We start from the raw sequence: 144,179 nt of genomic DNA, 5'->3' as shown, positions 1-144,179 counted from the left end.
TGGGTGATTTATAAAGAAAAAGACATTTATTGCTTACAGTTTCTGAGGATGGGAAGTCCAAAGTCCATCTGGTGGTGGTGACAGCAACGTAGTGGTCTCACATTGCAAGATGGTGGAAGCAGAGAGAGAGAGCAAGAGAGAGAGGAAGACAGACTCTCTTCATTTAAAGCCCTCAGAACCACACCCTGGACCACCATTTTTAATCCATTCACTACTGCATGGTCCTACAACCCAATCGCCTCTTCAAGCCTCCACCTTTCAATTACCATAATAGGATCTCCCACCCTCTTAACAGTCACAGTGGGGGCTAAATTTCTAATACATAAAACTTGGAGGACACAATTCAAGCTTCAGGGAGTTTTGGGGGGACACAATTCAATCCACTACATTCTGCCCCTGGCCCCCCAAAACTCATGTTCTTTTTGCATGCAAATACATTCATTTCATTCCCAAAGTCTTAACTTGTTTCAACTCAAGAGACCAAAGTTCAAAGTCCCATCTGTGAAATCAATACAAGTTATCTACTTCCAAGATACAATGGTGGGACAAACGTAGGGTATATATTCCCATTCCAAAAGGGAGAAATAGACCAAAAGAAAGGAGAAACAGTCCTAAACAAATCCAAAACTCAGCAAGGCAGGCATTAAATCTCAAAGCTAGTGAATCTTGTAACTTGACTTCGTGTTCAATGTCCTCTGCATGCTGTTGTGGGGGTTGGTCCCCAAGTCCTCTGGCAGCTCCGTTCCTATGGCTTTCCTGGTCTCAGGTGATGCTTTAGCTCTTGTGGGTTGGCCTTGCATGCTGGTAGCTCCACAGGTCTGGGGTCTCCATGGCAGTCTGGCTCTCACAGCTCCACTAGACAAGGTACTGATGGGGTTTCTCTACTGCAACTCCGACCCATGTTTCCACTCAGCATTGCTCTAGTGAAGGTTGTGTGCAGTGACTCTGCCCCTGCAACAGATCTCTTGCTCAGACCCCAGACTTTTCCATTCATTTTCTGAAATCTGGGTGGAGGCTCCCAAGCCTCCACAGCTCTGGCATTCTTCAAGCCTATAGACTTAACACCACATGGATGCCGCCAAGGCTTCTGGCTTGTACTTTCCAAAGCTGCACATCTAGCCACACCTAGAGCCAATTTAGCCATGGCTGGAGCAGCCAAAGCAGCTGGAGTGCCAGTGCTAGAAGCAGCTTCCCAAGGTGGCCCTGAGCAGTAAACTTTCTGAGGGTGCCTCAGGCCTGTTCCCCAACACCATTCTGTCTCCCTGGGCATTTGGACCTGAAATGGAAGGGTTGGCCCCAGAGGCTTCTGTAATGCCCTCAGGGCCTTTTTCTACTTCTCTTGATGATCCCTTTCCTTTGTACTAATCTTCTTTGCTAATGGTGGCTGGGCTGCACCATTGCATGCTCCCTGCTTCTCTACCACATGGCCAGGCTACAAATTTTCCAAATCTTTACACTCTGCTACTCTTTTAAATTTTGGCTTTATGTCATGCTTTTGCCACCATAACTCAGCATAAGCTGTTGCAAGTATCCATGTAGCTTCCTCAATGCTTTGCTGCTTAGAAATTTCTTCTGCCAGATACTCTGGCTTATAACACTAAGTTCCAACTTCCACAAAGTCCTAGGGCATAGACACAATGCAGCCAAGTTCCTCACCTATTCATAGCAAGGGTGATCTTTGCTCCAATTCCTGATAAGTTCCTCATTTCTATCTGAGACCTCATCATCCGCATGGCCTTTACTGTCCACATTTCTATCAACATTCTGGTAAAAACCATTTAACTCTAAAATGTTCCAAACTTTCTCTCATCTTTTTGTCTTTCTTCTGAGTCCTCCAAACTCCTCCAACCTTTGCCTAACACCCAGTTCCAAAGCTGCACCCACATTTGCAAGTACTTGTTATAAGCAACACCCCACCTCTCTGGTACCAACCTTCTGTATTAGTCCATTTTGTGTTGCTTAAAGCAAAATACTTCAAACTGGGTGATTTATAAAGAAATGACATTTATTGCTTACAGTTTCTGAGGATGGGAAGTCCAAAGTCCATCTGGTGGTGGTGACAGCAACCTAGGGGTCTCACATTGCAAGATGGTGGAAGCAGAGGGAGAGCAAGAGAGAGAGGAAGACAGACTCTCTTCTTTTAAAGCCCTCAGAACCACACCATTGACCACCATTTTTAATCCATTCACTACTGCAGGGTCCTACAACCCAATCACCTCTTCAAGGCTCCACCTTTCGATTACCATAATAGGATCACCCACCCTCTTAACAATCACAGTGGGGGCTAAGTTTTTAATACATAAAACATAGGGGACACAATTCAAGCTTCAGGGAGTTTGGAGGGAAACAATTCAGTCCACTACAGTGATCATGCTAAATTATGGGAATTAACTAATCAAAAGTCAGTTGAGACTTAATGAACTGGGTAGTCATTCTTACATCCAAACACTGTCTCTTTGATGTCTGCTCTACAGCAGGAACTGTGTGGAGTTCTGGGATGCCATGAAGAGCCAAGGCCTTTCAATCTAACACTCTGCCTGCTGGCCAGTGAGAGTAGAAAGACTATGAGGGAGCATCTCCATGGGGTGATATCAAAGCAGGTTGACCTAATAGATGTCTGAACATGCAATGGGTGGAGAAGGGTCTCTGGAAGTCCAGGGTTTTGATAGATGGTATATACCACATAGTTTTATGAACATAAAACATAGCATTTCACTAATGGAGAGGGTTAAGGTAGACCCTGCATGGTGAAAATGCCATGGGATTAAACATTTTCAAAGGATATAATGTAAAAGAGTGTGTGAGTTAATACAATTTCAAGATAGTATACATAGCATAGGTACAAAGTAATGTTCATTTACTGGCCAAAAGTTAGGCAGGAAACAATAACCTCTCTAGACATCTTCAGAAGAATGGGGTTTAATTCAGAGATTGGGTGTTTACAAAATCACTGAATTAACTCTATGGAATTTAAACGGCTAACTAGGATTCTGTGGGAGTCATAAGTACTCTTCAACAAATATTTTCAGCTCTGCACCTTCTGTGAACATTCCCTAGCGCCTCTGTGGTGGGTAGAACATGTGACTAGTCCTGAACATTGATTTTTGGGAGTAGACAACCTGTTTTTGACACATGCCTACGCCTCTCCACCACTCTGGCATGGTACCCAGCAGAGAACGAGTTGATGTCTGCTCCATCAGCTCAGATCCTAGAAGTGAGGAGACACAAAACACAGCCCCGAGTCCACAGCGGGCACAGAGCAGAAATGAGAAATAAACCACCCAAGGTTTTGAGGTTGTTTGTTACCACAACAGAACTTTGCCTATGCTGACTGAAACAGATTCTGACTTCCAGATTACAAACTATCACAGCCACAATGCAGAAGGCAGGAACAAACTATTACTGCCACTGAGATGTTCAGGCCTGTTTCCATGGCTACCACCACTGCTTTCCCACACCATAAAGCTACAGAATGAACAGTGAACACAGAGCCCAGCTGCTGCCAACATTCACGTATACTGGCATCACAATATCTCAGGGCAGGAAAAAAGTCCTTTGCCTCCCTCCTATCTTCAAAATCTCAAGGACTTCTACTTGCCAGAACCTAAATAGCATCCAGAATCCTAGTGGCCAAGGGGTCAGGGGAATGCGGTTTTTAGCCTTCTGGTCCCTGTGATGGTGGAGTATGGAGATACAGAAGGTGACAGAAACTCATGCAGAATGCCAACAAATGAGGTTTACTACAAATTCTCAAAGAGTGCTCCAAGGACCCTCTGTGTCAGAATCAGTGGGACTGCCTACCACCAGATGCCAAAGACACCAGGTAGAATCCCAGGGACCCAGGGATCTGCTCCAGGTCATCTTTACACACACTGCACTTTGAGGTCTTCGAGCCTATGACAAAGGGGATTTGCCTATAAAAGAGTGAGAGAAAGAGAAAGAGAAAATAAAAGATCCAAAGTAAAAGGGTTTCTTCAGAAAATTACCTTAGTATTTTAATGTCCCTGTATTAGTCCATTTCTGTTACTTATAACAGAATACCTGAAACTGGGTAATCTATAAAGAAAAGAGGTTTATCTGCTTATGATTCTGGGACAGCTGCATCTAGTGTCAGCCTCAGGCCACTTCTACTCATGGCAGAAACTGGCAGGCAGCTGGTGGGTGCAAGGAGATCACATATTGAGAGGAAGCAAGAGAGAGGGAGGGGAGGTGCCAGGGTCCTTTAAACAACCAGCTCTCGCTAGAACTAACAGAGCAGCAATTCAGTAACACCTCCCCCCTCCCCTGGGAGGGTATTGATCTATTCATGAGAGATCTGCCCCCATGACCCAAACACCTCCAGATATTGTCAAGTTGGGGATCAGATTCCCACATGAGCTTTGGGGTGACAACACACCCAAACTCCATCAGTCCCCTATAAGTTTTGTGTTTCTTACACAATTTTAAGTCATATTAAAGTTGTGGATCATAAAAGTTAGAAAGAAAATAAAATTCAGAGAAAATCCAACTCTTTCATTTTAAAAATGAAGAAAATGAAGCATAGGAAGGTTAAGAATTTTGCTTAAGATCAAATTTTTTGTGTGAGAAACATCATTGTATGGACCAAAGAAATGACTAAAAACTAAATAAATTACACTTGGCCTCAGAAGACAAATCTGTTCACCAGTCACCTGAGTATCACACTCACAGAGAAAATTTCTGATTTAGAAACTGCAAATGGGCAGCCCTCAAGCCACAGATGTATTTTTGTTGGTTGACAGAGTATTCTTTTGAAATTTGAGCTAACCTCTAAAATTTGGGAAATTTTACATAACAATCGACATATTTGGTTTCCCTTGAAAAATTAGAAAGTCGAACCATTTGGGGTCTGCATTCCCGACTAATGACATTGGATCCTCTGAGAAGAAACTGCAAACTCTCATCACGACTCCCACCTCCTTTCCCATGGTGTGCTCTCCAGTTGACTACAATCCCCACCAATCTTCAGTGTCTTCTGGAATCTCAGGCTGAGGGTCAATGGCCATTTATCACCATGCTTGAGATAGCCTTTCTCACTGCAGAGAAAGACTTGCATAACTGTATGCAGATCAAAAGTGAAAAAACAAGGCAAGACCAATGAGGCTGTGTGAGTTCTTACACCTTCCCATTTCATTCATTTTTATTACCTGCTTGGCCCCTAGGACTAATTTGTCACTCTGGCCTTGAAGTACCTTGTAGCATTTCTGTCCTGATAGATCCATTTGCCACCTATGGTCTGAACTCCAATTGAGGAGAGACCCCACCTGGTCACCTGCAAAATAGCACCCTAGAGAGCTAACTATTTTTATATTCTGGCAAGCAGGACAGTTAGAGCACTTCTCTATTCAGGATGCCACAGTGCTGTGTGTTTGAGGTAATTAGTTTGGCTCTAAAATTAGCAGTTAAATAAATGTTAATGAACAGCTGTTCCCAATAAAGAGGATAAATTGAAATTAATAATTGCCATATTCATTTAACAAATGAATTACCCACTTTTTAAATACACCCACATAACACAAGCGTGGTCTCCTGCCAAGCCCGATCAGACTAAGAAAATTTACTTAGTGGTGAAACAGGGCAACCTGGGAGCTGAGTGGGGCAGATACTGTCACCCACTCTAAAGACACAAGATAACGTGTGACTGCTTTGCTTGCTTTTACCACTTTAAAAGATAAAAATAGAGAATTGACAATGATCCAAACACCGGGATGGAGGGAATAGTTTCATTTTACCAAGGGCAGGATAAAGTGGTGCCAAGTGTTTCTCGAAGGCATTTGGCTCAATGACATCTTCCACCCCATTCTATCCCTAAATTTTTTATTTAGGGTACTATTTGCTTGTGGATCTTTAAAGAACCCAACTGTGTGGCATCCCAGAAGTAGAAATCTACTAAGAACACTGGATTCTAGGAATCCAGTGGGAAGGGCATGAGCTTTGGGGGGACAGATCCAGGCTCAAGTCCTGACTACACTAACTACCTCATTTCCTTGTCTGCACAATGGGAACCACAGCTTCCTCCTGGGGTTACTGTGAGCTTTGCAGGAGATTATATAGATCAAGCAGTTAGCACAATGTTTGGCACTTAATAGTTACTCATTACCTGTGAATTTCCCTCTACACTGTAAAGGAAAAAGGAGATTCCAAGGGACCACCTTAGAAGTAAACCAAACCTTGATCTGCCTGGGACCCACGTGTGTATGGCGCCAGCACCATCCTGGGCAGGGCTGCCAACAGGAACAAGACAAGGGCTCTGCCTAGTGGAGCGCACACTCTTGCATCCTCGTGAGGCAGGCACACAAAACATGGGTGTGTGCACAGGAACTTTTAGGTGCATGCTGTAAAGAGACTAAAAGAAGACAACAGAAGACTGGCTGGGGGACTAACTGTGACAACCAGGAACATCTGGAGAACACCTTCCTGGGGGAAAATGTAATTCAACACCTGTGTGTGACTCAGAGCCTGCCTGCAGGAGATCTCCCAGAAGAGTATTCTAGAGAAAGAGTAAATGTAAAGATGCCACAGTGGCAATGAGAATTGGCATCTTCCAGCAAGAGCATCACTGCAGTTGGAGCTTCGTGACACACATCTTCTAGTTTTTCTTTTTAAAAGATCACCTGGGGGCCAGGTGGGACAAAAGTGGAAGGAGGGAGATGAGTTGGGAGCTCTTGCAGATACTGGCTTCTCCATACATTGCCTCGACCTGCCTCTTCCCATGCAGCGGGACCCTCCCACCCTGGGAATTCCCATAGCAAATAGTGTTCATTACAAAATACAAGGTCATTGTTGGCAGATGTTACAGCAAGTGCTAGGGGAGTCGTACACACTCTCTAAGTAGGAGTTGGACCTTGAAGGCTATGACTGGGGTTAGATCTTTTTATTTTAACCCCTCTCCATTCATTCCTTTTTCCCTCTCCCCACTCTCAACATACACACAGCTAGTGATCAGAGTGCTTTGCACATGGAGGGACTCAAAAACGGTTTGTGTTTATAACATTAAAATATCCTGGGCATATGCAGTATGAGGGTACTCCAAAACATTTGTGGGAAAATGAAATACAACATGAATCTTTCCATGAACTTTTTGGAACACCTTGTATTTCAGAGTCATTAAGAGACTTTAGTCAGCCCAGTCTGAGTCCCTGCCCTACCACTTTCTACCTGTGCGACCTGCACAATTGACTTAATCTCATTTGTGTGTCAGTTTCTCCATCTCTCGAAGTTGAGAGGACAGCACTCAGTTATTGAGAAGGTCAATAATAACACATAAAAAGAGCATAGGACATAAGTGTGACCAGCATATCATCAGTCCTCAGGAAATGTCAGCTCTAACAGGCCCTCAGTACACAAAGTTCTTCTCTCTGATGGACCCAGTTCCTGTTCCACTAATGACCAAGACGTAGCTGTAAAATACATGCATTCAAAACCAGAAGCAAAGTTAATGGGAAAATTACTTCTGAGACAAGAAGTTTGAAGTTTTAGATTGAAAACCAATTTATGGGTCTGGTGGCAAATTCTTTAGTCTCAGCAGGCATTTCTTTGAAGCCATAATAAGGTGTTCAAAACTTTATAGGTATGTAACATCAAGTACAGGCAAAGTGAGCTTAGACAACTCTCATACACGGAGCGGTATACAATGATATAGCCAGTTTAGTGACAAACTTGGCCATATCTGACACTTTTTAAGTGTGCACCAACTTCAACCCACCAATTTCATTTCTTAATATATGTTCTGAAATATGACACCCAAGTGTGCACAAGAAACAGTATCCAAGGTTGTTCACCACAGTACTGTTTATAATAATAAAAATCTGGAAATAACCTAATGATTGCCTATGGAGAAACAGCAAAACAAAGTATATTTTAATAATACAGAATACTATGCAAAAGTGAATAAAATGCAATAGAATTATTATGCTGAGATCTCTAAAACACACTGTACTGGAAAGAGCAAGCTGCAAAATTGTTAGTGTGGTATACTGCCCCAAAACAATGCTGTGTACTTCTGTGTACACATTTGCATGGCAGAAATGGCTAGTTGCCTTCTCCCCCTATTTAATAATAGAACCACAATTTTATTTGCACAGCAATGAATTCAGCTGAAACATAACAACTCTTAGCATTTCTTGAAGCTATGCGTGGTGTTATGACTAAACTCTGGTGCACGAGATGTAATCAGAAATGTGTGAAAACACGACCTCCTTTCTTCTTTCTTTGCAAATAGAATGGCTAGAGTTCTTGCCACCACTTTGGACCAGTAGGTGACCTTGAGGATGGACACAATGGACAGAGGACGGCAGACCTACACCTGGATTCCATGACATCATGGAGCCGCCACACCTGATGAAAGATGTATTTTCCTGGACTGCCTGCTTCCAGACTTTCCTCATGTGAGAAAGAAACTTCTAACGTATGGAAGCTATTATTATTTGAGATTTTCCTATCACATGCAGCCAAATGTAATCCTAAGTACTACAGTAGGCAAGTCTAACAGGCTGGAAAGATACACACTAATTTCAGTTGTTACCTCTGGGGACAGGAGGAGAGAGCTGAAACAGCAGCAGGCAGTCCAAGGAAAATACAGCTCCATCTTTCACGTTTAACTTTTTTGGAGAACTCATTCATGCGTTTGTACAACTAAAAATTGATTTTAAAATAAAAGGGAAACATCTGAGTTAAATTAGAAAGTCTGGTGAAGCAGTGACTGGTGGGCTCAAGCCTCAGGAGCTGCAGAGTGGCCATTTCAGCTACCACCTCCCCAGAGGACTCTTACCTCTCAGCTGGGTACCCCATGACAAACACTCACCTGTGCACTGGCCTCCAGAAACCATGCAGCAGGCAATAAGCCTGGTCCCTTCCCGGTACAAATGGATCTCAGCTGAGATTTTTGCAGGGCTTTGTAGTCATTGAATCATGAGGTCCCAGAAGGTGATAGTTAGGTTTTGTTGCCTTCCCTGTCAGAATTGTTCTCTCTCACGCAATCAATACTTAAGGTGGGAGGGAGATGTAAGAATGTGACAGAGATCAGGAGTGTTCTCAGTATCCATCAGCATTCTCCTGTGTGGTAAGAGTGACGTGATACACAGTCCCATCCTGTGGCAGCCACAGGCCCAGGAAGAAAGCATGACTTCACATTCTGCTGGTCTTAGGGTATCTCTCCAGATAATGGAGACATGGGAATCTAATGGGCTAGTTGCAGGAGGATATGGGGTGTGTCACTAAGAATTTAAGTCCATATTCAACTCACATTCATCAACTTCAGATCAAGACCAGCAAGAAGCCCTAGATGTATCAACAATGGGGAAAAAATGGGGAGAAACCTTTCTTAATATCAACATGTCTGTCCTCATTTGTTCCCCAACTTGGCAAAACCCCAACCCTGAATAGTCCAAACATCATCTTTCTCTATGCCCACACCTGTAAAACCACACCTTGCCAGAGATGCCTCACGAGTGGGCAGGTTGCTATCATTATAAATCAGCATCTCCAGTCTTAAATAAGCATTCAACCAGACCCCACAATTCTGCTGTTTCAGAGCAACCAGGTTTTGATTTGTCCCAATTGCTCAAATATTCCACCCTCTGCCCCCTTTTACTTGAGGGTCTCACCCCACACTCACTCAAGAAAACAGGAGCCAGACAGCAGCTACCACATTTGCCACTTCCAAATGCAACACCCTCCTGGTGTCTGCACCCAGCTGCTGCTTCTGCTCTTTGACAACAGAGCACCGCCCTCTCTTATTTTAAGCCAAACCCCACACATGTGATCCAGATCTCTTCCACCCCTCACTTCCCAAAGTGATTGCCACTCCCTGGGTTATTGGCACATCTCTGACATAATCAATCTCTTTCTCTCCATTGTATCACTCTCCTCAACACACATACCGCCTCTAGTGGAGGAGAGACACACGGTGCTGTTACTAGAAGATGGAATCTTATGAGAAATATCAAAGAAGGTTTCCCAGAGGAAGCAATGCTTGAACAAAGACCTGAAGGATAAGGAGGAGTTAGTTTAAGAAGGAAGGAAAAGAATAATATTCCAGGCAGTGAGACCTGTATGTGCATAGGCCCTGTGATAAAATAAGGTGCATTAAAATTAATCTGTTAAAATCACATGTGTATTTTTACTCACAAGAATAAATTCCAAAGAAGGAAAATCTTTTAGATACTTTCTTAACAACCAGTGAAGAAATGCAATGTCCAGTAGGGTAGCTGATAGCCACATGTGGCTATTTTAATTAATTAAAGTTAAATATTCAGTTCCTCAGTTGCACTAGCCACATTTCATTTTGGACAGTAGAAATATAAAACATTTCTGTCACTGCAGAAAGTACTATTGGCCAGTGCCCATTTAAACCACTGGGAACAGGAGGATAGATGTGAGATTCATGCGAAGTCGGGGATTTTGTTTCATTTTATTTTTAGATATGTCGTTTGGGCCATTATAGAAAGATCAGTAAGCTAATGGTCTGTGGTTAATATCACAAATTCGGTGATCAATTTTCTTCAACAAACATGTTAAATGTTGTTTTCTTTATGAACAGAAGTAGTTTCAGAGTGGCAGATCCACAGTCCTTGGAAGACAACTATTAATGCCAACTACTGAATATTATAGGAAAATTCTTTGCCTTTTTAAAGTGAACACTTAGAAATTCAACTTTATGTTAATTAGATAATAGATACAGATTTAACTCAAATTTTGTAGTGCCTGGTTTGTCAATATTCTCTACTCTTTTCCCTTATGTCTCTAAACAAAAGATAAAGAATAACCCTAACTCAAAAATACTTGCGTCAATATCACCCTCACTCAAAGCTTCTCATCATGTACCACCAAAACTTTTCGCTTGTGGTATCAACTGTATCTTTAACCAAAGCTCCATTGTGTGGTGAGGGGTGGAGTGTGAGGCCTTACAAAGTTTTGTTGCAAAGCTCTGAAGTGGAGGAAAGCATGGTAAATACAAGGCCATGGTAGCTGGAGAGAAAAGGAGGAAAGAGATGGTTAAGATAAATCGGGAGAAATAGAAATGGGCCAGGCTATGGAGAGTTCTATCTTTAACCTAATGGTCAGTAAGAAGCCACTGAAAGATTTTAAGAGTAAAAGGGAAGAACACAGAAGTAGGAAAGACTTGATGAAAGTTGAGTTTTAAAAAATACTCTGGTTGCTATGTGGAGAAACAGGACAAAGAGGTCTGGAGGGAGGCCGGAGTAGATGCAGATGGACCTATTAGCAGGTGACTGCAGTAGCACTTGAGAGCAGACTGGGGAGTAGCCAGAGGGTCACTGAATTTCCCAAATCAAAAGTCAAGAAACCATACTGACAGATGTAGAAGTAGTTACAAGGAAACAAGACAGTATATTTAAAAGTCAACAATCCTACAAAACCTGGAGTATGTGATCATTTCCTCAGCAGAAGGCACAGTGATGGATTTATTATAAATACTCAAAAAGTAATTTGTTACTTGAACGAAAAGTTTTGTGTTAATAGACAGGTCAACTCCTACTTCAGGATTCCAAAGCAACAATTTATTATCACCGTGAAATTTTAATCCAGCGGAGACTACATTACTTTCCCCTGAAGCATTAAAGCAACTCTACCTTTGTTTTCTACATTCCCCTCTCCTCCCTTTTAAAGAAACGCTATGAAAACTTCCTTTTATTAAAAGAGACAAATAAGTCTGGACCATTAGTAGCATTCCTATGATGTTATAGAGCTTGGCCAAATTTAGCCCATTAATGTGGTTCCCCCGCTCCCCGAATAATTCTTTGAAAAAAATTAGGCAATATTTTATAAATCAGAAAATTTCACAGAGAAATCTGGAATATTTCCTTCTCTTAAAAAATCAGAAGACCTGGCAACACTTGGGGTTTCTTCCCACGGGCAACAGTCAGCTGGAATCAAGTGCAAGCTGGTCTTCTCAGACCCAGATGGATCCTATAGTTCATTAAGGTGTCCACTACCCATACAGTCTAGGTAGTGAAGTCACACAGGTTACACATTTGTGTTATCAGAAAGGTACTTTACTCTGCTGTCCTCTGCTGGCCAAATCCATGCAACTGCCAAAAACTACCAAATTATTCTGGCCTATGATCATCAACAAAGAGGTCAACCACTCATAAACAAAATTTTTTATCTGTATTTCTGACCTTCTCCCAGCATCGGATGATGTACGTTCAAGAAATGCAAACTGAATTAGACCTTAGCAGACAACCACTTAAAAAAGTGAATGGGGGGCTGACCCCATGGCTCACTCGGGAGAGTGCGGTGCTGGTAGCGCTGAGGCCTCAGGTTCGGATCCTATATAGGAGCTGGCCGGTGTGCTCACTGGCTGAGCGTGGTGTGGACCACACCGTGCCGAGGGTTGCGATCCCCTTACTGGTCACAAAAAAAAAAAAAAAAAAAAAAAATGAATGGGGTGGCCAAACATCAAATAAAAATGTCTCTCTTACTAGATCTATTTGTGAAGAGAATTCAGAATTGTTTGATTTATATAACAAAGCTTTAATTTCCCCCCCAAATATTCAGCCTATTAAATAGTTTCCTATTATATTGATAAATAAGGTTAAAGCATATTAATATGATCCTAAAGTTTCCATTAGCTATACCACACTTAACCATCCCACAGACTGCGATATTCAACTTCTCATTACAACATAACATGGTGCATACAATAGCCATCTCAGGGGCCAAAACAAAACAGGAGGCTTTTGGTCATTGAATTTTGTCCTACAAAGGACAACCCTCTAAGCAGGAAGAAATCACAGCCTCCAAGGGCATTCCCAATCTTCATGCAAACATTTTATAGCCCACTCCCACTTAACAGACTTTGATAGCTGTATTTTGCGAGACATATATTCAATTAGAGAGATTTCTTCTCTTTTTTCTTACCACCATTCTCTTCTCTCTCGAGAAGAGACATGAAAGTCAAGCAATGCCTTGATCATACCCTGCAAGTTAATCACCACATTCCCAACTAGCAGCAGGAACATCCAAAGAACGCAAAGTGCCAAAAAAAGTTTTCTGCAACTGAACTGGAAATCTAAAGGCAATTGCCAAGTGCACCTAATCAAAGACTCCTTTGTGGAAGTATGTGAAAACCCACAGGGTGTAAGACCAATCTGAATTTGTAAAAACTGAGAATTATAATTCTTTCAAAAATTCTGTTTCATTCATTTGAAGTACACATGGAATCCCGGCAGATCTCTGTCCCATTAAAGCAATTAGTTAATGTAGAAGAATAAATTGTTTGTCTTCAACTATACATATTTGCTTCTAATGGACATGCTTTGACCTTTTAAACTCCCAGTTTTCTGGGAGTTCCTGAGACCCTTTCAGGGGGCCCACAGAATCAAAACTGTTTTCAAATAATACTAAAATGACATTTGGCTTTTTCACTCTTTCTCTCATGAGTATACCATGGTGTTTTCTAGAGGCTCAATGCCATGTGATACTGCAACAGATTGAATGCAGAAGCACAGAGGAGAATCCAGCTCCATTCCATCAAGTCAGACATCAGAGATTCGCAAAACATGAACAGTATCACTCTTCTCACCAAATGTTTTTGTTTTGGAAAGTATAGTTATTTCTAAGAAAAGTACCGGTTATGTTAACATGTAGTGGGTTGATTACTGTTATTTTAAAACAAATTAATATTTTAAATTTTTCTCAGCTTTAGTTTCTAATAAGGTCAATATTGATAGATATAACCCACATAAACAAAAACTCCTTAGGGTCCTATGTGTTTTTGCATTTGATCTGTTGCAATACCACATGCCATTTAGCCTCAATAATTTTTAAGAGTGTAAAGGGGTCCTGAGACCAAAAAGTTTGAGAACCACTACTTTAAACAGTTTTCCTGTTGTTTACTAGATTAAGCCAGTTCTCTGAAAACTGGTTTCATTTGAAAGAATCCTTTCTGCATCAATAATGCAAAGAGTGGGTCCGGGGTCCAGAATTCAGCCCTCAAAGCGACTGCTCCCAACAGACCTAAACATCCCTCCTCCATGTGCCAAAGCTAACGTCTTCACGTCCTCTGTTGAGGCATTCCACTTGCACAAAGATCATCACTATAGTTACTATAATCATCACAATCGCCAGTTTTTAAAATCAAATGAGTGTTTACCATTTGCCAGACATTTATCCTTCATCATCTCACTAATGAATTAATAAAAAGTGATTCAAACATTGCCTGGAATGTGGTAAGCCTTCATTAAATGTTAGCAATGACAGTGGTAACAGTGACCTTACAACAATCCTATGAGGGATATATTAATAATATTCTTCAGTTACAGATGAGGAAACTGAGGCACAGAAATGTTACTTGCCCGAGTTCACACAGCTAGTAAGTGGCAGAGCTGGGATTCCAACCCAATTCTAGGTCTAAAGTCCATGCATCAAACACTTCTGCTGTACTGTACAGCACAGCTTCTCACATTTTCCCATGCAGACGAATCATGTGAGGTTCTTATTAATGCAGATTTTGATTCAGGAGGTCCGGGATGGGGCCAGGGACTCTGCATTTCTAGCAAGCTCCCAAGCAGTGCCAATGCCGCTGGTCCTCAAACCACAGTTTAGTTGAAAGTTGTTTAACTCCCCTCCCCCAGGCCTCTTGAATCATTTTTTAATCTATGTGTTTTATTTTCCTATCTCTACTCAAACATCTATATCCTAATGAAAAATATTTTTCATAGCTCCATTCACGTCGCATTCAACAATAGTCCCTAACTTTCATCCAACCCCTGCTTTCGTATGGTACTCACTGACACCACAAACCACCTTCAGAACAACACATTCTGTCTCTTCTCCATCAGCTGAACATGTATTTTGAATTGTCACAAGAGGGCACTGTCCACTAATCCACAGTTCAGACTCACAGAGTCCTGGTGAGTAGAGTAGTGAAACTGTGCAATTACATAAACATTGTACTAAGAATGAATGGGGGCTGGGAAAATAAAAAGCAGGATGCAAAGTTGTATGCCCTGTGTGAGCACTGACAAGGATCTTAGGTTGAATGGACCGCTGGTTTTACTCCTGACTTTTTTCATATTCCTTGTAAATGCAGCCAAAACATTGGAAGTTATTACTTAATTATACATTTATCTGACACTTGATAGTTTGCAGAACATTTTCAACTACACCACCTGGTATAATTACGTACATGGATTGTAAGCTCTTTGTGAGTGAAGGCCACACCTCAGACTTCTGTTGCCTTTACTACGTTAATAACAGGAAAATCTAAAATCTCAATTCATCTGATTAATCAAATGTCTTCCTTCCCTCCCCCCTTCACTTGCCTTTTAGGAGAAAGAGGGATATCACCAAGCAAGGCACGTGGAGCCCAGCTTCATTCTGAAATACCATGTTATAAGTTGAATTGTGTCTATCCCTCAAATTCATATGTTGAAGTCCTAACCCCCAGTATCTCAGAATGTGACCTTATTTAGAGAGAGAGGCTTTATAGAAATGATCAAGTTAAAATGAGATCAATAGGTACGCCCTAATCCAATATAACAGGTGCCCTTATAAAAAGGAGAATTTTGGAGACAGACATGCACACAGGGAAGAGCCATGTAAAGACGAAAGCAGAGACTGGCGTGATATGTCTCCACACCAAGGAACACCAAAGACTTCCAGCAACCACCAGAAGCTTGGAGAGAGGCCTGGAAACGATTCTCTCTCACAGACCTCAGCAGAAACCAACCCTGCCAACAGCATCTTGGACTTCTAGCCTCCAGAATTGTGAGACAATACACGTCTGTTTCTTATGCCACCAGCTTGTGGTACTTTGTAACAGAACCCCCAGCAAACTAATACACACAAGTTGCAGGTATGAACTGGCCTCAAGGCAAATTTGGCCAGCACTGTCCCCTTCATGACCCCTAGAGCAATCATCAATATCAGAATGATGATCCTACAGCAGTAGGCCTTCAAGAAATTTAAGAAAGATACCCAAGTGAACTACAGCATTTTAAAGAGATATTTTTACATCAAGAGAAGAATCGAAAATGCTTTTCAGAAAATTATGCACATTGTCCTATCTCTTTATACCTATATTCTAATTAAATTAGGTTTTTGCTATAATTCTGCTATAAACAGTTGAAAAACCAAATATGAAATTTTAAAAACAAGCTTAGAAACCAAATGTTTTTACTGAATAGTTCTTAGAAGTTAATTCAAATACTCTCTTTGGCCTATTTATTGCAAGCAAGGGAGGGTGGGGCTTAACGAGAAGCAGGTGTGCTTGTAAAAGCAAGTTGACAGTGGAATTGAGGAGGATTCCACTCAAAATTACAGTTGACCCTTGAACGACGTGGGTTTCAACTGCACGGATCCCTTAAACACAGACATTTTTCAATAAATATATAGTTAGCCTTCTATATACGCAGGTTCCGCATCTGAAGATTTAACCAACCACAGATGGAAAATATTCATACAGTATTCTTGGAATGCGGAACCCACATATACGGAGTTTACATTTCCCATCTGTGGGTTCCATGGGGCCAACTATGGGACTTGGGCATTGGCAGACTTTGATATCTGCAGGGGATCCTGGAATCAGCCCCCCATGTACACAGAGAGCCAACTGTATATACAGGTATATAACTTATTTATAAATATGCATGAAGAGATTTATGGAAGTGTACTCACCAAACTATTATTTTCACAGTAAGCAGGGCTGCTGTTGAGAGACCAAATGAGATGTTGGGGTTGCAGCCAACACCACAGGTGAGATAATCACCCTACGTGAGAAATACGGAGTCCTATTGTACACTTTTCTACCACTCACCAGTGGCTGATCCCATACCCCCTTTGAGAACTCATTGCCCAGCATTGCAGTTATCAGAAAGAAAGCCTGTTTTGGAGACAGGTTAATGCTTTGTAGCTCAAGCGCCAAAGACAGACAGCCTGGGATCAAATTCCAGGCCTGTCACTTACTAGCCATATGACTTGGGATCAGTTACTTCATTTGCTTCTTTTAACCTGAAAAATGGACAGGATGAAAATGCCTACGTTGTAGGGTTTTCATGAAAGGTATACTCCAGAACTGCAGACCATTATAATTACTATTTGAACTCAAGCAATAATAATGTTTTCAATCTTTGTTTCTTTCAGCTTTATAGAGGTGTAGTTGGCAAATAAGAATTGTATGAATTCAAGGTGTACAATGTGTTTTTTTTGTTGTTTTTGTTTTTTTTTAATTTTATTTTGTCGATATACATTTTGGCTGATTATTGCTCCCCATCACCAAAACCTCCCTCCCTTCTCCCTCCCCCCCTCCCCCCCAACAATGTCCTATCTGTTTGCTTGTCGTATCAACTTCAAGTAATTGTGGTTGTCAATGTGTTTTAATATACACATAGACTGTGAAATGATTACCACTGTCAAGCTAATTAACATATCCATCACCCCACATAGTTAACTTTTTTTTTTAGTATTCTCACCACAAAGGAAGAAAAGCAGTAAATAATTTTAAGAGATTGCTGAACACCTGCTGACTGTTGCTTGCCCAACAGTAGATGCTGACGTATTTATTGCTTGCTCATGACTGGGGAGGAAAATACCTTGAAACAGATGGTGTAAAGAACTCAAAGACTCAACTGTCCATGTCATCACTGTGCCCAGATAACATGGAAAACGCAAAAGCTGTAAGTGAGTTTTAAAGCCAATTCAATGATCTCCAGTGCCAACTGGTGTTCATAGGCAAGGATGACTCTTTCTAAAAAATAATTGATAAAAGTGATTCTGAGTAAACCATGAACCCATGATTGACAGGAATGGCTTGGACCAGTGACAGGAAATCTTGAAGGCCTGCACCCTGGCCCTCACAGATATTAAAAAAAATAAATAAAATTAAAAAAGCACACTTAATGGCCATTTTAAAGATGTAAACCTATACTGATAATACAGAAAGTTACTTATGACATAATATGAAGAGAAAAAGCAAATTTGCAATGGCATCTGGTAAGATCCTTTTAAAATTACACATATGTATAAAATGTATTTGAAAATACACACAGAGATATCCGTGTGGTATGACATCTCACTTTTGCCATGCACCTTTCCTGACAAGCCCAGGAATCCACCTGCCTCTGAGTTTGTAAACTCTTTTCTAGATTCTATCAGTGATTCATATACCATATTAGAGTTTCAGGGAGGTGCCTCAAGTGCCACAGCAGTAAGTGGAAGATAGGACATAATTCCAATCCAACACTTACTTCATTCTGTATAGCTCCCCTTTTATCTATTGCAGATACTGGGTTTCTGCCTGAGATTTCATCTGAAAAAAAAGTTTTTCACAGCTAAAATAGGTGTGAACACCATTGGCTCTTAACATAAACTTTGTACTTACTTTACAACATTCCCAATGGTATATAGTCTTAGGTAACATTACAGATGACAATTTCACCAAAGCACATTCTATCTCTCCAGAATGGCTTCAAAGACTTGACAGACCCTTAGCTGCACTTCCTTGATTTTCCCACAACTTCTAGAATGGCTTCATAGATTCTTACTGGATGACTGAAGAATTCTTCAACTTGGGCATCTGTCTTTAGACTAACCAGCAATCCAGATAGGCCAGACTAACCAATAATCCAGATAGTCTTACCAAAGACTAGGCCTCAATGGTCTACAAATTTCCATTGGCTCCTCACATGACTAAAATTCTGTTTTACGATTATCTCTCACCAGAAAGACACATCCTTCTCAGAAGCATTTTCAGCAACTATTCTTCAATCAACATTAGATATCAATTAATTATTAAATACAGTACTATGCTCAAAAGTAAAATAACTCTGTGGTCTGGGCTTGGGTTAGACTTGAACATTAGACATGGAAGAATAAAGAACTATGCTATCTAATGTGGGAGCCACTAGCCACATGTAGCTATTTCATATTAAATAATTAAAATTAAATAAAATTTAAAGTTCAGTCCCTCAGTTGTCCTAACCACTTTTCATGTACTCAATAGACACATGTGGCTACTGGCTACCATATTGGATAGTGCAGATATAGAACATTTCTATCATCACAGAAAGTTCTACTGGACAACATTGGTATTAGAGGCCATCAAGTTTATCATTTCATAAAGTGTGTTCTGAATAACACTAGGCTGGTAAAATGCTATGGTCCTGGCTAAATTAATCTGGAAAATTCTGCATCCTAAATCCCCTAACTTATACATTAGAATATGAATACTGTGAATCTCCAAGACTCAGACTCTACCATCAGACACATCTGGGTTTAAATACCAGCTCTGCCACTTGTTAGCAGTATGACCTTGAGCAAGTTACTTTAAACCTCAGATTCTTCATTTGGTAAATGGGAATAATAAAATGGTGTATTATCATGATAATAAAATGAGATAATACTTGTAGAAACAAAGTGCTTCACAAATAAAGCCTCAACAAATTTAAGCTATCGTAGTTTATCTTTTTTAAAGTACAGAGAAGTCCTATTTAACTTTTTTTAGTCCAGCATTTCCGAATGTAGTACCACCAGTTTTTTTTTTAGAATACATGAAAGACAGAATAACAACCCCCCAAAAGACATTTACACACTAATCCCAGGAACTCATGAATATGTCACCTTACACAGCAAAAGGAACTTTGCAGATGTGATTAGATAAGAATATTGAGATGGAGAGATTATTTTGGATTATCCAAGTGGGCCCAATATAATCACAAGGGTCCTTTATAAGAGGGAAACAGGAGTGTCAGAGTCAGAGAAGGAGATGTGGAGAGAGGGAAAGAAGTGGGGGAGAGAGGGGGGAGAGAGGGGGGAGAGAGGGGGAGAGAAGGGGGAGAGAGGGGGGAGAGAGGGGGGAGAGAGGGGAGAGAGGGGGGAGAGAGGGGGAGAGAGGGGAGAGAGGGGGAGAGAGGGGGAGGGAGGGGAAGGGGGAGGGGAGAGGGGGAGGGGGAGGGGAGGGGAGGGGGAGGGGGGAGGGAGGAGAGGGGGAGAGGGGGAGAGAGGGGGGAGAGAGGGGGAGAGGGGGAGGGGAAAAGGGGAGGGGAGGGGGAGAGGGGGAGGGGAAAAGGGGAGGGGAGGGGGAGGGGAGAGGGAGGGGAGGGGAGGGGAGAGGGAGGAGAGGGGAGGGGAGAGGGAGGAGAGGGGAGGGGAGAGGGAGAGGGGGAGAGAGGGGAGAGAGGGGGGAGAGGGGGAGAGAGGGGGGAGAGGGGGAGGGGAAAGGGGGAGAGGGGGAGGGGAAAGGTGGGAGAGGGGGGAGAGGGGGGAGAGGGGGAGAGGGGGAGGGGAGGGGGAGAGGGGGGAGAGAGGGGGAGAGGGGGAGAGGGGGGAGAGAGGGGGGGAGATGGGAGAGGGGGAGGGGAGAGGGGGGAGGGGGGAGGGGGGAGGGGGGAGGGGGGAGAGGGGGAGAGGGGGTGGGGAGAGGGGAGAGGGGGAGAGGGGGAGAGAGGGGGGAGAGGGGGAGGGGAAAGGGGGGAGGGGGTGGGGAGGGGGAGGGGAGAGGGGGAGAGAGGGGGAGAGGGGGGAGAGGGGGAGGGGAAAGGGGGAGAGGGGGAGGGGAAAGGGGGGAGAGGGAGAGGGGGAGGGGAAAGGGGGGAGAGGGAGAGGGGGAGAGAGGGGGAGAGAGGGGGAGAGAGGGGGAGGGGGGAGAGAGGGGGAGGGGGGAGAGGGGGTGAGGGGGGAAGGGGAGGGGGACAGAGGGGGGAGAGAGGGGAGAGGGGGAGGGGAGAGGGGGAGGGGGGAGAGACGGGGGAGAGACGGGAGAGGGGGAGGGGAGAGGGGGAGGGGAGAGGGGGGGAGAGAGGGGGGAGAGAGGGGGGAGAGAGGGGGGAGAGACGGGAGAGGGGGAGGGGAGAGGGGAGAGGGGGAGGGGGAAGAGGGTAGAGAGAGGGAGAGAGGACAGAGAGGAGGAGGGGGGAGGGGGAGGGGGAGGGAGGAGGAGAGAGGTGAAGGGAGGGGGGAGAGAGGGGGAAGGGAGGAGGAGAGGGGGAGAGAGGGGGAGGGGGGGAGAGAGGGGAGAGGGGGGGAGAATTTGAAGATGCTATGCTCCTGGCTTTGAAGGTGGAGGAATGCAGACAGTCTCTAGATGGTGATCAAGGTTGGGAAATAAATTCTCCCTGAGACCTTCTAGAAGGAACACAGCCCTGCTAAGACCTTGACTTTAGGACTTCTGGCCTCCACAACTGTAAGATTATTGGTGTTGTTTTAAGCCTTAAATTTATGCTAATTGGTTACAACTGCAACAGGAAACTAATGCAGAATGCCTGAAAATGTCTTTAGAGAAACTGATGGCCCATTGGGAAATTGGTCTGATGGGAAGAGCTGGAACCAGAATCAGAAATACAGGGTCCATCTCAGTTCAGCAACTAACCAGCTTTGTAACTACCAACACCTGGAACACCTCAGTTTCTTTTCCTATAAAATGATGGCATTGCTACCTCTTCTACCTAACTAAAAAAAAATTTATGAAGGTAAAAGTTATCAATATATTTCATGAGAATGACTCAAACTTGCATATTTGAACTTCTCAGTTACAAAAAGGAGATAAAAGTTTTTGAAAAAAACTATTAGAAGAATTTCCTGTAGGTTCAACTAGGATTTAATAAGGTAGGAAAAGTTTAAAATTTTTTCTTATGTTTTAATGCACTCAGCAGAAAAGAGGATTGACAAACATTTTGTACCCAGGTTTAAACATTTGGAATCAGGTTCTGTAGCCTCCCTTCTCCATCAAAACATCTTTTCTTTCAAAGATTTGGAGTATGATATTTTGTTACTGAGCATATTAAATAATAAACTTTTTTTTCTCCCAAGAGTAAACCTGAAGGACAAAATCTAGAGACCACAAGCATTGCCTCTCCTGTTTTAAAAAGGAAGACAAAGTCTGGGACTCAGGAAGGCAACATACTTTCCTTTCTTAACAGGCCACCAAGAAATCAAGTTGGCTGGCGTTGGCTCTCCGAAACCTGCACATTCCTTCCCCAGCTCATCCAGCCCTGGGGTGTTTGAAACGTGCATGAAGATGCTGCTCCACCTGCTGGATTTCGTAGTCATGGAAACAGCTCCAGTCAGTGCTGAAGAGAGCATCACATGCACCCCGGCCTCTCAGGGCGAGCAAGATGAGAAAAGGGTAATACAGCAACAACGTTGAATTCTACAGTTCAAATGGGTGAACTGTATGATATGTGAATTATATCTCAATAAAGCTGGGTTTTTTTAAATGTGAAAAAAAATCATTATATTCATAACTAAGGTGGTCATGGCAATGAAATCGATATTTTTTAACAAGATTTTTTTCCAAATGAACCCACAGCCAACAACACTCTACAAAAACAAGACACCTATACCCAAGGATGGGCTTATGATGTCTACGGTAGGCTTTTAACCATTCTGGGCCCATAGAGATATTTTAGAGTTTTACTTGCTGAAAAGGCTCTGTTCTCCTGGGACAATGTGCCCCTACAAAATAGCAGCCCATGTTATCTTCTTTGTGGAGAAATCAGTCCCCAAGACAGTTCTTTCTAGGGTCTTTTTGGCTGACTAGGGCCCTTCATTACATTATAACAAAAGTCATAGCTGCAATTATAATTTGCATTATAACAATGTGAAAAGGAAAATTCCTGCAAAGAAAAAAAAGGGGGATAAAAAATACATAAAAATATCAACCACAATTGTATTTGGACAGGACTACGATTTTTTCAAGAACAGAAAGTTTAAAGTTCTACATAAGATGGCACAGTGCAGCCACCTCCTTATGGTCTTTCCATCCTTTGCTTTCCAAACGGCCATCACATCTATGTCCAAATTTTATCCTTCATAAAGTCAAAATGGGCAATTATTAAAGACAAAAAAACAATGGCAGGAAAACGTGCAAAACAGGGTGAAGAAAAACGTATCTACCTGGCCCCTGAGGTTCCTGGACTCCAGCTCGTGCGTGTTGACCTAGGACAAATCCCTCACATGTTCAGAGCATCTGTCTCCACACCTGGAAGATAAAGTTTTGACCCAGACAATCAAAAAGGCCCCTTTCTGATCTAACACTCTCATTGTTCAGTGACAGGCTTCAAATCTCCTAATTCCTAGTACCTGGCCCTCACAGACTCAGTTCTGTAAAATTTGAAATATACAGGGTGGCCATCAAGTCTAGAAACACAAGCAAATAGATAATAAATGGCTTAGAAATTAGATGAGATAATAATCTAAGTTTCCAGACTTGATGACCACCTTGTAACTAACAGCACAATCAATCTTCTTCCACCATCTTCTCTACAGTGGCACTTAGGAGCTAACTAACCAGCGGCAGAAGCAGGAGGGGGTCTCTTGTACGAGTGGCCACTGGGACCCAGCCACACCTACTCACACTTCCTTAAAGAGGGCTTACACCTGTAGCCTGCAACAACAGTCCGGGACACCAGACACTAAATCATGGGCATGTCACTCAGGAAGGCCACACAGGAAAAGATACTCCACAAAAACAAGATAACTTTAGTCCAAAGAGGAGCACAACCAGGGGACTGGAGAAAGGAAGCCTCAGCAAAGCAAAGCAGTCAGGAAAGAAAGAAGCACTCACCGCACATCACGGCCAGTCTGGGGTGGGAGCCAAGAGCTGGTGAAGGACTGCTGCCCTGAGGGCCAACTCGCGCGATGCCCAGCAGAGCCGAGCTGAGTGCGCCCTGCAAGCACTCTGGCCTGCTACCAGATGGCAGCTGGTCAGAGAAGCTCACCTGAGCTCCACCTGCAACGTTCAGAGCCTGAAAAGCTGTGGGTAATAGAAGGAGAGGTTAACTCTCAAGACCCGAAGCAAACAATGTTAACTTATCTGATAAGAAGCAGCTGTTTTCTGATGTTAGTTTAATACAGGGGTGTACTGGATACACAGCAATGATAAACTCCAAAAAGACTCCAGCAGAGATGAGTAAGTAGGTGCGCAGCTGAGGTCTCAGCTTAGATGCTCTTTCTCACAGGATGCCTTTGCCTGACCCGACCCTCCCACCCACCCACCCACCCAACTCAGGTGCCTCTTCTCCTGGCTTCCACAACAACCAGTAATCTTCCATGACAATGTCACTGTCATTGAAATTTCTTCTTTGTTCATCTCTCCCACTAGATTGTGGCTTCTCAAGAAAAGGGACTCCTTTTACCACCCTGAGTTCGGCGGCTCTAGCATTATGCCTGGCAAGAGGAGAAAGTGGCTCAGTAAATATTCGCTGAAAGTCCACGAGCTTTATATTCCCAGTGGCAAAAGGTTCAATGAATGCTTGTTGAACTGAACACTGCCAATCTGAGAATTGCATTGTTCAAAGAACAGTATCCCACAATTTCTGTGGTGGGTCAGGATAGCTCAGGAACCCCAACTGGAGTCAGACCCGTGGAGATTCCATCTCAATCCTGTCATCTACTAGCTGTGTGATCTACCGACCCACAGGCAAGTTATTTCATTTCCCTACACCTCATTGTCATCATCTGTAAATAAGGGATAGTAATTGTATTAGTCTCTTCTTGTTGATAACAAAATACTTGAATCTGGGTGATTTATAAAGAAAACAAAATTTATCGCTTACAGTTTCTGAGGCTGTGAAGTCCAAAGTCTAGGCAACCCAGCTGGTGAGAGCCTTGGTGGTGGTGACAGTGACAGCAGAGTATCATATTGCAAAATAGTGGAGCAGAGAGCAAGACAGATTCTCCTCTCTCTTCTTTTAAAGCCCTCAGAACCATGCCCATGACCACCATTTTTAATCCATTCACTACAGCATGGTCCTACAATCTAATCACCTCCTCAAGGCCCCACCTTTCAATTACAATGATAAGATTTCCCACCCTTTTAACAGTCATAGTGGGGGCTAACATAAAACTTGCAGGACACAATTCAAGCTTCAGTGAGTTTTTTTTTTGGGGGGGGGGGTCCTAATTCAATCCACTACAGTAATTGTACCCTCACCAGGAGTTGGTGTGAAGATCCAATTGCCTGGAACACTTAGCACAGAGGCTGGCACTGAAGACACCCTTGATAAATGATTGTCACTATTATTAGCCCTTCCCTGGAACTGATCTATAGGATAAACTTTGCCCAGTCCTGTTAAGAGATCACACTTAGCTCTGCTCTTATCAGAAACCACTTAAAAGCTTGACCACCAATTTGCTTTGTCTGGGTTCTTTCGGATATTAAGCTGGTTGAGGTCCCTTGCAACTTAAAAAAAAAAAAATGCCTACGGCTCAGATTTTTCATTGTTTTATTACTGCCTCTCGGTTTCCGGGGGTCACTTCTTAGCAATGTCACTATGGGTGGTGTCCCTGTCAGGAAAAGCAACCTAGAACCCAGCTATTTGGTGGTGGCAGCTGCTGTGTTACTAGGGCCTTAGCATGAGTGTGGAAGTAGAGGGAGAAGGCTTTGCTGAAAAAGCCTGTTTCCAAGCCAAGGAAACCAGAAGTCAGAGGCAGCAGATTCCAAGTTCCAACATTCTGGGTCTCCCTTTCCTCCTGCTCCCCTCATATCCTTTCTCACCTAATGCTGTCCTTTGGCTTGGTCCTTCTAGGCCACAATCTCTCCCTTTCTCCATAAATCTGTCAGGGTTTTCTTTTTTTTTTTTTAAGTCAGTCTCAGAGTAGAATATCCACTCTATTGGAGGCTACTCAGCATTCTAGGAACAGGAAAGTCTGGTCTTTACCTTTACTCTATCCCAGATAACCCCTTTCTTGAAAGCAGCTTTACTGAGGTATACTTTACAGTAAAATTCACTCATTCTTAGTGTACAATTCCAGGTTTTTAGTAAATTTACAGAGTTGTGCAGCCATCCTCAAAATCCAATTTGAGAACATTTCCATCACCCCAAAAAGATATTTTGTGCCTATGTGCAGTCATTCCTCTTTCCCACCTTTAGCCCCAGGGAACCACTGTTCTACCTCCTGTCTCTGTAGATTTGCCTTTTTCAGGACATTTCATATAAATGGAATCTTACAGTAAGTGGTCTTTGTGTCTGGCTTCTTTCACACAGCATAGTGTTCTTGAGGTTTATCCATTTTGTAGCATTTAGCATTCCTTTTAATTGCTGCATAGTATTCCATTGTATTAATATAGCCATTTGTTTATCCATTCACTAGCTGATAGACATTAGGGTTGTTTCCACTTTTCATCCCAAATAAGTCGTAATGTTTTCTCTATATTGTTCTGCTCTATCCAACTCACCCATGTCATTTCTCCGAAGAATCCCTTCTATCTATCAAACAGGAAAATGTTCCAATATTAGGCAACTTCCAAAAATAGATAAAAATAAGGAAACTTGACAAATGCCTACTAAACATACAATTTAATCCCATATTTTTAAAGTGAGTATGCTTTCAACAAAGATTAAAATAACTTCAACTTATAATACAAATAGGAGAAATGCACGTTACGTTTTCTTTAAGGTTTGTTAAGTTACATTTTTCCTTCAAATGGAAATTATTTTTAAATGATGAAAAAGTGGATACAAGCTACATATTACATTTGTCAGATACTCAGATGTCCAGGTGCTGATATTCAAAAGAAAAAGTGAAACTTGGATGTTGTTATGGCCTGAGTGTTTATGTGCCTGCAAAATTCATTATGTTGAAATACTCACCCCCAAGGTGATCGTAGCAGGAGGTGGTGCCTTTGGGACATGATTAGGTCATGAGGCCAGAGCCCTTATGATGGGGATTAATGCCCTCATAAAAGAGGCCCAAGAGAAACCCCCTCCTTCCATCACGTGAGGACACAACAAAAAAGATGGCTATTTATGAACCAGGAAACGGGCCCCTCACAACACACAGAATCTGTCAGTGCCTTGATATGGACGTCCCAGCCTCTAGAACTGTGAGAAATAAATTTTTATTGTTTAAGTCACCCAGTTTATCTATAGCAGCCAGAACAATCTAAGACAAATAGGGTAATGAGGGTTACCAGTGGAGAAAATTGCTTTTTGTTACAAGCACGTAATCTCATTTTTATTTTTGTGGGCTAATGATAATCCAGGAAGAAAACTCAAAAACTCATTTTCAATTCTCAAATGGTTCAGAAAATAAAAACACGTATTTGTATATATGTATATCTATATCATGTGTGCATGTGTGTATGTGTGTATATACAGGGAGAGAGAGAAGGCAAATGTGGCAAATGTTGGCAATTGGCGAACCTGGATGAAGCATATAAGGTAATTCTTTGTATTATTTTTGCATTTTTTTCTATAAGTTTACAATTATTTTTAAATAAAGAGTTATAATAAATTTCCTCCAAAAGAATATAGAAAGTTCAGTCTTCCAGTCCTTCGACCCAAACACCTTGTCTCTAGCTTTTTGTCTTATACATCTTCAGGAAACTTGAGTGTCATAAGCTTCTAAGCCATGATGTAAAGTAGTATTTGTTTTTTGGTCCTGTACTGATCTCTTCCACATACATCAGATAGAACAACCTTTCCTGTAGTCCATAATTTGAAAATGTTCATTTGCTCTAAGTGTCACTCAAGGTGTTCCTCTGCACCCCTCCCCCACTTTCTTCCCCATTAGATGGTGTGAGCCTCTTCACTCCTAAAAGCTATGAGACTTAAAGATATTGCATTGTCCACAGTACTAGCTGGGAGTTACTGTGCATTGCTGGGACAAGGCATTGCCCCAATTTACTGTTTTGTAGGTACGACCACAGAGGTTAAAAAAAAAAAGAAAAAGAAAAAAAGGAAAGGGAAAGTAAATAAATGGAAACAAAGAAACCCAGCACCACTGACAGTTTTCTCAATAGCTATACTCATCAGTACTCATTTATTGAGTTCTAGGTCTTGAGCAATTTAAAAATGTCATACCCTTCCTTTTCTGAGAAAAAAAATGGTGAAAGCATACAACTGGATAAAGAAAATGTGGTATACATACACAATGGAATACTACTCAGTGTCACTATCCTCTCAGTGATGGAGATGCAAGGATTACTCAAAGCCCAGGTATTTGAAAGCAATGAGAGGCCCAGAGGGACTACACCAAGCTAACTCCCATAAGAAAGGAGAAAGTCAGTGCAGCCTAAGCAAATAAGAGCAGCTCCTAGTCTGAAAAAGAATGTGTTAAACCTCGCCGAGGGAAGTCAGTTAAATTCCCAATGCCCCATAATATGGGAGGACGCATCTCTTATCCTGAAAAGGCTTAGGGAGATATCTTACCATTCCGTGGAATGGCCTGTATAAAGTATCACGTCGGGGTCACCAAAATGCGGCAAATGTCAAAGCAGAGACGGTAATGAACTACTTGGAGACAATGGCATTTGCAACCGAGGGACTAGGAGCAACCGTTCACCAAGCTAGTGAAGGCCTAGAGCCAAAGTCCAATGGATATTTATTATGAAAGCCATGAGAAAAGTAAGCGGACACGGATAAAGGAGGGGGAGCCCCAGGGGAAAAACCTCCTGAAATTTTATTTGAATAGACTATACTGCATACTCCCTTGAGTTCAAGGATGCAGTAGTTTCCAACAGCTGCTGTTATCATCCTGAGAAATGCTGTGTGCAGCATGTCCGCATGGGTACTGACGCCATGTATCTCTTCTGGCTGTGGCCAGAGGTCATGGCCATCCTCTTAGCAGAACATATCACAAGATGTTAACCCTCTGCAACTCAGCCATAAAAATGAATGAAATTCTGCCATTTGCAACAACATACATGAGTCTGGGGAAAATTATGTTAAGTGAAATAAGCTAGACAAAGAAACAGAAATACTGCATGTTCTCACTCATAACTAGCTGCTAGGAAAGAAGTGGGGGAGGGAAGGAGGGAAGAAGGAAGGAATGAAGGAAAGAAAGAAAGACCACAACAATAAGTTGAACTTTCAGAAGGAGAGAACAAACCTAAGGATGCTAGAAATAGGAGGAGGGAGGGGAAAAGGGTTTGGGGAAGTGATAGGTCGGGCAAAGGGCATAAAGAAATATCATGATTTGTAAGAATGAATACACTAATAAATAAAATTTTTAAATAAAATTTGGAAAAAAAAGTGGTGAAAGCATATTAGTACCAGAATCCAGAGGTCTGACTCCCAGCCCAGCACACTCTCCACTATATCATATTAAAAGCATTTCTGATTTAGCCACACAGGGTAGTACCCACTGCCCATTATAAAATTTCAAGACTGGTTCTAGAATAATTTTTTTCTAGAATAATCTGAGAATTTTTTCTTTTCTCAATGTTAAAATGTCACTTTCTTTAAAAATCTCTTAAATGTTTTCCACAAAGAGATTATTTTTCTTTTATTTCTCTTGTCTTGGCAAGTCCTTTAGGAATTTTCTCTGAAAAGATTAACTCATCATTTGGTTTCCTTCATCACCATCACTTGTTGAAATTCTTACTGATATATATAAAGCAGCCCTCATTTGGAGATCTAAAATTACCTCTAAAAACTCACAATAGACTAAAATTAGAATATCCATAATTAGATTTATTAAATAGGACTTCTAACATTTTTCATTTATCCAGCTGTTTGATCTCAGCCAGCTGTTGTAGGGCTGAGGTGGGGGTGAGAGTTGGGTAAAAGAAGAGGAAGCTCATCTTTGCAAAGGGGGAGGGAGAAGCAGCATTGATTCTCAGTTTAAAAGTGTTTCTCTAGGTGTGATCTCTCAACCTACAGCATCAACATCCCATGGGAACTTGTTAGAAATGCAAATTATTGGGCCCTACTCCAGACCTACTGGATCAAGTTATCCAGGTGATTCTGACACATGCTTAAGTATAAAAGAGTTGGTTCAGATGTCATATTTACTGAATTACAGACCACAGTCAAGATTTTAGAAACAGCTGGTTGAAAATAATTGCCTTGACTGGCTCTAGCGATCCCCTGGGAACATATCCCTCTTATGTGTATGTTCTTCTCATTTATCATTTATGGGTATATTTTTAATACTCCACAGGGCTGACAATTTGGCATTAGACTTGCTAATGAGCAGCAACCATGTGCTCCTGCTGCCTGTCATTCAGTGCAGTCACAAGTATTGTATGCAGCAGAGAAGATCTTAGCCGTCAACCTTCCACATTCTGCTCTCAGGAAATAAGGGAGGGTCCAGAGGTGTCATTTGATACTGATGTCAGAGTGTTCATTTCCTATGCAAAAGAGCCAAGGCGGAAAGACAAACCTAAATAAGAAGCTAACTTCTGTAAGGAGCTGGATGCAAAAGGTGATGCTGGCAGCTGCCTTTGCAGACTCTTAACTACAATACAGCACCATGAACGTGTCCTTTGCTCACCTCCACTTTGCCGGAGGGTACCTGCCCTCTGACTCCAAGGACTGGAGGACCATCGTCCCCGCTCTGTTGGTGGCTGTCTGTCTGGTGGGCTTCGTGGGGAACCTGTGTGTGATTGGCATCCTCCTTCATAGTGCCTGGAAAGGAAAGCCATCCATGATCCACTCCTTGATTCTGAATCTCAGCCTGGCTGATCTCTCTCTCCTGCTGTTTTCTGCACCTGTCCGAGCTACAGCATACTCCAAAGGTGTTTGGGATCTAGGTTCATTTGTCTGCAAGTCTTCTGACTGGTTCACCCACACGTGCATGGCAGCCAAGAGTCTGACAATCGTAGCGGTGGCCAAAGTATGCTTCATGTATGCAAGTGACCCAGCCAAGCAAGTAAGTATCCACAACTGCACCATCTGGGCAGTGCTGGTGGCCATCTGGACTGCAGCCAGCTTGTTACCCCTGCCTGAATGGTTCTTTAGCAAAACCAGCCATCACGCAGGTGTGGAAATGTGCCTCATAGATGTACCAGCTGCAGCCAAAGAGTTTGTGTCAGTGTTTGGTAAGCTCTACCCTCTCCTGGTATTTTGCCTTCCGTTGCTCTTTGCCAGCTTTTACTTCTGGAGAGCTTATGGCCAATGTAAAAAACGAGGAACTAAGACTCAAAATCTTAGAAACCAGATGCGCTCAAAGCAACTCACGGTGATGTTGCTGAGCATCGCCATCACCTCTGCTTTTCTGTGGCTCCCTGAGTGGATAGCTTGGTTGTGGGTATGGCATCTGAAGGCTGGAAGCCCAACCCCACCACAAGGTTTCATAGCCCTGTCACAAGTCCTGATGTTTTCCATCTCTTTAGCAAATCCTCTCATTTTTCTAGTGATGTCAGAGGAGTTTAAGGAAGGCTTGAAAGGCTTATGGAAATGGATGATAACCAAAAAAACTCCGACTGCCTCAGAGTCTCAGGAAACACCAGCTGGTAACTCAGAGGTCCTTCCTGACAAGGTCTCATCTCCAGAGTCCCCAATATCCATACCAGAGAAAGAGAAACCTGGTTCTTCATCCTCCAGCAAAGAGAAAACTGAGAAGGCAGAGATTCCCGTTCTCCCTGATGTAGAGCAGTTTTGGCATGAAAGGGACACAGTCCCTTCTGTAGAAGACAATGACCCTATCCCCTGGGAACATGAAGATCAAGAGACAGGGGGTTGTGACAAATAGATTTAAATTTCAAAGCAAAACAAATTGTGACTATTGTATTTACTTGTACTGCTGCTTATCAATATTGCTGACATTACCATATATAGTAAAATTGTTACCATTAGGAATTACAAAAATGCTTCATAATCTGCATTTTCAAGATGTGCCATCTGGTAAGTGGAATATCATGTTAGCAGTAATAATTATGTTTCAGATTTATAACCTGCTTGTCCAAAGAATTCATTTGCATAAAGTGATTAGAGAGCCCAGATATTCTGCCACTTGTTCACAATGGCTTTCTTGCTGGGCACCCCTTAGAACCAGCCCTGTACTGTACTGGCTGGGGTAGTTTGTCAAAAGTTGAGCCCCTTTACCTTGTTTCTTCCTGAATCTGCTGGCCCTTACTTCACCTACCAAATTTCATTTCATATAACGAAAGCTCAAAATCTACTTCCACTTGAGATTCTTCTTTAACACATTAGCAAGTTTACTTAAGAGTTATCTTCATCTGCTTAATAAATGTTAATTTAGTTGATGAAAATCCATAACTTTCATGACCAAAGTTTACAGAATAAGGATTTTCACCTTATTCTAATTCTAATTTCAAACCATGGCTATTTTTGGCTGTTTAAATATATTTAAACTTTGCCTTATACTAAAGCCTGATTAAATGATCTTTTTAAACCTCCCTGAATGAGTCTTCAAGTTTCTAAGTCTCAGAATGTTAGCAGCCTAGCATGACATTCTATACTGATATAGGAAAAAAGAACTTAAAAACTGTCTTCCAGCCTCTTCCAAAATGAAAAAAGTTGTTCTTCTACAAGCAAAAATTTGTTCCTCCCAAAATCTTTCTCTAAGATAAACTATAAGCTATGTTTAACAATATAGGCATTAATTACTGATTAAAGGCAAGCCTCAAATATAGAAGGGGGATAGAGATGGTGATCTTGTTAAATGGTATTAAACTTACCCATAACATTAAACTTGAACCCAGCTCAACTTTTAAAATATCACAGCGTTTCTAAGTTATAAAAATAATGAGGATAACACAAGAAAAAGAGATTAATATGCAAAAGAGAAAATTCAGACACAAGACAGAATTTGGCTAAGAATAGAAAATAAAAAGTACAAGGGCAATGCAAAAAGAAAAGCAATTAAATTTTGTGTTCCCAGACATATGGTAAAATTTGAGTAATAGACAATTACTATTAATTTTATAACAAGGCAAATCTTACCTAATAAAACATAATGATTATGATACATTTCTTCCCCTTTTACATGTAATAAGAACATTTATCCATGATTCTTGATTTTTTTTTTTTTTAAAGATGACCGGTAAGGGGATCTTAACCCTTGACTTGGTGTTGTCAGCACAACTCTCTCCCAAGTGAGCCACAGGCCGGCCCTGATTCTTGACTTTTTTAGAGTGAAACTCTGGGATATTCATGGAGGGGTTCCTCTCAGGGGGAAAAAATGACTTTAGGGCAAGCAGTGGAGAATATGAAATATAAAGAATATGCCGTGGAAAGACTATTGTTTTTTGTTTTATGTTAAGTCTGTGGGTTTTGGGATTTTTCTTTTTTAGTCTCAGTTTGCTTTTTAACACAGAAGGTAGGACTGTTTTCGTTTTACTTGGTTCGTTACAAATTTTATTTGAAGCTCACATGTTCAAATAAAGCACAGTTTAACCTAAGAATCTAAAATATTGTTTTGTGATCCAATAGTTATACAAAGGATTACCATTAAAATTGTCTGTGATGATCTGTTTGAATTAAAGGTTTTTATGCTCATTATATATAGTAAATGTAGGATATAAGCTTCTGGTGTTTGACACTTGTAATGAAATAAAAACAACTGTTTTACTTCAGATAGTTTTTGAAGGCTTAAAGCTGTCTTTGTCTTGAATTATCATTTCAAAATCATCATCAATGGGGCTATATGAGGAGGTCTGACCTCAACACTGGCACAGGTCTTAGAGTAAACGGATTGTCAAAGTTTGCTGATAAGCACCAAATCAAGAGGCTGATACTGGAACAAAGTGTAATTACAACGAGTCTTCCATTGTGAAATGTATACACAAAGTTCTGACTTGATCTCTTTAAACATCTGCATAGAAAAGTTTGATTTGCACCTTATATGATCAAACCCAAATACTTTAAGACAGAAGTAGGAAATTATAATAGATATCACCAAACCATTTTCTTCATACTTCTCTACCATGAGAAACAGAATGTAGTGAGTGGGCAAACAATACTACATGGAATTCAAAATAACAAAAATAAGGCATTCTAGAAATTTCACCTCTGCATGAGTCATATTTCTACATTTGTATTCCTTTTCACAAGCACTTCAATTTCACTTCTCCTAAAACTGAAACATCACTCAATACATTTATAAAAATGAACTTCATAAGAAAGGAAAAAAAAAATCGTTTACCAATGTTACAGGTTAAAACCTTAATCTGATCAGCAATGACAAGTTTCTATATACAGAGTTCACATAATGTCTAAGGCACATAACAGATTTAAGCTAAGTACTGAGTAATATGGAAGTGAATGGGTGTCTATGACTGTCTACACATAACATACCAACACAGATCTAGTTGTATTCCCTCTTTCTAGATCTTGTTGTAATCATAGTAAGTGTGATATAATAAGGAAAATAAATTATCCTATTAACATATATTTTCTTAAACATTCTATTTCTGTGGCACTCTGAAAGTGGCAGCCTAAGAAGGGATGCAATAGATTTTTTAAACTTGGGAGGTAAAGCTAGAAGAGCAATCGGGAATCAAAGGTAAGTTTCATGGTGTGATGTGTATGACATTGTTGAAAGTATGCCAGAAAGGCACAAACCATCAATACGTTAACACAAAAGACAAAAAACCAAAACAAAAATTCAGCATCTTCTTGCTACGAAGCTATAAGGTACTCTACAAATTCCTTCCCTTTTATACAGCAAACACTGTATTTTTATATCCAAGCTTTTAAAAACTATGTATTCAAGATTTAAAGGCAACTTCCTTTGTGCCAAGTTACATTTGCTGCTGCTTTTAAAAACAGGTTGAAGTTTTTATAAATTATGTAACAATAATCATATACAATCCACATATATAAAAAGGGTTGGTTTATTGTAGTTCAAATACATAAACTGAACATTCAAACATCTTAAAAGTAAACTTTAGAAACAAAAGTTTAACATTCAAATAGGAGTATAGTTTACAGGGAACACCCAGAAGGGTAATTTGTTGTCTAATCCAGAATATTGATAAAGATCACTTAATGGTGAATAAAATATGTTTAACCAGCAGTTCTATTCTGGCCAACATGTTAGTTATGACTGTGGTTCCATACCCAAGAAGAAATTACTAAATAAATCTTCTCTTCGGCTAACCAAGACTTGGCCTGTAATTCAGAGGGGATAATCAAAGCACGTAAGTGAACAAATGAAACTAAACTGTTCTTTAGAGAAAAGGTAAAAGTGTGTCCATTATAATAATCTTAGCATCTGGAAGATAATTCAGTTTTCAGTGTTTACTCTTTTACCCGCTTTAAAACAAAATCTAAACAAAACAAACCCCAACTTAGGTTTTCTGGAAGTCTGTGGTATTTGAATCTTCCAAATTCAAACCACAAATGCTCTTATGTCTTGCATGTATAACACTGCTAGAAAAAAATGTCACCAAGTCACTGACTTCCATACCTCATAAAGGATGATTTTTAGCCTCAAGATTTTAGATTGACTAGAGACAGCCTATATTTGAGTATGTTTGTCAGTCATGCCACACAAAGAAAAGCATAAATATTCTCAAAGTGTTCTGTTCAGAAATTGTTCACGAATGCTTCTCCTTCTGTTTGTCAGATGGTTTTGCAATAGGTTGACTAATGCACATAAATATATGTAAAAATCTGGAAATTGGCTCATGCAAGCGTTTTGAATTAATAGATACCCCTGTGGAAGAATATTTAGAATTATTTTGTTGATCGTCTCGTGGGCTCTGATGCTGTGGGAGGTGGGGGTGGACCCCGGCGATCCAGGTCATCGACATATGCCACAATCAGTTTACGCCTCTCCTCTGGCACACAGTCCAGTACTAGATACCGCTTGTCGTTCTGCAAAATTTTTTCTACATCTTTCAGGTGCTGATCAGATTCTTGGATTAGCTTTTTGGATCTGAAATAAGAAAAAGAAGTCCAAGAATTACTGACTGCTGTTCACAGGGCTTTCAGAAATGAGCTGGAAATGTCCATCTAGTTCCTAATTGTGTTGCCATTTTTTTTTTTTTTTAAGAAAAATTTCACTGCAGTGGTCACCTTTGTAAGTCACCTCAGCAAAGACTCCAAGGAGTGAAAGGGCCTCAGAAGCTGAATTACCCTCCCACCCCTACTGGTGGTCCCTCCAGATCAGGGCTGAGGGTGGGTGGGTAAATCTTGCCAGTGCTGTACCTGTTCTGTGGATGAACAGAGGACTTCAGTCTGCGGGGCTGCCAATCCCAGCATCTTTCACAAGCTTTCACTTTCACATCTTTCACTAAATTAACTATAAAAATGTAGAAAGAAGTCTTACTTCACATCTAATTTAAAAGCCCAAGCTGATGCAAAACATTAAGGATCCTGACCAAAAAGTCCAAATGACAAAATACCTAAAAACCACACCCTCAGCTCTACCTATCCTCCCGTGCACATACCCTTCATTAAGTTGTTTCAATTTTTTCTTTTAAAGGAAGAAAAGCTGGAGTATAAAACAAAAATGGTTTCCTGCATACTGATTGATAAGCAATGCAAAACCTAATGATAAATTGTTGGGGCTGGGGAACTATTGGGCATGCTACAGAGAAATCTTGTTTTAAGGATGATTTTATAATTAAAAATTTTTATTTAAGTGTATCCAGCAAATTGCTTTCCTCTGAGAAAAAATGTTTTTGCTGAGCTTAAGTAGACAATTTCAAGCTTTAGAATGGTTTAACCACTCTGAACAGTCTTCAGAGGAGGCAAAGATAATGGATAGTAAAAGATTATTTTAAAAGTCTCTTCATGAAATACAATTCTTATATAGTTGAGGGTACTCCTAAAAAAGCAGTGAAGGAAAAATAAAGATAAGTTTTAAAAACTGGATGGGTGGGTAACACAAAATAAGAACTGACATCTGGGCCCTTTCTTTTTTAAAAAAAAAAAAAAAAAAAAAAGTATGGTAGATATGAGTTGCACTTGGCCTTGGATAAAAGTTGGTGTCTTCTTATTCCTAAAAATTACTAATGTCAACATGTGTGTGAATGCAAAGTATGCCTTGGGCATTAGCGTAAAGACTAGTAAGGACAATGACTCCCATTATGAAACATTTTGTTGCACACACCTATATGTTATAAATTTGGTCTCTTTCAAAAGTGTCCTGAAGTCAGCTTTGGCTGTGATGTATTTGTCTCTGATGTATTCTTCAAACTCTCTTTGTTTTTTCTGCAAAGGGGGGAAAAAAAAGTAAGATTTAAAAAAACAAAAAGAACAACAACAAAAAAACAACCCGCTAATATTTATTAAACCAGTAATTTTTAAGTCACAAAATAAAATTAAAAAGAGAAAGGCAGTAGAAAGTACATTTTTGTTTATAAAAAATTCATTAAATGTATAATTTGCAATGCACATTTTTAAGGCAAAAATAAAGCAAGAATGAGGAACCGTTATAATTTATTACTAGTGGCTAAAACCTGAGGGCTTGCTATGTGCTAACACTGCTGAGCATTTTACAAGGATCATGTCCTTCAATCTTCATAACAACTTCAAGATAGACACTCTTAAAAATAATAAAATTAAGGGTGAAGTGTTCATTTCCTGTAGACTGTATTTATATCTTCAAGCACAAAGACACTAATGTATAATTTATGGATAACACTCAGAACTTAAATAACTTATGCTGAGCATTTAGCTTTCTAGTAAGGGAGCAGAAATGAGGTATAAACTCTTTGGTCTAAAAAAAAAATATTACCAAGTCTCAACAGTCAGAAAAGTTAGAAACTGAGACTGGGTCTCACATCTATTAGTCTATCATTTTTTCCCAGCCATGTATATTTTGTGTTCCATACATCTAAAACCTAACTTACTAGAGTTCAATGGGAAAGAATATTAGATCTACAGATTTTTAGACTTTAGACCTAGAGAAACCAACCAGGAAAGGAGAATGATAGGAAGAGGGAACAAATAAAAGACCAAGTAATAAAAAGGACTGCAGTAGGCAACACTTTTCTTGACATCACTCACTGTTCTAGAACTTAGTTGAGCTTGTTTCCTACACAGGAGTTAGAGTACACAAGACTAGGGCTCAGCTTTTATAAATCTCAGGCATCTGAAAGATTCCTCAACTGCAAAGTTTCTGGAGCACACAAGAATTAGTTATGTTAGAAGCCGGCCTGTGGCTCACTCGGGAGAGTGTAGTGCTGGTAACACCAAGGCCATGGGTTCAGATCCTACATAGGGATGGCCGGTTAGCTCACTGGGTGAGCATGGTGCTGACAACACCAAGTCAAGGGTTAAGATCCCCTTACCGGTCATCTTTTAAAAGAAAAGAAAAAAAAAAGAACTAGTTATGTTAGTTATTATGGTGTTTTGCTGGCATGGCTTAAGACTCAGGTACTTTAATAACTTGGTACCAATTGCCAGTCTAAATATGTCTATCTAGTGGGACCTAATGATAAAATTAAAACTGTAGTTTTATTAAATCTCTAAGATCCCAAAACACAAACTTAATCCCAAGGATTAAAATTTTAAACTTTCTAATGTGCTCTCTTGTTAAAATATCATGCAAGAAACAAAATATGAACTTTAAAATTTTAGATTCATTTCTCATACACTTAAAAGTAATTCACTTAAAACCATCAACTTCATTTTAGTTAAGATACTAGTGTTACTGATTAAGCACCGAATTAATATTTATAAATTTATATAAATCTCAGACACAAGCCCTCTTACCCTGTCACTGGAGGAGAACTTAATGCACCGAGGATCTTCCTTAATAATTTTTTTTACTTCTTTCCATGTAGATGTTAAGGTAATCTTTGAAAAGACAAGTAATAAAACTCATAAATACAACTCACTTTTGTTTAGGGGGTCAAACTGCAGCACATATGGTACATAATATTACACACTGACCTGCGATCTCTTGTAATGCCCAAGCGTAACTGGACTAGTTAGGGACAGGGAAGCAGCGTTAATGCAATTTCTTTTTGTTGGCTTGCCACAAGAGTTATTTTCATGGCCATACTTTCAAGGTGGCCTAAGACAATCACCTGCAAACCCTGTATTTACATGGGCAAACATCATAACTTCTGAAGAAACCATCACCAAAAAGAGAGCAGATAAACAGGAACAAAACCTGGATAACAAAGTGTACAAACTGCCAAACAGGGGCCACAGTACCAAATTGAAAATGGAGCAAAAGAAGGGATCACTGATCACACACAACTAAGGACATTTTGAATCACCATAGGTGCAGTTTATGAATTAGAAAATTGCAAAAAGTAGTTATTCCTAAAATAGTAAGAATGCCATAACATTAAAAAAAAAAAAAAAAAATCAGAGAAGAAAGTACTATAAAACCTATGAATTCCAGTAATGGATTCTACAGACCTTGACACTAAAAATCAAATCAATGTTTTGCTTTTTTGGAATTATTAAAGAAAATTCATCCAGGTTACAATAGGAAAAATAAAAGATTCTTACCGCAGAAGTTTCATCCAGAAGTTGCCTAAAGTGCTCCCTCTTCTTTTTTGTAAGTGCTTCAATGTGTTCATTAAAAAGCTTCTCTTTTTCTTCTCTTTCTAATAAAGATCCAGATTCCCAGCGGTGGTCTTTTCGGAGTGTCCTCCGAGTATCGGACCATGACACATCTGAAGAACGTACCTAAAAACAGAACTATATATGTCACCAAAAAGATTTATCTCTTCATACTTCAACAATAAGAGGCTCAGCTATTTGGTTTAGAAATGATAAATAATTTTTATTTTTTTAAAAAAATGACTGGTAAGGGGATCTTAACCCTTGACTTGGTGCTGTTAGCACCACACCTCTCCCAAGTGAGCTAACCGGCCATCCCTATTTAGGGATCCAAACCCGTGGCCTTGGTGTTATCAGCACCACACTCTCCCAAGTGAGCTGTGGGTCGACCCTATAATTTTTATTTTTAAAAGGTGGAATCATTCAGAAACTAAGTAATAACATCTTTTGAGAAATATATCATTTTGACAAGACTATTATAAATGAATCTTGGATTAAAAGGCCATTTAAAAAGAACTTTCAGCAAGTTAATTAGTAGTTCAGAACACTAGAATACCACTAAGTTAATCAACAATCAAGCAAGTGCATTCCCATTGATCTAGAAAAGCTTCTGGTGATTCCACCTAAGTCACCGAAAACCTCCTATATTTTAAGCCAGAAATCCTACCCTCCCAGCATTCACCTAAGCTATTAATATGGGTTTAGAGATGGAGAAGATGAAGAGAGATGAAAAGAAGATTTCTCTCATCAACCATAATCTCTAAGAACTTTTAACAGTACTTAGGTACTCTAACACCTTACCAACTTTTAGTAGAAGAAATGGATAGGAATAAAAGAGGAAATATATTTATTCCTTCTTGTAGTACTAAGCACCTAAAAAAAAAATGGCAACACAACAAATCTTGAGCTCAAATTTGGACTTATCAACTACATACTGGAAGTGACACTTCCAAGCATAAGCAAGAATTAACATAGTGAAAAAGACAAGATAACAGATGCAAGAATGGTTCAACATACACAAATCAATAAATGTGGTTTACCACATTAACAGTAAAAAATAAAAACCATATGATCATATCAATAAATACAGAAAATGCATCTGACAAAATTCAATATCCTTTCATGATAAAACTCTTCAAGGATTAGGTATAGAGGAAATGTACTTCAACACAACGAAGGTCATGTATGACAAACTTGTAGCTAACATCACACCCAACGGTAAAAAGTTAAAAGCTATTCCTCCAAGATTAGGGACAAGACAAAGATGCCCAGTCATCACATCTTTTCAACATAGTACTGGAAGTACTAGCCAGAGCAATTAGGCAAGAGGAAGAAGTAAAAGGCATCCTAATAGGAAAGGAAGAACTAAAATTATTTGTCTGCTGACGACATGATCTTACAGGCATACCTTGGAGATATTGCAAATCAGTTTCAGACCACTGCAGTAAAATGAAGCACACAAATTTTTTGGTTTCACAGTGCATATAAAAGTCCTGTTTACACTATACTGTAGTCTATATTAAGTGTGCAATAGTACTATGTTTAAAAAACAATGTACATGCCTTAATTAGAAATACTTTATTGCTAAAAAATACTAGTGATCATTCAAGCCTCCTGCAAGTCATAATCTTTTTGCTGGTAGAGGATGTTGCCTTGGTGTTAATGGCTGCCAACTAATCAGGGTGGTACTTGCTGAAGGTTGGGGTAGCTGTGGCAATTTCTTAAAGCCAAGAATAAGTTTGCCACTTTGATTGATTCTTCCTTTCACAAAACATTTCTATGTAGTATGTGATGCTGTTTGATAGCACTTTTACCCACAGTAGAATTTCTTTCAAAATTGGAGTCAGTCTTCTCAAGCCCTGCCACTTCTTTATCACTATCTTTATCTAAGTTTATGTAATATTCTGAATCCTTTGTTGTCATTTCAACAACGTTCACAGCATCTTCACCAGGAGTAGATTCCATCTCAAGAAGCCATTTTCTTTGCTCCCCCATAAGAAGCAATTCCTCATCCATTAAAATTTTATCATGAGATTGCAGCAATTCAGTCACACCTTCAGGCTCCATTTCTAATTCTAGTTCTCTTGCTATTTCTGCCACATCTCCAGTTACTTCCTCCACTCAAGTCCTGAACCCTGCAAAATCTCTATGAGGGTTGGAATCAACTTCCTTCAAACTCCTATTAATGCTGATATTTTGACCTCCTGTGAATCACAAATGTTCTTTGTAGCATCTAGAATGGTGAATATTTTCCAAATTTTCAATTTACTTTGTCCAGCTCCATCAGAGGAATCACTATCTATGGCAGCTACAGCCTTACAAAATGTGTTTCTTTATAAAATAATAAGACTTGAAAGTCAAAATTACTCCTTGATCCACTGGCTGTAGAATGAATGTTGTGTTAGTATACATGAAAAAATATTTCCTTGTCCATCTGCATCAGAGCTTTTGGGTGACTAGGTGCCCTGTCAACAAGCAATAATATTTTGAAAGGAACAGTTTATTCTGTGCAGTAGGTCTTAACAGTGGGCTTAAAATACTCAGTAAACCATGCTGTAAATAGATGTGCTATCATCCAGGCTCTGTTGTTCCATATATAAAGAACAAGCAGAGTAGATTTAGCATAATTCTTAAGGTTCCTAGATTTTCAGAATGGCAAATGATCACTGGCTTCGATTTAAAGTCACCAGCTACATTAGCCCCTAATAAGAGAGTCAGCCCGTCCTTTGAAGCTTTGAAGTCAGGAACTGACTTCTCCTCTCTAGCCATTAAAGTCCTAGATGGCATCTTCTTCCAATAGAAGGTTGTTTCATCCACACTAAAAATCTGTTTAATGTAACCACCTTACAAATTCTTAGCTAGATCTTCTGGATGCAGCTTCTACATGAGCACTTGTGGCTTTACACCTTGCACTTTTATTTATAGAGACAACTTATTTCCTTAAACTTCACGAGCCAACCTCTGCTAGCTTCAAACTTCTCTCTGTAGTTTCTTCATCTAATTGAAAAGAGTTAGGGCCTTGCTTTGGATTAGGCTTTGGCTTAAGGTATTGTTGTGGCTATTTTGACCTTCTATTGAGACCACTAAAACTTTCTCTGTACCAGCAAAAATACTGTTTCACTTTCTTATTTATCATTTCTGTTTTCACTGGAGTCACACTTGTAATTTCCTTCAAAAACTTTTTCTTTGCACTCACAACTTGGATAAATGGCCCAAGAAGCCTAGCTTTTGGCCTATCTTGGCTTTCAATTTAAAGTGAAAGACATGTGACTCTTCCTTCCTCTTGAACACTTAGAGGTCATTGTAGGGTTACTGACTGGCCTAATTTCAATATTGTTGTGTCTCAAGGTATAGGGAGGCCTGAGGAGAGGGAGAGAAATGAGGAATGGCAGACAGGTGGAGCAGTCAGAACACACACAAAACTTATTAAGTTCACCATCTTATTTGGGCACGGTTCATGGTGCCCCTCCAAAAATTATAATAGTAACATTGAAGATCACTGATCACCATAACAGATACAATAATGAAAAAGTGTGAATACTACAAAAATTTCCAAAATGTGACACAGATACATGAAGTGAGCACATGCTGTTGGAAAAATGGAGCCAAAAGACTTCATTGATGCAAGGTTGCCACAAACTTTTAATTTGTAAAAAAACACGGTATTTGCAAAGCACAATAAAACACGATATGTCTGTATATAGAAAACTCTAAAGAGTCCACCAAAAATCTATTAGAACCAATAAATTCAGTAATTTGCAGGACACAAAATCAACATACAAAAATTAGTAGCATTTCTATATACTAATAACAAACTACTGGAAACGGAGATTAAGAAAACAATCTCATTCACAGTAGCAACAACAAAAAAAACTCAGGTGTAAGTTTAACAAGGAGTGAAAAACTTGTATACAGAAATCTATAAAATATTGATAAAAGAAAATGAAGAAAACACAAATAAATGGAAAGATATCATATGTGCATGGAAGAATTAATATGTTCATACTACCCAAAGTGATCTACAGATTCAGTGCAAACCCTAAAATGTTCATACTATCCAAAGTGATCTACAGATTCAATGCAAACCCCAACAAAATTCCAATGTCATTTTTTTTTACAGAAATACAAAAAACAATACTAGGGTACTCCAAAAACTTCATGGAAAAATAGTATTAAAAGATATTATGAATCTTTTCACAAACTTTTTGAAGCACCCTTGTACTTAAATTCGTATGGAATCACAAGAGACCCCAAAGAGACAAAACAATCTTGAGCAAAACAGAACAAAGCTGAAGGCATCACGATTTCAATATACATCATTAAGCAATTTCAAAATATATTATAAAGCAACTGTAATCAAAACAGCATAGTACTGGCATAAAAACAAACATAAAGCTCAAAAATAAATCCATGCACTTACAGTCAACCAATTTTCAACAAAGGTTGAAAGGCCTTTTCTTGAAAGGCCAAGAACACACAATGGGGGAAAGAACAGTCTCTTCAATAAAGGGTGCTGGAAAAACTTCATCCAAATGCAGAAGAATAAAATTCAATCCTTATCTCACACCACATATAAAAATCAACTCAAAAAGGATTAAAGACCTAAACATAAGACCTGAACCTTAAACTGTAAGACTACTAGAAGAAAACATAAGGGAAAAGCTCCACAATACTGGTCTGGGCAATGATTTTTTATATACAAATCCCAAAGCACAGGAAACAAAAGCAAAAGTAGACAAATAGTATGTATCAAACTAAAAAGGTTACGTACAGCAACGAAAATAATTAACAAAAAAAAAGAGACAATTCACAGAATGGGAGAAAATATTTGCAAACCATACATCAGATAAGGGGGTTAATATCCAAAATATGTAAGGAACTCAAACAACTCAATAGCAAGGAAACAAATAACTCAATTAAAAAATGGGCAAAAGACCTGAACAGACATTTCTTAAAAGAAGACATACAAACGATCAACAGGTACATGACAAATGCTCGGCATCACTAATCATTAGGAAAATACGAATTAAAACTACAATGACTTATCATCTCACACTTAATATGAATAGGTTTTATTAAAAATATGAAAAATAGGTGTTGGCAAGGATGTGCAGAAAAGGGAATTCTTTTACATTGTTGGTGGGAATGTAAATTAGTACAGCCATTATGGAAAAGGGTATGTGGGTTCCTTGAAAAACTAAAAATAGAACTACCATATGATCCAGCAATCCCACTTCTGGGTATATATCCAAAGAAATTGAAATCATATGTCAAAGGAATACCTGCACTCTCGTGTTCATTGTGGCATTATGCACTATTAGTCAAAGTAAGGAATCAACCTAAGTGTCCGTCAACAAATGAATGGATAAAGAAAATGTGACTGACACTGACACACACACACACACACACACACACACACACACACACTCTCTCTCTCTCTCTCTCTCTTCAGCCTTTAAAAAAAAGGAAATCCTGTCATTTGCAACAATGTGGATAAACCTAGATGCTAAGTGAAGTAAGCCAGGCACAGGGAAACAAATAACAAGTCATCTACAAAAAGTTCATGGAAAGATGCATATTATCTTTTAATTTCATTTTTGAGACTAAAAGATTATAAATTTTCAAGTTAGATGCAAAACATCTAACTTCTGAATTTGTTAAATAACTAGGGCCTTCCTGTTCTAACAGTGCTAATACCAAGTATTCAGTTTTTAAATGCTTTATAAGTAACTTACCAAATAGGTTCATAATAAGGTAATATAATGGATTTCTAACATCCAGTACTTTAGAGGAAAAAAGTAAAAGATACATACCATGTCAGACAGAAGCGCCTTGAAATTCTGGATAGCTTCTTCTCGTTTGTGTTGCTCTCTCTCTCGATCTATTTCTTTTGTTTGTTCTGAACGAGCTTTTTGAACCTCCCTTTCTCGTTCTCGGAGGCTTGCCTCAATGCGGGCTTGCCTTTCAAGCTCCTTTTCTTTTTCTGAGTCTAAATTCTGTAAAAGTAAAATTACATTTTCCTTCTTACCAGTTTTATCAAATTACGTTTTCACAGAATGACTAACCAGCTTGCCAAATAAAACATTTCAAACCTAGTTTTTACCAAGAATATACCTTTAAACACTGTACCTCATCTCCAAATCAACTACTAGAGATTTTTTTTTTTTGGGCTGCTGGTAGATAAGGGGACTTGAACACTTGACATTGGTGTTATGACACCATGCTTTAACCAACTGAGCTAACTGGCCACCCCCATGATTCTTTTGTTAACAATACCAACCACCCCAAACATAACATATACACCTGAATATAACTAAGAATTTTATTATTCAATAACAATACAAGTAAACACAATGGTTACCTTGGCTATTTTTTCAATGTACTGTTTAAAAAGGTCTTCCCTCATTGATGAACTATCCACTGCTTTGTAACGTGGATCACTTTCTACTTTATCTTTTACTTTGCTCCATCGAGACTGACTGTCCAAATGATGATTAGATAACAGTTCAAAGAAATCCGATTTAATCTATATTTTAAAACAGGTAGTGGGATGGGGGAAAAATAATGTACCGTGAGATATTCCTCGTATCTAAATATTTACAACTAGAAAAAAAATTCACTTACCTTAAATATGAGAACAGTAACTTTTAAAATATACTTATTTAGAATACAATAAATCTTAGTAAAGGAGAATATCAGAATTGCTGACATCTAAAAATCAAAATAGACTCTCATTTAAAATCTGCCAAATTCAAGATGACCATATTTTACAATGAAATTATTCAAATATAGAAAAAACCTTTCTAACTTTTATCTCAAAACTGCCATGTTTTCACAGGTAATATGAATTTGCATTGATGGTAAAAATGACTTATTTTTAAAATTAGATAAATAAAAATTTTGTTCATTAAAATTAATAGGGGAATTTAGAAATTACTGAACACAAATACCAAGTCATTACAAACCCATTACTGTCAAATGTCTAGAATCAAAATTAGGTAAATATTTATATTTTGTGGTTTTAAAAAAAAGGGTAATGTTTGTACCTTAATATATTAAAAAATTATAGAATGTTGGTCATAATTACTTATTTCTAAAAACACTGCATTCATATTTTCTGTACTTTTTAGCCATTAAACATGTATGCCTTTACCATTACAGAACTCAAAATGTGTTTATCAAATATTATATTCAAGAACTAAAGTACCAAGTTAGAAACCTTATACCAAAGGTATACTATTAATCCTTTAGTGTCAACATATACAACTACTTAGATGCCTCCCCTCCAAAACTATATTTCCTACTTTTTAAAAATAGAAAACGAAAGGGGCAAATAAGATATTTATTTTTATGCATCTCTGAGGACCTAAGTGTTTTAAAATTTAATCTCACTTATGTTACGTTGTATTCTCACCACAGAGGACACGCAAGGTAGCCAAAATCATTTCAGCAAAGGATTTTGACCATGTCAAGAACTCTTCCCCTACAAAGATTAAATATGCTGCCTTTGCACCTGACCAAGGGAATGAGAAATCAGGAATAGAAGCAGAATTTAAGATGTATGGGCAGAAAAATAAATGAATCATTCTTTCTGCCTACACCAACCCTATCACTTCCCTTTACAACCTCATTTCTTCTACCAGAGCATTAATAGGGAGGTTGATGTCCTTTCTGGAAAATGCATGTAAGGTTACAAAAAACAGAAATTAAAAAACAGAATCTTCATCAGTAATTTTTTTACAAGACAAGAGATCTAATCAGCCATGGATTTCTCTACTACTGAACCTGACTCGGCTTCGTTTGGATTAATGAGAAACATTCATAAACCCAGTATGTCCAGACAGTGATTAAGAAACCACTTAATATAGTGATGTAACATAATTTTTCTGTTCATCTGTCTATTTTGTATCTGACATGATGAACACCAAATTACTGGACACATTTGATAACGGGAAGAAAAATTTACAAGGTTTATGTTAAATAAAACATGCAAGTTGTATCAAATAGGAATCTTTCTAAGCTACAGGAATTTATATTAATTTAAAAGTTCTCAAGTATTAGACACGAAGCCTATAAAGTAAGAATTATCATATAGTTTTCAAAATGTGTGATGTATAAACAAAGCAAAAAACTTAACTTCCTTTCATTGTGGATGTTACCATGACAGGCTATAAATGTCTTGCATACCAAGGCTGCTATCTGTACGAGAATTACCTGACAGCTGTATTAATGTCAAAAAATGTCAATTACCATTAGCTATAATTCAAAGCCCTATTTTTCCTGTTTTCTTCCTTTACTATAACAAAAATATCTAACTTGTTCAGTAGGAAGTTTAAAAGAGAGGAAATTAACTTCATCATACAACTTCAAATGTGCTGTTCCAAAAGGTAAAGTATTTGAACCACAATTTTATAAAAATTGGTTATAATAATAGTATATAAATAACATTAAAATAAATGACAACTTGAGGAAAGCTGCTTTGACAAAATAAATATAAGTCTAGGAAAAATAAGTAGACTTTTAAGGGCTTTTTTTTATAAAATAGAAAACTACTGGTGAAAATTACATGAAAATGATGATTGTGCCTTTTAGCTTGCAAATGTTACTTAAGAAAAGAAAGGACTTCAACAGAAGTAAATGTTCTTCACAGGTTTACTCAGCTAGTAATATTTTTAAACATCTACTATTCAGCTATTGATTCAACTATGTCAATGTTACAAGTATCAGTTAGAGAACCATAAGAACAAGGAAATAAAACTCCAGTACCATGCTACTAGTGCTGGTCTTACTATTCAATTACACAGTTACAAGTTGATTTTAAAAAATCAGTACAGACAATATACTTCATAAGAAGAGTATTAATAATATAGTGGAGTCATAGAAGAAAAGTCATAAATCTTTATTAATCAGTTACTCCTCAGAATGCAAAATACATCTACTATATTTAAACCTTCACTCTTTAGATTTCTGCTTTGATGGCCTAGTTAATAACTGATTTTGCATTCTCTAAATTGGCCAAGAATTTTACTTTAGCAATTTCCTGCCTTTTTTTTTTAAATTAGTAATGGTACAAAGCTAAACCTATTAATTTAGAGAATTAAAATTTTACAATCAAAAGAAATTAAAGCTGAATATATTAGGTTTAGTTAGATGTCATGTCTATTTAACTTATTTTTTTAATTAACACATTCTGGGCACAACTCTCATCACTTCATAAAGAAAAAGACTAAAAAAAATGTAAAGTACCGGAACTGCGGGAGGCTAAAGTCACCACACAGAGAGATACCAACTCTCTTCTCACTATGGAATCCCATAATACTTTGCGTGTCAGTGATTGACAGCTGTCAGACTGAACTGATTGACAGGCCGCACAGCACAAAACTGTAAAGTCTATCCACTTGTTATAAAACAGAATACATAAAAGTTATAAAAAAGTACTCAAAAAAAGAAAATGTTACAAATGCAAAGAGACATACATTCAATTTGTATAAAAGCAATCACAATATCAATCACTTATTTACTTGGTTTTCTTTAATCAAATGTTATTCTGAAAGTCAAAAGTAGCAAACAATTCATTAAAATGATTCTAATTTAACATACAAAATGTTTTTGTAGAACTTGATTCTGCACATTTCCTGAGAAGCACAATCATTTAAAAAGAAAAGTTAACAGTGAAATAATTCTGAAAAGATTTACTTTGAAGCCCTATAAATCAGATAATCAGGAAGTTTCAGCTATCTCTGACAAAAGTTTTTTCACCTAATACTGTTAGTTTGTTTTAAATCAAAGAGGCTTCTTCCCAGTAACAGCCCTATTACTTCCCTAGCACCATTTCTTAATAGAATTTGAAATATATTAACTTTCTGAAATAAGAAGCAATTTTAAATGTCAAGAATGAATAGGCCCCAGAGTTTATTTTTCTCCATTCACAGAGCATACCAAGACACTAAGGAGAATGGCTACATGTTTTGATGGTTCGTGCACCACTGGTGCCATCTCCCTGCCAGTCTGACTCCCCAGTGGTGAGCTCCTCTCCTGACACTGTTATCAAATGACATTTGGAATTCATTAATCTTTTAATAGCTGACCTTTAATTCTGATGAGCAATAATTTATACATAAGATATGTTTATTGAACGATTAGAAAGTCACTAAAATGCTATCTTTTAGAGAGCAATAAAGATAAAAAAGCTCTTTGAAATTCAAATGTGACCACCTATAAAGAATCTTGAAACCTTAGCAGGCACTTAGCAGGTACCACTAAGCAGGCAGTCCTGACAAACAGTTGTTGGTTTACTAGGCATCTTAGTATTAATAAAATTTAAAGCAAACCTATATAGTTTACTGAAGTTACTGAAATAAACATTAGGAAAGTAAAGTGATAGAATATATACACATAAACAATTGTAAAAGTTAATCTAAAAGAACAAACAGTAAATGTAGGGCCTATTATTTATGCCCACGAATGAGGTCAGAAACAGCACCAGCTCAGTCCTTTCCAATTCACACTCCCATCAATCACACCACTGGAACTAAATCCATCTTACCTTCTCACCTCTAGTCTTCGAATCTTCTTTCTCTTTCTTCCTTGCAGCTGCCACAAATTCATTAAATAAGGCTTCTCGATCTTTCATCTTTTCAATTGCTTTGAATCTTGAATCTTTAGCATGCTTTGCTGCAAATTCACTAAAAGTAGCTCTGTAACAAAATAGTAAGCGTGCTAACTTCGGTAGATCTATTTCTGCTTATAGAAAGGTATAGCAGAAGATACTGTTTTTCCAGCAGAAATATATGCCAAAGAGACAGAGTCCCAACATTGGCCTAAACAGTGAATAATGAGCTACAGAAAGGTAAAAAGGGCTGAGTGAATATGTGGTTAGCAATTTGTATGCTATCAGCACAGAAGGAGATCAGAGAATAAAGAATTTGTGTGCTTTAAGAGACTTAAGAACTCATCTATTTCCACCTAAGATGAAGGTGAGTACTGCTTCCAGCCATAACAGAATAATTCTTATTGGATTAGCTCTCTTTCCATAAGCAACTATAAAACTGGACAATGTATATAAGGCAACTGACTTCCACAAGAAAAGAAAAAGGATAGAGAAGGTAATTCTCCCTAGTCGTTCTTTTCCTTTGAAACAAATTCCAGTGTTCCATATTTACTGCTTTACTCAAAAGTTTTGTGATAGTGGTCTTCTCCGAATTCAAAAAGAAAATTAGGCCAATGGACAGCTTCCTCCTTTTTTTCTTCCACTTACAAAAAATGGTCCTGGTCAATAAGCTGGAGTTAAATGTATCAATATAGCAATACAGCACAATGCCCAAAGTGCTTGATGATTTTATTTTCTGAAGTAACCTGCACAGTACAGATCACTCCAACAATTCTATCTACCTGAAAAAGAACACCAGTAGGGTACTCTTTGGAGTCTCAATTATTCCCAGACCCATAAAGAGTTTTAATAAATATATTTTACTGAATCATCTGAAAATAATCTGCACAAATGACTTCATCTACGAATAATTCAGCATTCAACCCGATAGTAAAGCTGTTCTCCTCCATAACCACAATACCCAAGAAAATTACTAATTCTCTAACACCATTTAATATCCAATCCGTATTCAAATTTCCTCAATTGTCCTCCCAAATGTTTTTATAACCTAGTCTTAACTACTCTGACCCATGAACTCAGTCTTCCAAAAAACCCCAACACCCCTTAGAGACTATTACCTCCTGAAAAATATTACATTCTTCACAGCCATAAATACTCTATTAGCATTATTTTCTGAAATTTGTATTAATATCATAGGTTTCACTTCATATTTCAAAATATAAAATTATCATACTAAACACACCTTCTCAAATAATATCACTCTTCCCTACCTCTACAGACTAAAATAACTGTTTAAAAAAGATGAACTTCTATAACTTTCATTTACCCTACAGACTCCGATTCCACCCTAGTTTTACAAATTCTCCATGTACTGAGGCATTCACAACAACTTAATACCACTACAGTCATAACTAAGCCATAAATAAGAGAAATTCTCCCTGCCTATACTATTCTGTATAACACTGATAAGAGTTGAAATCCCAGCTTCACTTGGGCAAGCTACCTAACCTGTTTGTCTTACTTTCCTTATCCATAAAATAGGTAAGACATGAATACCTAAATCATATTGGCTGTTCTGAAGACTGAGTTAATACGTGTGTGCATATATATAAAAAGATATGTTTTTAAGTGCACACACATTTATATATATGTATAAGTGCATACAAAAATGCTTTCAAGTGCATATAAGCACATAAAATACCCAGTAATTATTGTTATTGTCATTATAACAGTAGACACACTAGTTAAAAATGTTTCATTTTCTTCAGTCCATTACATGTATTCCATACACATTAACGATCAATTGAAAATGTCAGACAAAATCATAATCTTGATACAATGAGAATTTTGAAATAACAGGTTCTTCACCACTTCAATCAAAATAATGTTCCTCCCCTGCAATGTATTATGTATAAAATTTTATGAAGATGGTAACAGATTTTCAGCTTCCAAAGAAAAACTTGATTCCCACAGGGAGGTATTAAAATCAAAGGTACCTTTATTAGAGCTCCTGGGTTCCTCTAAAGGAAACATATTAAGGATAAACATTGGAAAGGCAGAAACCAATAATCAAACAAGGAACCTGTCATGACCAAATTATGAAAGACATACTGTGTGTGTTTGTGTGTATATATATTTTAAACAGATCTTAGGAGAAAATACATACATACTTTGATACTTGATAGTAACAAACGACATACCGTGGATTAAACTTTGCTTCTTCCATCATTTTTTTGAAATCTTCCTTGGCTTGCATTATTTTGTTTTTCTTTTCCCTACGTTCTTCCTCTGCCCTGGTCTTTACATACTGATCAAACACCTATCACAAAAACAAACCAATTTTGATAAGTCAGTCTTTCATATAGGCAATATAACAAATTATCAAATCTATCCAGAAGACACTAAACCAATATCTTTGTTCAAACTGTAATTGGAAAAACATATTAATTATAGATAATTATATGCAGATTATCTATAGTAAGTCTTACTTTAAAGCTTCACTGAAGTATTACACAGACATATAGCCCTCTGCTGAGGTTTCCAGAACAAAAGAAAAAAACTAAAAGCCTCTCTTAATTTTTTCGCCTAATTACAAATTAAATACATGATTATCATAAACATGTCAAGCAATTTAGAAATATATAGGAGAAATCCCGGTCCTCCCAAATCCCTTCTAGAAACAGAAAATCATCAGTATGAAATCTATACACCAGTTCCCCCTTATCCACAGTTTCAGTCACTTACGATCAAATGTAGTCCAAAAATTGTAAATGGAAAATCCTAGAAACAAATGACTCACAAGTTTTAAACTGCACACCCTTCTGAGTAGAATGATGAAATCTCAGGCCATCCCACTTTTGTTGAGCATATCCATACTATATACACTACCTACCTGTCACTTAGTAGCTGTCTCAATTATCCGATCAAATGTCACAGTATCCCAGTGCTTGCGTTCAGGTAAACCTTATTTTACTTAACAATGGCCCCAAGTGTAAGAGTAGCAATGCTGGCAATTCAGATATGCCAAAGAGAAGCTGTAAAGTGCTTCCTCTATATACAAAAAGGTGAAAGTTCTCAACTTAATAAGAAAGGAAAAAAAAATCACATGTTGAGGTTGCTAAGATCTACAATAAAAACAAATGTATCTGAAATTGTGAGAAAGGGAAAAGAAATTCATGCTAGTTTTGCACTTGCATCTCAAACTGCAAAAGTTACGGCCACTGTGTGTGACATGTGCTTAGTTAAGAAGAAAAAGGCATTAAATTTGTGGATAGAAAACATGAAAGGAAACAAGCTTCCCACTGATAGCAACTGAGTTCAGTACTATCCTCGGTCTCAGTTCACTAGGGGTCTTGAAATGTGTCTCCCAAAGATTGGGACTAGTATAGTTTTATTTCTGTACTTCTCATAAGATAATTATTTTTACCAAAATGTAATCATGCTTTAACATCTATACTATAATATTTTCCCCACTTAATAATATACAGTCAAGATCAAACATTAACATCTACGAGGGATCTTCAAAAGTTCATGAAAAGATTTGTATTACTTTTTAATTCTATTTTTCCACAAATCTTTTAAAGTACCCTTGTATTTCCTGCCTTCTTCAAAGCCTAATAAAATGACAGTAGAAGAATTTCTTTTTAAAGTCATAAACCAACAAGGACAGGAAAACGAGGAAAAAAAAAAATTCAGAAACTTGGGAAGGTGCAAAGCAGATGGACAAGTGGTAAAGAATGTGACAGATATAAGCGAGCTGAACATAACCCAGCAGCAATCAAGAAAACAAAGAAGCAACCCAATTTTTTTAAAAAACCAGAGAATCCTTAAACAGTTCAGAAATCGATGGATACCTATGGAACTGAGGGTGGGGTACAGCTACCATAAGGAGTAAATGATAAAAAGCTGTTAAAGAAGCAGTTGATTTGCTAGATCCCCTCACCAACTTTATGTTTCTGGGCACTGCCACTCTTGAACCCAAGTGACAGGCAAGGGGTTATTCTCTGGAGCAAAGGGTTGGCAAACCATAGCCTGTAGGGTTTTTTGGGTACAGCTCAAGAATAGTTCCTACATTTCTAAAGGGCTAAAAAATAAAAGTCAAGAGAAAATTTCATGATACATGAAAATTAAATAAAATTCAAATTTCAGTGTCCATATACAAAGCGTTTTTGAACAGTCATGCTCATTCCTTCACATATGTCTAAGGGTGTTTTCAAACTAGAACAGAAGTTACACAGTTACAACAGAGACCATATGGCCCACAAAGTCTAAAATATTAATTATTTGACTCTTTGCTTAAAAATTTGCCAACCCCTGCTGTAAGAAGGTAAAACAGAGTGTCTCTGGACTAGGGGAACATGAATTGGGGTTGAGGAGTACCAGACTGAGAACACAGGTTAATCAAACACAGCAAATAAGACAAAGTTCTCTCAGAACCAAAGCAACAAGACCTGTGCCCTCCAGCCAGAAGACTAGAAATCCTTACTGGGAATCTGACTGGCCTAAAAATACTGACTCCAGGGGATTCTCAACAAACCAGCCTTTAAATCACACTATAAGCATGTATCTCAATCTTGCCACTACTGACATTCGGGGCCAAATGTTTAGCAGCATCCCTGGCCTTTACTACTAGATACCAGCAGCACCCCTTCAGTTGTGACAATCAAAACTGTCTCCAGAAAGCAGAACTGTTCCTGGTTGAGAACCACCACCATGTAGTAAAGTCCAAAATCATGAAGGCCCACCCAGATGCTAAGAGTGCCCAAGCAGTGTTTTAGTGCTTCATTCCTAATCATGATTAATCAGGGTCTATAAGACATGTTAAGGAAACTCTACGACATGAAAAACAGAGACTGAAACAGAAAAATCTTAGTGGAATCAATGACTACGCAGGAAAATGAAAATTTAAAAGAAGGAAAAAAAATCATAATGAACTATGAGAGCTAAGAAAAGATATTACAGCCACAAGACAAAAAAAGCCTCAAAAATAGGGCCGGCCGGTGGCTCACTCGGGAGAGTGTGATGCTGATAACACCAAGGCCCCGGGTTCGGATCCCATACAGGGATGGCTGGTTCGCTCACTGGCTGAGCATGGTGCTGACAACACCAAGTCAAGGGTTAAGATCCCCTTACCGGTCATCTTTAAAAAAAAAAAAAAAAAAAAAAGCCTCAAAAATAAAAAAAGAACTCTTAGAAATTAAACAATGAGAAAAGAAATGAAAAAATCTGTTGAAGAAGGTTGACAAAGGTGAGAAAATCATCCAGAAAGTTTAAAAAAAAAAAAAAGACAGAGGTAGACAACGAGAGAATGAAAAACAGAAGACAACTAGAAGCAAATTAAAAGATGTGATGTAAAAGAATCTCCCAGAAATGAAAGATATGGTAGGTTAGGATGCAGCCTTGTAACACCAAGGTCAAAGGTTAGTCCCCTGTACCAGCCAGTCATGGGGAAAAAAAAAAAACGTAAAAAGAAAACTTGTCATAACAAGACAAATAAAAACATTTCTGACCCCTTACGTGACCTTTTCTCAAAAACAAGATTAAATAAGAGAAACCATAAGTTAAAATTTATGGTTACAATTATATACAATACATTTTTCATAATGATGCAAAACATATGTTAATCTACAGATACCGAGAAAAGGACACAACTGAAAGATATTTTAGATTATGAGGCATTACCAATGAAGTTGTGTTTTTTAAATCAAAGCATCAATTTCAGATACAAAATTATAAAATATGAATGCATAACCTAGCATCTTTTTGATTTGTCCTTGGTTTTATACTCCCAATGCAAATAATAAAACCAAGTATTCAAAAAAAAAATATATATATATATACACATATAAATGCCAAATGTTAACTTCTTCTTCTCAGTTCTTGCATTCTAGCCATAAGAAAAGATTTCTATTTGAAAGACGTAAGAATCTTTTAGTAGTTTAGAGTTTTTATTTAAAATAGAATAATACTTTTCTCTTTTTAAGTGTAATTCTATTAAGTAGAATCACCATCAAATTATGGAAGTTGGGAATATGCAATGCTTTAGAAGAAGCAGCAATCACTATGAGATGAAGCATTCTGTAATGCTTCCAAAATTGGAAAAGAACTTTAGTTCTCAATGTTAATGTGTAATTTCACTCAAACAGAAATTATAACACTCAGTGTCATGAAGAATAAGTTATAAAAGTTTTAAAGTAAATATTTAGGCACTATTCTAGGCACTATACAAAGAGCAATGAACAAGACAAAATTCCTGCCCTCACAGAATTTATATTCTAAGGTAGAAGATAGATGATAAATGTAACTTTAGATAATTAGAGCTATGAGTGCTCTGAAGAAAGCAAAGAAGGCAAAGGGATAATATTTAGATAGAATGATCAGAAGACACTTAGATGAGTACCTGAAAGAAATGATGGAGCTATCTATATTAATACACAGAGAAGTACATTCCAGGCAGAGAAAATAGCAAATACCAGAATGTGCTGGCTTGTTCAAGGAATATCAAGGCTAGTGTGTCTACAATAAATGAACATTAAAAAAAAGCTTTAAGGGCCGAGCCCGTGGCGCACCCGGGAGAGTGCGGCGCTGGGAGCGCTGCGACGCTCCCGCCGTGGGTTCGGATCCTATATGGGAATGGCCGCTGCACTCACTGGCTGAGTGCCGGTCACGAAAAAGACAAAAAAAAAAAAAAAAAAAGCTTTAAGTGGTATACGAGGATGAGTATATATAGATTATTACAGGCCATGAAAAGAATGTCAATTTTATCCTAAATGAAATGGGAAGCACTGGACAGTTTTAAGCAGAACACTAACTTAATTTGATGTGTCTTAAACTTTAAAATTAGTCTGGCTGCTTTGTGAAAAAAGAACTTGACTACAGAAGAGCTAAAATGGAACAACTAAAAGAAACCAATTAGGAGATACACAGATGATAAGAGCTGACCACAGTCCTTGGATTAGGGTGTTAGTGGGGGAAATGGCAAATAAGAAGATAGATTAAGAAAAATTTTTGGAAGAATACTGCAGATAGGCTGGAAATGCAGGAAAAGTGAAGAATCATGGCTAATTTTAGGTTTTGATAGGGCCATCAACCAAGATAAAAATAAGACCATCACCCACAAACAGTTTAAAAATTTAAAAAAGCTATGAAGCTTGAAATGCAGATACAAATATATTATTTGGAAAGACATGTATTTCTACTACATGTACTAAAATAATACATGTCTGGCACACAATAAATGTTCTCTTCACTAAAGTCCATTAAAGTCTACTACATGCCTAATGGCACAAACTATGTAGAAAATTATTCTAACCATTATATAATAAATATTAAAGATAGATACAACTGTTACCAAATGAAATCTTACAGCTCAACAGCACTATAGCAAGTGATTCAATATACTCACCATTTTATAGAGATCAGTGTCCTGATGGTTCAGGTAATTCAAAAATTATATAAGTTGGAAATATGCAATGCTTTAGAGAAAGAAGCAATCACTATGGGATGATACCTGTCACTTAATCATCATGGGAATAAATGGCAACTTAGTAACAAGGCTACTCTAGTTCATCAGAGACCCTAAAGTATCCATCATTTCTCTAAGTTTATGATGCGAAAGACATTTTAACAGATGCTACTTAGGTATGAACTTTGTGTGTGTAGTGTGTATGAGACACATACATATGTCTTTGAGTACTATCTACAATACACACACATAGATACATATGGACATACTGGCATATAATAGTCAAGAAAGTTATGAACCAAAGGTTCAGTGGTGGTCATATCTGTTGTGCAGGATTATTGCTAGGTTTTTTTTTTTCCTTTTTATTCATCTGTACTTTGCTATTTTTCTACTCTAAACTTGTATCATTTGCTCAATAAAAAACAAATTAATAAATCCATTTGAAATGAATTTTAAAACCATCCTACACATAACATCAATGTGTATAAGACATAAGGACAAAATGTTCACACAACGGTAGCCATGTCCATAAGGGCAAAAATATCCAAGAATTTCTGAGGCAGAAATGTCCACACAGACATAGATAACAGTGTGCTAAGATGCAAGACTGTGTCTGTGAAGCACTTTGTTAGGGAAAAAAAAAAAGGATGGTACTCTACTTCTCACAATTTAAAAATTATGTTGGAATGGGATATACATTTCTTAAATATTGTTATTTCCCTTTTACCTGTTTTCTCTCTTTAGGATTGAGAAGTAAGTACCGAGGATCAAAAACTATCTTGTGCAACTCCTTCTCCCATGTTGAAAAAGCAGACACCTTTAAAATAAAAAATGTATTGTCTCATAATTAAGTTTGCTCTAATAACATAAAGGTCATAATTTTGCTTGAAATCTACAGGAGATCTGTTTATAAAGGAGACATAAAAACTATACTGAAGATTCCATCACTAATAAATGACAAGCAGTGGGAGGCTAGCAATAGCAAATTTCCAAACTAATTGGCTCTGAACATTTCAATATTATATAGAAATAACACACACCTAATCACTCATTAAAATAACCACTACTGTGTGACATTTTAAAAATTGCTACATCAGAAAAAGCCTTGAAGATTTCCATTTTGATTTCCCACGTTTGCTCCAATCTTGTGAACAATGTTGTGACTTAAAATTGAACAATTTTACTTATTCAAATGAATTGGTGAATATAACCAAAAAGATAAAATCCCTTCTCAATTAAGCTTCTAATAATAATATCATAAAGTTTCAGTTCTCCTTTAACCACAAGCCATTCAGAAGATATTAAGGAAAGAATCGTATATACCTTACCTATCTCATGTAGTCCGCCATTCTGTAATGTTTATATTCGTCTTATATTACTCACCAAAATTTAATGACCCAATAAATGTTAAATGTTATTTGTACTTAAAAGGATAGCAAAATGGCATTTAGTTAAACATGATATGATTAGTCAAGAAAAAAGCTATTTCCAAAAAAGTACATTAACTTGATAGGGTTCCCTTATTTCCCCCCCTACAACATGAGCACTAACCTTAGATTTGACCTTTTAGCAAGACATATTTATATTACTTATACAAAACAGAAATATCTCCCCCAAAGATTGTTTTCTGACCCCTCTCTCTAGCAGCATGTCCTTGAACTGCTTCATTCGGGCCTCCAGAGGGACAATGGCCCTTTCTCGGGCAGCTTTAATTTCAGCTTCCATGGCAGCTTCTTTATCTGAATCAATGTCTTTATTATCATCTCTCCTATAAAAAATAAAACAGAAGGCATCAACTGACAACATATTAGTAATGAATCTTACTAAAATCTTAAAATCAGCAGAATTTTCAAGACTCACTACTGAGCAGCATATTTTTGGCAAAAATAAATTATATTGAGGGTTTCAAATGAACTCTAAGGGAAAACAACTTTCATTATAATAATATTACAATGAGCTTCTAATGATATTACAATGGCTACATTGTTAGAAAAAAGATATACCTTTAATGTGCTGTCTCTCCCTGACATTAGTTGATACACAAAGTGAACTACCTTATTTACAAAAAAAAAAAAGCTATTCTAACATTGCAGTAAAACTCTGTGTTAGAATCAAACAGCACAAAATATAATTTTTTTAGTTCTTGAAATATAAGAAAAATATTTTTCAAAATGTTTTACATAATAAATGCATAAAGTATTTTTAAAATCTAATAAAAATTGATATTAAGTGGTATGAAGTCTTAGTAATCTCAAACATTTATTTTGAAAATAAAATTAAAATATCTGCAAACTTGGCCAAGTGGATATGTGAGATATACCTTACCTACCTGACATTTTTATTACTCACTTTCTGGGTGATAAGTTGAGATTTAAGTTGAAGGACAGGTCCCAGAGAGCAACATAGGCCCAGGAGTAGTTAGTTGGAATTAGAACTGTTCATCAACGACTAAACTACTTCTTGTTCCTCTAAAAATGCACCTCAGGGCTAAGGGCAACCCTGTTGCTGTGTGGCACTCAAGGGAGATTGTAAACATGAAATTAAGTCACCTCTCAAACATATGCACTATGAAAAGGCCCATTCATGTAAATAATCCAAAAAAGTAAGTAATTCAATAATACACAGGTATACTTCAGCAGATCTTCCTTTTTAAATACAATACACTGAGTATGTAAATAAAATTGGTTCATATTCCCTATACAGACTTAAGGGAATCAAGAAAACAGAACATCTGGAAATCCAAAGCATGCTATATAAGAAATTGTAGGTAGCCCAGGAGATTTAAATGGAACTAAGGCTAACCCACAAATGTAAGTGAGAGGTAATTAGTAATTTAGGGAATGAATCAAAAGAAATAGAAGATACAGTCCATGACCTGCAGGAACTTAGCGAGATAGTCTGTGACCTAAGATATGCACAAAACAAACAGATAAAAGCAATTTGCCAAACAATATACCCTCTTACAATAATTTAAGAACTATTCAAATAAAGAGTTAAGAAACATCCAAGAAATATAATAACTAATGAAAACAACCTTTATAGAATTATACTAAATAAAAATGTCACAATACAAACTATCACTATCTATCTCAATAAAAGAAATAAAAGAAAAACTAAGCCAGGAAAAATAGGCTTTTAGCTTTGTACCTAAATAGAGAAGCTCGGGCAATCCACATTAAGGACTTCTTTGACATTCTCCTGATAAAAGCAGTTAAAAACCTTACAGAGTTGTCTATAAGAACAAACAATTAAAAACAACCTAAAAGTTTAACATTATAGAAACATCCAAAATTAAGGTACATAACAGAATGAATACAGTCATTTATAATAAGAAAATAAGTGTCTTATTCTTGATTTTTTAAAAAAGAACACAAACTCAGTTTATCACAACTAATAAAAAGAGTTGCACATTTGGTCAAGAACTAAAAAGTCAATTGCAAAAATGAGAATAGCTGTATTACGGTGATAGATTATGAGTGATTCTCTTTAATATGTTAATTTTGTTGATATTACTGCCAATAAACAAATTTTAAATAAAGAACCACCCTTGATAGGAGTGGTTTCCTGATTTCTTTGCCATAATTTGGCTGCATTCAATCTGTCCTTTTTAGATAAGGACTATGATTAACCAGTCCCTAATAATGTCTTCAAACTTTCCTTTTTGCTGCTAAATAATGGTCCCATTCCCCGCCCCCACCCCAACAAACCCTCTACCCCACCCTTCCACCCCCTCCACCGCCCCCATAAGTAACATTCACATTTTACCCAGCTCTAGAGCACTGGCTAAGCTATTGCTTCTACTTCTAGAAGTCTCTCTCTCAGAGCACTTTATAAGCTCATGGGTTCACTCCTCACCAAGTGGCAATGACCACAGACTCAAGGATTAGGTAAATCACAAAATAAGTTTATGAAGAAAAAAGTCTATGCCTGCTTTTATGAGATCTCTGAAATGGTGTCTGTTGGAGTCTATATTAGGCAGAAAACTTATTTTTTATAAAACTCAGACCTAATGAATTTGTGAAAAGAATTAACCAGCTAATTCCTAAATGTTTGGTTTCGTAATACATATTTGAATAACCAAATCATTTGCAAATCTAGCAACAGAAGAGACACCATTTCTACATTGTAAAACAAAGCTATTTAATATCAAGCCTAAGGGAGCAATCATGGCTTCTGTCTCCTAACAACAATTCATATTACCTGTCCCTTCCAACCACAAACTGATTATGACCTAATCAACTATTAAAAGATAAAATCTACCTAAACTACACAAACTATATGTATTACTTACTTCCGTTTTTTTGCTTTAACAGGCTCATCTTCATTAATTTCTTCCATTAATTCTTGTTCTTCTTTAACTGTAAGATAAAATCTAATTAAACTTTGTCTGAATAAAAATAAGCAAGCCACCACCAAAATATTTAGACATGAATCCTTCTGCTAATCACTACCAGAAACTTGCATTAATAGTATTTTTTAAAAGCTGCAATTTATAGTTAGTTCACTCACTTGCACTCATAGAGAACTGCCACTTTTGGATGGACAGCATTGTCGGGGTCGGGTGCCCTGGCAAAAACAATTCAAATATTGTTATGAATAATTATACACACATATTCCACAACTTTTTCTTTAAAAAAAAAAAAAAAACAGAATTTGCATAAAATGTCCATCTCTTAATATTTATTCCTTTATAAAACATCAAACAAAGCATGATAATTCTATGCTTTCTCTACTTCTTCCTTTATGTTAAATTTTCAATTCATTTTGAAATGTTTCTTACCCAAACCTTAGATTTACAAATATATAAAACTTTCTGGATTAAGGATTTACAGGACCTTTTTATGATGCGTGTTAACGTATTAATCAAATGAATGAATCAAATATTTAGAAACAGATTCATAAAAAATAAAAGCAAATCACATACCTTCCTGACACCGTTCAGTACTATGGTTATAAAGTATTATCAATATCGAACCTATAAAACAAATATAGCTGAAGGGGAAAAACCTTTGGCACTAGATAGCCAAAGCTGAACTGATTCAGAAATTACTTGTAAGGCCAAATATGTCAGTACCATGAAAATTTCTCAATCACCATAAATGACATATTAGAAATTGTTTCATTAGAAGTATTAAAAATGATCCATTTTATCATGTTTCTACAATACATGGAGCACGAGTTCTATAAAAACACAATATCAATACAAGAGAAAATTATCAATAATACACAACAAAAATTATGTAAAAATATTTTTACTAAATATATTTGAAGGCCATCTGAACATGAGATAGTTTAAAGGATAATCTCTTAATAAGATTTGAGTGTCTCTATATTCTCAGGAGAAAAGGCTTATCGAGTTCAAAAGACTAAGCTTTAATATTGTCACAAAATTTTGCACTTTTGTATTTTACAAAATTTTAGTAAACAAAATATTTTAAAAATAGTCTGTAGTTTTGATTATTTCAAAATGTGCTGAAAGGCTCACTGATGAGTGTTTTAGTAGTATTAACAATCATCAAGAAGCAGCAACAGTACCAAACTATCTTGAATTAACTGAAAATCTTGATAAGGAAAATGTTAAAGATATATATTTTACAAAACAGTCATCCAAATTCTATTTTTTGTACTTTTATTATTATTCTCAAACCCGTATAGCAGTCTATTTTCCTTTTCTAAAATTTCTTATACCACTTGAAAAATAAAGTTTTTCTAAATGGCTCTCACATTTTCTATTAAAAGATTTTTAAAAATTTAGTTAAAATTAGAAAATAAATTCCTAGTTTAAAACTTACTTAGTTTCTTCATGTCTTCCATTCCTTTTTTATGAGGGGGCTCCTGAATAATTTTGTCAACATCTGCCCTTCCAATCAGATCATCAGGTCGGTCCCACATAGAAAGACGAGTGGTGGGATTATAAAAGAAGACTCGCTCATCACCGGTCCAAACAACACACCTAAGAATTGATTCAAAATATCATTTTATGTTATAGAACATATTTTATAGCTTGGTCAATCTGTCAACCTGTCAAAAGGGAGAGGGTAGGACAGTGAGGATGGACATGTTCTTGTTACTAATAGTTCCTTATAGAGAACCAAACATGATTTCTAGAACAGAAGAGCACTAAATGACTAAGGTAAAAACAATAGCTCAACATATTAATTGAGAAAACCAGGAAAAGAAGAGCAATTTGTGACCAGAGTTTAGAGCTCATTGGCACTTGGTTTGGCAAAATTTGAGAATACTAAAAGGATATTCTCAGATGAATCTGGGTGGTCAATATATGTTCACTGTAGAATTCTTACAATGTTCTACAAGTTTCAAATTTTTCATCATAAAATATTGGGAATAAAGCACTATAGAAACAAACAAAATAAATTTAGAAACACAATAGAATCAAAAAAAAAGGTTCAAAGATAAATTTCTGATAAGTTAAAACCCAAAGTAGACAAATAAAGCATAGTAAACACAGGCAGTCCTCACTATGCAAAGTAGTGCAGGGACAGTAAAATAAACTACTACAAGCAGCAACTGTGACACAATCTTAATCATCAACGAAAAAAGTTACAACTAGTCTGTGACCTTTAAAAACTTTTGTCAAAATATTAAAAACTCTTAGAACCAAAAACTAAAGTTTGCTGATTCTGGGGAATACAAAACACTTCTAATTTTGACCTCTCTTTACTTAATTTCAAAAAGCTGTCAAACTAAGATCATAAAATATTGGGGAAAAAAATCCCAATATGGATAAAGGAAACATGAAAACTTCCATGTTTTACATTTAGTTTCTTAACTCATCTCCAAAGAAACAGTAATTTGAAGAGCACCATTTGATGATATCAAAAAGACTAATTAAAATTTGATTATCCAAATGAAGTAGCATATATTCTGCTTAGCTAAACAATCTGCTTAGCTTAAAGACAGCATGTATCCATTTTTTAATAGAAAATAATAAAATAGGAAATTAAAGTTGCAATAATGATATATTCCTTCATTGATAACTTGAAGATAATTAATTTTGACAACTGGTTATTTTTCATGCATTCACATGGATTGTAAAAGCATTAGGAACATAAACTTGCATTTGGGGGAGGTGGTTATGGGAATGCTTCCTAAGAAACACACCCAACTTAGAAGTATAAATAAAAAGATCAATCAATTAGACCTCATCAAAAAATAAAATTTATATAAGACAAGATACCAAAACAAAAGTCAATAGATTGAAACTGCAATACATGTAAAAATCAAAGAGCTAATAGCAGTATACATAAAAAGCTCCCACATACCATACCATTAAGAAAAAAAACAAGTCCATGAAAAAATAAGCAAAAACTATACAAAGACAATCCACAATCAATAAATATGAAATAAGTTCAGCCACACCAGTATTCTACAAAAGGGTCCTTTTCTTATCAGGTTAACAAAGATTTAAAAGGAAAATAGTATGGCTAGATTGGTGTGTGAGTGAGGGAAAACTGGTAATCTCAGGTTCTTGGTAGGAAAATTAAGTGTTAGAGCCCTGTTACGGGTTGAACGTGTCCCCCAAAGGTTCATGTTTGGAAACTCAACCTCTACTGTCACAGTATTAAGAAGATGGGAAATCCTATTATGTAATTGAAAGGTAGGTCCTTAGTGGGGTGACTGGATCCTGAGGACTGTGCCCATGTGAATTCACTGATGGTTTAGTGGGTGGTCATGGGTGTGGTTCTGATGGCTTTAAAAGGACAGTGGGTAAGAAGCTTAGCTCTTGCTTGCTTAGCCATTAGCCATGTGACAGACACACCATGTAGCTGTGGTCACCACCAGATGTGTTCCCTGGACTTTGTACTTCCCAGCTTCCAAAACTGTAAGAAATAAATTCTATTTCTTTATAAATGGCCCAGTTTCAGGTATTCTGTTATAAGCAATAGAAATGGACTAATACAAGCCTACCCCTTCGTAACGAAAAACTTTATCTAAACTTTATTTAGCAGTATCTACCAAAACTTTCAATAGCTATTATCACTTGATTCAGTAATTTCACCTCTAAGAATCAATCCCACGGAAATTCTTGCATGTGTTCACAAAGAAATATGCATAATGATGTAATAAACAGCAACTTTTGTAATGCCAGGGGCAAAAAAAAGGAAAATAACCTAATCATCCACTTGTAGGAAAATTATATATTTTCATACAACAGAAAACTATGCTGGTACAAGTAGATTTATATGGACTAAAACTACAAGATTTCTGAGACATTTAATAAAAAACAGGGAATAACATATTTTTTAAAGATATTATATAATGTGTATGTACACTACCCTACACACATATACATAAAACACAACACAGCAAAAGGTTTGGGCTCACAGAACCAAAACTGTGCCCCAGTAAGCCAAAAGGGAAAAATAACAGCCTACCTAAGGTAAAGGGATCAAGTAGTCAAAGAGAGGGGAATCCAGTAGAATAACTGAAACACATACAAATTTAAGAGAAATTCTAAAGTAGACAGATGAAACATGAGTAAATAAAATAATAAAAACCCTTAAAGAAATTCAAGTGCAGTAGAAACACACAATGACTTGCAAAATTCAGAATGTGATCTTTCAATCTATAATATTCTGGGTAGAACTGAAGATGGTCACTACCAAACCTGACGTAGTGGCTGAAAGATCAATGAGAAAATAACTCAAAGGAGAGCACAAAAACTGTAGATATAAATGGTAAGAAAAAAAGTAAAAGGTTTGGAGGGATAATAGATCCAGGAAACCTGACATGCAAATTACAGATGTTCCAGAAAACAAACAAACAAAAAGAAACAGATGAAGAGAAGCAATAATTATACAAATTCTAAAAGAAAATTTTGCTAATCTAAGAACAGACCCAAGTCTGAAAACTGATAAGCCCCAAGAATCTTCAACCTGAAGAGGTTTGGAGTTAGTTACTATCTTTTCATGTACAATACTCAAACACAGAAACCACAACCCAGAAGTATATTCTCTGAATACAGACTATTTTTGTAACTTTGACTGTAGAAGTAGGTAAATATTTCCCATACTTATTTTTTAAAATGACCTTGGTTTATCAAGTCAGTGGAATAACTATATAGAAAACAACTATTTCAAGTGCCTTTAAAACACAGTAATTTGACTATTCACCCCTAGAGTGATATGTCCTAAACATATAAAATAACTGGGGGGGGGGGGAGCTTAAAGTGTCTTTAGTAATCATACTGTTAGTCATACTGTTGGTACTGTTATTCTGTGATGTGTGTGTAAGAAAAGCAAGAGAAATTATGTTGCTACCATTGAGAAACAGTATTTTCAGCAAGAAAAGAGACACTGAAGTAAGATGTAGATGATGAGGTTCAGTAAAAATCTTGTAGTAGGCATGATTGGCAAGTAATTGTATAAACTCCTGACATATCTTTAGAGGTGTGAATCTTCCATCTGTGTCTACCAAAGAGGTCTATAAATAATGACTAATTCGATAGCAACACAATCCCTAGATCCCACACTACAGCCTACAAATGCTGCTTCTCACCTTGGAGAAAGAGCTGAATCTAGGTCTGAGAAAGGAAATATACAAGACAAGCCTAGAACATCTTGTCATAGTAGAAAGCTAGGAAGCTAAGAAAGACAGGATTATAACCAAAAAAAGAAAAACGTCATGAGTCTAACCAAAGACAAGACAATTGAACATCAATAATAGGAACTGCAATGGATAGAAACATACAAAATATACTTAAATCTATGAATTAATAATATTTAAACCAACTATTCTGAAAACTGGTAAATCCTTCCTTTCCTATACAATTTGTACCACTAAGTAACCAGTTTTGATCAGGGGATGTATCTCTCTATAAGTATTCCAGTTAATAAATGAAAAGTGAAAAACAGAAATATATTACCACCGTTTTCAACCTTTAATGATTTAATGGATCTAGGCCAGGGTTTTTCAACCTTGCACTATTGACATTTTGGGCCAAATAATTAATTCTTGTATGGAGCTGTCCTATGCATGGATGTTTAGGAACATCCCTGACCCTCTATTAACACCCTTCAAGTTGTAACATCCTAAAGTGTCTGCAGACATTGCCAAAATTACTGTTAGTTGAAAACCACAGATCTGGGCAATAATAACCATCAAAGAGTACTAACATTACAAAAAAGACAACTAGATGCACCCTGAGGGAAGGGCATATCATCACTTATTAATTAGTCTTGCCAAAGGAAGATTAAATCTGAATCTGATAAAACTTCTAGATCTGCTTACTAATTTGTAGGAAATTTAGGAATGAAGGACCCTATTAAACAGTACCATGGGGACACAATAATAGAATCCAGACTTTGGGGTGTTATAGGAAAAACACATTTATTTCTTCAATAACAAAAACAAGGAGAAAAAATCAAAATCATTAGGGCAGCAAAACTATTCTGTATGATACATTGTTAATATATGAAACTATGCATTAGACAAAACTCACAGAACTGTGTGATACAAAGAGGGAACCCTAATTAAAATTAAGTTAATAATAATATATCAATATTAATTCATAATTGTAACAAACATACCACACACTAATGTAACATGTCAATAATAGTAGAAACTGTTTATGTGGGCGAGGGGGACGGTACAGGAACTATTTGCTCGATTTCTCTGTAAAATTAAAACTGCTATAAAAATTTAAAAAAAATTTTTTAATTGAAAAAAAAACAAGGTCAAGGGTTCAGTTCCCTGTACTGGCTCACCACAAAAAAAAAAAAAAATTTTTTTTTTTTTTTTTAAATAAAATTAAAAATCAAAAAAAAGTTGAAAGGAAACCTATAGATTACAAGACTTCGGAAACAAGCCAACTCATTGCAACATGTATCTGGATTAATATGAACTGTAGCAGGAACGAAAGAGGAAGCACTGATGTAGGGAGAGAAAGGAAAGGGAAAACCAAGACAAAGTAAAAAAGAAAAAGTAGACCACTCAATACTTAGATTAAAAAACATAATTTTACACAGTTCTATAAATGTAATCACATAGTGGATATATATAAAACAAAAACAAATTTAAAATATCTTAAACAATAAAAAGTAGATTCAGGATTTCACAGTGGTTCAAGTCTATAATTGTGAAAAATAAACATTAATAGAGAGTACTACTAAGGGAGGAAGATACTTGTAGCAATTGAATTTTAGGTCTGAACACCCCAAATACAACAGAAACAAAAATATTCAGTCGACAAAAACATATTTAACATACACTTTTTTAAAGTACTTTTTCTTTTTACAAAATAAACCATGTAACAATAAAGTATGATCAAAAAGTAAAAATAAAACAATTTACTAATTAAGTGAAGTACATACCATGGAGTACCAGGAATAGGAGTAGTAGCTACTGGCTTTGCCTTCTGGGCAGCCTTTTCTTCTTCAGTCATTTCCTCTTCTTTGGGCTCCTGTGGGAAATGATATTACTCCAATTTAATTAATATCACAAAAGTATACCTGAATAGTCCACAAAAACGAGTATCACTGCAAATATCTCAAACTGCAACACAAGGTCTGTTGTTAGAATGAGGAGGGGAGACTCTGAATAGGAATTTTTAAGAAAGTTCTAAATCCTTGCTCCCACAGAAGGAGGTGAATACCACAACAACAGAACCCAGCAGCAGCAGGTGGTCCTATCTTACAGGCTTACTAACTACATGCTTAAGGAGCAGAAATAGAGAACAACAGTATAGAAAATTAGAGACCTCTTCATTCAAGGTTGTTTCTTATTTCTGCTAACTTTCCCTCTTCTAAAACATGACTATCATTGGTCCCTCACTGAATAAAGGAAGTTTCCGAAAAGCAGAACTCTTCAAGTGCTCTAAAGGGATCATTTCACGCCAGAACACAACAGCAGAGAGGACAGGTAAAATATATCTAACAATCCCTAAATATGAAGTTGCACTTATAATTTTAACATGAGGGCTGGCCCATGGCTCACGTGGGAGAGTGTGAGCTGACAACACCAGTCAACGGTTAAGATCCCCTTATCGGTCATCTTTTATGGGAAAATAATAATAATAATAATAATTTTAACATGTACCAGTCTGTAAGTCAGGAGATTAGAGATTAGGTCCAAGCTCTGGTCCAAAGCACTTCCTTTCTACGGGCCTCAGTTTAATATAGAAAGTAATTTAATGAAAATTTCAAAGGAAAAAATGAATGAGAAACTTCAAAGAACCCTAAAATTTCAGAGATCAAATTCATAACAATTACTTAAAAGTATATCAAATAGATATGCAGTTATAAGTAAATTATACCAAACAATTAATGCTGGCTCCCAGGTTAACGGGTCACGGCCCTTTACCTCCTTTATCTCCTTTATAGGCTCTTCTTTAGGATCTTCCTCCTCCGTCTCCATTGGCAGAGGCTCTTCAGAGGGTTCTTTGATTGGCTCTTTAATCTTTTCTTCTAATTTTTCTATTACAAAATTAACATAATGTCAGTCAAGAACTTTCAGAGAATAAGCAGTTAAGACATTCCATTTCTAGTTATTAACCATAAAGATAAAATGTCCTTCCTTGTAATATCATTGATTTGAATTTAATATAATGTTCAATTTCAAATACCCTGCTGTACCAATCAAGAAATTATCTTTAGAGAAGACCTACTGACTTCAAAGGGACATAAAGTCTTTCAGGTTACTCATATATTTGTACCGATCATTCATTTTGCTGAAAGGGATGAGATACTAAGATATTTAGAAACAGCAATAGGGGCTTGTGATATAGAAAATTATGTCTTCTATAGCTAAGACTCCAAGGGCCTAAATTTTTTTTCTTCAGAACACACACAAGGGTACTTCAAAAAGTTCACCAAAAGATTCATATTATCTTTTAATACTATTTTCCACAAACTTTTTTCAAGTACCCTAGTACAACATACACATTCCTTCCTGATCAGTATTATCAAGCTCAATAAAGATAACAATAATTATACAATTCCTGACAACAGTAAAAAATATGTATATACATGACAAACATGTAAGTAGAACAGCTGGCTTTTTAAATAAATATATATTTATCAATTCAGTAGAAATAAATAATCCAACAACTACATTATTAGAAAAATCTCTCAAACATGCTAAACAAAAATTAACTGAGAATTTCAAACAGCATTTTTATTATACCTCATACCATGTCCCAAGTCATTAAAACAATTATACCTTTTTCCTTTAGCTCTTGAGGTTTTTCCCAGGTTGATTCTAATGTTCTATTATTATAATAATATGTCTTCCCATCTGCTGTTTTATATTCAGTCCACTCAGAAACTGCTGTTGCTCCAGCTAAGGTAGCAGGTGAAGCTGCAATAGCAACCTGGGGATGTATCATAGGTACAATAGGAGGGGCCATTCCTGGCAATACACCTAAAAAAAGAATAATAAAAAATTAGATCCGAGTATCAAATTGCAATACAAAATAAATTCTAAATATGAGCTAAACTTTTATATTAAATATTAATAAATCACTTGGAACCAAAATATCATTTTATAGGTGATTTAAATATTAATTCTATTTCCCTGGTTTTTTAGTTCTAATGCCTAAATTCAATTAGACACAGTAATTCAACCCAAGAAATACCTTAAAAACAGTCAGAAATTTGGGTCTTATTTATGAGCAAGTCTTTACATAATAAATTATAAAAATCATGGTACATTCTCTACTTATGAATAGAAACATTTTTATAAAAATGTCTCAAATTCTAATAAAATCAAGACAACAGACATATTTACTGAGCATATTTCCGAGGCAAAATTATTTTGTAGTTCTAAGATACCTAAAAAAAGGTATGAATTTTTAAATTCTCAGGTTTAAAGTAAATGACTGAGCTTATCAAATTTAGGTGATTAAGTCAGATAGCCCTGTAAACTCTGTCAGTTTACTTTTTTCCTAAAAGAGAGCAAAGCTGCTTCTACTTTTTAAAAGATATGCCAAGATTTATATATTTTTCTACAATACAGCCAAAGAAGTTGACATTGTATAAATAAAACTAAAATAAGGATGTGTGAATCAAAATTGAAAAAAAAAATCTCAAATCCTATACTAGTATTTAAGTTTTAGGAAGTTATCTTATTTCAATAACTTTAAAATGTAAATGTTAACTATACACACGAATATTCACACACATATACTCACTAGCATGCAAGCATAATCACATCACTTTACACATGGAAATGATTTTTTTATATTTAACTTAAAAACACACATCAAAAATAAAATTAAATGTTATGAATATGAGAATGAAGTTGTTTACACTTATTACATAAATTAAGATATAAAGTGATCTGACCTTATTTGCTTTTGTGAACCAAAGAAGCTAATAACTATAGGCAACTGGGAAAATTAAGTGTTGGCCAAATATGACAACTGCATTTACACTGCTCATTAAAAAGAAAAATATAAAAAAATCCACTCACTTGGGCAAAGAAAAAAAATAAAAGGATAAACAACAACATTCACTACCATGCCAACTTACAGACAAAACAAACTAAGATGGTTTTAAAAATTACCGGTCTTGGTGGTAGCGACTGTCTTTACATACGGGCAGCTGACTATTTGCATCATTGCTACACCTGTAAAATGGATAAGCAAGCATACGTTGGAAAGCTGCCATTGTATGTCAGCTACCACTGGGATTCAGGGAAATAATTTACCACTACAATTTAGAAAGCTATTTCCAATGAAAAAGACGAAGAATGGAGTAAAATTTCTTTTCATTTCGACATTTTATGGGAAGTGGTGCCAAATCCGATGATACTAATTAATTATTTATTGCATCAATTACCTTTTTATCAAACCAGCTCTGATAATTTCTGAAGGAGTCTCAAGAGTTTAAAATTCAACAAAAGAAAGCCCCTTCATTACACGTATGTTAACAAATTCTCATGCGGGACATTTTCCCATAGGACATTGAACCCATGCTGCTGTTGCTTAGATATCAGTGAAAGGCTACTGCAGCATGACACTGACAAGACACTTTCTCTATGCTGCTGCTAAGCTGAGACTACATGTAGGAGCTGAGGCATGGAACACAACCATGCAGAAGTAAAAAAAGAATAAGATAGGACAAAGAAGGGTGGTAGGGTATGAGATGGATCCAAATATTCCACTGCATATAATACTTTAAATAAAAGAAAGGCAAAGATGAAGAGGAGGGTGGCATTCAACTGGTAACAAAAGAGCCATGTTTAGTGCCTGCTCTATGGAATCCCATGGGCTTGGAACACTATGCAGGCAGGCTAAAACATTAAGAAACATACAGCCCCTTTAATATGTTAATGACTGTATGGGCTCCAGAAACCTCTATATCTAAGCCAGCTAAAGTAGCAGCACTTATATTAAGAATGGGAATTATGTACAGTTCTTAGAAGAATGAAGCCTCATCATGATGCATTACAACGGTAATTAAAAAGGGAATGAAAACCTGAAAAACTAAGACTGATTAACTGAGGAAATTCAAAATTGAAAATGAATTTAAAAAAATTTTTTTAGTGGAAAAGGCTGAAGAAATGTACAGGGAAAATAAACTCTATTTTTTTTTTCCAGCTGGAAAAACTCAACTTAGTTTGGTACCCATAAAAATTAAAAATAATAAACTATTTTCCCCACTAAAGGAGAGAAAAAGAAATTTCTCCTGACTCAGAGACTAAAATTAAAACTAAACCCTTGGGTTTGTAAATAATGTAACTATGTTCACACACACACACAAAAATACTGCCAATTTTTGAAAAGTGCCTTTAATTTCTCAATTCTGTTTTACATAAAGAATATTAAAGCTAAACTTTCTATTGACTCAAACTAACATAAGAACTGGATCATAAAAATATGCTGAATAAAGTTATATGCATATTTTTATTTTCCCTAATGTTGGAAGAAAGCAATGGAAAAACTCATTTGGTTAAGGAAGTTACAGCATATATTAAGATTAAATTAGTATAAATACTGCCATCTGCAGGACCACTGAAGCTAGAAAGTCAGCACTAGAAATCCAATTTTTAGAATATACAAGCTTTATTCTCAAAGACTGTTCTCCAAAACCATCCTCCAATAAATAATTTTAACTATACAACTTAAACAGAAGAGAATCAAATCTATTCATATTTAGGCTTAACAGCCATTGTTAAAAATCAAGCCAACACAGACCTCTTCTATTTGACTATCAACATATAAGACCATACTGAAAAGTCATGTTTTTTCTCAAACTAAAAAAATACATCTAGGGTTTTTTCTCAAGGTGATTACATGCATATAATAAATACAAAATAACCAAACATCTAAATTCTTAACCCTTTTTTTAAAAAAGAAAGAAAGCATTTGTCCAGTTTTCCTTCAACTCTGTCCTCCAAGTTATACTCTATTAGAAAATTCCACTTAGCACTCTGGATAATTCTGATGTCACTGACAGTAAATTTCTTAAAATTCCAAATAAGATTGCATAGTTTTAGAAGTAGAAATGCTATAATCCTAATCCAATTTAGCACCCCCAAATTCCCCTGCTATTCCTGTATTTTACCTAATTCTCACTCCTTCTCTTCATCTCGTTTGACTATCTCCTTCCTTAAGCATTTTTATTAGAGCCCGACAGTACTATTCCAAATAAAATGTAAGGCTCCAAATCCCTCCTGTACAAATCCTGTACAAATTTAAGGTACAAATTCCTCCTGTTCCCCTTACTGCTGAGTTGAAATAAAGGAAAAACACATAGAGATAAATTTCATTATACATACAACCAAACAAAGATTTTGGGAGAAGAAAAACAAATCTTTGTCTTTTTCACTACAACACCTTATAGGACTGAATTGAAAGGGAAAATGAGGAAAATGAATATTAACATCAGAAATGCCTTAATATATAAAAATATTATTATCACTTTCTGTAACACATTAGCTCTCTTTCCAAAGAGTCTTGGTATCTTAGGTAAAACCTTATAGACTATCCAATTCAAGTTCTCTTCCAACTGACCTATAAAATGTCATTAGTGGCTGAAATTTACTGAATGCCCTTTACTGTTAAACTTTACAGGTATCACCTCATTTGGCAACCCAAATGGTGACCATCATCTGTCCTAAATTATTACTGATTGGTCGAGGGTCAAGGGAGACCATAACATCAAAATGCAGCTATAGGTGAAGGGATTTTATTGTGACAAAGTTCCACTTTTTATAGAAATGAATTTTGCCACTCTGTACCTTTCACCTATTAATAAGAACCTATAAAAAACAAAAGTCCTTTCAAACAACAGCCTTTCAAAATACTTCAACAATATTAACATACTACCTTAGTCTTCTCTCTACAGAATTAACAACCCTACCTCCCTCCTTCAGACAACTCAGAATCCAGTACCTGGTCTTAATATTGTCCTTAACCCTAAAGCAGACCAAGATTGCAAGAAGAGGTTGTGACAAATTTCAAGCTATTCTCCCTTTACCATTTTGTTCCCTACAAAAATTATATCCAGAGGAAATTAACCAGCTGCTTGTCTTCAATTTAGAAAAGGGATAACCCCTAGTATTATAGAAAACATTTTCGGTTTTCTTCTTATTTTTAAATGATTTGAGTTTCCCAGACGTCACATATTGGGCACTTGATTATCTTACTCCACATCCATAATGCATAAAAGGTTTTTCAATCAAATCAAAACAACAACAAAAACTAATTCTTGAAATTTTTGGTTTCTTTCTTGCCAAGGTGTAATATCTGAAAGTGTCCTTTTCAAAGTGGCCACAGGAAAAAGACGACCAGAGCAATAGTAATTAAGATGTGTACAAATCTAAGAAATAGCTGTCTCACAACACTATTCTTATACAGAAACTAGTTAAGTGGCAATAATAAATAGTGCAAGGAATGAGAAATTGAGAGAAAAAAGGCCTAGGTTCTATTCATCTTTGCTACAAACTAGCCCTGTGTACTTGACCTACCTAAGGTATCAATATTTTCAACCACAGTACAAGGAGAATGGACCATGGATCAAGGATTAAATGTGTTTGAAAACAGAAAATGCATTCAAATTAGAATGCCCAACATGATCTCTATTTAATCCCTATGGGAAGAATTCTACTCTACAATTTTTTAATTATTTTTCTAGTCTTAAAATATTTTCTCCTAAGACAATAAAACACATGAATTCACCGTAACAATTTAAACTTTTAAGTGATGTATGTTATACTTTACTTCACAAGCGTTACAAGGGAACCTTTTGGTTTCTGATTTATATAAATTTTTTTACAGTTAAGTGATTCACAAATTCTTCCCAGCATTAAGAGTTATTAAGAGCTTGGTATCTGGATCTGGGGGGAAAGGCTCAAATCCCAACATATCACTTATTAGCTATGTGACCTTGGGCAAGTAATTTAACCTGTCTGTATATCTACTTCATAAAATGGTTGTGAAAATTAAAGGGTCAACGCATGTAATGTGCTTAGAACAGAGCACGGTATATAAATCATTCAACTTGTGTTAGCTATTATGACTTGTGATTTCTCAGCTTCACAGACTAAATCACTGAAAAATATTTCATTTAGAACATATTTACACAAAAAGATGATCATTTTTAATTCACTGAGGCCATTATCCAAAATAAGTGTAGCTTTAAATGTGGTTCTAATTTTAAGACATGTAAACAACAACAAAAAAAGAACATTTACCAAAACTTAAGAGAAAATATTGCAGTTAGCCATGAATCTTTCAAAAACATTTCAAACAGGTGAGATTCAGGGCAAATTTTAAATGCAACAGACACATGAGAACAAACTAACTGACAATATGGAAACATAGCTGGAAGGACTATTATAATCTGCTGGTTTACCTGGAAGTGGAATTGGCATGCCAGGAAGGGGAACACGAAATGGAGGTACCATTACTGGTGGAAAAGCAGGTATTGCTGCTGTTGGCTGAGGTACTGAATGAGGAACAGCAGGAGGTAACGTCTGGGGGTGTGGCTGGGGAACAGTTTGCACAGGTGTGGCTGTAGGAGCTGGAGTTGAAACACTAACTGTAGGCGTGGCAACTGAAACAGCAGAACTTGGGGTCTGATCCTGTGTTGTAGGTGCTGATAAAAGATAAAACAAAAACATGTATCATTCCTTTTTAAAACATATTACTATATTCACTCATCATTCACTCATTTAGTAAGTATTTAAGGATCCATTCCATGCACTGCAAGAAATTTGTCAAAAGGTCTGTCTTCAAAAAGCTTGAAAATAGTTAAATAAAAAAAAAACCCTAAAATACTAAGTGAAATGGGGTAAATGTAGAGGGGTGTAAATCAAGACCCAAATACCATTTCTAACTGTAAGAGAGCACAAAAAATTTTATGCTGGGATGATGAGCCTTGAAAGATTAAGATTTCAGTAAAGAAAATGGGACAATCGAAGGAGAAAATAAGTAACTGATGGGAAAATATGAGTATAAACAGAGTAGAGAACAAGGAATTGTCTAAAAATTGAAGGCAAGCAGTCAACAAGTAAAACTCTAGGCATACCAACAAAACCAGTGGGTTATGGTTGGAAAGGTAGGCCAGAGGTAGAAAGTAGAAAGCCTTGAACAGAAGACTAAGGAGTCTGCACTATACTGGATAGGGGAAGAGGAAAACTTATGTAAGTGCAGAGAAAATGATCTAGAAGGATGCATACAAAATATATTAACAGGAGTTACTTGTATGTATTCCTTTCACTTTTTACTATATATGTCATTAGAGTTTGAATTTTTTATAAGAATGCATTTACATCATTTGTGTGACTTCATGAATTAACCTGGAGATGCATAAGAAAAAGAACAGAAGTGGGACAATCAATTTCAACATTACTGGAATTGTCCAAGCTAGGAAAAACAGAGAAAAAGATATGCAAATAACTGATGGCTGACTGGATATAAATGAATGGAGTCAAAAACAACTCAGGATTCTCTATAATTATTTCAAAATTTAAAAAATTATTTTAAAAAATTCAGGTTTCTACCGTGAGAGACCAGGAGAATATGAAATTCAGGATAATTTGGGTTCTGCTAATATATTACTTTTAAATATCAAAAATAAAGTATTTATCTTTAGTAATCACATTTAAAATCAAACATTAAAAAATAAAATCCATATTCCTACTTTTTTAAAAGTTTCAGTTCTCATATTATTACATTTTCATTTATTCATAACCCATCTAGTTCCAAAACAAAATTCATTTAGGTAATTCATAGGTAACAAATACTTCATCTTTTTCTTGATATAAAGAAAGTGTCAAACTCTACCTATATTGGACTAAGAATGAATTTATCAAGTTCAATAAAATAAAAACAGTGCTTTCCCAGTCTTTATGCTAATTTCATTCTAAGCAAAAGCACACTATTTAAAACAAACCACCCAATAATCTAACTGACAACAAAATCTGTCAGTATCTTTTTCTAGCTTCTAATAATGAAAAACTCACTTAGGCTGGGAAGATGTGAGCAATTTCATACTTGTTAATGAGGGACTCACCTTGGCTAAATAGACAGCAGGGCCAAACAAGTATCTTCAGGGGCCCAGGAATGAATTGTTGGTATAGCATAGACCTAGCCTTAGGGTACAGTATCATATTAATATAATTTTATAACAGTGTGAAAAATACAAATTACATGCAACATTTGCCCAGTCCCATACATATACCATTTAGAATTTGTAATCTATAGTAATGGCTAAAATTACCTCTAGTGATTCTTCTCAACCTCCCTGAGAAGTAGGATTTTATCATCACTTTTCACAAACTTGCACAAAGTAAAATGAGTTTATGATTAACTGAGATTAAAATATAAATATTCTTTATTTTTAGTCCCATTTACCCATAAATCTATACTGTAGATCATAGAATGAAATATTTTAAAATATTTTGATAATAGTATTCAGATCATTACTAAAATTATACTACAGTCAGGAAAATAAAATGAGTTATGGGGAATCAAATTTCAACTGGGAAGGTATACCAATGAAGATGGAAAAAAGTATTCATTCAATACAGTCCTCCTACATTCCAGCACAGGATTTTCTGAATTTGACTAGTGACCATGAGTCATAAGGGGAAAGGGATAAAAGCAATAAAAGAATTAAATGGGAAACTGAAGAATGGTACCTGAGACTTGTGGGTAAATTCCTACTAACTCCATCTGCTAAAGTAGGTAATGAAGCACTATACCTCAAAATATACTACTAACCAAGCCTCAGATCTTAATTAAAAAAGAGAAGTGACTATATATACCAAACGAATAAATATTAAAATTGTAGTATGAAAACACTTTATGATACTGAAGCAAGTAAAATAAAAACAAACAGGAATATTCAGAAAGACAACATCAAAACTGATGTTTAAAAGCAGTAAAAAGAACATGATTTTGCTACTTTGTTCTTAGAATAAAGGCCTCCCAATCACTGAAGGATACCATGCGAAATGACAAACAGTATTTTTTAATAGAATAGTTGATAATCACAAGATAGCTCTGAGCTTACTGACAATCACTCTGATATAGAAATGGAATATATATACAGGGTAGTTAAAATATCTAGCTACCTACCTCTCTCAAAACAAAATGAAATTCTATTTCTCTTTCCTAAAAAGGCAGGGAAGAAAATTTAAGCAACACAGAGCCTCCACAGAGAACTACATTGTTTTTATTAATCCCCTTTTCCCATTACTCCATAAAAACTGTCAGTTTTCGGCTTTGCCACACAGGTTTTGGAAGCACTAAGCCTATAAAAAGGTAAAGACCCTCAATCAGTTAGCTAGTATGACTGTTATACTTCTATCAAAATTTGCCTTAGCTACAAAAGAAAACAGACTTGTAAACTACTATTTACATTTTCCTATTTACTATATTTCCACCCAAGATGTCTAAAAAATATTATGTAGGGCCTTTAAAAACTACGTCCATATTACATGCACCTTAGTTTTTCAGTTATTTCTTGTAACAATAAAATAAATTCAAATTTGAATCTGCTATGATTAAATTTCTCACATATACATATTTCTTATACACTAATAATTCCCAGGTCCCTGAAGCTACCAGGAAAAAAAAAGGTAAACACCTTTTTTTCTTATTCTTATCCATTATACAGGTAGTAAAATAATACAAATTATAATCACCCTGCAGGGATAGCTATATATCTTCAGACCAGCATCATAACAAATAATCAAATCAATAAAATCATTATTTAAATACTTTGGGGCTCAGTCTCAGTCTGCAAAGTAGCAACATCCACATACAAAAAAAAAAAAAGAGCAAGAAAAAAAAGCAGAATAAGTAGTATAGATATTCATGACATTCTTTTAAGCAAATTAATAGTCATCTCTCTTCATCTTGAAATCTTAGCTATTAATCAACTCTCACCTCTTTTAGAAAAGACCTAACCGTTGGGCCTATGTGACTTTATACCTACCTTTCTGACTGCTTCTATTGCAACTTCTCATTTATCTGTCTGCACTCCATCCTAGGACCTACCCACCTCTAAGAAGGATTGTTGAAAAGTTCCTAATAAGTCTTCCTGATTTCAACTCTACCCAAAAAAACAGCAACAGAAAAATCTTCCAAAATATTACAATTACTACAAATATTACAGTAGGGGGCCTGTCTCATCCATTTTCCTGGTTTTTAAGACCTTTCATAAGCCAGTTTCACTCTTATTTAGTCGATTAACCAATATAAACTTTCATCTAAGAAAAGTTTCCTAACAATTCCATAAACTATTTACCCTCATTTCCTGATCTTTGTTCATACTGTTCCTTTTACCTGAAAATCCTTTGTGAGCCTACTCAAATCCTACCCCACAACATCCTTCATGATATACCTCAATAGCCACATAATCTACCCACTCATCTCTCCATTTCTCTAATTCTTACATCTTTTATATTCACTGTATAATTTTACACACTATTCCCTAATTGTTTCATATGAAAAATTGAGAATTCCATAAAGTAGGGGCCAAGACTTACACATATTTTGCAAACCCCACAGCACCCAGCATTACTGTTGGCCAAGGTGAATAGCTAACTCTGCACTTCCCCAGCTTAGCTCCATAAACTGCAACTGGGCAAATAATTTCTTCTACTAATGTAAATTTCTGTCTTTCCCTAACCCAAAAGTTTTAACGTCAAAAATGTATTTTACATAACATCAAGGATAATAAAAGAAACATTACTATCATTTTGCAACGCACTCTAGCCCCTAAATGAAAACACATGCTAGCTGGTACTCACTTGATACTGTCTGTGCAACTGACGTGGCAGTTGTTGTGGTAGAAGTGGTAGAGGATGGGGTAGATGATGATGTTGAAGTGGATACTGCAGGTGCTGGGCTACTGGTTGTAGGGGTGGATGCTCCAACTGCTTGTGCTTGCACTTGTGCCTGGGCCTGAGCTTGTGCTTGTGCCTGGGCTTGGGCCTGGGCCTGGGCCTGGGCTTGAGCTTGGGCTTGGGCTTGGGCTTGGGCTTGGGCTTGAGCTTGAGCTTGAGCTTGGGCTTGGGCCTGGGCCTGGGCCTGGGCCTGGGCCTGAGCCTGGGCTTGAGCTTGTGCCTGCGCCTGCGCCTGGGCTTGTGCCTGTGCCTGGGCTTGAGCCTGAACCTGTGCCTGGGCTGCAAGCATAGGTGTCAGTTCTGATTGCTGAATAACCTTAACTCCATCTGGCTTGGTCCATGCAGATTCACGTGTCCGAGCATTATAATAATAAACCTGCAGAGGAAGCAAAATCGCTGGTATCACAAAATCTGCCAACTATTTTAAAAAATAATGCAACTATATTTTATCTTAAAAGGTATTTAAAGATAACTTAGAAAAGAGAAAGTATACCAAAACAGGCTAGTCAATATAGGACTACACATAATTTCTTCCCCTCACTGCCCAATTTCCTATAATAAGGACACTGTACTTTTAACACAAAAAGCAAAACCAATGTTACATTTTGTGCAGAAAGTTAATATAGCAGGCCTGAGACTACTATCCTTAGAAAGCCCTGTTTACAAAGTTGGCCCTTGGCTGGAGAATGGGAACTTGGTTTTCAGGAAGTTTACCACCATTCCCTCACTAATAGGAATGGCTCACTGTGCCTAAACCATCCATTCAATGCAGTTTATGCTGAAACACTTGCTTTCCTTCTGGGAGTCTGGAATTTTGGTATGTGCTAGGCAGATGGTACCTATGTGACCAGCCCCCAATAAAAACCCTTGACTCCAAGGCTCAGGCAAATTTCCCTGGTAGACAAAACATCACAGATGTGTCACCATTCCATACTGGAGGAATTAAACATGGTCCTATGTGATTCCACTGGGAAAGGACTCTTGGAAACTTGTGCCTGGTTTCCTTTCAGACTTTACCCCAGGCACCTTTTTTCTTCACTACTTTTGCTTTGAATCCTTACACTGTAATTAGTCTTAGCATGAGTATAAATACATGCTGAGTCCTGTGAATCCCACTAGTGAATCACCAAATCAGGGGATGGTCTTAGAAACCAGTGACATATTATTTAAAATATAAACTTCTAGAATCACAGGCAAATGTACGTTAGCACTCCAGTCAACCTTATACCTGCACAGAAGTCCAATCCAGTCAGCTTTTCCTAGAGTCCATCCCCATCCTTTGCTCCTTCTTAACTGACAAGGGTACTATCATTGATCTCAATCTGCCAGAACACTTAAGTTTTACTCTTCTGTCACCAAGGAGATAACTTAAACATACTTTATAATTTACCTTCCCATCTGGAGTTTTATTTTCAACCCATATCTCTTCAGTAGGAGGCAGTGCTGGAGTACCAGGAGCAGTCACAGGAGGCATTCCTGGTGGAAACATCATACCCGGAGGAGGAGGCATGGTTCCCATGGGTGGAGGCATGAAAGGTGGTCTCTGTTAATTCACAAGAAAAGTAATGGTCACTTGTTACCTTTTTTCCTTCAAATTATTACTGAATCCTACCCAACAGTAAAGCACTGTAAGAGAAATGACTTTTATAGTCTATTCAAATACATTCACCTATTGTGTAAGCAGTTTCTCTGTAACAAAAATGATTACTAAACAGATTAGAAAATACATCAAAATACTAACAGTAGTGAACTCTGGGGTATAGCACTATGGGTGAATTTTGCTTTCTTTTTTATACTTTATCTGCATAAACACACCAGGTACTGGATTACTTTTAAAAGGAAAAAATTGATGTTTATATCCTGTTTTAATAACAGGCACACCAATGCCTCCACATCTCACCCACAATAGGTAACAACAATATGAGAAACATTATTTCACAAAATAACACAGGAATAACAAAAAAAAAAAAATTTTTTTTGGATATACCTAACCCTTTATTCTTTTTTCCTACTCAAGAATATACATACATATATGTTTATACTTACTGGCAATATATGTCATTGAAAATAAATTTCCTCCACTTAAGATTTCATACGTCATTTCCCATAAAGAAGGTGAATTACTAAAAACAATTCACAGAGCTAAAGGTAGGTAAGAACTACCCTATATATTCCTAGTTGTATATGTGTACTTTTCTATAACCATCAAAATTTGTTCTGAATCTCTATACTTATTACTGCTACATATTAATATATGATTGTTCTCTTTAATTCCCATTTTCCTATAAATTGAAACTATTTAAGAATATAAGTTTTTAAGGCTAAATCCATATATAATGTTGATACTGAAACCAACAAAGAAATGGCAACCTCTACATTCTTTACCTGGAGGTGTGGTGGGCCCATAGGTGGAGGTATCCCTCCTGGAGGAGGCATTGGTGGCATATTAGGATCAAAAGGAGGACGTCCAAAGGGGGGCCGAGGTGGCGGAGGAGGGCCTCGCATCATACCAAAAGGTGGAGGAGGTCGCATGAGAGGTGGTGGGCCTCGCATCACTGCATTTGGTGGGGGAGCTGGGCCTCGGAACCTCAAGGCCTGCTGCTGAGCCATCCTGTGCGGGAAAGCAATTAATAAGTTTTCTTCCTCAAAATTACAAAAACGTAACTACAGATTGCTAATTACATCAAATTTAAAAAGCCTTTAAGTCCACGTGTAATTGGAACATCATTTTGCAACCATCATGGTAAAAACTGGATCAGTAAGAATGATTAATGGATGCTGACTCTAGGGGGAAATTTGGATGAGAGGGATATCTGGATGGTCTTAAAATGTCTCCCCACATGCTGCTTAGAGTTGCAAGTGAGGATGAAAAATAACATAAGAGGGAAATTGGGCAATACCTTGACCAGGTGAACAAAACTAATATCATCTAAGAAAAATAGATAACATGTGACTGAGAGAGACACAACATCACCTATTTCAGCCAGGAGTCTATAACCTCAATTAATAATGAGGAAATATTAGATAAACACAAAATGAGAAATGTTCTATTAAAAGAGGGCAAGCTTCATTCTTCAGAAATGTAAATGTTGTACATAGAAGACAAAGGCAGGCTGTGGAAACATTGCAGATTAAAGAGGGCTAAGGAGACATGGCAACACAATACTAACTCTAGCCTAGATTCTGTACTTAAGGGAAAAAATGCTATAAAGGACATTATTGGATCAACTGACAACACTGGAATACGGGCAATAAGGAATTGCATCACTGTAAATTTATGAAGCTGATAACAGGGCTGTAGTTAAGTAAAATAATATATATATCTCTTTTACCCTCAAATGGTTCAGAGTAACAAAGAGTATGCCTGAGTTCAAGTAAATAATAAAGCAAAGGAAAGAAGGTAAAAAACATTAACACTAAGTGTTCTACCTTTATTTTTACAACTTTCTTTAAGAGTGAAATTACTTCTAAATACAATGTTTTGGGGGGGAGTAGGGGGAAGAGCTGAAGAGATCACTAACATTCTCTATCTAAAGGGAAGCATTTCCCTGCACTGCACCGTGACCCACCCCTCACTCTCTAGCTAAATTCCCTAGTGTATTTTCTCCATGACATTCAAGCAAATAAGTAACATCACACAAGATAGTTTTTTATCTATCTCTTCCCCCAAGTGCTTTTTCAAAAAAATTACTTACCCTTAAAAGGGCTTATACTATGTGCCAGGCAGTGCTCTAAGCTCTTTTCAAACATTAAGTCATTTAATCATCATAACAACCCTATGAGACGGATACTATTATTAACCTCATTTTACTGATGAGAAACTAAAAGCACACAGACATTAAATAATTTGCCCAAGGTCACACAGCTGGTTCAGTGGTAAAGCCAGAATTCAAATGTAGGCAAATGGATCCTAAACATGATGGTGTCATGTAACCCCCTTCAGAGTTGGAATTCTGTTCACACTTCTATGTGCAGCACATAGTTAAGTCTGTCCAGAGTAGAGCTTAATAAATATTTGTTGCATGAACCAATGAATACCTAAGTGATACTGTACCTAAGCTACCTTACAAGTAGTGTATGCAGAAATACTATAAAAATTATTTTACTACAATTTGCCATAGTCAATTTACTGAGCACCTATCATGGTCTTCCCAGTAGCTACTATAAATCTATACATTATACATGAAATCTACATTTTTGTCCTTGAGAGGTTAACAATTATATTCTTTACGTATATATGAAAAGTCATTCTTATACTCTCTCTTCACAAGGCTCTTTGGACTTTCTTACATTTTTTAACCCTGTTTATGATTACCCTTTGAACATTGTCCATGTGGTAGTTCAATTCTGACACACAAAAAAATCCTAATAAAGAACCAATTTGCCTTCTAAGAGAACACTTGGATTTGTAAACAAGTCCAGAACTACTATACCAAATATATTTAACCAAATTTGCAAATGATCCTACACTCCGAAGGTTAGAATACATGAATTAAAAATGGTGACAAAGCTATGCTACCAACTCTAAGTGAATCAATGTATGGCATACACATGTATTGAAACAACACACTGTACCCCTCAAATATGTACAAATAAATGTTAAAATAAAAAAAGATTTTTAAAAATTGAGTTAAAAATGGTGAATGCAAAAAGGAATATTGATTGCATCACAGTAATCAGAAAGTCTTTTTCAAACTATATGCATTCCCAAAAGACAGAGGGCCACTGTTACTGAAGGAATGTCTTAACCCTTAAGGCAGAAAAAAATGTTAACCACCAAGGAAAGATATTGTTTCAGCTTTGAATTAATAATGTATCTTAATCTTAGATTTCCTTTTAGTCTGCCTCTACTTTTTCAAAAAATCTTTTCCAAAATTTCTTTCTTTGGAATTTTATACTTCCTGATTATAGCTTGAGGGTAAGCGTTTAGGCTCTAGAATCACAAAAAAAAAAGTCATATCAGGGCTCTGCCTTTTGCTGTCAACCTAGTTACATAATTTCTAGGTCTGAGTTTCCTCAGATGTAAGTGAGTGGGGAACAGAAATAAAAGCTACCCCATATCTCTGTTCAATGAGATGATCCCCACAAAACATTTAGGATAGTACCTGTACACAGGAAACTACTTTATCTATCATAACATTTATTCTCCCACAAAACCTAGCACAGTGCTTTACCTGTAAAAGACACTTGGTTGCTAATCTGACTAAGACTGAATGACTTTCAAAAGTCTGCCACTAAGATGGTAACAAAATTTACATAATTTTCCCTTCAACAGCCTGAAGTTGCCATTTTTGGATGTCAGTTAGGTGTAGAACATGTGCTGAGCTCTTTACATACATTGCTTCATCACAACCACCTCACCAGAACCTGCAGTGAGGAATAAATGAGCTAATAAAGTACTTGGAGCTGCACCTAGTACATAAGTGCTATACAGGTATTAGCTATTATCACTACTGCTATTAACTTTAGCACAGGAATAGTACTGTGAGTGTTAAATGGTATTAATATTAGTATTAGATTAGCTATTATTACTATAAATATTATTATCTGTGTAACGTGGCCCTTGTTAACCTTTCCACAGACTCTAGCCTTTCTGATCATCAAATACTTCAAGTTCATTACTTTGAAGCCTTTGTACTTGTTCCTCTGCCTGGCATGTTCTTCTCCAGATCTTTACATGATTGGCTCATCTCATTAGTCAGCCTCAGCTCAAATGTCACCTCAAACTGCTTCCCTACCTCTAACCTCTCCCAATCCCTCTCTGGCTCATTACCCAATTTGAGTTTTCAATTATGATAAGTGCTACAAAGAAATCTCTCATTTATTTGTGTACTTTTGTGTTATCTTTACTTACTAGTATATAGCTCCTTTAGTATACTGCTGTACCACATTACTGTTTTAATAATGATAGCACCAGGTGGTTCCTATATACTAGGCACAATTATATGGACATTATCTATACTAACAACCCAATGAGGTAAGTTTGACACCATTTTTACAGAGGAAACAATAGCACAGAAAAATAACTTTAAGACAGCTAGTCAGTGATAACATAAAGGTATTCTTATTTCCATTTTACAGGTGAGGAAACTTAGACTGCAAGTACTTAGGTGCAAGTATTAATAAGTAAACAAAGGCCCCAGGTATAGGATCTATACAAATATGATTCTAAAAGTTACTTTAGTGGCCTTGAGCCATAAAGGGATCGATAGCATTTGGATCTCTGAATTTTCTGTTCATTGTAGGTGATTTGCATTCCTACCAATTACAACCCTTTTGGAAAACAAAAGCATACTGGCATGAACAGAAACAACCAAAAAAAAAAAAAAAAATTCCACAAGAACACCATGAAAATACAAATGTATTTTTCTAGAAGTACTCTACCCAGATATGCAATCTCCCCAATGGTGAAGACAAGACTGCAAATAATTTAATTAGAGGGGCAGAAATGGAAAGATGCCACTGATATATGAAGGCAAAGTATATGTATAAACTGTAAGTTTTAAGTCCAGACCCTGCTGACAACTACCCAGTGACTCTGTATAAGTCACTTCACACTTGCAGGCTGATTTCCTATTTGATGTGGTAGAATTTAGATCAGTCTTAATTACATTGGAAGCTCCTGAGGACAAAGGCATCTTTTTTGGTCTGGTTCAGGGCTCTACTGCCAGCACCTAGGTCAGTAACTGTAACACAGCACACAATTAAATGTCATCCCAATAAGCTGACATCTCTAAATCTCCTATCTTCATTTATTTACCATGTATCTTCATTTATTTACCAGGTATCAGACACACCATGAAATTCATTCAGTATACAAAATACAAAACTAAGCCCCATCTTCTGCCATCAAAGAGGCCATATAAACAGCTAATTTCTCATAAATCATAAGAAATGCTAAAGCTCTGTACAATACACTCTGCAAGCAACTTCCAACCCAAGAGGCTAAAGGATGAAATATTTGCAACAGAGCAAATAAAATTAATTTGCAAATTAAAACCCTATTCAAATAAGTTTTGCAACAATATCTAGCCTATTAATAAAGTCTAAAAAGCTACTCATCATACAGCTGAAGAAAGATACTCTTTAAAATGCAAAATGTTTCCCAACAAATCCATCTGAGACTCATTAAGTAACTCCTTTTGAGATCAGAATCAGTAATAAAATTTCCATCACGAATACTGAAAGACCCTAACAATGCACTTTGGTCACTCATTACTAAAGTGTACATATGATTTGAGATTCATCTACGAAATAAGATAAAATTTTATTCCTGCCAAAGTAGAAATAAAATTTTCAGAATCTTTAAAAAATTATTTTCTCCTAAAACCATGAATGACAATACCCATTTCCTTCTACAACTTCATCTTAAGCTCTAGAAAACATTAGAGTCCTGATAATCTATACTGCTTTTTTTCATTTTCAAATGCTGATAGTGGCACAATTCAGAGTGGGAGGTGAAAATCTGAAATGACATTTTTCCCATCCAGAAAGAAATATGTACCGAATATACATAAAACATAAGTACCTCTTTTTTCCCTCTAAAAAACCTCTCACAAAAAAATTTTTTGGTCACTCTTATTTTAATAATTTTAAGTAGGTAAAAATTAAGTAGGAATTTTTACAAATTCCACAGGCATTGAGGTTCCAGGGGAAGAAAGGTCACTGCACTCCTTAGGGCAATGGCCTAAGCAGACGAATGAAATACTGATCTAGATTGCATGTAGGCTCTGGAGCCTGGCTGCCCGGGTTCAAGTCGCTTCCTGGAGCCACAATTCCACCTATGCGATCTTGTTCTACCGACTCGAGCTCTATGAGGCTCAGTTTCCTCACCCGTAAGGCGGGCGAGTAACTTAACTAATGATGCCTCTGGTCTGTGGCCTGCAATATGAGAATGGCTACTGCTCCAAAGGTGAGAATTAAATGAAACAACCCTAAGTAAAGGCTTAAAGGCACATAGTAAGCGCCTAACTAACGGATGCTGCTATTGCTGTTATTCACAACTACGGAAATGAGGAATAAAGGAATGAGAGAAAGGAAAAAAAGCCACGCGAAGTTAAGAAAGGCAAGTGACCAAGTGATGTGGCGGACCAGATAAAAGGGCAAACGTGGGGACCCCAAAATGCCGCGGGGGGCTTAAAGGAGGCTGGGCTAGGGTAGCGAGGGCTCCCGGGGTGTTCAACGCGAAGTGGAGGGGCGCCGATGAGGAATCCGGGCCCGCGGCGGAGCGGAGCCAGGAGGAAGGCTGAGGTCGCTGAGGCGGAGGTGGCACGCGGCTGAGGCAGGGCCCAAAGGCGGGAGCGCCGGGCCCGGACCGCGAGGAGCGGCGGGGCGCCGAGAAAGCCGCAAGGAGCGCCCTGAGAACTGGCAGGAGGCCGCGGCCCCGGCCCAGCCCGGTTCTCTCATTCAAGCCGCCTTCCCCTTCCCCCTTCTCCAATCCCATGCGGTCCTGACCCCAAGCCGCCGCGGCTCCGCTGCCCATCGTCCTCCCAGGAGCTCCGCGCAGCAGGCCTAGCCCCTGGGACTCCAGCGCGCCGAAATACGAGGGAGGACGACGCCCCTTACCTGAGCTCCCCCGGATTGAACCGCTCACCGTCTCCCCCGTCCCCGCCACGCTCCGCCATTACAGAGGGCCGCGTTCATCCACCCGCCGACCGGGCGTTCCTTATTGGCCGGAAGGACCGTCAATCCCGTGCGAGGGAGGCGGAGATAACAGAGATGTATGAGATGATTGGTGAAATTTTCCATCAATCCTCGAGTTGAGGGCAGTATCTGCCTTACTATTGGGCAAAGGGCCCGCCGACTTTGAAAGCGGTATGGAGACAGCTAGGTGATTGGTCGCTCAAAGGCTTTATGGGAAATGAGACTTCGGCAACGAAGAACAGCCGGCGCCCTCTCGAGGTAAGGAAAACTGGGTCCTCCCGCGTTAGGCCCAGCTTGCGTGGCCACGTGTCTGCCGGTTCCCAGGAGAGCCAATTGTGGAGCCATATTGGCCACTAGGAGCTCAGGCCGAGACCATTTTCATTGGTTGAGCCAATCAAAATCGACCTGGGTCTAGCCTACACCAATCACAGAGTTGCTGTGGGAAGGAACTATTTCCCAGGTTTACAATAACAGGAGTCTTATGTCAGCACTCTGCTCTATATCCATGTTATCAATAACAGGCATGCCTCAAATTTCCAGTACATGCATTTTAGGGGGACCTATTCAATTCATAGCAACATGCTATAGGGGCCTCTCTATAGGGCTGATCACAACATAGCAGTGTCCTCCCAGCATGAGCAATCTGAGAAAGAGAGAGAGAATGCCCACGCTGGAAGCCACAAACTTCATAACCTAACATTGGAAGTGAAATTCTATCACTTCTGTCGGTATTCTGTTCATTAGAAGCAAGTCAGTAAATCCAGACCACAAAGGGAGGAAATTACACGAGGGCTGAATAACCACACTATCTTTCTGGTCTCAAGGTACACATTACATCCTACAGGAATCATTCGTCAAATAGAAAATTTGACATCCTGCCACCCCCATCTAAGTAGTTTCCCCTGTAAGATTCTTCTCCCATAGCACCCTATATGTCTTTGTAACATTTCAACCACTTGTTACTACATATTGTAACATTGAACAATATGTTTTACATATTTTATCTTCTTTTCCTGCCAACTCACTTTACTGTTTTTAATGCTGAAGTGTGTATAAATAAATTATAGACATCATAACATTCTACCCCTAAATATTTCTGTATGTATCTCTTAAAAAAAAAAAAAGAAAGAAAAAGCCCACAGTTTTCTATATAACAAAAAACATTTTCACACCCATCAAAATTAACAGCATATTCACATTTCCCCAACTGTCCACAAGATGTCCTTTCGAGCTGGTTTGGCCAAATACGGATCTCATTCACAACCAAACGATGTGTCTTGTTGCTGTGTCTCTTAAGACACTTTTAACATTAGAACAACAGTCCCTTTTATCATGATGCTGACTTGCTGAGGACCAGGCCAGTTTCACCTTTGGATCTGTCTGATTGCTTCCTCTAACCCTTGTATTTCCTGTAAGCAGGAAGTTAGATCTGAAGATTTGGTCAGATTTAAATTAAACATTTTTATCAAGAGAACTTCATAGGCAGTGTTGTGTATTTCTGTTGTATCACATCAGGAGACACATGAATACCTACCTGGTTGTCCCACCCTTAGCAATGCTAAGATTGACATGGGTTTAAAGGTGATCTCTGGTCAACCCTTTTATGTAACCAGAATATTATCTGCATGATATTACTTTGACTTCATACAAATGTCCGGTTCCCTATGAATAGGGTGACCCTGTAATTTGCCATCTAAACCATCACATCTGAGACTGAAAGGGGTACTATTAATAAGTACATTTGGATAATAGTTATAAATTAGGAACATCTCAGGCAAAATGAGATAGTCAACATACCTGTCAACCATTAACCTAGTGGTTTAATGGTTTTATTCTTCCTGAATCAATACTTTCCTTAGGGGTGACAAACTAATGATTTTCTAATTATATATTACTTTCTACATTTACTAGCTGATAGTCTTCTATAAATTAGAGAGTTCCTTCAACAACACAGGCTATTTAGTTATCCTGAAATAATACAGTTTCTATTTTTAAAGTGGATAAATGCTTTTTTTTTTTTTTTTGGTTTTGGCAGCTGACCAGTAATGGCAGGTAAGTGTATCCTAGCCCCTGACCATGGTGTTATCAGCACCATGTTCTAACAAAGTGAGCTAAGCAGCTAGACCCCTCCCTTTATTTATCAATTTTCAAAGTAAAAAGGTGCCTTGATAACCATCACAACTAGAGACTGAGTTTTTCTGATTTCCTCTTTCTTTAAGTATTATTATGGACTCATGAATTTTCAATAGATTAAATATGTCTCAATCAACTACAATCATTTTGATGCTCAAATTTCCATACATTATCTATTTACTATTCACAACAATCATCTCAATAAGATATCACTGCTTGTCCCCTTTTTACATATGAGGAAACTGAGACAAAGAGAAATAAAGTAACTAAGTAAATAAGTAATTAGGTAAATAAGGTTACTCAGATAGTAACTTCAAAGTCCAGTTGAATATAGACTCTAAGAGAATAGGGAATGTGTTCATGCTTTTTAGTCACTGTTTCCCCTGAATGTAGCTCAGTACCAATCAATAAATAAGTCATGGGTAAATTAATTAATCGATTATTATTTCCAGTTGACACCAAAAATATTCTAATACCTACTGAAGACTTTCAAATGAAATAGTGTAATATCTGGGATTAGCTTCAAAATGAACAAGGGTAGGGGACAGGAAGGTGGGGAGAGAGTGTGAGGTGGGGGAGGGGGTTTAGATGAAGAAAAGGCATAGTCATACCTTGATAATTGTTGAAGTTGGGTGATGGGTAGATGAGGGTTTATGATACTACATACTCTATTTTTTAATATTTGAAGTTTTCCAATAATAAAGAAAATATTTTAGGCCCTTGTATTAGTCCATTTCCATTGCTTATAATAAAGTACATGGAACTGGGTATTTTCTAAGGAAAACAAAATTTATTTGCTTACAGTTTCTGAGGCTGGGAGGTCCAAAGTCCATCTGGTGGTGGCAACAGTGACCCAGAGGTCTCATTGCAAGATAGTGGAAGCAGACAGAGGAGAGAAAGACAGTTCTTCATGCACTGTCCTTTTAAAGCCATCAGAACCACGCCCCTGACAACCATTTTTAATCCATTCACCACCGCATGGTCCTACAATCTAATCACCTCTTCAAGGCTCTACCTTTCAACCTAAATAATAGGATTTCCCACCCTCTTAGCAGTCACAGTGGGGACCAAGTTTCTAATACATAAAACTTGGGAGACACAATTCAAGCCTCAGTGAGTTTTGGGGGGATATAATTCAATCCACTACAGCCCTTGAAACATTAAAATGTAAAGCACTGCATAAAAGTATTTGTATTAGTCAGGGTTCTCCAGAGACAGAACCAATAGGATATGTATATAAATATATGAAAGGGATATATTAGGGGAATTGGCTCACACAATTGTGAAGGCTGATGAGTCCCACGACAGGCCATCTACAGACTGGATGCTGGTGGTATGGTTCAGTCCAAGTCTGAAGGCCTCAGAACCAGGGAAGATGATGGTGCAGTTGGTATAAAAAGCTGAAGAGTCTCGAGTTCTGATGTCCATGAACAGAATAGAAGACTTTCCCAGCTCATGTGGACAGAGTGAGTGATTAGCCTTTCCTCCATTTTTTGCTCTCTCTAGCTCCCAGAAGATTGGATGGTTCCCACCCATATTGACGGCAGATATTTTCCATCCAGTCCACTCAGGTCCACACGCTAATCTCTTCTGGACACACCCTTATGGGCACACCTAAAAAGATAACTTTATCAGGTTTCTTGGCATTCTTCAATTTAATCAAGTTGACACCTAGAATTAACCATGACAGTCTACCCCTTGCAACTTGATGTCCATACTTATCTCATTAAAACATACTTAATCTTCAAATGGGACAATAATGTAATAGTTCTGTGTAACATGATGCAACTATCTTGCACACAACTGAAAATGCATTAATCCTTTTTCTAGAACAGAAGGTAAAGTCCTTAGATGGTATTTACCCTTCTCCCGATATCCCATAATTTAAATGCAAATACTGTGATGTAAAGTTAACAATATTTAAAAACTGATATAAAGCCAATAAGTCTTATGGAATATTATAAAGAATAAGAAGAACAAAAACAAAGATAATTGCTTAATATATGAATACACACACACACATACACATATTCTTAACACAATAGGGTGTACAATTAAAATCCTCATTTCTGTAACTGGTCATGTGGTTAAAGCTGGTGTTTATAACTACCTTTTTCTACTACCCATTCTGTATTCCCTTTGCTTTCAGTGAGCACCTCAGCTGGTCATGCATGGTTCTTCATCCAGTGGAGTGACACAAACCTTCATCCCTGAAGAGTCTGAGCCATTTGTAGTCTTGCTTGGATTGGGTTGTTGTGACTTTCCATTGACCTTAATCACAGGGCATGGTAGTACTAAGAGATGCCCCAACATATCTCCTGTATTCCAGATATAATCTTCCTTACATCCATTGTGGGGTAGTAGTCCAACTTCCCCCTGGTAGTCTGAGTCAGTCACCCCAGCCAACACTGCAACTCTTTTCTCAGCCTGTTAACTCAGAGGCATGAGGATCCCCAAGTGGCCAGGTGGCAGCCTTAACTTCCAGTTCAATGGAATCATTTTTGTGTCTCCTAATGGAAGCATTTCTCCCTCTTGGAACCAAGACCTCTAGACCAGCAGAGCATAAAGTCTTGGGGACAGAAAGCAAAAATTTTGCCATTGGGTCACTAGGGGTAATGGTGAGTGGTGCCACTTCCGTTTCTCCTGGACCCATGAATCTTGGCTATGGGAGAAAGAGTACCACATATTGGGCACTGATTTAGAGCATATACAGCCTTCTGGAGACTCTTTCCCCAGCCCTACAGGGTATTGTTACCTAGCCAGCACTGTAACTGTGACTTCAAAAGGCCATTCCACTGTTCTGTAAGACCAGCTGCTTCAGGATGATGGGGAGCATGGTAAGACCAGTGAATTCCTTGAGCATAAGCCTATTGCCACATTTCTTTGGCTGTGAAGTGAGTTCCTTGGTCAGAAGCAATGCTATGTGGAATACTGTGATGGTGAATAAGGCATTCTGTGAATCCACAGATAGTACTTTTGGCAGAAGCATTTCATGCCAGGAAGGCAAATCCATATCCAGAGTGTCTATTCCAGTAAGGACAAAACACTGCTCCTTCCACGATGAAAGTGGTCTAATGTAATCAACCTGCCACCAGGTAGCTGGCTGATCACCCCAGGTACTGGTGCCATATCAGGGTCTCAGTGTTAGTCTCTGCTGCTGGCAGATTGGGCACTAAGTGGTTGCCATAGCCAAGTCAGCCTTGGTGAGTGTAAATCCATGTTGTTGAGCTCATGTGTAACCTCCATCCCTGTCACCATGGCCACTTTGCTCATGAGCCCACTGGGCGATGACAGGGGTGGCTGGAGAAATAGGCTGACTAGTATCCACAGAACAGGTCATCCTGTCCACCTATTATTAAAGTCCTCCTCTGCTAAGGTCACCTTTTGATGGGCATTCACATGGGTAACAAATATATTCACATCCTTTGCTTACTTAGAAAGGTCCATCCACATACCTTTTGCCCAAATTTCCATCTCACCAATTTTCCAATCATGTTCCTGCCATGTCCGTGACCAACTGGCCAAACCATTGGGTACAGCATATGAATCAGTATATAATCGCACATCTGGCCATTTCTCCTTCCAAGCAAAGTGCACAACCAGGTACACTGCCCAAAGTCCTGCCTATTGAGAAGATTTCCCCTCACCACTGCCCTTCAGGGATGTCCCCGAAAGGGGCTACAGTGCCGCAGCTGTCCACTTTCGGGTGGTGCCTGCATATCGTGCAGAACCATCTGTAAACCAGGCTCTAGTCTTCTCTTTCTCTGTCAACTTATCATAGGGAACTCCCCATGAGGCCATAGATGCAGGCTGGGATAGAGAAAGCAGTGTAGCAGGAGTAGGAACCATGGCATATGGGCCACTTCTTCATGGAACTTACTTGTGCCTTCAGGACCTGCTTGGGTCCAATCACATGTATACCACTTCCATTTGATGACGGAGTGCTGCTGTGCACACCCAACCTTATGGCTTGCTGGGTCAGATAACATCCAGTCCATGAGGGGAGTTCAGGCTGCATGGTAACTTGGTGGACCATAGTCAAGTGTTCAATTTCTACTAAGGCCCAATAGCAGGCCAAGAGCTGTTTCTCAAAAGAAGGGCCATTACCTGTGGATGATGGCAGGGACTTACTCCAAAATCCTAAGGGTCTCTGCTGTGATTTACCTATAGGGGCCTGCCAAAGGCTCCAAACAGCATCCCTATCTGATACTGACCTCAAGTATCATCAGGTCTGCTGGATCAAATAGCCCATGGGGCAGAGCAGCTTGCACAACAGCCTGAATCTGTTGCAGAGCCTTCTGTTCTGAGTGCCACTCAAAACTAGCAGCTTTTTGGGTCACTCAGAGATGGGCTGGAGTGACACAGTATTTAAACTGATACACACAAAAAAATCTGCTTACATTGTTAGTCTATAGTCTGACAGCAGATAAGAAAATAAAGATGAATCATGATACCAACTATCCCAACACAAGCCAAATTTGATACATAAAGAATAAGAGTATCAGGGGGACGGCTGGTTAGCTCAGTTGGATAGAGCACAGAGTTATAACACCAAGGTCAAAGGTTCAGATTCCCAGACCAGCCAGCCACCAAAAAAATAAAAATAAAAATAATTTAAAAAAATTTTTTGAAAGAATAAGAGCATCCTTAGAAAGGAGATTAAAATAACACAAATCTCATGTTTGACTTTTTGTTGGAAACCCGACAAGAATGGTAAATGTGACTTTAAGATGCCAAAACTTATAGAAAATCTCATGACTACAAAAGGGAGGGAGAAAAAACTTGTGAATCTGTCTTTTAGAAGAAAGGATATCTACAAAAAAAGAAATTATCCAAGTTGACCACGTTGAGGAGCCAGATAAAAAGATGTCAGGTTACAAAACATTCTGAGATACAAGGTATCCATTAAAAATATTGTTTCTAATAAAAGTAAAAGAAATGAGAAAAATAGAAAATCACCATTTGAATAACCACAGTAATAATTGCCCCAGGCAAGATATATCAATGAATGCCAAAATTAGTGGACAAAACTTTAAGGAGAAACAGGATATTTCATAGCCTCGAACTATCTCCACCCCAAATTTATAAAATACTGTGGTAGTTTTAACATAAGTCCACAAATTCTTTGATACTCCTCCTTCCAAAATACGGAGTTTAATTTCTCTCTCCTTGAGTATGGGTTGCATTTAGTGACTAGCTTCTAACCAACAGAATTTGCATTTAGTGGATGATGGAGTTTGGATGTGTTGTCCCCTCCAAAACTCATGTGGAAATTTGATCTCCAATGTGGCAGTGTTGGAAACTGATTGAGTCATGGGGGTGGATCCCTTATGAATGGATTAATGCTCTCCCTGGGGGAGGGGGGATTAATGAGTGAGTTCTCGCTCTATTAGTTCCCACAAGAGCTCATTGCTTAAAAAGACCCTGGCACCTTATCTCTACCTCTTGCTTCCTCTCTCTTGCTTCCTCTTGCCATGTGATCTGCTTGTACCCGCCGGCTCCCTGCCACTTTTCTGCCATGAGTAGAAACAGCTTGAGGCCCGTGCCAGATGCAGCTGTCCCAGAATCGTAAGCCAAATAAACCTCTCTTCTTTATAAATTACCCAGTCTCAGGTAATTCTGTTATAGCAACACAAAACAGACTAAAACAGTGGAGAAATGGGCAGACACCATCAAGTAATATCACTGGTGATGGCATACACCCTTGATATGATGTGATAAGAAGGGCACTTCACCTCTATGGTATTCTGCCCCCAGCCTTAACTTGAGGAAATACAACCTCAGTCTTAACTTGAGGAAACATTAAACAAATCCAAACTGAGGAGCGTTCTACAAAGTACCTGATCAACACTCTCCAAATGTGTCAAGGTCATGACAGATAGATAAAGACTGAGAAACTGTCACGGGTTTAAGGCAACAAAGTAGACATTACTAAATGTAATGTGGTATCCTGGACTGCATCCTGGAACAGAAAAAAAGCCACTAGTGGGAAAAACTGAAAAAATCCATATAAAATTTATTGTTTAGTTAGTATTATAGCTCTTCATTTTGATCAATGTACCATGGTTATGTAATAATGTTAACATTAAGGGAAGCTGGGTATGGAGTATCCCTGTACTAAATTTGCAACTCTTCTGTAAATCTAACATTATTTCAAAATAACAAGTTTTTGTTTTGTTTTGTTTTGTTTTGTAATTTAAGTGTTCAGATAGCTAGCTCTCAGGATACTAAGTACTGGAGGTGGAAACCACAGCCGTCCTGTGATATATGCCTAGTTTGTCCATCTCCAAAATGAGAGAATCAGACAGAATGCTCATCCAATGGTAAAGGCAATCAGTGCACAATGATGCACAGAGGTGTCCCCAGGAAAAGCTCAGCTACATGGGTGCCAAGAGAGCTCCCAAGGTACCCTTGACGTTAAGAAATACATATGGTTAAGAATTGCACTCCCAGCTTTACAGTCCCCCAAATAGATTTTGTTGGCAAAATGAGACTGGAATCAAAGTCAAGATCATTCACATTAAACTAAGCACATAAAGACTCATCTTCACAAACCAGAATGCTATTTATAAATTTACAAAGAAAAATTACAACTGCCAGGTGGACCAATTGTTCCTGTCCTCCTTGCGGATGAACTTACATAGCAAGCAAAATCATCAGAAAGCAGCTCAATGAGATTGGAAGCATAACAAGGGCAGTAAGTTATTTGATTTGAATTTTTAATGACTTTGGGCCATGATTGCCTAATAATTCACTATTCTAAATAGAGGTATACCTTCCAGTTGGACAGTCTGTACCTGCTCCTGTGTTAGGGAAATCTGTCCTACCCAAAAATCTCTTCCTTGCATAGATAGCTAAGCCTACTCCTCCAGCTAGAAGGGGAAAAACAAGAGAGGTGTTGTATTGGTACATTTTGGTTGCTTATAATAGAAATACCTGAAACTGGATAATTTGTAAGGAAACCACATTTATTGCTTATGGTTTCAGAGGGTGAGAAGTCCAAAGTGCAGGGAACATGTCTGGTGAGGACCTTCCTGGTGGTGACTCTACAGCCACACAGGATATCACATGGCAAAACTGCTGAGCAAGGTAGAGTAACTCCTCACTCACTCTCCTTTTAAAGCCATCGTGCCCGTTACTCCACGAATGGTTCAATCTGTTCACAAGGGCACAGTCCTCACCATCTAATCACCTCTTCAAGGCCCTGCCTTTCAATGACCGTAATAAGATTTCCCACCCTCTTAACACTGTCACAGTGGGTATTAAGTTTCTAATACGTGAAACTTTGTGGGACACATTCAACCCATATTAGGTGTGTTCTTTTCTGTTGTGTTCTATACAAAACAAAGAGGAGGGAGTCAACTTTATTACTAACACCACTGGCTGACTCAGTCAACAGACAATGAATGGTTGTAAACTCATGAATCTGCAGGCCCTTGAGATAATTTCATGGGTCACCTGGGATCTGTGAGCCACAGATTAAATTATACTGCTCTACCATGACTGTCAATGTTTGTTTCCACAATTTTTTCCCAATAGGATACCATATGATTATTTAGCTATCAACTTATTAAATGATGATCACATTCTCTAAGATTATCCTAATTCATGTTTTTCCTGGAATAATCAATTGTACATTTGCAGTCTCTTGGTTTATTAACATAGGTGTCTATATCTGTCTTCGTTGTATGTACATTTTACTTGTTTAACTCTCAGAAACTTTGGATTTGTCCCAGAATAATTATTGACACATTTACAGTCTCTTGGTTTATTAACATAAACAGTTAATCAAATTCATTGTGTAAAAGTCAATGCTGTTTCTCTCAGTGAATTTGTCAGGGGATTGGATTGGTGGGAAGCCTCTCTTACCCTCTTGTATTAACAATTATTTCTTTTGTGGTTCATTCCAGTTCTAAAATCCTACTATTAAAATTTTTCTTTTTCTCAAAATTAAAAACAACAACAGAATCTCAGAAATCTTACAAGACTCTATTATAATGCAATTGTTTCATATACTATCTTTCACATACTTACAATTTCCCAGAATTACCACCCGAGAGGTTAAAAAAACACTTGATTGAAGAGTTGAAAGGAATCTTCAAGATCATCTTGTTCAACGTTGTTTGTCTACAGATGAGGAAATAGAGACCGTGAGAGTTTAATTATTAACTCTCTCATGGTCACATATCCAGTTAGTGGCAGAGACAAGACCAAAACCCAAGTCTTTACGGCATTGTGCTTCCTCAATTAAAACTGACTAAAAGCTCTATCTGCCTCTTACAATTTACAAAACTCAACACCTGCAGTGTGTCATTAAGCACCACACCAGTTTCAGGACATGGAGTGAGGTAATAATTTTTTTATTGTTATTGCAATAACTCACCATTTTAGAAGTTATTTGAAGTCTTCTCCGTTACTCAAACATGTCAGATCAAGTGTTCTAATTTTGGGTTTAGAAGATAATCTTCCATCCATTCATTTATTTGTCCATTTGGCAAACATTTAATGAATACATTATGTGCCAGGAACATCATAGTTACTAAAGACACAGAGTCGTTATCTACGGAGCACACAATCTTGCAGAAATAGACAAACAAACCAAACTTAGCCAAGACAAAGCAATAAGCATATGCAAGCCCCTTACATGCAACGTCTCACTTAATTCCGCATGACAATGACACCGGCAGCTACTTACTATCCCCAATTCATCGATGAGGTAGTGAGGCTTAGAAAGATTAAATGAGTTGCCTAAACTCACGCTACTTAGGTGGTATAGTCAGTAAATCCCACACCACCACATTTGCTCTGAATCCTTACGCCACGGTTCCTGGAACTCAGGCAGAAACACAGAAGCAGTAACTGTGTTTGGAGACAGAATCCATTGAGGAGGTGGAAACAAAGAAGCAAACAAGGATAAGGAAAGCATGCAATAGGGACAGTGTTTTGGAAGTAATTTTAGGAACTATAAGGATGTCATTAAGACTAAAGCATTGGTGTACAGGGGAGTAGCAGAAGATGGGGCTAGAAAGGTGGGCGGGGGTTATATTTTATTCTGTAGGTGAGAAGTTATTATTTAAGGGTTTCAAATGCAGCAGTGATAGTATCAGATTCGCTTCCTAGATCATTTGACAGCAGGTGAGAATGATAAGTTAGAACAGAGCAAGCTTGCAGTTAGTGAGAGAGTAGAAAGCTGTTGCAATTGACCACGATGAGACCTTGAACTAAGGTGATGACAGTGCAGATGGAGAAGAGGGGACAGCTGAAGGAACTGTCAAGAAAGTAGAATCAACAAAACTAGGTGACTAATTGGATTTGAGTGTGGAGCAGGTGGAGAGCTTAGGGCAACATTAAGATTTCTGACTTGAGCAGTCTGGGTTAGTACATAGGGATAACATCCACTTTATAGATTGAATATATAATTATAATCTCAGACATTTCTGTATAGACTTGTTCTGGTTTTATATTTTGGTTTATGCTGTTTCATATCCAAATTCCCTTTCTAATAAACTCTGTTATCACCAGATAGTATAGGATTGTTATAACAAATTAAAAAACGGAGGAATGTGGAAATTAAATGATTTACCCACAGCCCAGTCACTTGCATCAGGACATCAAAACTTCATGAGCTTTGAATAAGAAGTTTCCAGAACTGCCATGAAAGATCGCAAGTCCCTGTACGTGGAAGAACTTGTTAAGCCAAAATAACTGTACTGAAAAGTAAATAATAAAGCAAATCACTATTGCTGGAATTCTTTATTGATGAAATGACACATTGATTTATTCAACAATTCTCATAACCTTTCTAATTTGTGCCAGTCCTATAGTAGGAAATGGAAGCAGCAATAATAAGACCCAATGTAGGGAAAATATAGGAAAATGGTCAGAGACCCTCAGATGTTCAGAATCTTGCCGAGCATTTGCTGTAAATATCCACGTGCGCCCACGTGTTCCTTGGTTACTATCTAATGTAATTGCGTATGGGCACTCCGGTGTCCTGGGTTATGGACCTAAGTATAAAGGACTAATGGCTCTGATACACGGTGCTTCTCGGGACACTCCTGGAGGATACTAGGGTGGTTGCTCCTAGCCCCGAATAAAGCCTATTAATTTTTTACCCACGGCTCCCAGGATCTTTTTCCTATTACCTAGCTCCTGGACCTGCGTGTGAAGGGCTTGTGACCCAGTCTGTACAACGGGCTTGAGGGGTCTGTGAGCCCTAGCCCTAGCTTGACACCCCACTGCTGCCGTTAAGGAACTTGTGGCTAATGAGGAAGACTAAGAAGCAAAAGGAACTGCGGTACAGATGACAAGAGCCCTAACAGGGATTAGGTCCTATGCTGGGGAGCCCAGAGAAGGGCAGGAGACCCAGTCTCATGGGCAGTGGGCCCCTCTGCCTCGAGTTCAGGCTGGCTTCGCTAGAGAAAGCATGTGATTTGAGTTAGGCACAGAAGATGTGGAGGGCACTTCAGGTGACAGAAAGGCATGGAATGGAAGGATATTTTGTTGCAGAGGGGTTTTGATGCTGCAGTATCAAGAAGTAAGCAATTGATATACACGGATAGCTGCGGAGCTGCGGCGTCTGTGTCATGGACTGCCTCATTTGGAATCCTGGATCTGCTTCTTACCAGCCATGTAGTTTGGGGCAATTTATTTCCAGTCTTTGTGCTACAGTTTCCCTATCTTAAAGTGGAAATAATTGTCTCCCCAAAGAATTGTTGTGAAGGTTCAATGAATGTAAGCCCATTTAAGGTGTTTAGAACAGGGCTCATTGTAAGTGTTCTATAAAAATTAGTTATTACCATTACTATAAATGTAATTTTTATTCTTATTGATTTCTTCTTGCTATCTTTATCTTGCCACGTCTGAGTCTTTGTCTCTGTTTTACCTAGCTCTCTCTCTCTCGCATAAAATGCTCCCAATTTTCTCATTGGTTAGCTAAGAAATAAAAACCATCAGTCTGCTGTTCAATTCATAATGGATATTTCCGGCAAAAATAACCAACACAAATTAAAACTGAAAAAGGCTATGATTGCATGTGGTAAAATGAAATATTCACTAAAAATTGAAGATCAGATCTGGAAATGCACTTCTGCAAAATTTGACCCAGCGAAGTTAGATCTGGTAGAAACAATCATTGAAGAAACCTCACACAAATAATACTTAAAATTGATAAAATTTGATGCAGACAGAACTGCTGGATGATTAAATCTTCACTCTAAAATTTTGGTGAAGAATTGATTGTCAGAAATAACTTAAGTAAATCAAAACAAAAAATATAACAGCAAAAATTGAAAAAATATTTTTTAGAAATTGAAAACACATAACACAAAAAATGATCTAGAAATTTATTGGGTGTTATTTATTAGGGCTTATTTGTTGAGTCTATTGGAATTAATTGGTGTTATTGGTGTTTGCTCCTGAAAATGCTCTCTCAATGAGCATGCTACTATGTTGGTATAATTTTGATTCAATGTCAAAATGTCATCAGGGTCCAAAGGATAGAGGTCAGGATGGGATTATAGATAGAGGTGTATGTATGTGTATTTGTGTGTGTGTGTAGAAGAGAAATTAAAGGAAAACAAAAGGTAGAATGGCCTCAGAATGGGAGCAGCATGCAGAATTCCCCATGCTATTAGGAATCCATGTTATCCTGGCTGATGCATCAGAGCAGAGCAGTGCACAGGCTTCAGGATGAGGACAACTTGAGTCGAAAAAGCATTTCACCACTCACTAGCTTTGTCACCCTGCAAAAGTCACCACCTCCTTGAGCCTCAGCTTCCTTATCTGAACATGGGAATCATAATAATACTTACCTCATGAGGTTATCATGAGAACCACATGGGAAAATGCCCTTGGCAGCTGCCTGGCACGCAGTCAGCCCTCAATATAGATATTAGCCACAATTATTTGATATTGTTCTGCTTTTTAAGTGCATATGTTCTCCCAGAAGAAGTCACTCATCTAGCTAGCAGCCAGCTAGCTCAGTAACTTCTGAGTAGAGTGTTCATATCATATTCCTTTGCCCCCAGCCCAGCTTGTAGGACCCCAGCCTGATGCCATGCTTATCATAGGATCCCAGGGATGTTTAGCTGTATGTCGAGTACCTATTAGAGAGAGAAATAAAAGGGGGAGAAGAAAGGGGCTGGAGATCAGGGCTTTTAGGCATATGGAGTGCATCAAAGGATTGACAGATGGTGAGCAGGGGAGCAGCTTAAGGCAGGGAGAACACCTGGGCTATGTGCTAATTAGCCAACAGGTGGGTCAAGGATTGGAAAGAGTGGAAAACAGTATGTTGTTTATTCCCCAGAATCAGAGGCAGCCTGAGGCCATGTTCCCTAACACCCTTACTCCTCCTAGTTGAGTTAGTACAAGGTTACATTACGCCCCACTTCACCTTGAAGCAACCCTGGGCCAGGCGAAGGGAAGCTTTGCTGACAGATTTGATAACTGGGCTTTTCGCAAAAGGCTCTGAGCCACTTTGGCCTCAGACAGCACTCCTCTTCCTCCAGTCCCATCCTCCCCAAAACTAAAATACAGCTTGGAAAGACAGCACGGTGCCCTCACAGTCACTGTGGCTTCCTCAGGCCACGACATGCTCCCTCTTTAACGAGCCCATGGGGCTGTAATTCTCATCACCTGACATTTATGGGAGGCTTCATATTAGCAAAAGCCTTTACAGCCATTTTTATGAGGGATGCCTCCCTGATCCCTGTCGGGTATAATTGCCCAGACCAAGCAGAAGGAAACAGTAAGGTGCACAAGCAAATGGCCCTTGCCCGCTGGCCTGCGAGGAGCTAGAGCAGAGCCTACAGGTTCCACTACTCATCAAACACACGTCACAGCTGATTCTCTTGCGCTCCCAGCCTTGGCAACTCTCTCTTCATCACTGTCTTCCATATCCAACCTGCCAGAGGGTCCGAAAGGTGTGACCCCCAAAGGCACCTCAAATTCAACTATTTCTGTCCATCTCCCCAGCTTGACTCCTACACAGCCCTGCCTGGCTCTGTCCCTGCCTCTTGTCCCCTGCCCTGCCATTCATCCTCCACACAGGAGGCAGGGTAATCCTCTAGATGTTTACTAATTTATTTAATGTATGCACTATTTAAACTCTCTGATACTCCTGGAAAAAAATATTGATAGCGTATATGCACTATTGAAAGAGATACTCTTTTAAAAACAAAAATAGTAACTCTTTGAAAGCTTTCTCTTCTGAATAAAATCTGGATTTTATCCAGAATAAAACCCAAGTCCTTAGGGAACTACTGGGTCCCTCCGTGATTTGGCCCCCGCTGCCTCTCTGGTCTTCCCTCCACACTGCCCTCTCTCCCCCTTTGAGTTCAGGGACCCACCCAGCTCTTTTCTTCCTCTGGAGTTTATACCCACTTCTCATTCTGCCTGGAAAGCTCTTGGCCAGCTCTCAGCACAGATGGCTTTGTCTTATCCTTCCAGTCTCAGCTCAATCTTAAATTGCCCCCTCTCTGCATTCCTCTGTCAATTGCTTTCAGAGCACTTTGAACAACCTTAAAATATTTCCGGTTTGTTGACGCTATACAAAGTCTGTCTCCTTTGCTAGAATGTAAGTTCCTTCAGAACAGGGACCTTGTCAGTATTTTTCACCACTGTACTCATGCCTAGCACAGCTCCTGCACAGAGTATAAGCTCAGTATTTATGTATCGCAAAATTAACTGAAGGAATGGTAGTCTGTTGGAAGCCTTTCTCCTTCTCTCAAACCGCCTGCTAGTTTTCATTTTCATCAATAGAGGGCAGCAAAGACCCTGAGTTATCTAACTTTTCTGAACATTATGCCAGAAAACTTATTTCCTTCGCCAAATAGCAGACTTAGGTTTATCAGGAGTTTCAGAAAAATATTTAGACTTAAAAACTCTTCTCCTTATTCCTGGAGCCTTCCCCACTCTAAACCATTTACAGGATTTTTTTTTTTTTTCCCCAAGATTTAGGCTGTGAATTCTCCTTAAGAAATGAAAGCAGATGTTGTATTGACTAAGGCAAAAAGAAACCTAATTAATGGCCTGGAGACTGTATCTACCTCCCTGACAAGTTAGTGGGAGGAAAAGATGCCTATATCATAGCCGACAGCTGGTTGGGACTGAAGGATTCACAGCTCTCCCTTATGGTGTGTGGGGAGGAGTGGTGCCAGCCTGGCAGCTGCTGTTCCTGTTGTGAGCACTTGCAAGAGCAAGTTGTGAGTGTGTTTATGGTTCCGTCTTCTGTTTGCATCTGTTTTTGTTTATTCCATCTTCTCTTTTTGTTTAACACCCCCAACCCCCCACCCCTCAGACAAGAACCTCACCGTCTCCTTTCTTTGTGGGCTCCCATGGCACCCTCACAGAGAGTGCACACTGAGCCCAGGTAATCAGCAGTAGAATCAGTGTCCCCACTATCTTAGAGTGGTGTTTTCATTCACTCTCCATTCAACAGATATTTAGAGTCCTACTATGTACCAGGCATGGGTCTGTGCTCTTTGGGTACAGATGCTCCATTTGATTGAAAGAACGGTTACTAGAATCAATAGGGAGGCAGAGTTTCTCAACCTCAGCACTACTGACATTTTGGACCGACTTATTCTTTCCCTCATAAGAATGTGAGAACATTCTAGGATGTACAGCAAAATCCCTGGCCTTTACCCATTAGATGCAAGTAGCACCTTCTCCCTCCGTCCCTCCCCCCGCCGCCATGTTGTAAAGACCCCAAAACATCTCCAGACATTACCAAATGTCTCCTGGGGTGGGGCTGGGGGATTCCTACTTCCAGCCTTGAGAACCACTACTTTAAGGAGGTCCTGGTAGATACCTTTTGGAGTATCTTTCCAGCCTTGAGTCAATGACCCCTTTCTCCTAGTACTGCTACTCCCTACCTTCTGCTTATCTGTTGTGACCTGAAGCCTGAGGACTTGGTGCAGTGGATATCTGACCCAACTTAGGCCTCTCAGCTTCTCTCCTCTGGGAATTTGAGACTAGGACTGAGAGACTGACTACCACAGGGGTCCTTAGAGGGGTCAAAATTTTAACATGAATTTAGGAGATGTTCATGGATGTATGATAACATGAAGAGCAGGAAGCAGAGACCTCCTATCACAGAGATAAAAATAAAATGCACTGTAGAGAAACATGAGGCAAGAGACAGAGAAGCCACCTGGTGCTAGCTCTTTCTGGTTCTAGTACTTCCTAAATCCTGGCTACTGCCTGCCTTGGGTTGTTTAAGACATTCCTGTACATTTATAACTAATTCCTCCTGTGTGCTAGGGTAGTTTTTTTGTTTGTTTGTTTGTTTGTTTTTTTAAACTTGCAAATAAGGAGTCCTAACTGCTACATTCTATGTGGTCTGGAACTGAAATCACAACCAGAAAGCATCAGGTATCCAGGGAGTTAAGGGAGAAGTTTCTAACCCTCAAGGCAGCTTCACTGACTCCACTCCCATCGGCTCCATTCTCCTTTCTCTACCAAACGGCTTCTTAACCCTCTCTATAATGTTTTTTTCTTGTCTTAACCTTGACTCATACATGGCCTCAGCTCAAATTCCTCTTGTCCATTCACTACCACCTTGACAGCTAGCAGCAAACTAAGGTGGGGTTTCTTGGCTTGGATTCCTGAGCAAGTGAGTCTGATTGGCTCATGTGGCAAACAGTACTCGCTGCCCATCCAACAACTGTCTTTCCACATCAGTTTTTCTTAGGTGAACAACCCCAGGTGATGAGTCATAATTGGTTTGTAAGGACAGTGAGATATAATGGAAATCTGGGGGGCTTGTGAGAATAAGTATTATCCTTGATTTAAGAGGACAAAGCCTGAGAGAGCTAGCCCACCCCCTTCCGGCCTGCTTTGGATATGTCATGTGAGGACATGATACATGAAGCTGTGGTAGCCATTTTGCAACCAAGAGACCAAGCCAAGAGAACTACAGAGAAACTGACAGAAGAGGGCACTCACATCCTTGAGCTGACGCATTAACCATTCCTGGAGCCACTTATTTTAGACTTCTTGTTACATGAAGTATCCTCACAGTTTAAACTACCTTGACTCAGATATCCTGTTACTTGAAGCCAAAAGGATCCTGACCGATACAGCATCGCTCATCTTTTCAGGCCAGGTCACTTAGGTCCTAGGTCACTAGCTGGTGAATCTGTAGATCGTTTACCTTGGAGTCAGGCATCTGCCACCAGTCCAGGGGTTCATTCCTGTCCCACCCCCAGCCTTTTCTTTTATTTTGGCAAGTATAAAACCTACAGAAAAGTTGGAAAAAATAATACAATGGACACCCAAATATCCTTTACCTAGACTCACCCACCATTAACATTTACATAACTTTGTTCGTTGTACATATTTCCACATATGTGGGTTTTGGGTTTTTTGGCTGAATCATTTGAAAGTGAGTTAGAAACTTTATGAAGCTTCACCTCACAATACTTCAGCATTTGTCTCCTAAGAAACAAAGACATTTTCCTGTATAACTAAAGTCATTGTAACAGATTTAATATTGATTATATCATTATTTAATATAAAACATCTTATTAAATTCTCCGATTTTCCCAGTAATGTCCTTTGGAGCTTTTGTTTTGTTTTGTTTTGTTTTGCTTTTGTTTTCGTTTTTGTTTTTATCCAGGATCCATCAAGAATCACATGCTATTTTAATGATCACGTTTCTATAGTCTCCTTTATTTTAAAATAGTTCTCCTTCTCCTGCCATTTTTTTTCAGGGGGGAAGTCTTCCTTGCCAGTTCTTTTTATAGAATGTCCCACAATTTGGATTTTCTGATTATTTCTTCAGATTTAGATTTAGTTAAAGGCCTTTAGTAAAAACTCTACAAAGGGGATGTTCTCAGTGCTCACAACAAGAGGTACAAGGTGCCATGGTGACCTCTTATGGGGGATACTAAATTTAACCAGTTGATTAAGATGCCATCTGCTAGAATTCTCCATTATAAAGGTATCTTTCCCTCCTTTATGGTTAATAAGTAATCTGTGGAATGGTACATTGAGGATATGAAAATATCATGTTTCCCAACACTTTCACCAAATGTTTTAGCATGCATTAATAAACCTTGCCTGAATCAACTATTACACTGGTGATTGCAAAAACCATGATTTTTCTAATCCTATCATCTCTTCTACATTTTATATCTAGCTGGCATTCTACTGTTTAAGAAAAAGAGGTTTCTCTTCCTTCACACTCACCTTTTCATTTTTTTGAGTATCAATATGAACTCAGATTATTCATCACTACCAATTTTCTTTTTGATTCTCAATTTGTCCCAAATTTTGCCAGTGGGAGCCCTTTCAAGCTGGTGTCTGTGTCCTGACACATCCCCAATTAATTTTGAGTACTTCTTTATTCTCTAGCAGAAGTCCAGGCTCATCGTATATGTTCCTTGATCCCGACCTGGAATCAGCAACTTCTTCAAGGAGACTTGGTTCCTTTTAGTGGGAAGTAGTTCTTAGAAACCAACACCTGGGAGGTAAAAGAGCTCATTGCTATTCAGTTGTCATTGCTTCTAGACCCTTTCAATGAACAGAGCCAGGAATTACATTTTATTTTAAATCATGAATTTATTTTGATCCCCCAACTCCAATTCAACACCACAGGGTTCTTCCTCTTGTCCCCCAGTCCATATTTTTATCTCTTCTCCCACAGTGAGAACCCTGGTTTTTACCAGCATCAATATATTTACTCATTTGCTCTTTCCTATAATACACCCAATAATATCAGAATTACTACATCAGTACCACTACCAACAACAAAACTGCCCATAAAGTTCAAGATTGTTTGCAGATTTTTTTATCCTTTGAATGTAGCCCACTTAAAGATAAAGGTCTATTTAAAAACCTTTAAACTTTGAAATAGGTTCATTTGTTTCTCTTTAAATTCAGTATTAGGGCTTTCCTATCCTTGTTAATTTAATTTAATTTTTTGAATATGTAAAATAGCACAAGTCAAAAGTCAAAATTATGAAAAGGTAACTTAGAGAAGTTTTCTTAGTCTCTCTATATAACCAATCTAATCAGTTTCTGGTTTATCCTTTCTTATTTGCAAAAATAAGGAAATATATACATATATAGTCAAGGTACTCCAGAGAAAGAGAACCAATAGGAGATACACACACACACATCCGTGTGTGTGTGTGTGTGTGTGTGTGTGTGTGTGTGTGTGTGTATGGAGAGATTTATTATGAGGAATTGGTTTATACGATTGCAGAAGCTGAGAAGTTTCACAATTTGCAGTCAGCAAGCTGAAGACCCAGAAAAGCCAGTGGTGTAATTCTAGTTCCAATCACAAGGCTTAAGAACTAGGGGAACCAATGGTGTAAAACTCAGTCCAGGAGCAGGAAAAGACTGATGTCCAGCTCAAGCAAGTAGACAGAAAGCAAAAGGGGGCAATTTTTTTTCTCCTCCACCGTTTTGTTCTATTCAGGCCCTCAATGGATTGGATGATGCCCACCCACATTGGGAAGGGCAATTTACTGAGGCCACTGATTCAAATGTTAATCTCATGCAGACACCCACCCTCACAGACTCATCGAGAAATAATATTTAATCTGGGTACCCCCTGGCACAATCGAGTTGACATAAAATCAACCATCACTGACATCAGTCATGCACACACAGACACATACACTCTTATTTTGCCTTCTTTTTTATGAAATGATAGTATGCTTTGTATACTCCTTTGCAAATTACTTTTTTCACTTCGTATTGTTTTGTTATATATATGCAAGTCATTCATAGCCCTAATTTTTTACTATGTGATCTATTTTATTTGCTCTCTCAACATATTTGGTATTTAGAAATGTTTTATTTTTATTTTAATGGTTACTTTTATACCAATGCTAAAATAACCTTCGTCCCCTCATCTTATTTTTGTTATCTTCTATTGGTTCCCCAACAATATTGAAAATAATTAATTTCTTCTTTTCTCTCTCATCCTATTCAACAGCATCTCATTTGATTAAATATCTTTTACTTCATCAGTAACTATAAAATAATCAACAATAATATTTTATTTTTCATCTCTCTCACTGCTATGGGTCAAATGTGTCTGCCAAAGATTCATGTATTGAAAACATAACACTGTAACAGTATTAAGAGGGTGGGAAATCCTATTATGGGGATTTAAAGGTGGGCCTTTACAAGGTGATTATATTGTGAAGATTGTACTCTGAATGGATTAATACACTATGGGTGGTCATGGGTGCAGTTATGATGGCTTTATAAGGAAAGTGAGTGAGCAGGTTAGCTCTCTCTCTTGCTCAAGCCATTTGCCATGTGACACCATGTATTGCTGTGAAGAGTCACCACCTACCAACAAGGCCCTCACCAGATGTTTTCCCTGGACTTTGGACTTCCAAGCCTTCAAAACTGTAAAAAAATAAACTTTATTACTTTATAAATTACCCAGTTTTAGGTATTCTGTTATGAGCAACAGAAATGGACTAATACACTGACCATTATCCTTTTAAAATTATCATACAGTATCTACTTTGCCTGGATGTGTACTCTCCTTATAACCATTAAAATTTTATGGGGAAAAATATATTTAATGCTCACCAGCAGTCCTTATTCCCATGTCTTTCCATTTTGGTTGTCTTAAAAAATCATTCTTTAGTAAATTTCTCAGGAAGGGTACATGGGAGCAGTATTCTCTGGTTCTCTCATGATCATAACAACTTGTGGCATTTGGCTACATATAAAATCTTTGGCTCACATTTTCTTTCCTTGAATATCTTCAATATGTTACTCCATTTCTTCTGGAATAAAGTCTAACAATTTTATTTCCTTTCCCATTTAAGTAACTTGATATTTTGACTAGGTGCCCCAATGATTTATTTTCTTTTTTTGTAAAGTCCAGAAGTTGTTTTAGAATATATTTTGATGTTGGCCATTGTGGATTGATTTTCCTGGGTAATACTGTCAAGTCCCTTTGTTATTTCAGAGAAGTTTTCTTGAAAGTTAGCTTTTCAAATTTAAATTACTTTTTAATTTTTCAGTGCCTTTTATTTTCCTCTTTGTGTTTCTTCTATTATACATAGATTGGATATTCTTTGCTTACCTTCTATATCCACCAATTCTTCTTGAAACCTTTTCAACTCTTCATTTCTCTTTCATTTGTCAAAATTCTCTCCTTCTTACCTTCTGTTTATTCTAAAGCATTATCTGTTGTTCACTCTTCTGTTTCTTCTATTTTAGTCTCCATTTCTGAAATGATTAATATTAACTCTAATTCTGAATTCTCCTACCTCATTTCTAATTCTGACTTACAAAGGCATTTTTTACCTAATATTATTTTGGTAGTCTTTTAGATTATTTTGAAATAGTAAGTTACACTTTTCATCAGTGTATTAGTTAGGGTTCTCCAGAGAGACAGAATCAATAGGACATGTTATAATTATATGAGAGGGATTTATTAGGGGAATTAGCTCACGTGACTATGAAGAAAAGTCCCACGATAGGCCGTCTATAAACTGGATGCTGGTAGCATGGCTCAGTTCAAGTCCAAAGGCCTCAGAACCAGGGAAGCTGATGGTATCTCTGGTGTAAGTTCTGGAACCCAAAAGCTGAAGAGTCTCGAGCTCTGATGTCCACAGACAGGAGAGAAGAGTGTATCCCAGATCCAGAGGATCGAGAGAGAGACAACTTCACCTCTTTCCTCTGTCTTTTGTTCTCTCCAGACCCCCAGTGGATTGGATGGTTCCCACCCACACTGAGGGTGGGTCTTTCACACCCAGGCCACTCAGACTCTCATACTAATCTCTGCTGGAAACACTCTCATGGACACACCTGAAAAGATTGCTTTACCAGGTTTCTCAGTGTTCCTTCATCTAACCAAGTTGACATCTAGAATTAACCTTCACAATCAGTTTTGTAACTGATAACTTAATGATGGATTTGAACACAATCATACCCTATTGGTCATTTTTTATATGAATTTAGTTTTTCTTCTAGAAAGAAAAAATGGATCAGGATAACTTTTCTAGCTTCATTGTTCTAGAACTCCTCCTTCTGATGTTCTTACAAATAATTTGTTTTTTGGTTTTTTAAAAAAATTTTATTAGCATATTCATTATTACAAATCATACTTATGCTCCCCTTCCCTCTCCCCCTCTCCTCTTCACCATCCCCCTTCCCCCCTAAGAACAATAGATTTGTTCTCTCCATCTGATAGATTAACTGTTCCTCTGTGGGTTTGTTGCCTAGATGATCTGTCCAGTACTGAGACAGGTGTGATCAAGTCCTCCCCCATCATCATAAATCAGATGATTTTCTATTACTCTGGAGTGTGCTTTGTGGAGAGAGGGGACCTCTACTTTTTTTTTTTTGGTCTCTGCTGGTGTCTCTCCTTGTGTCAATGCAGTTAAGAGTCTGACATGCCATCTGTACAGTGGCTGTGACTGCTGCTATAGAACTAGCTGCTTTGGTGGCAGCCATGGCAATTGCAGTGGCTATGGTGGGCTACCCATGTGAAAATGGTGTTTTTGGTGTGCTCTTTACCCGGTTGTGGCTGGGTTCAGCTTCCCCTGGCTCCATGTCTCAGGACCCCCATGAGACCCCAAGGCGGTGGCAGCAGTTTGCCTAGCTGTGGTTAGGTTCAGCTTCCCCTGGCTTCATGCTCATTCTAAGATGTTGTTGTGGAGCAGTTGGGGGGATGAAGGAGAAGGGAAGGGGGACAGGAAATAGGGTGGGAAGAGGGGGAAGAAGGGAGAGTGTGATCAAGGCTTGTGGCCCCCTTCTCATTCTGGCAGGGGAGACTAGGAGTCTTCCAGCAGCAGCTGGGTTGTTACTGGGCTGGATGCAGGTATCAGGAGTGTGTGACTGCAGCTCTTGGCCCCTGACTGCGCCAGCTTGGGAGTATGGGGCACTTCCTGCGGCAGCCCACTGCTCATCGCTGGGCTGGTTGCGGATGTTGGGGGGCATGGCTGAGGCTGTTGGCCCCGCACTACCTCAGCTCAGGAGCCCGGGGTGCTTCCTGTGGTGTCTCAGTGGTCGTCGCAGGGTGGTTGCAGATGTTGGAAATGCGTGGCTGAGCCCCTCAGCCCTCCCCACTCCCTGGCTTGGGAGCCTGGGGGGCTTTTCATCCTTTTAGATTTTATAGGTATTATTTGGGGGTGTTAGACCTTTACTAATTAATATCAAATTTTGTCTCTGACCTGTGGTATTTTGTTTTTTCTGTAAGTTCTGTGTTGTATTATGTGCTGTTCCCACCACTTAAACTCTGTACTGGAACTAATTTGTTGTCCTTTGCTTACTTCTAAAATGGGGAAACTTCTGTGGGGCTTGAGCTTTGTAGTGGAGCAAAATTGCTGCTTTGCTGCTGATTCCCTGGGGAATGCTTTTGGTGTAGTTCAGGTTTTAATTGTTGACCTTGTAAGCACTTCTGGGTCATGAGAGGTCTGATACATCTGCGTTGTGTGAAAACTCTGGTTTGGGCCCCAGTCTCTTCAGCAAACTGCACACCATGCAGTTCTATATTCCTGACCAGTCTCCACTGAGTGGTCCGGCACTGACTGTGGAGCAGATCAGCTGTCCATGCTGTGCCCCAGTGTTCTCCTGGTGGGCCCGTCTCCCCCACCACCCACATTCCAAACACTTCCTGTGGGACAGACCATGCACTGGTTCCTTGCACGGACTCACTGGCCTCTGAGTGGCTCCTTTTCTCAGTTGTCTGTGGCTCCTCACTCCTATGCGTGTCTAAGGGAACCCTGTTAGTGGTCTTGCTGGTCCAGGGGCCACCAAGGCCCTCTTCCCCCCTGCCACCTCCAAACAACTTCATATGAAGGTGACAGCTGCAGTTTTTGCCAGCTCTTGCTCCATGTACTCACCAGCTCCAGCCTTAAAGCAGCTAAAGCTTGAAATGTTAGGAGCAATCCTTTCTTTCTCTCATCGTGGCTTCTCCTGCCTTCATGAACTCCGTAGGTCTCTCCTCCTCTTCCCCTGAATGCTAGAAGCCCCAGCTTGGCTGTTGTTACTTTTTAACAGTTATAAATTGGTCGATTTGTTGGAGAGAGTGACGCTGGGGACCATGTATTCCACCATCTTAACCAGAAGCCAGTAGTTTCTTCCCAAATAGTTTGTTTTTAAAGGCCTTGTACTTTCTGATATGTGATGTTTTTGCTCTTGTATCTAGACTTTATTTTTCTTTTCCTTCTATCACTCCATCTTCCCCATTTCGATCCTACTCTCAGAAGTCTACTATTGGTGTGAGACTTTCTCTTGTGATGGAGCTTTGTAATATTGGAGGTTCACAGGGCCAAGACTCCTCCAGTTCCTTTGGACCTTACCTTGGACCACACACACCCACCTCTTCAGCGGAGTTTGTAAAAATCCCTCTCAGTTTTTGTTGCTGTCCTCAAATTAGTCTACTCTGCTTTCCAGTGAAAACCTATTGACAATTTTAGAGTCCTGTTCTCAGATCTGTCCTGCAGACACTGATACAATGTGGGTCCTTAGTTATTACTGATGGCTCTCCTCCACCTGCTCAGTTTTGGGGTTCATAAGGATGTCTTGTTCATCCAGATTATTAAGATGCTGAAATCAGGCCTTGGGTTTTGCTATTGGAGTTGATCAGTCCTTTTTTCTGGGGGCAGGGGAGTTGAGGAAGATTTAAAAACCTTAATGACAGCAATTGCAACCATCTTCTCATAATTTTCTGCATTGATTTATTATTCGACAAATAATTCTGAAAGCTTAACTGGAACATCTTATGCTTCTTCAGATTCTCTTGGTGTCATTAACTTTCGGAACTTCAACTGATTGGTCTGCCCCATCTGCCACTGTAATTAATTGATTCCATTTAGGCCCATATGATTCTGCCATCAGAGGCTGATTATTCATTATAGGGATCCTGTTCCTGGCTGCCTCTGTGCAACCATTATGAATAGCTACATGCCCTGTGTATTATGTACGATCATATAATATAATACATAAATATATAATAAATAATATCAGGTAGGAAAGGACTATACATGATAAATAATTATGTACTATAATAATAATATAAGGTATTTTATGACAATCTATAATTAGCACTTTTTAGGCATAAAGTTCAGTGAGTTTTGACAAATGTATACTGTTTTATAACCACAAACACAATCAAGATATAAAATATTACCAGAACTCCAAAAAGATCTCTTGTGCCATTGTGTCATCAGTGTCCTACCTCACCCCCAGCAACCACTGATCCAATTTCTGTCCCTATAGTTTTCCCTTTTAGTGAATATCAAATAAACAGAATCATACAACATGTAACCTTTTGTGTCAGACATTTTTTACTTAGCAAAATGCTCTTGTGATTCATCCATGTAGTTGCATATATCAGCAGTTTGTTACTTTTGGTTTTGGCGTTTGTTTGTTTGTTTGTTTTTGTTTTTGTTTTTGGCAGCTGGCCAGTATGGGATCCAAACCCGTGACCTTAGTGTTACCAGTACCACACTCTCCCAAGCGAGCTAACCAAGCAGTTAATTTTTATTGCTGAGTTGTAGTCCACTGTATAAATGTGCCACAACTTGTTTATCCAATCACCTATTGGTGGACATATAAATTGTTTTCAGTTTTAGTGATTGTGAATAAAAGTGTTTGAACATTTGTGTACAGATCTTCTTTCAGGCATATGCTTTCATTTTGGGGGGGTAATTATCTAAGAATGCAATTTCTGGGTCATATGGTAAGAGTATGCTTAACTTTATAAACAACTTTCAAACTGTTTTCAAAAATGGCTGCATCATTTGGCAATCCCACCAGCTATGTACAGGACTATTTCTCGTCAATTTTTAAAATTTGACAAGTACACACAAACCCATTTTTATTATTTAAACAAGTCAAGAAATAGAGAATGTAAAATTCCTTTTCTCTTCTCCTTAATCCTTCTCCATTCCTTAAATCTCTCTCCATTCCATTATGATCAGTTTGGTGGATATAAAAATTATCACCCTGAATGCACCAAACTTGTCTTTTTTATACTGAAAAGAACTAGATGCTCTTTGGGGCTCCACCACCAGGAAGCTCTAATACCTACCAGAATTCATGATATGGTAGCAAGACTACTGGCATTGGGGTCAGCCAAACCTGGATTTTGATCCTAAATCTGCCGCTTCTAGCTCCAAAGGTTGGAAGTAGCAAAATGTGTATTTTGCTTATAATTAAGGTGAAGATATATATATACATATATTTTAATTATACATGTATGAATTATATATATAAGATACATATATCCATATTGCATAATATACAATATAATTAATATGTATATAGATATTTAAATATATAAATATAATATTTGTATATATTGGAGTTTCCATTTGCCTTTCCTAAGTTAGATTTCTAATTTTTCTGCCACTTCTAGGCAGTAAAGTTTAACGCATTAATATATCAGACTATCTTGGCTCGCAGACAAGACACGGCACATTGGTGTAAAATTTTCATCTGGAACTTAGTTATCCAGAAAAATCTTCAGGAAAGCCTTCAGAAGGTAAGAAACAGGAGAAACTATCTATAAAAGATACATGTAGCTCATTTCTAACACTTATAAATTAGCTGTAATTGACCAAAAGCAGTCATGCGTTTAAACATAGTGAAAACCAAGTCATCCGCACGAGTATTTGCTGTATGATTTTTATAAAGACAAAAACTTAAAGAAAATAATAATCAGATGTCAATCAAGGAGGAATTGACTAAGACAATTTAGTGTAATATATAGTTATTAATAAGATAAAGATAACAAATTTTATGTACCAATACGGAAAGCAGTGCACAATATATTAAGTGGAAAAAGAAGCTCACTAAAGTTTTTATAATATGTTTAAATACACATGCTTGTATGTTAGTATAAAAAAATTCTAGAAAAATAAACATCAAACTGTTTACATAGTAATTTATTCATGTACTGTTAAGGGGAACCTATTACAATTTTATACATGTAGGTTGTTAGGTTGTACACATTTCCTGGTGGTGGAGCCCCAAGGAGCATCTAGTTCTTTTCAGTATAAGAAAGTGCAGTAGTGTTGAATTTTTTTACTGAGCCCTGGACAGCCCTTAGATCTGGTCAAGAGGGGCTTCTACATTGGACCTCATTTTTAGAAAAACTGAGAATCACACACACAATGAAAAGATAAATTTATTAAAGAATACACGGCAGCTGACCGGGTAGTTTAGTGGGTTAGAACTCAGCCTTGTAACACCAAGGTCAAGGGTTCAGATCCCCATATGGGCCAGCCCCCCTACTAAAACAAACAAATAAAGAACATATGGGATTGTGTGCCAGTTGCTGCAACAGAGCAGCCATAACTCTAAACATCCACTCTGGTGACTGACATCATTCAAGCCACAGGAAATGCTTCTCCCTATCTCTTGCCTACTGTCCTGGAAACAAAAGGTGATTTAATCCAAATGTCATGGAGAATCATGGGTTGTGCTACTGTCAACATCATGGAAGGACACTACTTAGGACTGTGTGCGAGGAGAATTTGAGCTGTGGCAGCATTTAGGTAAGAGGAAGGACCAATTAATTAACTTGTCAAATCCTTCCTCTCAGATGTCATGAATGCTATAGATTCTTGCATAATAAAGTATTGTTTCCCAGGAATGATGACCATCCATTTTCTATCTTTCTTTAAATCCCAGTTTGTGGGCCTATAAGTACTCACAAATTACTGCAGTATTTGCAGCAGTTACACATGGCAGGCAAAGAACGTATTTGCAATATTAAACAATATTATTCTTAATTTTTTATACATAGTCTACACATAGCATGCTTGAAACATGAAGCATAGTACCAATTCTTTTCACTAGCAACTGATGGACATTGAATGTAAGAATTGCAGATAATTCTTTTCACTAGCAACTGATGGACATTGAATGTAAGAATTGCAGATAATTCTTTTCACTAGCAACTGATGGACATTGAATGTAAGAATTGCAGATAATTCTTTTCACTAGCAACTGATGGACATTGAATGTAAGAATTGCAGATAATTTTAATTTTAAAAATAGTCGATAATTGCATCAGCCAGCTACCAAAAATTGTTTTAAAATGGTTAATGAGTTAATTAAGTTTATTTTTTTCAGTCATTCAACAAACATTTATTAAGTGCCTAGGTCATGCCAGACAAAATTAAGGTTTAAACCAAATAAAAACTAGCTTTATTTGAAATTTTTTATTTAAATGTTAATATTTGATTTGTATTTTGCCCTTAACTTTTAATTGATAATTTAGGATATTTTAGAAAAAAAATAACTTTTGAGATCTATAGGAAATATAATTTTAGTTATTCAATATCTTCACATTTGCTTCAATTATGTTTTCAATAAAATATGTTCAGATTTGGAACCCTTTGAATATAATTATATCTTATCTTTTGATTAATTAGGTCATTCAGATGAAAACAAGTTCAGATGGGGATAGAACTACAAAATATTAAGGTGGAGCTCAGAAAAGTAAAGGTAGAAAAGAAAAAATTAAAACCTATTCAAAGAGGTGGTCTGCTTCATTTTTTTAGATTGCAGGCAATGGAAGTAAGCAGACTTCTGCTAAGCATGACCTATGCACAATTCACAAACAGGTATTACACATTCTTTGTTTAATAAAGATTTAGTTATTGAGAAAAACAATGAAAATAAGCAAGAAAAGTATTTGTAGCTAATCCACAATTTGAACAGTTCAGATGAAACACTTGTAACGTTACGTTCTTTACTAAGGAAGTCTTTTTCCTGATCAAAAGAAGACAATGAAAAAGGTAATTTTTCATATCAAATTCACAAGTCGGAAGAAACAAATGCAAGTCTGGCCTGCCCATTAAAAGATAAAGAAATAGCAGGGAAATTGGCAAATTTGACAAGAAACATAAAAACTTTGGATCTTTACTTACATTGGGAGGTGATCCTGGACAAAGTCAGTTATATCCTTCTGAGATCATAAGAATGTTTCCAGAAAAATATAAATTGATTCAAATTATTGGTTGTGAATTTTCCACTGGATAAACATGGCAGAAAATTTAATATTTCATATTACAGTAAAATGTTTTCGAATGGAGAAAGAAACTATAGAAAATTTTTTATATTCTAAGTTGAATGACAATGTATTATTACATATTTCAGTCTGTCTTCACAATCAGCTTTGTCCAGTGAAAGAATTTGTGTTGGAAATACTCGGTTTCCCAATTAAAAGAACACAAAATATCACTCGCACACACACACACACACACACACACACATACACACAGCATCTGTAAATACTAGAACAAAAACAGCAGCAAATGATCAATAGTATTCAACAAAGAAACAAGTAAATAATGGTATACAACATTGCTGTGACGTTCCTTTTCTATTTTTTTTGGCAGCTGACCGGTTAGGAGATCTGAACCCTTGACCATGAGGTTATAAGGCTGGGTTCTAACCAATTAGCTAACTGGTCTCACTTACTGTGATGTTCTTAAGAGAATAATAGTATTAGATGTTCCATATTTAGCCAAGCTGTGTGTGACAGCAACAGCAAAGTATTTACAGAAAACAACGACATTTTTTTAGTGTAATAGAAAAAAACAACTCTCAAATTTGATACCAGAATAATCAAGCATATGATAGATAAAAAACCAACAAAAAAAATCATATTTTTAAAATGAAGAATTCAAAACACAATTAAAAGTGAGAAAAGAAATTATAGGTATAATTTTTAAAATTAGTAATAACTAATTTAAGTAAATTATGTTAGGACAAAATCATATTGAACAATTAATACTTATCATGCATATTGCTGAACTATCAGAAGAGAAAACTGAGGAAAGCAAAATTCAATATTTAATTGGTTTTATACCCATTTTAAAAATAGAATTGAAAAAATAACTTTGAATTTTAGGCGTTGATTTAAAAGAATAATAACAGCAAGCTAATGGCAGTTGGGAGGAAACAAGCATTTTTTTGTAAGCCATGTACAATGCATAGTTTGAATTTCTTAAGGGTCATGTTCTCAACTGTGCCAATAAGTGATGGGATCTTTGGAACAATTCAGTAATTGCATAGAATATTTTCTTTATCTGCCCAAAGATGAAGCATCTTAATGAAAAACATGTCATATTTGTCCCTACAACTACTTTTGGACACGCAAAGGGAAAACTGACTAAATGCTATTAAAACGATGAAATTTAATTTACACAAGATAACAAGATGCACTAGAAGAGTACGAGAAATAAAACATGATCCTTAAATAAAGAGAATAATAATCTTTGGCAGAAAATTATTTTTGAATTTGCACAGTCCACAGTTATTTGGTATGGACTGTTGTTTACTGTTAAAAATGTTAGTAAAAGCTTGCAGAAACTTCAAAAACTCGAACTGATAAGGGATTTGGTTATTTTGCCTTTTGAAGTTTAAATTTTTGTTTTAATTTAGGGAAAATAGTTTTTCTAAATTGAAATAAACTGCATGCTAAGTCTGTAACAATGAGACATTCCTACAAAATATAAGAAAATCAGAACTAGTAAACAAAAATGTTTGCATCACTATAAAGGAAAATATTCATATACAAATAATCCCCAAAACTAAATTCTTATTGAGACTATTTCAGGGTTATTAAATATCAAGAGATAGTCTCACCTAAAGAGATATTTGAATAAATCATGAGACATATTGCCCTTTTTTTTTTGCTTTCTTTGTAATATTCCAGCCTTGAAGAGTTTGATGAGAGAACTCACAAAAAGTTTCATAGATGTAAATATTGCTCTTAGAGAAGGTGAAAATTACAGGATAAGTGATAGATATATATGACAAAATCAAAATAGTTTGCAATATTTTCTATAACGATAATTTATCATAAGACCCGTCATACTATTTGAACTTGATAAGTAAAAACTAGTTGATTTCTGAATGTAAATGTTGCAATTTCAGTTCTATTGACTTAACAGCAGGTGTTCTCCATATCGAAATTAATTTAAAAATAAGAATGAAATGACTTAAGAAAAGTTTTCTCATTTGGCATTACTATCATTAGGACACAAACTACGTGAAAATCCTGATTATAGCCACATAACTAGTAATTTTGCTAAAACGAAGACAAGAAAAAATAATTTTAATGTGTTAATGTATAGAAATATGTGAATTATGTATATCCTTGTAATTACTCATCCAAACATCAGCCAAACTACAGAACTCTAAGATATGTGCAAAAAATTAAACATCTGTCAACTTTAAATTTTGCTGATATTTAGTCACAGAAAAACCCATTCTCAATTTTGTTTCTGAGGTAGAAGGTGATAGAGTTTGGACGTGTTGTCACCCCAAAACTCATGTGAAAATCTGATCCCCAATGTGGCAGTGTTGGGAGCTGTTTGAGTCATGGGGGTGTCCCTCATGAATGGATTAATGCTCTCCCAGGGGGTGGGGGTGATACTGAGTGAGTTCTTGCTCTATTAGTTCCCTGGAGAGCTGGTTGTTTAAATGACCCTGGCACCTCCCCCCGCTCTCTCTCTCTTGCTTCCTCTTGCCATGTGATCTGCTGTCCCGCGCTACCGTCTCGCCAGCAAGAACGACGCGGCACACAAAGGATCCTTCTGCAGATCAGCTTTAATGCATCTTGAGAGGGAGAGCATAAGCTTGCCAAAAATGGAGACCCCGAGCGAGGGAACCCGTGCCCTTTATATAGAGACTGCTCCTCGCCTAGGACGTGCTCCTACCTTATTGGTGGCTGCCTAATCGGCCCAGGCGTGTTACCGAGCAGCCCTGCCCTCCACCGGAAATCAGCGCCATCTTGTAATGGCGATTTCGGGCAGCTCCTCACATCTCCCCCTTTTTTATCATTTAAAGCGGCTGGTACAAGCTCGGCGGTCGCGGACAAATTAGCCAGCGTTCCTGTCCTAGGTCGTCCCTCCACAGACTTTGACCTTACCCGTCATAGGTTGACCCTATCGCCACCGGGCACCATGTCTTAGGTTGGTTCAAGTCTGGGGGAAGTTGCCCGTCTCTGGACACACTGGAGCCTGTTGTTACACATAGACCTGTTTGAGCAAGGGTGAACTCCTCTGAACAAGCTTCAGGGAGGCCAGCCAACAGGAAGGGGGAAGGGGAGTCAGAGCAGGCTAATCCTTAAGCATGGACAGCCAAACGTCAGGGTTGGCCCCCTGTTCCAGGGCTAGAAATGCCTGGGCGATGACTACCCTGTCTCTCTGGGTCTGGGCTTTTAATCTGCAGACCAACCATAGTAGGAGCACAGTTCCCCCACATAAGAACATGCCAACCCCAATCACTCCTGCCCACTCCTTGAAGTGGGACACGGCCGTTTTAATCCATGAGGACAGTCCGGCTGCGAAGGAGACATCCACTCTTGTTGAATTCACGGACACAATGGCCATGCGCAGCTGGTTTATCAGGTTGTCAAATTCTCTCGTCCAACCCGCTATCTCCGTGTCTTCAGGTAGATAAGGTAGATCCAAAGTCTTATTAGAACTGAAAAACCGAGGAAACAACCTAGTATCATGATGAACTGGCATCGGGAGGGGGAAGGTCGACAGTATCCCCCAGCGCGGCTTGCCCAAGGCCGTTGGGGTCTTGATCATCACCATCAGAATAGGGAGGAACAGCCAGATCTTCCAGCTCAGATGGGGTCTTGGCGCCATCCTTCCGTTCTGGGACCGTCCTGGTAAGCCTCTCAGGGACCCAGAAAGGGTTATCTTCATTCTGTGGGAAAACACACACAGCTCCCCTGGATCTTATAAGAATAGGATCCGGTCCTTTCCATTCGTTAGACAACACATCTTTCCATTTTACCATTTCTTTTGGCCTGTCTGGCTCTGAGCAATGACGCTCGGCCGCTGTTTGTCCATGCTCATCTAAATTCAGGTAATTTAAAGTAAATAATGCCAGGGAAATCACTGTCCTTGGTACTGGAGGAAGTTCCTTCATAATTCCCCTTTTTTGTTTTTGTAAGTATGATTTTAATGTGCGATGGGCACGTTCTACGATACCTTGTCCTTGGGGGTTATAGGGTAGGCCAGTCAAATGGGTTACTTCCATATAATGGCAGAACTGTCTGAATTTTTGGGAAGTGTAGGCAGGTCCATTATCTGTTTTAAGGACCCTGGGCTTACCCCAGGCACTCCAGGCCTCGAGACAATGTTGGATTACATGGGAAGCCTTCTCTCCCGATAGGGGAGAAGCATGTAAAATACCAGAACAAGTGTCAGTGGACACATGTAAATACTGGAGTTTTCCAAAAGAGGCAACATGGGTAACATCCATTTGCCAAACCTGCAGCGGTCTTACGCCTCTTGGGTTGACCCCCACATGAGATATAGGCAAAAATTGGCAACAGTTTTGACATTGGGTCACTATTTCTCTAGCTTCTTTTCTAGTTAAGGAAAACTGACGGCGCAAGGTTTCGGCCGTTACATGAAACCGTTCATGGAAGCTTTTAGCAGCTTCCAGATTGGAAGACATGGCAACAGCAATCAGCTTTGTAGCTTTGTCGGCCAGGTCATTTCCTAGTGCCATAGGGCCAGGGAGACCTGAATGTGCCCGTATATGAGTTATATAAAATGGGTGTCGCCGAGCTAACAAGCAATTTTGAATTTGTTGAAAGACGCAAGCCACCCTACTGGATGGCTTGATGATACCAGCAAGCTCAAGATGATTAACTGCATTTACTACATAATTAGAATCAGAGACAACATTTACAGGGCCAGAAAAGGTCTGTAAAACCTCTAGGACTACCAAACATTCAACAACCTGGGGGGAGGTTTCAATATACCTTTTGGAGACAACCTGACCGTCAATCACATAGGCTCCAATCCCCGTCTTGGAGCCATCAGTATAGACTACCAAGCCATCTATTAAGGGCACAGAGGATGTTACCCGGGGAAAAACCACCGCTTGGGACAAGGCAAAATGCAAAAGAGGGTGTTGGGGATAATGATTGTCTATCTGCCCTGGAAAAGAGGCGACCAATATGGCCCATTCATCGGAGGCAGCCGTCAGGGCTTGAACCTGAGGCAAAGTATAGGGAACTATCATCATTTCTGGATATTTGCCAAAGTGAGTGAGAGAGGCCTTAAGTCCACGTAAGGCAAGCCGTGCCAGAGCATCAGGATACCAATCAATGATTTTTGCTGGTGAAGCATTGGGATGGATCCACAAAAGGGGGCCGTTTTGCCAAAGCACAGCAGTAGGCAGTCCCTTCATTTTACAAAGGCACAAGGAAAAGGGCAATGTATTAACAAGACGTGTCAATTGAGCTCCCTGTATGGCCTGTTCTACCAACCGCAAGGCCTGTTCTGCTGGCGGAGTGAGGGACCTGGGAGAAGTCAGATGGCTATCACCCTCAAGAATGTCAAACAGCGGCTTCAGGGCCGCAGAGGGGATTTTTAGAAAGGGTCTGAGCCAGTTGATGTCTCCCAACAATTTTTGAAAATCATTTAGAGTTTGTAAGTGGTCCCTTCTTATCTCCACCTTTTGTGGGACGATCTTATCAGGAAAGATAATAGACCCCAAAAAATGTCCAGTATTTGCAATCTGAACTTTATCAGCAGCAATTTGTAGACCCCAGTGTAACAAGATGGACTGTAAGCAAGGATATGCCTTTTGTAAAACTGTCAAATCTTTGTGGCATAACAGGACATCATCCATATAATGAATCAGGATTAGGGAAGGAAACTGGCGCCTCAAAGGCCTCAAAGCTTCTTGAACATATAGTTGACACATGGTAGGGCTATTTGTCATGCCTTGAGGCAAAACCTTCCATTGGAACCTTTTATCAGGTTCCATATGATTAAGTGAAGGGAGAGTAAATGCAAAGCGGGGCTTATCTAGGGGACATAAGGGGATGGAAAAAAAGCAATCCTTAATATCTATAATAACTAAAGGCCAACCTTTAGGTAAGGCGGAGAGAAGCAGAAGACCCCTTTGTACGGGGCCAAAAGAGTTCATCTGTTTATTAATGGCTCTCAGGTCGTGGAGCAATCTCCATTTTCCCGACCTTTTTTTGATTACAAATATCGGGGTATTCCAGGGAGAGGTGGACGGTTCAAGATGTCCAAGCCTTAGCTGCTCCTGTACTATCTGTGTTGCTGCCCTCAATTTCTCGGAGGACAATGGCCATTGAGGAACCCACACCGGATCCTCCGTTTTCCACGGAATGGGTCGTGCTGCCTCAATGGCGCCTAGGAAAAACCCAGACCCTGTCTACCTGGGTTGCCTTCAGGGAGAATGGGTTCAACCCGGCCCTGTTCCCTGGCTCCTAAACCCCTTCCCTGTTTATGACCCATCTTAGCCATTATCTCCTTAGCTTGAGAGGAGTATTCATTAGACAACTTAACTCCCATCTTTTGTAAAATATCACGCCCCCAGAGGTTAACGGGGAGCGGAAGCACGTAGGGAGTAAAATGTCCCTCTTGTCCCTCTGTCGTTTTCCAGGACAAGGTAGCGGAACTAATAGTAGGACTGGCCTGATAACCGAGGCCTTGTAGAGAATGTGAGGACTTAATGACAGGCCAAGACTTTGGCCACCAATGGGTGGAAATAATACTCTTATCTGCACCAGTATCCATAATGCCTTCAAACAATTTTCCCTCAACCCACAACTTTAGCTTAGGTCTCTCATTTAGGGAGACCATCAGGTAGGCGGAATCCATTCCCGAGGAGCCCATTTTTTCTCGTCCAGGCTCTGAAGGTTTGGCAACCTCTGGAAGGAGCAATAACTGAGCTATCCTGTCTCCTTTGGTGATAGAAAAGACTCCTCCTGGGCATGAGCACAGGACTTGGATCTCGGGGCTATGTTGACAGTCAACTACCCCAGGGTAGACAGTAAGACCGTTTAAAGTTAACGATCCTCTGCCAATTATAAGGCCCACGGTTCCAGGCAGTAGGGGTCGAATAGGCTGCACAGGAACCGGCTGGACGCCCATTTGTGGCATTAATAAGAAGTCGGAGGAGGCGTGCAGGTCCAATCCTGTGTGTCTTCCGACAGGCTCTCCTCCCTTTCTCCTCGACTCTGGTTGGCCTTGTCCCCATACTTGTGGGGGCCCTGGGAACGGGGGCCCATCTTCACGTTTTTTTGAACCACTTGGTGTTGTTCTGTGAGCGGCGGAAGGAGTCGCCCTTTGATATCTCTAACGGAACGGCAGAGAGCAGCCTTATGATATCCCTTGGAACAGCGGGAACAGAGGGAGTCTGTACTCTGGGGGCCCTTATCCCTGTCCGGGGCTTGGCAGTCCTTTTTTAAATGTCCCGGTTGACCGCATTTAAAACAAACTCTCTGGTTCCGCCCCTGTCTTGGCTGTCCCTGTCTAGGCAGTCTCTGCGACTGGAGGATGGCAGCTGCCAGCCCTGCATTGGTCAGGGGTCCCCCGAGTTCTCGACAAACTCTGAGCCAATCCTGTACACCTTTACCTTTTCTGGGCGCTATGGCCACGCGGCATTCCTGGGTCGCCTGCTCAAAAATCAGTTGTTCAACAAGAGGCGCAGCCTGATCAGGGTCCCCAAAGATGCGCCCCGCTGCTTCTGTCATTCGAGCCACAAAATCTGAGAATGGTTCCTGAGGTCCCTGAATGATCTTAGTATGTTGCCCAGAAGCTTCCCCTTTTTTGGGGAGTGCCTTCCAAGCCTTAATGGCAGTGCTAGAAACTTGAACATAAGCACCCCATGGGAAAGCCGTCTGATCAGCGGCAAACGGGCCCTGGCCTGTTAACATATCAAAGGTCCAATCTCGCTGCTCGGGGGTCAGTGCAGCAGCGTTTGCCCTGGCTTGAGCTTGTGCAGCCTCATGCCATAGCGCCTTCCATTCCATGTATTGACCCATGGTAGGGAGCGCTGCCTTAGCCAACATTTGCCAGTCAGCGGGTGTCATAGCCACACCAGCAAACCTTTCTAGCATTACTAGAGTAAAATTGGCATTTACACCATATTTTCTAACCGCCTCTGCTAGATCCTTAATTTGGGTGTACTCGACGGGGGCATGAACTCTCCCTCCGCCCTCAACCTCAAAAACTGGGAAGGCAGCTTGAACCTTTTTCCTCACTTTATCAGAGAGGAATGAGAAGGGATTAGAAGACTGCACATAAGGAGGAGGCGCCGAAGGCGCAGGCCGTGCGGGGGCCACTGGGGGCGGCCGGCATTTCCACTCCCCGAGTGGTCTCCGCCGCCTGTCGGGATGATATCTCTCCTCCTCGTACCTGGCAGCTTCCTCCTCCAAATCGGATTCCTCACTAGGGCTGAGGGGATCGGAGTCGGACTCATCCAGATTTAAATCTTCTAATTCTTGTTTTAAGGCCCCCAGCTCTTGCATAGGGTAGAGGCCTCCTTCTTTCCCTTCCAACTTTTGTCTGGGTTTTGAAATCCCTCCTTTACCGGCAGATGTGCCGGGAGTGTCACTTTGTTGTTTTAGAATCTCTCCCTCGTCCGTAGACTTACCGGGAGGGCCCTTTTTCTTATGGGAGACGTCTCTCCTCCTGCGGGTACCCATCCTCTCACTCCGTTCAGTTTCTGACATGCTGTCTTGGACCTCCTCTAATGTATTTTGCCCTACTATCACTACCGGTTTACAGCCCTCATCTTCTAAGCAATTTTTAATAAACTTCCAAATGGTCTTGGTGCCCTGACGGAGGTCTCCCTCCGCGTACTTGCGGTCAAGGTCTCTGCCTAGTTTGTTCCAAGAGCTCAAAGTCAAGGAGCCGGAACAAGCAAACCACGGCGCTACACGATCTACCTCTTTTACAAAATTTTTGAGCACACGGCCCCCTACCTTTATATCACGTTGTCTCAGCACGGCCTCTAACGCGGTAACCATGGACTGAGTGGAACCCATAACGCGCCCCACTCCGTGGGAGGCGCTGTGAGACGCGCCGTTCCCTTACGTACTAGAGGCTCACACAGGTCTCTGGTGCAGCTGCTTATCTACGTCAGTCTGACCACACCAACGGGCGATTTCAAAACCTTTTAAACCAACCGGATTAACCCCAGACCAAGAACAGGCATACCTCTCCGAACTTACCCTCCTGCAGTTCTGAATCCTCCCTGTCTCCAGGGGGTCTCCGAAGGTGCTGACGATGACACAAGTTCCCGGGTTTCGGCACCAAATGTCCCGCGCTACCGTCTCGCCAGCAAGAATGACGCGGCACACAAAGGATCCTTCTGCAGATCAGCTTTAATGCATCTTGAGAGGGAGAGCATAAGCTTGCCAAAAATGGAGACCCCGAGCGAGGGAACCCGCGCCCTTTATATAGAGACTGCTCCTCGCCTAGGACGTGCTCCTACCTTATTGGTGGCTGCCTAATCGGCCCAGGCGTGTTACCGAGCAGCCCTGCCCTCCACCGGAAATCAGCGCCATCTTGTAATGGCGATTTCGGGCAGCTCCTCACAATCTGCCTTTACCTGCTTTCTGCCATGATTAGAAGCAGCCTGAGGCCCCCGCCAGAGGTAGCTTTCCCAGAATCATGAGCTATATAAATCTCTGTTCTTTATAAATCACCCAGTCTCAGGTGTTCCATTATAGCAACAAAAAATGGACTAATATGGAAGGATAGAACATATTTTATTATATTTAACAGTTTGTTAGCCTATCTATAACTTTTAAACATTTAGACATATGGTTCTCCATTTATATTTTAATGCCAGGCCCACAAATTTAGTGTAAGTCAAATTGAAACTACACTAGTTTTATAATTAATGCTATGAGAACTACTATTTTTTAAGTGGTAATTATATGCTAGGCACTGAGCTAGGTACTTTTTATACAGTAGTTCACAATACATCTATGAGGTAAATATTCTAATTATGGCTAGGGAAACTGAGGCTTAGAATGGTTAAACTACTTAAACACTATCAAAGCTAAATCAAATGTATATTTGCTATACCCACCCTGAATGGGGACTAGCTGTTAAGGGCTGACAATACTAGGGAATGGGCTTTATAAATGCAATGCCTCTACTGGATAATATCTGTGCCTTTATCCCAATTCATGCTGCCTGAAATTCCACCTGTATGCATGGATTCTTTTCGGTTTTAAAGCCTTTTCAGTCTCCAGAAGAAACCAAGAGAAATGCAAATACCCACAAGAGGTATATGATGATAATATATTAAGCCAGTAGTACCTCTCATATTTTTTCCTCTAAAGGAACCCATCAAACCAAGAGTGAATTCTTAACCCCAGGGGTCTGAAGTCTCAGCCCAAAAGATTCTGATCAGTCTCTTTTCAGTCTCATGCTGTCTTTTTAAAATCATACATATATTTTTCTCCATACTGTATATTTTCAAATATAAAAATGTTTTCCCTCCAGATCTTAAAATAAAAATGTTGCATCAGAAGAGACTCCATGTTCATCTTAGAGTTCAAGGACTCCTTTCACATACTGTCTGGTCTTCTGGTTTGAAAAGCAGAGCCTTAAACTTCTGTCAGTGGCCACCATGGTGAAGTTGACTTGACCCTCAGCTGAAAGCAAGGCCCTGCAGAAAAGGGGGAAGAGGATAAAGACTTCAAGAAGCAGAAAATAATGAGAGGGGAGACACTAGAAGAGAGACAAGGCACCCGGATTAACTTCTGCCCAATTTGGTTGAGGACCTGCTCTGTTCATCTTTTATGTTACTCAGCTTCCTTAGTCATTTTAAAGTCTACCTTTGACTGTTTTATAGGGAGGTGAACTCTGTCATCAGAAGTGTGCAAGCAGGCTAGACAGCTTGTTGCTCTGAGATTAATGTGGGGTAGGGATTTGAGCAATGAATGGAGGAAACTTTCAAATTTGATGCCCCATAATCCTGCAATTTTCTAAGACCTCTGCAGCAGTAATTTCAAGAAAAAATATACTCAATTCAAAAAATATTTATTCAGCACTTTTCTAAGTGCCAGATACTATGCTAGGCAGTGGTGGACAAGACAGTCTTCTTGAAACTCACCATTTGCTGGGGAGAGATATAAACAAGCAGCTAATTCTAATACAGCCTGGAGGCTCTCACAGGAGAAGAACATAAGTTATGGAAGCTCAGTGGAGAGTTGCCAAGCCTAGAACAGTGGAGATGGATCCTGGTAGGCTTCCAGAAAGAGGTGACATCTAAATTGAAGTTTGAAGAATGAGTAGTAGTTTGCTCAAGTCCTTCTGCAGTTGGGATTAATTTAAGCTAGTTTCAGGTTCCTTCTCTGCCTGGTTACATTTTGTTCACTCATTCTACTTGTCAACTCAGGAAATTTAGGGACAAAAGTGCTGACTTTTAAATTATCAATGGTAACAATGAAAACAGAGAAAACAAGTGGTCCATCCCATTGTACAAAACTACATCAGATATGGGCACCAGACTCTAGGTTTTGGCCATTAGAGTTACTGGGCAGATCCTAAACTCACTTTAGATATTCACAGCTGTTTAACCCAGAGGAAGCGAGGGGAGTGATGCACACTGCATTTGCTTTCTGGGTTGTGAACACAAAGGAAAGAAAATGTTAAGGAAGCAGCAGGCTCCTCCTTGCAGAAGTATGTTTTTCAGTCATCATGCAGTAGACATCAGGGCCAATAATCCAGTCTGCAAAATTGCCAGCTAAAAAAACCAAACCCTTTGAAGTGGCTAATGAATACACTCTTTTTAACTTACTCCAGTCTCATCGCTGAGAGCTGTGCAGTTGCTCCTGGGCAGAAGTTTCACTAATGCAGGGATGTTGACTGGCCACTGCATCAAATATTTATCAAGTCACAGATGGGAATCTACAAAGAGTTTGCAGAGAGGTTTCGTGTCTCCCTTCGGTTCTAGGGGAAGCACGTCAGCACTGTAAAATGCAAGTCCACAAATACACACTTTTAAGCTTAGGCATAGGGCTCCTGACCCATTTTAACTAGGTTAAATGGGGCCAATTTAAAGAAATCACTTTTTTTCTTAAAGTAAAAGTAGTACATTTTTATTGTAGGCATTTTAGAAAAGACCTTTACACTAAAAGAAAAAAATAGAATTCACCCATAATTTCACCACCCAGACATACATTGTACCAATCTTTTAATTAAAACTTAAATCATACTGTATCCAATGTTCTGTATGTGTTTCACTCTTTTGCTTTTTTGTGCATTTCTCATTTAACAATACATTCTTAACATTTTTGCATAATATTGAGTATTTTTTCTACAACATATTTTTATGTATTTACACAGTATTCTAGTTTATGAATGTGCCTTGATTTCCAGCCAATCTATTGGTGTTGTATCCAGTTTTTCTATATAATAAATAATAATTTTGATGGACAGCTTTATTTGTACCCAATTATGATATTTTCTTGGACAAATTAGTGGAAAAGGAATTGCTAGGTCAAAGAATTAGCCTGATATACCAGTTTACATTTCCATCATTTGAGTATGAGGGGGTGGGGCTCTCATTTTTAATGTGCTGTCAGCTCAACCATCTCAAGTAAGATGGCCTGCAAGATCACTGAGAGCTAATAGTGGTCTAGGAGTTTGGGGGTTGATTGGTTTGCATATTTTTGTTTTTGTAACAGCCTCCTTGAAACTTGAACTGTTTTTCCTCTTTAATTTAACAGCTATCTTATTTCACTAATCTTCTATCTTTATTTAGTTACACTGGAGAGAAAGAAGCATCTCTTTAATGGTAAACAGCAGTGCCTAAGTCCAATAAGGATTTATGGCTTGCTGTTTTTGCATCGCTAGTAACCACAATTATAATGCTGGGTCTATCAATATCTTTTTCCTCTAGCAACAGAAGGCAAGCTGTTTCCTGCAATTGAAGTCTCCTAGAACAGAGGTTCAGTGATATATAGAAAAAAACCAGGGGTGGGGGGATAGTGTTAAGATAAGGTTGCCAGCTTTTTGTTTTGCTAAGGAAAAATCACAATAACCCATGGCCATCTACTATCATCAACTCATCACTAAAGAATAAGCATTTTAACGCACTTGCACTCATACCAAAAATAAATAAATAAATGAGAACATAATTCCAGAATAAAGTACATTCTTTCCTAAGAAAGAAGAATTGGCATTCTTGCACTGACATATACACTGTCATTATTATTATTATTATTATTATTATTATTATTATTATTATTATTATTATTATTATTATTTGTCTTCTCACAAGATTTGGAAATGTCATTTTGGATCGTCATCAGTCTTTGGACCTTAGCTTGAAATTCACCGTCTTAGAGGACCATGACCACATCTTTTACATGAAGCAGGATCTGACCCAGTCCTCTTTTACTCTGGATAAGAGAGAAGTGAGAGTGTACTTCCTTTCCAGGGGTCTCTTCCTACTTGCTTCTCTCTAGGAGGTGCTCCCAGATTGCAGTAAGTTGGGTATCATTTTCATGACCTGTACATACCCACAAACCTCCTGTATTATTGTTTATTTGGTGTCTGTTTTAAACCAACTTTTTTAACTTCAAAAATAAATTTATTTCAAAGGGAAACAATATCTCAACCATAAATGGAAAACCAATATCACTAACCAATAAAGCAAAATGATGATATTAGATTCCAGCTCCTCAGTTGTGCCTGCCAAAGTTTCTTAGCCTGAGTCCTGTACCTTCTTGGTTTTGAAAGAGAAAAAGAGAAAGCGAGATTAGCGAGTCAAGGGTCTTAAAGATATATAAGCACAGTTGTGAGATTTTGCCCTTGATGGAACTAAAAAAAAATTGAGGGAAAACTGAAATGGAAATAAATTTCTCACTATGTGTGGTCCTGTATTTTGATGCTCTGCATGCCACTGGTAGGGGCCTCACAGTTTGGAAAATACTAGTAAAGCAGAAAAAGAACTGGAATTGGTTTTTTCCTGCTTGGCCACTTTCTGATCTTAAATCCTTGGGCAAATCACTTCACCTCTTCTTAAAGCCCCAGCTTCTCCAGATATAAAATAAGATGATAATAATCTCTATCAACAGGATTGTTGTGAGGAATAAATGAGAACATTTAATCCATTTTCTAATTCTAAAGTGCCATAAAAGTTATGAGGAATTATCCTCACTTGTAAAAGTATTTTTAGGTATGGGTATTAGATCTTTTCTCTAATGGCCTGGAATGTACTGACAGTCCAAACGTTCATTATAGCCTAAAATAAATAGGTGGGGGTGGTCAGTTAGCTCACTTGGTCAGAGTGCGATGCTGATAACACCAAAATCAAGGATTCAGATTCCCATACCAGCCACCTGCCAAAAAATAAAATAAAATAAATAGGTAGATTGAAGCCTTTAAAAATAAATTGCTGGATCTCATATGATGTGGGATAGGTCTTAGTAAGACTAAACTAAGCATCCTTAAGAATTATAATTATTTGATCATAATTATTATGAGGGCATGATTATGATCAATTAATTATTAGGAGGGCAGAAATCATATCTGGCTTGTTCATGTCTATGTTCCTTGCACTTAGTTCAGTGTCTAGCACATCAGAAACACATGAATATTATATGATGCACTCCTAAAAAAAATGTTGAATGAATACATGAATGGGTGAATGAATGAATAAATGGCTAAATAAATGAGATGGCATCCCTATGTTAGACCTTGGTTCTTTGTATTAGATATCTGTGGGGGGGGGGGTTCTGTATTAATTGTGTTTTTGATTTTCTGTATTTTATGATGCTTTGACATCTTGGGGTCTTCTGGACGTGAGGAGGGACTGCCCCTCCCAGAATTAGACAATTCCTAGAGATAGCAAACAACTTGCCTGTGAGTATGCCTTTGATATGCCATCCAACCTCCTCTTATCAGGCTCTAAAAGACTAGAACACTATCCCCCTGCCCTAAATCCCCCTAGAGCCCGGTACCAGACAACCAGGAACCACCTCTATAACCCAGACCCCATCAAAATTATTCAACCTATCCAATCCTAATCCTGCTCAACTGTTCATGCTACTTTGCCCATTCCTTCCCATGGAAACCACAATAAAGGCTTTTGCCCATGTTTTCTCTCCCTCCTTCTGTCTCCTGAGCAAACGTGGTGCTTCCCCATGTGACCCTGAGAGGCATGGCATGCCCCTTGTCTTGGAAACTGTGAATAACAGACTATCATTTCAGTGGCAGTCGTCTCCTGATCTGTTGGCATCACCATACCTGGATAAAAATGAAATCCCAAGTACATTTTAAAACAAGTACCAACCCTAAGAACCCACTCTGACTCCAATCCTATTGATAATTAAGGGGGAGTTGTTCTCACCTCCTTCTCAGGGAGGAGGGTACAACTCAAGTCCAAGCCCATCAACACGTCATACTGTGATTGTCTCAGAAACAAACACACAATTACATTGAAGTTGCAATGAGTCTCTTGCTGGGACAAAAATTCACAATCATTGGTTTGGGTTTTTTGTTGTTGTTGTTGTTGTTGTTGTTTTCCTGCTGGATTGGAAACTGGCAAGGTGTTAGGTCTGAAGCTATGCAGTAATTTTGCTAGCTAGAGGCAAAGAGCCTGTTTGAAATGGAGCCAACCACGAACGCAGTGCCAAGAGATAGAGGGAGAGAAATCAGGTCCTGGTGGCATCATTTGAGCCAACCCTACTCCCAGACTTTTCAGTTACCTGTGTTTAAGCCCATTTGGAAGGAGTTTATTGTACTTACAAGTAAAAGAATCCTAACTTATGGGGTCTTCTTTTCCCTTTTATTGGTGCCCAAAGACACACCTTGAGATATTTAAAACTGCAGTTTGAACTAATTCAGTTCTACACTTAGTGTAAGCCAGTCACTGTGCTGGGCCCTGGTGATACATCAAATAAGACCCTTGAAGAGCTTCAGTTTATATGGGAAGACAAACATGCAAACAACGGCAGGAGGTGAAATAAGAGCATTCATAGAGGTTCATTCAAAGGCTGTGGAGCAGGGGAAGTGTTGTCAAATCAATCTGGAGGCTCTTTCTCCTCTTCAATTCTGTATTAGTCACAGCCTTAACTCAGTAGGTTCCTGTAAGTTGTGTCTCCCACTTAGAGGAGCATCAGCCATACTGAATGCTAAGTTTCAGTGAGTGCTTCTGTGTTGCTGGACCCATGCTCATTTCATTCTCTCTGCTCCTTTATAGAACAGATACTATTATCCCCATTTTAGAGGGGGCTTGGCGGGGGTAAACAACCATACCCAACTCAGTGGTGGAATCTGAACTCAAGTGTAGGATGTATAAGCCCAAAGGCCATGCACTTCCCTGCTAAGCTACTCTGCAGTATCTGCTGGTTCCTTGCTGTGTGCCAGACCCCACCCTGTAAGTGTATAAGAGGAAGTAGCATTCCTTATTGTACAACAGAACTTGCTATAAGATTCCTTTACCATATATTCTCCTATACATGGAGAACAGTAGTCAACTTGGGAAAATCTTTTTGACACACGAATTATTTTGAAGACCACAGCTAGTGAGTTCAATGAAGTACATCTGTGCGTGTACACACCCTTGCTCGTGACCCCAAACTCAGATCTGAGACATCTCCACCTGGTGGTCCTCTGAGAGCTGGAGCAGCCAGATGCAGCATTAAGTGCAGAGGAACCTCCTGGGCCCTAAGATCAGGATTGCCTGCGGTTGAAAGGGGCTAGGCGAGATCTCTAACTGACACCGGTCAGCGAATTGTGCCTTTGTTTCCAGCAGAGCATGTGGGGCTGCTGAGAATTTCATTGTGCCTGATGGAGGCACTGGAGGCAACCTGAGCCCCAGGCATACCGGCCACCTTGGCAGATTTCCTTTTTAAGCTTCATGTTGGCTTGTCAACCTCATCATCCCAAACCAGTTAAACAAACAATTTATTAGACTGGCAGCCCCTCTGGATGCTGCAACTTTTATTTAAGAAACTGTTGGCTTTTCCATCTTCAACTACACTCTAATTATTTTCTTTCCAGGGGAAAAAGGATGCATCTTCCAGCTTGTATAAGAGGTGTATTCAATGGATGTGCACATGCAGTTCATATTCTGGCCATGAATATTCATAGGCTATCTTAGACATATCACATCAAATTTATGTGAGAGAATAAGTATTTCACTTTAAAATCAAAGCTGAACAGAATACTTTTAAATCATCATTAGATTTTTATTGTAAATGAATATATTTATGCTAAATTTGGATTAGAATTAGATATAATTCACACAATACATAATTAAATAACTTGCTTTCTTCCCTTAATGGTATTTCTCAAAGATCTTTTTATGATTATTTAATTTTGAGTCTTTTGAAACAGATGTGAATAGACACATTGGATTTTGTAACACATTACTGCCTCCTTTATTTCAAAATTGCTGTTTTAGGTTTCTTGACAACTAAGAATGGCCTTATCTTTTTCTGACACTTTTTTCAATGATTGCTCTGGAAAATTGGGATTTCGCTGCCCTGTTTTATTTTATTCATTCACAGATCTTCTTGGAATTCACTTTTTACTCCTGTAAAATTCCGGTTTTATTGTTCATTTGTCATAAGAAATATACAAAGCTTAATAGTACCAGTAACTACCATTTACCAGTACTTATGCTGTGCTATTTATCATGCTGTTCACGTCATAGCTCATTCAAACCTCATAACAAACCTAAGAGGCAGATACTATTTTTTTTTTTCTCACTTTATAGATGAGGAAACTGAACTCAGAAAATTTAAGAAAAAAATATTTTGGCCCCAGCTCCCACCCTGGCCTTCTGGCCCCAACTCCCAATATGAGAAATCTTGCCTTTTTGGGTCCCCGTATTGGCCAGCTGCCAAAAAAAGAAGTCTTGTCCAAGAAACCTTGCTAGCCAGAAAAGGAGCTGAGTTATCAACTGAATCTGAAGTCAGCACACTTAATCTTGACCATTTATTCTTTCAATCCACAGACATCTATTGAGTCCCTTCTAGGTTGCAGGCACTGCTCTAAACACTGGAGACACTGTGGGAAACAAGACAGACAAAGCCCCCTGCTCTCAAGAAGCTTTCAATCTACCTGCCTTCCCTATGAAACTTGAATTATAAATCTGGACTTTCACCTACAGAAGATGGGGAGAGCCACATCTTTGGCGTGACTGGATTCCCCAACTGGTTGGAAACCACTGCTGAGCACTTCCCAGGCTGGGGCTGGGGTTTATTTCATTGCTTAGTACAGTGACTGAATCATTAAGTCCCTAACAAATATTTGTATTTGTTGTTTGACATCTAGGCCTCTGAAAAACAAAGGAGGAAAGTTGCTTCAGATGGAAACACTTTATTTAAATACCCCTTTAACAATGTTCCAGCTTTGATTTTACTCTTGGCCTGAATTGGCTCTCCTTCTTCCTTCGCTTGCAAGTGCCCCACATCATTCTGGGGATAGTTCAGAAGGGACCTCTATTTCCTGCCTCCCACAGGCACCTCCATCCTTTCCTACACAGCCCAAGGACCAGGGCTAGACTCCCTCTGGCCTGGTCTCTCCTCTTCTGGAGGCTGCCACCTTCCTGACAGTCTGGCCTCCCACTCCATATCTCCAAAATATGGCAGGAGAGGTGAAAAGAGGGTCACTACTGTCTCAGCCCTTGCCATCAGACTTACAGCACCTGTCTCTTGATGGGCAAAAGGGGGTATGAAAAAGACCCGCCAGCTCCCCCCGCACCCCTACTCTTTCCTGTCTTTGTCAGAGCTGCTTCCTCAGCCTCCAAGCATTTGGAGCTTTCTCACGGCAGGAAACTAAAACGCTTTTTTCCCAGAGATGATAGCTTAGGTCCTCCCCAAGCAGTGGGACCTGTCTGTCTTCCACTGGAATCTTTCATCTTCATTTACATTCCCTCCTTTCAAAGCTTCTTCAATAATTGATAGTGTTCTGAGTGGCACATTCATGGCATCTGCAGAGTTGAATCAGGGTGGGAAGGACAGGGCAGTGGGAAACGACACTGCAGTGGTCCCTGCCCCAGCCTTAGCCCGTGTTTTCTTTTCTGCAGGCCCTCCTGCATCTACCATGCCCAGCACAAAGGACATGAAAGAGGCTCATCTTAGCTTCTCTAGATGCAAAGGCTGAGATGAGGATTCTTGAACAAGTGATTAATTGAGGGAAAACCCTCAGAAGAAATCTGTGGTGAGGGGTGGGGAGAGAAAGAAGACAGGGAAGAGAGCTGAGCAAAGATGGGGTTTAGGAAAAGTCTAGGCTAGACCTGGTCCCACTGGCAGATCTGCAGCATGGATTGCATCTCAGAGGTTGTCCTGCCAGGTAAAGGAGCTGGGCTATTAGGCTCCCCCCATCAGTCAGCCAAATGCCAGGTACTGTCCTTGGGGTGAGGTACAACTTCCCAGGCACCTCCCACCAGGAGGTTCTCTGCAACCAAGGGTAGTCCTTTTGAGAAAAGAACAAGTACGTGAACCAAAAGCAGCCAACATCTGCAGCTGCTGGGGGATGGGTGCTCCAGAAACACTTGGTGATGGAATGACTAAGCAGTTTCATTCACCCTGGAGATATCTCTTTTTTTTTATTTTTTTATTTTTTTTTATTTTTTAAATTTTATTTTGTCGATATACATTGTAGCTGATTAATGCTCCCCATCACCAAAACCTCCCTCCCTTCTCCCTCCCCCCCTCCCCCCCAACAATGTCCTTTCTGTTTGTTTGTTGTATCAACTTCAAATAATTGTGGTTGTTATATCTTCTTCCTCCCCGCCCCCCGGTTTGTGTGTGTATGTGTGTATGTGTGTGTGTGAATTTATATATTAATTTTTAGCTCCCTCCAATAAGTGAGAACATGTGGTATTTCTCTTTCTGTGCCTGACTTGTTTCTTTTTTTTTTTTTTTTTTTTTTTTTTTTAATTTTATTTTGTCGATATACATTGTAGCTGATTAATGCTCCCCATCACCAAAACCTCCCTCCCTTCTCCCTCCCCCCCTCCCCCCCAACCATGTCCTTTCTGTTTGTTTGTTGTATCAACTTCAAATAATTGTGGTTGTTATATCTTCTTCCCCCCCCCCCCGGTTTGTGTGTGTATGTGTGTATGTGTGTGTGTGAATTTATATATTAATTTTTAGCTCCCACCAATAAGTGAGAACATGTGGTATTTCTCTTTCTGTGCCTGACTTGTTTCACTTAATATAATTCTCTCGAGGTCCATCCATGTTGTTGCAAATGGCAGTATTTCATTCGTTTTTATAGCTGAGTAGTATTCCATTGTGTAGATGTACCACATTTTCCGTATCCACTCATCTGATGATGGGCATTTGGGCTGGTTCCAACTCTTGGCTATTGTAAAGAGTGCTGCGATGAACATTGGGGAACAGGTATACCTTCGACTTGATGATTTCCATTCCTCTGGGTATATTCCCAACAGTGGGATGGCTGGGTCGTATGGTAGATCTATTTGCAATTGTTTAAGGAACCTCCATACCATTTTCCATAGAGGCTGCACCATTTTGCAGTCCCACCAACAATGTATGAGAGTTCCTTTTTCTCCGCAGCCTCGCCAGCATTTATCGTTCATAGTCTTTTGGATTTTAGCCATCCTAACTGGGGTTAGATGGTATCTCAATGTGGTTTTGATTTGCATTTCCCGGATGCTGAGTGATGTTGAGCATTTTTTCATATGTCTGTTGGCCATTTGGATATCTTCCTTAGAGAAATGCCTACTTAGCTCTTTTGCCCATTTTTTAATTGGGTTGCTTGTTTTCTTCTTGTAAAGTTGTTTGAGTTCCTTATATATTCTGGATATTAATCCTTTGTCAGATGTATATTTTGCAAATATTTTCTCCCACTCTGTTGGTTGTCTTTTAACTCTTTTAATTGTTTCTTTTGCTGTGCAGAAGCTTTTTAGTTTGATATAATCCTATTTGTTTATTTTTCCTTTGATTGCCCGTGCTTTTGGGGTCGTATTCATGAAGTCTGTGCCCAGTCCTATTTCCTGAAGTGTTTCCCCTATGTTTTCTTTAAGAAGTTTTATTGTCTCAGGGTGTATATTTAAATCCTTAATCCATTTTGAGTTGATTTTAGTATACGGTGAGAGGTATGGATCTAGTTTCATTCTCCTGCATATCGATATCCAGTTATCCCAGCACCACTTGCTGAAGAGGCAGTCCCTTCCCCAGTGAATAGGCTTGGTGCCTTTGTCAAAGATCAGATGGCAGTAAGTGTGTGGGTTGATTTCTGGATTCTCTATTCTATTCCATTGGTCAGTGTGTCTGTTTTTATGCCAGTACCATACTGTTTTGGTTATTATAGCTTTGTAGTATAGCTTAAAGTCAGGTAGTGTTATGCCTCCAGCTTTATTTTTTTTGCTGAGCATTGCTTTGGCTATTCGTGGTCTTTTATTGTTCCATATAAATGTCTGAATAGATTTTTCCATTTCTGAGAAAAATGTCTTTGGAATTTTGATGGGGATTGCATTGAATTTGTATATCACTTTGGGTAGTATGGACATTTTCACTATGTTGATTCTTCCAATCCAAGAGCATGGAATATCTTTCCATCTTCTTGTATCCTCTCTAATTTCTCTCAGCAGTGGTTTGTAGTTCTCATTATAGAGATTTTTCACCTCCTTGGTTAACTCAATTCCTAAGTATTTTATTTTTTTGGTGGCTATTGTAAATGGGCAGGCTTTCTTGATTTCTCCTTCTGCATGTTCACTATTGGAGAAAATAAATGCTACTGATTTTTGTGTGTTGATTTTGTATCCTGCTACTGTGCTGAAATCATTTATCAATTCCAACAGTTTTTTTGTAGAGGTTTTAGGCTGTTCGATATATAGGATCATGTCATCTGCAAACAGGGACAGTTTGACTTCATCTTTTCCAATCTGGATGCCCTTTATTTCCTTCTCTTCTCTGATTGCTCTGGCTAGTACTTCCAACACTATGTTGAATAGGAGTGGTGAGAGTGGGCATCCTTGTCTAGTGCCTGTTCTTAAAGGAAAAGCTTTCAGCTTTTCCCCATTCAGGATGATATTGGCAGTGGGTTTGTCATATATGGCTTTAATTATGTTGAGATACTTTCCCTCTATACCTAACTTATAGAGGGTCTTTGTCATGAATGAGTGCTGAACTTTATCAAATGCTTTTTCAGCATCTATAGAGATGATCATATGGTCCTTGTGTTTGAGTTTATTAATATGGTGTATCACATTTATTGATTTGCGTATGTTGAACCAACCTTGCATCCCTGGGATGAATCCCACTTGATCGTGATGAATAATTTTTCGTATGTGTTGCTGTATTCTGTTTGCTAGTATTTTAGTGAGGATTTTTGCATCTATATTCATCAAGGATATCGGCCTGTAGTTTTCTTTTTTGGTTATATCTTTACCTGGTTTTGGTATCAGGATGATGTTTGCTTCATAGAATGAGTTTGGGAGATTTGCGTCCGTTTCAATCTTTTGGAATAGTTTGTAAAGAATCGGTGTCAATTCCTCTTTGAATGTTTGGTAAAATTCTGCTGTGAATCCATCTGGTCCTGGGCTTTTCTTTGTTGGGAGCCTTCTGATAACAGCTTCAATCTCCTTTATTGTTATTGGTCTGTTCAGATTTTCTACGTCTTCACGGTTCAGTTTTGGGAGCTTGTGTGTGTCCAGAAATTTATCCATTTCCTCCAGATTTTCAAATTTGTTGGCGTACAGTTGTTTATAGTAGTCTCGAATGATTCCTTGTATTTCAGATGAATCAGTTGTAATATCGCCTTTTTCATTTCTAATTTTTGTTATTTGAGTCTTCTCTCTTCTTTTTTTTGTTAGCCATGCTAATGGTTTGTCAATTTTATTTATCTTTTCAAAAAACCAACTTTTTGATTCGTTGATCTTTTGAATTGTTTTTTGGTTTTCAATTTCATTCAGTTCTGCTCTGATCTTAATGATTTCTTTCCGTCTGCTAACTTTAGGATTGGATTGTTCTTGTTTTTCTAGTTCTTTAAGGTGAAGTGTTAGGTTGTTCACTTGCCATCTTTCCATTCTTCTGAAGTGAGCATTTAATGCAATAAATTTTCCCCTCAATACTGCTTTTGCAGTATCCCACAGGTTTTGGTATGATGTATCATTGTTTTCATTAGTTTCAATAAACTTTTTGATTTCCTGCTTGATTTCTTCTTGGACCCATATGTCATTAAGTAGAATGCTGTTTAATTTCCATGTGTTTGTATAGTTTCCAGAGTTTTGTTTGTTATTAATTTCTAGTTTTAATCCATTGTGGTCTGAGAAGATACATGGGATAATTCCAATTTTTTTGAATTTACTGAGACTTGATTTGTGACCTAATATGTGATCTATCCTGGAGAATGATCCATGTGCTGATGAGAAGAATGAATATTCTGAGGTTATTGGGTGGAATGTTCTGTAGATATCTGCCAATTCCAATTGGTCTAGAGTCTTGTTTAGATCTTGTGTTTCTCTACTGATTCTTTGCCTAGATGATCTGTCTAATATTGACAGTGGAGTGTTCAGGTCCCCTGCTATTATGGTATTAGTGTCTATTTCCTTCTTTAGGTCTAATAGAGTTTGTTTTATAAATCTGGCTGCTCCAACATTGGGTGCGTACATATTTATGATTGTTATGTCTTCTTGATGGATCAGTCCTTTTATCATTAAGTAGTGTCCCTCATTGTCTCTTTTTATGGTTTTTAGTTTAAAGTCTATTTTGTCAGATATAAGAATAGCCACTCCAGCTCGTTTTTCTTTTCTGTTTGCATGGTAAATCTTTTTCCATCCTTTCACTCTTAGTCTGTGTGAATCTTTATGGGTGAGGTGGGTCTCTTGTAGGCAGCATATAGTTGGGTCCTGTTTTTTGATCCAGTCAGCCAGTCTGTGTCTTTTAATTGGGGAATTTAAGCCTTTAACATTAAGAGTTGTTATTGAAAGGTGTTGATTTATTCCTAGCATTTTATTGGTTGTTTGGTTGTCTTAGGTGTCTTTTGTTCCTTGCTTTCTGATTTACTGTTTGGTTTCTTTGTTTGTTGGTTCCTTAGGTTGTAGATAGTGTTTTTGTTAGCTTGTTTTCTCTTCATGAATGCCATTTTTATTATACTAGCGGGTTTAGATTTTTCTTAGGTTTTTATGGCAGTGGTAGTTATTTTTCAGGAACCAAACCCAGTACTCCCTTGAGGATTTCTTGTAAGGGTGGTCTTGTGGTAGTGAACTCCCGCAGTTTTTGTTTGTCTGAGAAATATACTATTTGCCCCTCATTTCGGAAGGATAGCCTTGCAGGGTAGAGTATTCTTGGCTGGCAATCTTTGTCTTTTAGTATTTTGAAAATATCATCCCATTCCTTTCTAGCTTTTAGGGTTTGTGATGAAAAGTCTGATGTTAACCTGATTGGGGCTCCCTTATAGGTGATTTGACGCTTCTCTCTTGCAGCTTTTAAGATTCTCTCTTTGTCTCTGAGTTTTGCCAATTTGACTATGACATGTCTTGGAGAAGGCCTTTTTGGGTTGAATACGTTTGGAGATCGTTGAGCTTCCTGGATCTGAAGATCTGTGATTTTTCCTATACCTGGGAAGTTTTCTGCCACTATTTTTTTGAATATGTTTTCAATGGAATCTCCATTTTCTTCCCCTTCTGGAATACCCATGACTCGGATATTTGAGCGCTTGAGGTTGTCTGATATCTCTCTCAGATTTTCTTCCATGTCCTTGATTCTTTTTTCTTTCTTTTTGTCTGCTTGTGTTATTTCAAACAGCCCATCTTCAAGTTCAGAGGTTCTCTCTTCAACTTCGACAAGCCTGCTGGTTAAACTCTCCGTTGTGTTTTTTATTTCGCTGAATAACTTCTTCAGTTCAGCAAGTTCTGCTACATTTTTTTTCAGGACATTGATTTCCTTGTATATTTCCTCTTTCAGATCCTGTATACTTTTCCTCATTTCATCATGATGTCTAGCTGAGTTTTCTTGTATCTCATTCAGTTTCCTTAGAATTATCACTCGAAATTCCTTGTCAGTTATTTCAAGGGCTTCTTGTTCTATAGGATCTAGAGTATGAGATTTATTAACTTTTGGTGGTGTACTTTCTTGATTTTTTGTATTTCTGGTGTCTTTTTTTTGGTGTTTATTCATTGT

At 38.4% G+C, this 144,179-nt stretch overlaps 2 protein-coding genes across 8 annotated transcripts; one reads left to right on the top strand and one right to left on the bottom strand.

Moving 5' to 3' along the window:
- The first annotated feature begins 30,117 nt into the window (after positions 1 to 30,117).
- GPR151 (G protein-coupled receptor 151) lies at positions 30,118 to 31,395 on the top strand. Its single transcript, XM_063087664.1, is given in 1 exon segment — positions 30,118 to 31,395. A coding segment is annotated over 1 exon segment (1,278 nt).
- A 3,105-nt stretch (positions 31,396 to 34,500) lies between these two features.
- Positions 34,501 to 89,180, bottom strand: TCERG1 (transcription elongation regulator 1). Of its 7 annotated transcripts, XR_010022618.1 has the most exons (24): positions 89,099 to 89,180; positions 82,919 to 83,144; positions 81,924 to 82,076; positions 80,438 to 80,909; positions 76,030 to 76,272; positions 71,735 to 71,797; positions 70,391 to 70,591; positions 69,533 to 69,645; positions 68,545 to 68,633; positions 63,004 to 63,164; positions 61,721 to 61,777; positions 61,503 to 61,569; positions 60,359 to 60,409; positions 58,844 to 58,979; positions 57,939 to 58,028; positions 51,948 to 52,066; positions 49,684 to 49,834; positions 45,499 to 45,663; positions 44,951 to 45,133; positions 39,084 to 39,263; positions 38,334 to 38,417; positions 36,727 to 36,827; positions 35,820 to 35,913; positions 35,473 to 35,547 (listed from the first exon to the last, which is right to left on the bottom strand). XR_010022618.1 is itself a non-coding variant. In XM_063085856.1 (23 exons), exons 1-23 carry the CDS (start codon positions 89,155 to 89,157, stop codon positions 35,346 to 35,348), a joined length of 3,366 nt encoding a protein of 1,121 aa, XP_062941926.1. In that variant the 5' UTR covers positions 89,158 to 89,180; the 3' UTR covers positions 34,501 to 35,345. The 7 variants fall into 7 exon arrangements, 6 of the variants coding, with proteins under 6 accessions (XP_062941926.1, XP_062941927.1, XP_062941932.1 ...); XM_063085856.1 differs by lacking the exon at positions 35,820 to 35,913 and having other exon boundaries at positions 34,501 to 35,547; XM_063085857.1 differs by lacking the exons at positions 35,820 to 35,913; positions 60,359 to 60,409 and adding an exon at positions 60,087 to 60,116 and having other exon boundaries at positions 34,501 to 35,547.
- Positions 89,181 to 144,179: the final 54,999 nt, after the last annotated feature.

The sequence above is a fragment of the Cynocephalus volans genome, chromosome 2, assembly GCF_027409185.1.
Source record: "Cynocephalus volans isolate mCynVol1 chromosome 2, mCynVol1.pri, whole genome shotgun sequence".
Taxonomy (NCBI): domain Eukaryota; kingdom Metazoa; phylum Chordata; class Mammalia; order Dermoptera; family Cynocephalidae; genus Cynocephalus; species Cynocephalus volans.
Note: the sequence above shows the minus strand (reverse complement) of the source record. Positions and strands in the feature narration are given on the sequence as shown.

Excerpts from the sequence above, each read along its gene's own strand:
- TCERG1 (XM_063085856.1), bottom strand. The coding sequence starts at position 89,157 with ATGGCGGAGCGTGGCGGGGACGGGGGAGACGGTGAGCGGTTCAATCCG. Across the intron at positions 61,778-63,003 it reads GGAAGACATGAAGAAACTAA|GGCACCCGACCCCGACAATG; the intron begins GTAAGTTTTAAA and ends TGTTTTTGCCAG. Across the intron at positions 36,828-38,333 it reads AGTTCTCCTCCAGTGACAGG|AAAAAACAAAGAGAGTTTGA; the intron begins GTAAGAGGGCTT and ends CCCCCTTTGCAG.